The sequence below is a fragment of the Pristis pectinata genome, chromosome 4, assembly GCF_009764475.1.
Source record: "Pristis pectinata isolate sPriPec2 chromosome 4, sPriPec2.1.pri, whole genome shotgun sequence".
Lineage (NCBI taxonomy): Eukaryota > Metazoa > Chordata > Chondrichthyes > Rhinopristiformes > Pristidae > Pristis > Pristis pectinata.
Genome location: NC_067408.1, coordinates 61863651 through 62001600, shown reverse-complemented (window position 1 = coordinate 62001600; position 137950 = coordinate 61863651). Strand labels below are relative to the sequence as shown.

General features: G+C 43.7%; 2 protein-coding genes across 3 annotated transcripts; both read left to right on the top strand.

Moving 5' to 3' along the window:
• Nucleotides 1-22390: 22390 nt before the first annotated feature.
• Nucleotides 22391-61457, top strand: wbp4 (WW domain binding protein 4). Its single transcript, XM_052013748.1, has 10 exons — nucleotides 22391-22520; nucleotides 32125-32197; nucleotides 35680-35742; nucleotides 35848-35974; nucleotides 40313-40459; nucleotides 53023-53093; nucleotides 54727-54802; nucleotides 56432-56649; nucleotides 58839-59011; nucleotides 60739-61457. Coding segments are annotated over exons 1-10 (1152 nt in total). The 5' UTR covers nucleotides 22391-22518; the 3' UTR covers nucleotides 60941-61457.
• Nucleotides 61458-80611: 19154 nt separating this feature from the next.
• Nucleotides 80612-137528, top strand: ptchd1 (patched domain containing 1). Of its 2 annotated transcripts, none has more exons than XM_052013746.1 (3): nucleotides 80612-81284; nucleotides 105415-106075; nucleotides 135877-137528. In XM_052013746.1, exons 1-3 carry the CDS (start codon nucleotides 80913-80915, stop codon nucleotides 137526-137528), a joined length of 2685 nt encoding a protein of 894 aa, XP_051869706.1. In that variant the 5' UTR covers nucleotides 80612-80912. The 2 variants fall into 2 exon arrangements, with proteins under 2 accessions (XP_051869706.1, XP_051869707.1); XM_052013747.1 differs by lacking the exon at nucleotides 135877-137528 and adding an exon at nucleotides 133504-133613.
• Nucleotides 137529-137950: the final 422 nt, after the last annotated feature.

The window sequence follows — 137950 nt, the reverse complement described above, 5'->3', positions numbered from 1 at the left end:
TCACTGTTGATTGTGGGATCACCCCTCTTTGCATCTAGCATGCTTCTTTGTTTAGGTGTGCATGTAACAATGTGCTGTAGCTTCTGGTTGGCAGTTCACTTTTTGCTACAGATTGTCCTAGTCCCACCATGCTCCTTTCCTATATTATCCATTAAAATGATCATATTCAGGAATAACTAGGAGTTAGTTTGGCCCCTAGTCCATCCCTTACTTTAGCCATATTTAACTATCATACCACAGGTCCTACAATTTTGGATTCCTTTCTACTATTTTTATTCATTGAAAAAAAATTCTGGGTCATTTTGCCTTATTGTGATGGAGAAGGAATTAGTAGCCAGGTCAAGAGGTTTCAGATGGTGGTGGGGTGGGGTGGAGAGGGGGAGTTATCCACAGTAAAAGATATTATGAGGGAAGAAATTTCAGACCTTGGACCAACAGTAGGAGGAGGAAAGGACAAAGAGTCAGGCAGAGGATGTGTGCAAAGATTCTGCTTGAAATAAGGCAGGGAAAAATGCAATAAAATCTAGTTGGTTAAATTTAGCAGGGAAGAGAGTTAACTGGCGGAATTTTACCACTCATCCCTTGCAAGATATGTAGAAGTTTCATGGAAACCCTGGAAAAAAATAATTTTATTAAGGGCCCATTCCTCTGATTGGATCATCAACTTTTTTAATTCATTTAAGTGATGTGGGCTTCGCAGACTGAGCCGGCATTTAATTGTCCATCCCTACTTGCCCTTGAGAAGGTGGTGGTGAGCTGCCTTCTTGAACTGCTGCAATCCTTGATGTGTGGGTATACCCATGATGCTGTCAGGGAGGGAGTTCCAGGATTTTGACCCAGCAACAGTGAAGGAATAGCGATATATTTCCAAGACAGGTTGGTGTGTGGCTTCGAGGGCAACTTCCAGGCAGTGGTGTTCCCATGCTTTTGCTGTCCTTGTCCTTCTAGCTGGTAGAGGTTGTGGGTCTGGAAACTGCAGTCTAGGGAGTCTTGGTGAGTTGCTGCAGTGCATCCTGTAGATGGTACAAACTGCTGCTACTGTGCATCAGTAGTGGAGTGAGTGAATTGTTGTGGATGGAGTGTCTATCAAGTGGATTGCTTTGTCCTGTATGGTGTCGAGCTTCTTGAGTGTTGTTGAAGTTGCACTCACCCAGGCAAGTGGAGAGTATTCATCACACTCCTGACTTGAGTCTTGTAGATGTTGGACAGGCTTTGGAGGGTTAGGAGGTGAGTTACTTGCCACAGGATTCCTAGCCTCTGACCTGCTCCAATAGCCATATTGTATATATGGCTATTCCAGTTCAGTTTCTGGTCAGTGATAACCCCCAGGATATTGATAGTTGGGGATTCAGTGATGGTAATGCCACTGAATGTTAAGGGGTAATAGCTGGATTTTCTCTCGTTGGATACCATCATTGCCTGGCACTTGTGTGACATGAATGTTACTTTCTGCCTATTGGCCCAGGCCTGGATATTGGAAAAGTAAGCTTAAGGTAATCTTTTTCCACTGGGAGTTGCTGGGGCATGGAATGCTTTGCCTCAGGTTATGGCAGAGAATCTGGTACTTTTTAAAGAACAAAATGATAAATACTTGAAGCACAGGAACATATTTGGCTCCTAGGCGAGAACAGGGCTGTGAGATTAGTTTTGAATTACTGCAGCTAAGAGCTGGCAAAGTATGTCAAGTGGCTTTGTTTGGCATGATAACAACATGGCTTTGGATTGGATTACTGGTCAGATGACAATGTTTTTCTTGTGCTCTCATATAAACGGCAAGGCCTGTGTGGGTGTGGACAACCGTGATCATCAGAGGAAGTTAATTATTGTCAGGAAGAAAACAAATATTTGGCACCATAAAAAAGATGGAGCTTTGATACACTGGTCATTAACCCTTTAGTTAGTTATGTCAAAGAAAATACAGGATGGAACTGAGGCAACATTGCACATAGCATAATGTAGTGAATTCTATGCCACTTGTAGTGATTTAAAGTTATGACAAATTTAAGAGGGGAAAGAGGGCCAATTACAGGACAAGGTGATGGCTGGTGCTGTGTGTGACAGAGGTCTAGAGTTGTCCAACTCCCATTAAGCTCTGGATGAACAGAAAGCATTCATGCCATGGGTCACACATACTACAAAGGCAGGGGGTCTCTCTAATATCAGTGCACCTCACCTACTCACATTCTGGCCTCTGGGTTTGAAGGTTGCAAGTTCAAGTTCAGTGCCAGAACTTTGAACATAAAAATCCAGGCCAAGGTTCCATTCCAGTGCTGAGGTAGTGCTATCAAAGGTGCTGCTTACTTGCTTATTACAGTACAGGCCATTCAGCTCATCCTGTTACTGCAGTCTCCCAGCAAAGCAATCACTTCAGTCCCATTCCCCTTCCTATTTCCCCTGTAGCCTCTTTTTAAAACACTCCAACATTAATTTGTGAGGTGCAGTTGTAACGTCACGTGAGCAGTGAAGTCCTGTACTGGAGGAGGTTAGGAGGGAACATGATTGAGGTATATAAAATTATGAAGGGTATAGATAGGGTAGACAGTGGGAATCTTTTCCCCTTGTCAGAGGTGAATAAAGCTAGAGGACGTAGATTTAGGGTAAGGGATAAGAAATTTAGAAGGGATTTTCACTCAGAGGCTGCTGAGTACCTGGAATAAACTGCCAGAGAGAATGGTGAAAGCAGAGTCATGACAGCATTTAAGAGCATGACAGCATATTGCCTAAGCATACAAGGCTATGGGCTAAGTGCGGGAAGATGGATGAGTGCCCACTGGCCAGCCCACCTGCCCTATGACTATGATCCTATGACTCTATGGCCTCCCCATTGAGAATTAAAGCTGTTTTCCCGTGTGACTGCATGAACCACTAACAAGGAAGTCTCTCTGATGAAATGTTAAATTGAGGCAATTGTACAGGATGTTGGTGAGGCTACACCTGGAGAACTGTGCACAGTTTTGGTCCTCTACCTAAGAAAGGATATGGTAGCATTGGAGGCAGTCTGAAGGAGATTCACCAGGCTAATTCCTGGGATGAGAGGTTTGTCCTACCATGAGAGGGCAAACAGATTGCGTCTGTATTCTTTGGAGTTTAGAAGAATGTAGGGTTATACTATTGAAACATATCCTAAGGGGGAATGATAGGTTAGATGTCAAGATGTTTTCAATTGTGGGAGAACGAGGGGACATAATCTCATGACAAGGGATGGTCAATTAAAACTGAGGTTGGGGAGAAATTTCTTCTCGCAAAGGGTAGTGAATTTCTGGAATTCTCTGCCCTGGAGAGTGTTGGACGCTAGATCATTAAAAGTAATTAAAGTGGAGGTAAATAAATTTTTGAAAGATTGAGGGCTATGAGGATCTGGCACAGAGGAGGAGTTGAAGCCCAAGATAGATCAGCCATGGTGGGGCAGGCTTGAAGGGCCAAGTGGCCTACTCCTGCTCCTATTTTCTGTGTCCTTGCCCTGTTTATCAGCTCAGGTCAATGTAGATCACACTTTTTAAAATAAGAGGAGAGAAGTTATCCCCAGTGTTCTAGCATATATCCCTGTACAAAGATCACTAAAATAATGCCCTATGATTTTCTTCAGCTGACCACACCCTACACTGGCCTACCCACAGAACCTGCCGTATCTTGGGCAAGAACTTCCTCCCTGATCTGTGAGGCTCTGGGTGCAGTGCCCTCTAATCATTACTCCCTCAGAAATGCTTTGATTACTGGCTAAGCCACAGCCCCAGACTGAGCCCGACGTCAACTGAATGTTTGTAAATGTGGCTGAGTACATTTACATTAATTCAAATAAATGGGCTATACTGAACTGGTGCCAGGTCTAAAGTAGAAACAGAAAATGCTTCAAACACTCAGCAGGTCAGGCAGGATCTGTGGAGAGTGAAACAGAGTTGGCAAACCTGGTTTGTGGCAGGTTCCGCAGTCAGATTTCCCAGTGTAGCTGTTGCTAAACTGCTGGCACTCCAAGGCTAGAGTCCAACTTTGGAGCCTGGTCAGTAGGACGGCACCTCAGAAAGGTTGGAATACCTACATTATGCAGGAAACTCAAATGTCCTGACGTTACATAATGAAATTCCAGAACCCACACACGTGAATACTGGTGATTCCCAGGAACGTCGCATAATCCCATTGCTCTTTGTGCGGTCTTGTCCTGTGTTCTAAGTTCTGTCCTGTGTTTCCTAGATTTCTGTTCTATCGACTGTGTTTCTGATGTCACGTAAATGCATAAATTCCAATTTTTTTCACAGTTAGGACTTGGTTCACATTTGGATACACCGAAGTCTTCCTAGACTGGATGAAAAAAACAGCTTTATTCAACTTGCTTTACATTTCCTATAGTGACCAATGTCCTAACCCATTGCATATGAGCAGATAAGACAAAATTTTGGGAAGGACAGACAAAATGAAAGAACTTTGGGACTGATGGATTATGAATATTTGCATGTGAGATAGTCTCTGATTCTGGCTGTTGCTCCATTCCTAATTGTAATTGTTTTATCATTGTCAACAATGTCTTCAACTACAGATGAAGCATCTTGACCTGAAATGTTGACTGTCCATTTCCCTTCACAGATGCTGCCTGACCTGCTGAATTCCTCCAAGTTTGTTTATTGCTCCAGATTCCAGCATCTGCAGTCTCTTATCTACGTGTCATCTACGTTGGTTTCTCTCTGATACTCTGTACGTCTCTGGCTCCCTCTTCTTTTAAAGATGGTTTTTAAAACCTACAATCTCTTTAACCAAGCATTCAATCATCTGCAGTAATATCTTACTACAAAAGCAATTACAGTGGATGTTACCAAACATGCCAACAATTTCCAGTACTTTTCTGTCTTTATATTGAATATTAGTTGCAGATTAAGTTTTGTTCATGGCACTGCTGTGATGTGCCTTGGGATGTAGTATTAAATGAAAGTTGTCATTGTGCTATGTTCCTGAGAACAGAATTGAACCCCGGCATAATCAGAAAAGAACAAAGATTGGAGGAAGATCTTCACACTTATCATTGTCATCTCAGAAGCAGATGGAAGTATCCAAGAGCAACAAGACAACCAAGTCTGCTCCATTGACTCAAGACACCATAAAGGAGTACTATTCTCTATGCCCATTGTCTTAGCCCGTTCTTTCCCTACAGAACTAATTTCTTCTTGACTCCATTCTTTCTCCCCTTGCCCTGTTGCTTCCTACCTACGCCCACACTTCTGACACCCTCTAACAGTTTCCAGTTTCTTGTCTCCACTGTCTTACTTTCACTGCAGATATCCAATGCCTCTACACCTCTATCCCACATTAGGATGGCCTGAGTGTCCTCCATCTCTTCTTGGGTCAAGGGTCCAATCAGTCGCCTTCCAACAATGCCATCCTTCTCCCAGCTGAATGTTCTCACCTTCAACTACTTCTCCATTAGCTATCCATTCCATCCAACTAAAAGGCATTGCTGTAGGAACCTGAATGGGTTCAAACTGTACCAATCTCGCTGTGGGATACATAGAACGTACTTGCTTCAGTCCAATTTGGACTCACCCACTACCCGCATACCACCCCCCCCCCCAATCCCCTTCACCTATTTATCTGGTATATTGGTGGATGTTTTGTTTCCGCCTCCTGTTCTCACTGAATTGGACGTTTTAGTAAGTTTCCTGCCAATATCCACCTGCTCTCAACTTCATATGGTTGACCTTCAACTTTTCTCATCCTCATTTTCTCTATCTATACAAGCCCACAGACTCCCACAGCTAACCCCCACACTTTCTTCCACCTCCCATTTTCCCAACGTCTTTCATACCTGTCCATTCTAGTGCTTCCAATATGCCTTCCCTTTCCCCTTTGCAGTTGTTGACAGAACCCTCAGCTACATCCATTCCAATACCTGCTATTCTCTCACCCCCACCACCTTTTCATTCATTCAGAAACAAGATAAGGTACCTCTTGTCCTCAGCTTCCATCACATCAGTTTCCACATCCAACATGTTTCAGTAATGAGATGACTCCACTTTAGCCATTTGTTCCTTCCAGTATAATCTGGATACGCTTCCGCTTCTGCCAACACCCATTCCCCTTCCCATGGCATTTTGCTGTGCAACAAAAGAGCTGTTATCCCTGCCATTTTACCCCCTCACTTCCCCTGTCTCAGGCACCAAACACAACAGTGAAGCCATGATTCACCTGCATTCCTTCCAATTTAGTACCCACAATATGGCCTCTGCTACACCTGGGAAATTAAATGCAAACTGGGTGACTGTTTTGTGCAAGAGTAACCCAGAGCTTCCTGTTGCCTCTAATTCTTCACACTTCCACTCTGACCTTGGGCTCCCACACCGTTGTAACAAACCTTGAGGAACAGCACCTTATCTTCTGACTGGGCACATTATAGCCTTCTGGACTCAGCAGTGGGTTCAACAATTTCAGGCAATGAAATGTTTCCAGCAATCCCAGGTTTGGTCTTCTGACAATTTTGGATAAATATTGTTGTTCTCCCTCAAGACCAACTTATGATTTTAGCTACAAACAACCTGCCTGAGAAACTCAGCGGGTCATGCAGCATCTGTGGGGGAGGGAAAGGAATTATCTGGTCGAGACCCTGTATTGTTTGTTGCTCCAGATTCCTGTACCTGTGGTCTGTTGTATCTCCTTATGTTTTTAGCTAATCCTTTCGCCACCCTCTCTCATTTTGCTCTGTCACCCCCTCCAGCCTTCCCTTCTATCATAGATCTTCTCTCATGTTTTCTCCTTCCTTTCTTTCCCTTTGCATCTCGGTCTATCTGCCTGAACTGCTGAGTATTTCCAGTACGTTCTATTTTTATCTTAGGAGAGTTGTACTAGAACTGGAAACCTTTGGTAAAACTGTGAACTAAATGACTACACCTCCAAAATATTCAGAACAAATTGTCTGATTGAACTGAACAAACTAATATTCATCAAGGGGACTTTGAAGATAATATCAATGTGTAAAAAATATTACCCAGCTGATACCATGCAGTTTGTTATTAGAGAAATGTTACCTTATGATTTCATGGTCTGATTATCCTCCTGTAATTTTGACAAGAAAAGTTTACTGAATAACTTAAATGTATCACAAAAGAGAATCAAAAATGTAATGTTCATGTAATTTGGACCAATTGAAGTAATGCAGTTTAAGTAAGCTCAATACAGGAATTGGTTCCTGTCCTATTACCGCAATCTTTGGGTTACCAATGATGGACTCCTGCCATCTATCCCCTTCAGCTTGTCGTATGATTGCATTTGTTACATTAATGGCCAAGAGATCCATCCTATTTAAATGGAAGGATTCTATACCTCCTATCACATTTCAATGGTTTTCTCAAACTATAACATGTTTAAACTTAGAAAAAATTAGGAGTAATACTGTTGATCCTTCGCTTAAATTTGAGGAAATTTGGAGCCCATTTATTCAGTATTTCCATATGATGTAAGCAGACCTTTTTCAAACCCCTTTCAATAACCTCCTATTTGAATATAGAGGAGTGGAGCTAACGACTTAATAATGTTTTTTTTAACCGAAAAAATAACAGTCCAGCTTTTTTTTTTGAAGTTTTTGGTTTGCTTTGGTTTATTACTTTTTTTTAATTTTGGGGTTCTCTTTTCAAATAATCAAATTTCTTTTCAAATTCTTTTGTATCATGTTCACTTAGTAAGAGATTGGGAGGTTCAGATTATATATTTTACTCCCTGTGTTTGTATATGTCAATTGTTACTATTGTAATTCCGATCTCTTCGCACCATGTGTATAATCACTATTGTTATGTGTATTAATTTGAAATTTAATAAAAAGATTGAAAAAGAAAAAGGAATTGGTTCCTACCCAGAAACGGATAATGTTTATGAGACAATTGTTTGATGAAGAAGGATTTTTATGGTGTGGTTCATTAATATTTAACAAAGTCAACTTAACAACACCTTGACTGTAGTGACAATTCTCAAGGAAAAAAATTGACACTAACAACATAAAGGGAATTTAGTACAGGTAACCAAAAGCTCAAAGAGAAGTAGGTTTTTAAGGTATGCGTGAATGGAGGAACGAGATGTAGGGGCTCTGAGAGGTTTTGGGGACAAAACTCCAAAGTCCTGGCAGAGTTATTCATTGTGGGGCAAAGGAAATCAACAATGCACAAGAGAAGTGGAGGGGTATTAGAGGACTATAGGAAGAATTGAGGCTAGGGAATAATTTGTCTTGCTAGACCAGGGATCAATGTAGTAAGCACAAGGGTCTGGTTGGTCTGAGTAACATTGGAATTGTCCATTTTAGCAACAGGGGATTACTATGCCATGCACTAATCTGCTGTAGATGTTCACGAATATTCCTTCCCTGCCACTGGAATTCCCGACCAAACTATATTTTGGGAGCAGTTTCACTGCAGAGACTGCATTGGTTCCCTCTTCCCCCAACCTTCCCATTTCTACATTATCAGGTCAACCAATGGATTTAATGGCAATAGATTTAATCAGTGAGATGTCCTTCTGTCTCTCTTGCTTTGTTCACCCTCAATGGTGTCTCTTTCCCTTCTTGTCTTCGATGAGGTATTGACCAAAACCTACTCCCACAGCCACATCTTTTTCCTTGGCAAAAAACTGATGGAATTTAATCTAGTCAACATCATGAGAGGGAACACACTGCCTGTGCAGTGCTGGAGTTTGCCAAGGATCCAATATTTTCATTAATAAAGAAGATGTTTAAATGCGAGCATTTTGAGCTTCTACCTTCTTCTGCTTGGGGCATAGAGTTAAAACAACTGTGTAACAGATGTGATGGAGCCAGCATAATTTTGTTCCATTGCCAAATGGTAGTCCTTGGCATCCACGTGTTTTCTTACACTGAGAGTCTCAGGCACACTCTCATTGTTATGCAAGGCTCTACTGCTCGTGGCTTCTTGCATTGAGTACAATTCTGCTTAACTGCATTCTAGTTCCTAGAACACTCAGCATGTGATTAAGCCTTTGGCACAGACGTAGTGGCCCCTAAGACTCTCTATATAGGAATTTCTGACATAGACCTACATAAACCTGAGCCTCTGTACCTCCCTCTGCAACTGGATCCTCCACTTCCTTATAGGGAGACCACAGTCAGTACGGATCAGTAATAACATCTGCTCTTCACTGACAATCAACACAGGCGCACCTCAAGGATGCGTGCTTAGCCCACTGTTCTACTCTTTTTACACCCTTGACTATGTGACTAAGCATAGCTCAAACGCTATCTATAAATTTGCCGATTTGCTGTTGTTGGTAAAGTCTCAGATGGCGATGAGGAGTGAGATAGATCAGCTGGTTGAGCGGTGTTGCAACAACAACCTCGCACTTAATGTCAGCAAGACCAAGGAATTGATTGTGGACCTCAGAAAGGGGAAGTCGGGAGAACACACACCAGTCTTCATTGAGGAGTCAGCAGTGGAAAGGGTGAGCAGCTTCAAGTTCCTGGGCGTCAATATCCCAGAGGATCTATCCTGGGCCCAACACATTGATGCAATCATGAAGGAGGCATTCCAGTGCCTCTACTTCATTAGGAGTTTGATGAGACTTGGTATGTCACCAAAGACTCTTGCAAATTTCTATAGATGTATGGTGGAGAGCATCCTGACTGGTTGCATCACAGCCTGGTAAGGAGGCTCCAATGCACAGGATCACAAGAGGGTGCAGAGGTTTGTAGACTCAGCCAGCCCTATCATGGGCACAACTCTCCCCACCATTGAGGACATCTTCAAGAGGCGGTGCCTCAAGAAGGCAGCATCCATCATTAAGGACCTTCACAATCTGGGACATGCCCTCTTCTCGTTACTACCATCGGGGAGGAGTTACAGGAACCTGAAGACCCACACTCAATACTTTAGAAACAGCTTCTTCCCCTCTACCATCAGATTTCTGAATGGTCCATGAACACCACTTGTTTGTCTTTTGCACTATTTATTTATTTTGTAATTTACAGTAATTTTCATGTCTTTGCACTGTACTCCTGCTGCAAAACAACAAATTTCACGACATATAAATCAGTGATAATAAACCTGATTCTGATTTCCCCTGCATTGCTGGAGTTTTGAGGTGGAACAGTTGTCTGGAAGTTTGTTTTCATAAGTACCATCATAGACTCCCAGAATGTATGTGACCTTCCAAACTGGAGGGTGTTCATCACCCACATGTATGTGGACTGTGAGGAATTTTAGCTCCACTTTTGTTACCCAAAGAATTTGCTTCTCAACTTTTGGTTACACTTTAGCCCCATTTTGTCAAACATGGGGCCACATGTGGCAGGTAATTTGGAGAAGATTTTCATGGACTGACTTAGAGTTAGGCTAAGGCAGTAAGGGAAGTTAGGGAAAATTAGAAAAACTGCAGATGCTGAGGAAGGGGGAATAGAATGGGCAGGTGGGAGATACAGGGAATGCGGGCAAGGAGGATGGGATAGAGCAAGGGCAGACGATGTAGGAAAAGGGTGGGTGGTTGATTTGGAGAAGGGGAAAGACAGGAAGTGGGAAGGTAAAGCTGAAAGGGGGTGAAATGGGTGAGTGGTACGAGCTGGAGTAAGACAGAATGGCTCGTACAGGGAAGGGGTGGGTGGGAGATGCAGGGATGGGGAAAAATGTGGAAGCTGAGATGGGGGCAGGGGGTTGGAGAGAGGAGGTGGGAAGGTAGATACAGGCATGCAATGCGGGGGGTGTGGAAGGTGGGAGCTGCTGGGATGTGTTGGGATGAGCAAGAAAGCAGGATGAGGGGGTGGGAGATGCGTGGACGGGGTGGGAGCATAGAGGGATTATGCAGGGATTGGGGTACGATGCAGGTACAGGAAGGAGTGATGCAGAGGGGGATGTAAGGAGGGTGTGGGAATGGGGAGTTGCGGGGATTGAACATAAAACAGTACAGCATGGGAACAGGCCATTCAGCCCAACATATTTGTGCCAACCATAATGCCAGTCTAACTAATCCCATCTGCCTGCACATGGTCCGTATCCCTCTATTCCCTGCCTGTTCATGTGTCTAAGTGCCTCTTAAGTGTTGCTATCATATCTGCTTCTACCACCTCTCCTGGCAGCACTTTCCAGGCACTGACTACTCTCTGAGAAAAAAAAACTTATCATAGAATCATAGAAAGTACAGCACAATACAGGCCTTTCGGCCCACAATGTTGTGCTGACCTTTAAGCCTCGCCTAAAAACTATCTAACCCCTTCCCCCCACATATCCCTCTATTTTAAATTCCTCCATATGCTTATCTAGCAATCTCTTGAATTTGACCAATGTACCTGCCTCCACCACCACCCCAGGCAGCGCATTCCATGCCCCAACCACCCTCTGGGTAAAAAACCTTGCTCTGATATCTCCCTTGAACTTCCCACCCATTACTTTAAAGCCATGCCCTCTTGTATTGAGCATTGGTGCCCTGGGAAAGAGGCACTGGCTGTCTACTCTATCTATTCCTCTCAAACATTTTGTATACCTCTATCATGTCTCCTCTCATCCTCCTTATCCTCCAAAGAGTAAAGCCCTAGCTCCCTTAGTCTCTCCTCATAATGCATACTCTCTAAACTAAGCAGCATCCTGGTAAATCTCCTCTGCACCCTTTCCAACGCTTCCACATCCTTCCTATAATGACGACTATAATGATGCAGCTCTACAAAACCAGAGTTTTGTAGAGCTGCATCATTACCTCACGGCTCTTAAACTTTATCCCACGACTTATGAATGCTAACATCCCATAAGCTTTATTAACTACCCTATCCACCTGTGAGGCAACTTTCAGGGATCTATGGATATGAACCCCCAGATCCCTCTGCTCCTCCACACTACCCAGAATCCTGCCATTAACTTTGTACTCTGCCTTGGAGTTTGCCCTTCCAAAGTGTACCACCTCACACTTCTCCGGATTGAATGACATCTGCCACCTCTCAGCCCAGCTCTGCATCCTATCAATGTCCCTCTGCAAGTAGATAGTGTGGACAGTCCTTCACACTATCCACAACACCACCTACCTTTGTGTCATCTGCAAACTTGCCAACCCACCCTTCTACCCCCTCATCTAGGTCATTAATAAAAATCACGAAAAGTAGAGGTCCCAGAACCAATCCTTGTGGGACACCGCTAGTCACAGCCCTCCAATCTGAATGCACTCCCTCCACCACAACCCTCTGCTTTCTACAGGCAAGCCAATTCTGAATCCACATGGCCAAGCCTCCCTGGATCCCATGTCCTCTGACCTTCTGAAGAAGTCTACCATGTGGAACCTTGTCAAATGCCTTACTAAAATCCATGTAGATCACATCTACTGCACTACCCTCATCAATCTTCCTGGTCACCTCCTCAAAGAACCCTATCAGGCTTGTGAGATATGATCTGCCCTTCACAAAGCCATGTTGGCTGTCTCTGATCAGACCATGATTCTCTAAATGTCCATAGATCCTATCTCTAAGAATCTTTTCCAACAGCTTTCCCAACACAGACGTAAGGCTCACTGGTCTATAATTCCCTGGACTATCCCTACTTTGTTTTTTGAATAAGGGAACAACATTTGCCACCATCTAATCCTCCGGTACCATTCCTGTGGACAACGAGGACTCAAAGATCCTAGCCAACGGTTCAGCAATCTCCATCCTCACCTCACGGAGCAGCCTGGGGAATATTCTGTCAGGCCCCAGAGACTTATCTGTCCAAATATTTTCTAACAGCTCCAACACATCCTCCCTCTTGATATCTACATGCTCCAGAACATTAACCTTACCAACACTGTCCTCAGCGTCATCAAGGCCCCTCTCCTTAGTGAATGCTGAAGAGAAGTATTCATTGAGAACCTCACCCACTTCCACAGCTTCCAGGCACAGCTTCCCACCTTTGTCTCTAATCAGTCCTACCTTCACTCTCATCATCCTTCTGTTCTTCACATAAGTGAAAAATGCCTTGGGATTTTCCTTAACCCTACTCGCCAAGGCCTTTTCATGTCTCCTTCTTGTTCTCCTCAGCCCCTTCTTAAGTTCCTTCCTTGCTACCCTATATTCCTCATGAGCCCTATCTGATCCTTGCTTCCCAAACCATATGTATGCTGCCTTCTTCTTCCTAACTAGTTGTTCCACCTCTCTTGTCACCCATGGTTCCTTCACCCTGCCATTCCTTCTCTGCCTCACCGGGACAAATTTATCCCTAACCTCCTGCAAGAGGTCCCTGAACAATGACCATATCTCCATAGTACATTTCCCTTCAAAAATGTCATCCCAATTCACACTCGCAAGTTCTAGCCTTATAGCCTCATAATTTGCCCTTCCCCAATTAAATATCTTCCTGGCCTCTTTGCTTCTATCCTTGTCCATGACAATGCTAAAGGTTATGGAGCAGTGGTCGCTGTCCCCCAAATGCTCACCCATTGAGACATCTGTCACCTGACCCGGTTCATTACCTAATACTAGATCTAATATGGCATTCCCTCTAGTCGGCCTGTCAACATACTGTGAAAGGAATCCGTCCTGAACACACTTTACAAACTCTGCCCCGTCTAAACCTTTGGTACTAAGCAGGTGCCAATCAATATTTGGGAAGTTGAAGTCTCCCATGATAACAACCCTGTTATTCTTGCACCTTTCCAAAATCTGCCTCCCAATCTGCTCCTCAGTATCTTTGCTGCTACCTGGGGGCCTATAGAATACTCCCAGTAGAGTAACTGCTCCTTTCTTGTTCCTAACTTCCACCCATACTGACTCCAGAGAGGATCTACCTGTTCTGCAACTGTAATATTATCCCTGACCAGTAACGCCACCCCTCCTCCTCTTCTGCACCCCCCCATCCCTTTTAAAACACTGAAATCCAGGAATATTCAATATCCATTCCTGCCCTGGTGACAGCCAAGTCTCTGCAAGAGCCACAATATCATAGTTCCACATATTTATCCAGGCTCTTAGTTCATCACCGTTATTCCTGATACTTCTTGCATTTAAGTAAATGCACTTTAGCCCACCCACCTTTTTACTTTTATACCCTATACTCTGCTTCTCCTTCCTCAAAGCCTCTCTATATGTTAGATCTGACTCTACTCCATGCACTTCTTCCACTGACCTATCCCTCCAGTTCCCATCCCCCTCGCAAATTAGTTTAAACCCCCCTGAACCACACTAGCAAACCTGCCTGCAAGGATATTGGTCCCCCTCAAGTTCAGGTGTAACCCATTCCCCTCTGTACAGGTCCCACCTTCCCCAGAAGAGATCCCAATGATCCAAAAATCTAAATCTTTGCCCCCTGCGCCAACTCCTCAGCTACGCATTCAACTACCATCTCCTCCTATTCTTACCTTCAGTAACACGTGGCACTGGCAGCAGTCCTGAGATTGCTACCCTTGAGGTCCTCTTCTTCAGCCTTCTGCCTTTTCAGGACCTCCTCCCCCTTTCTACCTGTGTCATTAGTACCGACATGTACCACGACTTCTGGCTGCATTCCCTCCCGCTCAAGAATGCTATGGACCCAATCAGAGACACTCCAGACCCTGGCACCTGGGAGGCAACATACCATCCGGGATTCTCGCTCATGTCCACAGAACCGCCTGTCTGTTTCACAAGATCACAAGAAAAGGGAGCAGAAGCAGGCTGTTCAGCCCATCGAGTCTGCTCCAAGGAAAAGGGAAAAAAGAAATGAGAAATGGGGAATGGGAAAAAAAACCTATTCTAATCCCAATTTCCGGCCTTATCCCCATATGCCTTGATATCCTGACTATTTAGATATCTATCTATCTCCTCCTTGAACGCCCCCACTGATCTGGCCTCCACTGCTGTACGTGGCAAGGAGTTCCACAAATTCACCACCCTCTGGCTAAAGAAATCTCTCCTCATCTCTGTTTTGAAACTGTACCCTCTAATTCTAAGATTGTGCCCTCTGGTCCTGGACTCACCCACCAAGGGAAACAGCCTAGCCACACCTAATCTGTCCTTTCCTATCAACATTTTAAATGTCACTATGAGGTCCCCTCTCATTCTTCTGTACTCCAGTGAGTACAGTCCAAGAGCCGACAAACGCTCATCATACGTAAGCCCTTTCATTCCTGGAATCATCCTCGTAAATCTCCTCTGAACCCTCTCCAACGTCAGCACATCCTTCCTAAGATGTGGGGCCTAAAACTGTGCACAATATTCCAAATGAGGCCTCACTAGTGCCCCGTAGAGCCTCATCAACACTTCCTTACTTTTATACACTATACCTCTCGAAATGAATGCCAACATAGCATTCGCTTCCTTTACCACCGATCTGACCTGGTGGTTAACCTTTAGGGTATCCTGCACGAGTACCCCCAAGTCCTTTTGTACTTCCATACTTTGAATTTTCTCTCCTTCTAGATAATAATCTGCCCGCTTATTTCTGCTTCCAAAGTGTACAACTGCACATTTCTCAACATTGAATCTCATCTGCCATTTCCTTGCCCATTCTCCTAAACTGTCTAGGTCCCTCTGCAACCTTCCTATCTCCTCAATACTCCCTACTCCTCCACTTATCTTGGTGTCATCTGCAAACTTAGCCACGAAACCATTTATTCCATTATCCAAATTGTTAATGTACAAGGTAAAAAGGAGCGGTCCCAACACCGACCCCTGCGGCACACCACTAGTAACCGGTAACCAACCAGAACGAGATCCTTTTATTTCCACTCTTTGCTTCCTGCCAACCAGCCAATGCTCCACCCATTCTGTTATCCTACCCGTAATTTCATGACCTCTCATCTTATTAATCAGTCTCTTGTGAGGCACCTTATCGAAGGCCTTTTGAAAGTCTAAATACACAACATCTACCGCCTCTCCCTTATCCACCCTACCTGTGATTTCTTCAAAAAACTCCAATAGGTTGGTCAGGCAGGATCTTCCCTTCACAAAACCATGTAGGCTAGGACCTATCTTGCCTTGCGCCTCTAGGTATTCCGTAACCCCATCCTTGAGGATAGATTCCAATAATTTTCCCACCACTGACGTCAGACTAATAGGTCTGTAATTTCCTTTATGCTGCCTCCCACCTTTCTTATACAACGGAACTACATTTGCGACCCTCCAGTCCTCCGGAACCATGCCAGAATCTATCGATTCCTGGAAAATTATCACCAATGCCTCTGCTATCTCTAAAGCCACCTCCTTCAGAACCCGGGGATGCACCTCATCTGGTCCAGGAGACTTATCAGTCTTTAGCCCATTTAGTTTTCCTAGCACCTTCTCCCTAGTAATCTTAACTGAACTCAGTTCCATTTCGTGAGACTCCTGACTAACCGGCACATTGCTGATGTCCTCCACGGTGAAGACCGATGCAAAATATTCATTCAATTCCTCTGCCATCTATCGTCCATTATAATATCTCCTGCACTGTTATCAATTGGTCCTATATCAACCCTGACTATCGAGTCCCCTATCACTATTGCTCTCCTCTTCTCCTCCCTTCCCTTCTGAGCAGCAGGTCCAGTCCCAGTGCCAGAGTCCTGGCTTCTGCTGCTTGATCCCTGTAGGTCATCCCTCTCAACAGCATCCAAAGCGGAAAACCTGTTACTGAGGCGAACAGCCTCCGGTGTCCTCTGCACTTGTCTGCCTGTTCCCCTTCTCGTTCTTTCCCCTGACAGTCACCCATCCCTCTGCCTCCTGGTCCCTAGAAGTACCTGTTCTAAGGTGGGGTGACTGCCTCCCGATGCACAGCATCTACATATCTCTCTCCCTCCCTGATGCTCTGCAGTGTTTGAAGCTGCAACTCCAGCTCATCCATTCTGAGCCAAAGTCCCTCCAGCCTCAAACACTTACTGCAGATGTGGTCACTGTGCACCACAGCAGGGTCCACTAGCTCCCACATCAAACAGCTGCAGCACATCGCCATGCCCTCCATTTGAAATAGTTTTTTTTCCCTACCTAGCTGTAGTCTACTTAAAAATCTATAATAATAACAGTAAACCTTATCCTTACTTAGCAGCTGCTCATCAGTGTTGCTGCAGATGGCCTCCGCCTCTTGATGCCAAAGAGAATGATAGATAAGTGGATCCCGCCTTGCCCCTTTACCGCCTCAGCCTGCTGAGCCAAAGCCCAATCACTCTGCTCTCTCTCACTCCACTGCCCGCTCTGACGCTGCCAGCTGGATATGGCGGTCTTCTTTTTAAACTGCTTGCACGCTAACCGCTTACGTCACATGCCTGCGCAGTCTTGCCCCACTATTCCCGATTAGAGAAAAAAAAACTTAGCTGCTCTGAAGTCTGAAGTACGCCAAAACGACCCGAAAACGAAACTTTGTCTTACACATCTCCTTTAAATTTTCTCCATCTCATCTTTAAATGATGTCCTTCAGTATTTGACATTTCCACCCTGGTATAAAGACTCTGACATTCTATCCTATTTATTCCTCACATAATTTTATATACTTCTATCAGGTCGCCCCTCAGCCTCCCATATTCCAGAGAGAACAATCCAAGTTTGTTCACCTCTTCTTATAGCTAATACTCTCTAATCCAGGCAGCACCCTCTTCTGCACCCTCTCCAAAGCTTCCACATCCTTCATATATTGTGGCAACCAGAACTGCACATAATACTCCAAATGCAGCCTAACCAAAGTTATATACATCTACATTTCATCCACACTTTCTCATTATTCCTTTTTTTTGCACTATTTATTTTGTAATTTATAGTAACTTTATATTTGCATTGTATTGCTGCCACAAAACAACAAATTTCACATCATCTAAGTCAATGATAATAAATTGGATTCTGGTCATTTATATATATCACAGACAACAGAGGTCCAAGCACCTATCCCTGCATAACACCACTGGTCATAAACCTTCAATCAGAATAGCACGCTCCACCACTACCTTCTGTCTTTTAGGGCCAAGCCAATTTTGTATCCAATTTACCAACTCACAGTGAATCCTATGTGACTTAAATTTCTGGACCAGCCTACCATGAAGGACCTTGTCAAATGCTTTACTAAAGTCCATGTAGACAACATACACTGTCCTATCCTCATCAATCATTTTCATCACTTCTTCAAAAAAACTCAATCAAATTTGTGAGACAGGATCTCCCCTGCATGCTGACTAACCCTAATATGTTCATGTTTTTCCAAATGCAAGCAAATCCTGTCCTTAAGAATCTTCTCCAGTAATTTCCCTATAATTGGCTGGTTATAAGCCTGGTTTATCCCTGTTGCCCTTCTTAAACAAAGGAACAATATTGGCTATTCTCCAGTCTTCTGGGACATCGCCTGTGGTTAAAGAGGATACAAAGATCTCAGTCAAGGCTCCAGCAATCTCCTCCCTTGCCTCCCTAAGTATCCTGGGATTGATTTCCATCAGGACCTGAGAACCTATTATTCTTAAATGTTTTGCAAGAGACCAAGCACCTCCTCCTCCTTAATACTGACATACCGTAGAATATCAACATACCCTTCCCTAATCTCACCATCATCCATATCTTTCTCCTTGGTGAATACCGTTGCAAACTACTCAGTTAGTACCTGACCCTCTTCCTCTGGTTCCAGGCAAAAATTCCCTCTTTGTCCTTGAATGGACCTACCTTTTCCTGAGCTACCTTCTTATTTTTAATATATGTAAAAAATTCCTTGGGATTCTCCTTAATCCCTTTTAGCCCTTATAATTCATTGTTTAAGTTCTTTCCTGCTTCCTTTATGTTTCTCAAGGGGCTTGTCCGATTTCAGCTTCTTAAACTTTACATATGGTTCCTTTTCCTTTTTGACTAAATTTACGCTACCTCTTGTCATCCAAGGTTCCCGAACCTTGCCATCCTTACCTATCACCCTCACAAGAACATGCTGATCCTTAACTCTAATAAAGTCTGTCTGCATATCTGTTCCTCTAGCTCCCTCTGACTATTGGGAGGCCTTTAGTATAATCCCATCATAGCGGTTGCACCTTTCTTATTTCTGAGATACACCTATATTGCCTCGTTGGATGAGCCCTCTGATATGTCTTCACTAGTGCTGATGTGACATTCTCCCTAATCAACTCCCCCACTGCATTCACATCTCCCTCTACCATGTCTGAAACATCTAAACCATGGAACGTTGAGCTGCCAGTCCTGCCCTTCCCTCAGCCAAGTCTAGACCACCGTAGTTCCATGTACCAGGGTCTGAGCTCTGCCTTACCTGTTATACTTCTTGCATTAAAATGGGGCAGCACGGTAACATAGGTAACACTATTACAGTGCCAGCGATCAGGGTTTAATTCCTGTCACTGTCTGTAAGGAGTTTGTACATTCTCCCCGTGACTGTGTGGGTTTCCTCGGGGTGCTCTGGTTTCCTCCCACGTTGATGTACAGGTAGGTTAACATGGGTTTAAATGAACAGCACGGACTCATTGGGCTGGAAGGGCCTGTTACCATGCTGTTACCATTTTAAAAAAATAAACTTCAGATTGTCAGTCCCACCATGTTCATTAACCTAGCCCTAGCTGTTATTCCTATTAGATTTACTTGAGCTTAACTCTACCTTCTCCTCAACCTCCCCATCTGCTGACTGCTATGCAACCATCAAAGATGCCTTTTGAGCCACCCCTCGTCCTCACTTTGGGAAATCAGACCACCAGGCTGTGCTCCTCCTCCCTGCATACAAACAAAAACTGAAAAGGGAGGATCCAGTACGGAGAGTCATGCAGTGCTGGTCTGAGGAAACAGATGAGCTCCTATGTGACTGCTTTGAGACAAGTGGACTGGTCCATGTTCAAAGACTCAGCTGCCAGCCTTGATGAGTATGCCACCACCATCACAGACTTCATCAGCAAGCATGTGGAGGACTGTACCAAAGAAGAAAATACGGGTGTTCCCAAACAGGAAACCATGGATGAACCGAGAGATCCACTCCCTACTGAAGGAGAGGACTGCTGCACACAAATCTGGTGATCCTGACCTGCACAAGAAATCAAGGTATGACCTTCAGAAAGCTATCAGGGATGCTAAGAGGCAATACCGACTCAAAATAGAGTCCCTGACCAGCCGTCAGTTATGGCAGGGCTTACATGCCATAACAGGCTACAAGACGAAGTCAGGCTGAATAGCAAATAACAGCACATCCCTTCCGGATGAACTTAACGCATTCTATGCGCGTTTAGAACAGAAGGGAAGTGGATTGTCACCATCCACCCTGACAGCCACCAATGAAGCTGAACCTGTGATCACAGTGATCACATAAGATCAGTCTTCCAGAGAGTGAACACAAGGAAAGCACCTGGCCCAGATGGTGTCCCTGGCCGTGTGCTCAGATCTTGTGCTGATCAGCTGGCAGAAGTATTTGCAGACATATTTAACCTCTCCCTGCTTCAAGCTCAGGTTCCCACCTGTTTTAAGAAGACCACCATCATCCCGGTACCGAAGAAAAGCAAGGTAACATGCCTCAATGACTACCGACCAGTGGCTCTGACATCCACCACCATGAAGTGCTTTGAGAGATTGGTCATGGCACGCATCAACTCTAACCTACCAGACAACCTGGACCCATTGCAATTTGCCTATTGCCGAAACAGGTCCACAGCAAATGCCATCTCCCTGGCCCTACACTCAGCTCTGGAGCATCTGGACAGTAAAGACACCTATGTTAGACTATTGTTTATTGACTACAGCTCTGCCTTCAATACAATAATCCCAAGGAAGCTTGTCACCAAACTCCAAGACCAAGGACTCAACACCTCCCTCTGCAACTGGATCCTTGACTTTCTAACCAACAGACCGCAATCAGTGAGGATAGGCAGCAATACCTCCGGCACGATTATTCTCAACACTGGTGCCATACAAGGCTGCATCCTCAGCCCTCTACTCTACTCCCTATACACTCATGACTGTGTGGCCAGATTCTGCTCTAACTCCATCTACAAGTTTGTAGATGATATCACCGTTGTAGGCCGTATCTGAAACAGCGGTGAGTTGGAGTACAGGAAGGAGATAGAGAGCTTAGTGGAATGGTGTCATGACAACAACCTTGCCCTCAATGTCAACAACAGAGATGGTCATTGACTTCAGGAAAGGGGGTGGTGTACATGCACCTGTGTACGTCAATGGTGCTGAGGTTCAGAGCTTCAAGTTCCTGGGAGTGAACATCACCAACAGCCTATCCTGGTCAAGTCACATAGAAGCCATAGCCAAGAAAGCTCACCAGCGCCTCTACTTCCTCAGGAGGCTAAAGAAATTTCGTTTGTCCCCTTTGACTCTCACCAACTTTTACCGATGCACCATAGAAAGCATCCTATCTGGATGTATCACGGCTTGGTACGGCAACTGCTCTGCCCAGGACCGCAAGAAACTGCAGAGAGTTGTGGAACAGCCCAGTGCATTACAGACACCAGCCTCCCCTCCTTGGACTCTATCTTTACCTCTCGCTGTCTTGGTGAAGCATCCAGGATAATCAAAGACCCCACCCACCCGGGACATTCTCTCTTCTCTCCTCTTCCATTGGGTAGAAGATACAGGAGCCTGAAGGAACGTACCACCAGACTTCTGCCCCACTGTGAACGGTTCCCTTATATAACGAGATGGACTATAACCTCACGATCTACCTTGTTGTGACCTTGCACCTTATTGCACTGCACTTTCTCTGTAGCTGTGACACTTTACTCTACTGTTATTGTTTTTACCTGTACTACATCAATACACTCTGTACTGACTCAATGTAACTGCACTGTAATAAATTGACCTGTACGATTGGTTTGTAAGACAAGCTTTTCACTGTACCTTGGTACAAGTGACAATAATAAACCAATACCAATACTGATCTGGTTCCCACTCCTGACGTCAGTTTAAATTCTTCTTAGTAGCACTTAGGGGTGGGGGGGGGCAGGGGCAGGGGATAGGAGGGAGGGAGGAGGGAAGGAGGGGGAGGGAGAGGGGAGGGGAGGGAGAGGAGGAGGGGAAGGAGGAGGGAAGGAGGAGGGAGGGAGGAGGGGAAGGAGGGGAAGGAGGAGGGAGGGAGGAGGGGAAGGAGGGGAAGGAGGAGGGAGGGAGGAGGGGAAGGAGGAGGGAGGGAGGAGGGGAAGGAGGAGGGAGGGAGGAGGGGAAGGAGGAGGGAGGGAGGAGGGGAAGGAGGAGGGGGGAAGGAGGAGGGAGGGAGGAGGGGGAGGAGGGAGGGAGGAGGGGGAGGAGGGAGGGAGGAGGGGGAGGAGGAGGGGAGGAGGGGGAGGAGGGAGGAGGGGAGGAGGGAGGAGGGGAGGAGGGAGGAGGGGGAGGAGGAAGGAGGGAGGGAGGAGGGGAGGAGGAAGGAGGGAGGAGGGGGAGGAGGAAGGAGGGATGGAGGGGGAGGGGTGGAGGGAGGGGAGGGAATGGGACGGATGGAGGAGGAGGGGACAGAGGGAGGGGAAAAGGGGGAGGAGGATGCAGGGAGGGTCAGTGGAGAAGAAGGTTGATGATGGATGAGGGGAAAGGAGATGGGTGACGGCGGCGCGCTGGGCGGGGCTGTGCTCGGTGACGGCGGCGCGCTGCGCGGGGCTGTGCTCGGTGACGCGGTGCAGACGCGGCCACTCTCGGCCTCTGCGCTTATTTCTCCTCCTGCTCCTCGACCGAGGGTCGGTTGCGCGGCGGCGATGTAAGTGATTGGGCTTCAGGGTGAAAGTTGCCCGGCTTCGGCGGCTGTAGGTCGCGACCAGGGGCTCTCCACAGGGTCCACCCGGTCGGCGCTGCATCCTGAGGCAGCCCAGAGAATCTGCGCAACGGCCGGACCGCGGGCGGATGGCCGCGTGAGGAGTCCGTCACACCTCGCGCTTCCCTCCTCCTCCCCCTTCTACTGCCCCCTCCCCTCCCCTCTCTCCCCACCCCCTCCCCTCCCCTCTCTCCCCACCCCCTCCCCACCCCCTCCCCTCTCTCCCTCCTACCGCCGCCTCCCATCCCCCCCACCCTCTCCTCTCCTCCCCCCACACCCGTCCTCTCCTCCCCCCCCTCTCCCCTATCCCCCCTCTCCCCTATCCCCCCTCTCCCCCCCACCTCTCCTCTCCTCCCCTCTCCCCCCCTCCTCCCCTCCCCTCCCTCCCTCCCTCCCTCCCTCCCTCCCTCCCTCCTGGCGTCTGCTACACACCCTCCCTCCACCCTTTCCCTGCTGGTGTCTGCCATCCCCCCCTTCCCTCCAGGTGTCTCTCCAGTAGTGGAATTCATGGAGACCCAGTAAATCTGCTTCAGGAGTGATACTTTGCAAGGCATATGTAGTTTGCTATCATCTATTAACCAGAGCAGTAATGAATACCAAAGTAAACATTTGATTATGAGGACTCATTAAAAAATGCCAGAAATACACAGCAGGCCAGGCAGCATCTGTAGAGAGAGTTCAATCTACATATATCAATATTTATTCACTTGCCACTGTTAATGTAAATCATTCATACCATGGCTGTAATACTGGTTATTTTCCTATTTACCACCATTCCACCCCAAGTGAGGAGGATTGTAATGTGATCAAATTAATATTTTGATAGATCTATACGGTTTTAACTTTTTAATCAAAATAGTGTTATGATCTTTTGGATGTAGCTTTTTAGAATGCAAGATACTTAATTATTTGATTTACTTTGCATTGTTTTTAATTTTCTTGTATATGGCCTTGGGTTTATTGTAATGCTGAGCAAAAACTGAGTTTCAAGCCTCTGACCTGTATCTGAGGTGCCATTATTAGTTTGGTTCAGTGTTCTGCAGTGTTTTTGATGAGAGGGTCAGATTGGCAGTCTGAGCTACTTCACATGAATGTTGAAGTCCTACCTGTCATTTCAACTGTGCTCCAAATACCTATAGTTCCCCAGCAGTTTTGCTGGGAAATTTGCCTGCTACCTTACAATTTAATTGGAAAAGGGAAAGCTCCTGGGTAGGTTTTAGCTAATTTACATTTTTGTTATTTAGTTTAAATGTAGTTAAGTTACTTTTCAATACCTGGAGTTAATCTTTTAAAAACAAATTTTCAATGTATTGCTTTTGATTTTTGTATGTTAATGAAGTGACAGTTTTGACAGCTGGTAAGCTCAGGGATGTGACGGAGCCAACTGTTAAAACTCTGTAAGGCTTTGGTAATCAGAGGCTGGCTTTGGGAATCAAGTTGCTCCTCCAAAGAATGTAAAGTAAAGCAGGGAGCTTGGCTTAATTTCAGGCTGAAGGGAAAGCCTTGCCTGGCCTTCCATGATAATTCATATTATCTCCTTTTCTGCAACCATCAGAACGTGCATTAGTTGTGGCAGACTTTGATAAAGCTACTTTTGTACAGACCAAAGGCAAATTTCTCTTGTCTTCAAAATCTGATAAGTTTCATTAAAAGGATATGACAATAAACAAGCAATTACAAACTTTTATATAGTTCATCTGCAACTTTTAACAATAGTCCAGTAGGGAAAGTGGTCTAGCTGTGGCTAGCAAAAGAAGTTAAGTAGTATTAGATCACAGGAATAGGTTTATAATGTTGTCATAAAGAACAGTAAGCTTGAGGACAGGGAAAAATTTGGGATTCAGCAAAGGGTGACAAGGAAATTGGTAAGGACAGCGAAAGTAAAATGAGAGTAATCTAGTGTGAAATGTAAGAACAGATCATAAAACCTCTACAGATATGTAAAAAGGAAAAGATTAGTGAAAGATAAAGGGGCGGCACGGTAGCGTAGCGGTTAGCGCGACGCTATTACAGCGCCAGCGATCAGGGTTCGATTCCCGTCGCTGTCTGTAAGGAGTTTGTACATTCTCCCGTGTCTGCGTGGGTTTCCTCCGGGTGGTCTGGTTTCCTCCCACATTCCAAAGACGTACGGGTAGATTAATTTGGGTTTAAAGTGGGTGGCGCGGACTCGTTGGGCCGGAAGGGCCTGTTACCACGCTGTAAATAAAAAAAAAATGTCAGTTCTTTAATGTAAGGTGGGAGAATAAGGAAATGGCAATAGAAAGAAGGCAGAAAACCTTTCAAAATAAAAACATAAGAAATAGGAACAGGAGTAGGATGTCTGGCCCGTCGAGCTTGCTCTGCCTCTGCATCACCTCTAAAGTCAGTATATCTTTTCTGGTGGAGAAATGCAGCAAATGAACCGAAAGAAATTAACAATGGTAAAGAATGCAGCAGTGGAGAAATTAGTGGGACTGAAAACTAACAAATCGCCAGGATCTGATGATCTACATTAAAGGATTTTGAAAGAGGTGGCTGTGGAGATAAAAACAGAAAATACTGGAAAAACTCACTAGGTCAGGAAGCAGCTGTGGAAAGCGAAATAGTTGATAATCCAGGCCTGGGATCCTTCATCAGAACTGGGAAAGAGGGAAAATAGGTTAGTTACATCTAACTTTTTCCTCTCTCTTCCACTTCTGATCAAGGGTCCTCGGACCTGAAACATTAACTGTTTCTCTATATTGCAGTGGCTACTTGATCTGAGTTTTTCCAACGTTTTCTGTTTGTACGTCAGATATTCAGTGTTAGTGTTCAGAGGGACCTGGGTGTCTTCTAAATGAACCACTGAAAGTCAACTGGCTGGTACAGAAAGCAGTGAGGAAGGCGAATAGTATGTTGCCTTTATTCCAAGAGGATTTGTGTACAAGAATAAAGATACCTTGCTGCATTTATATAAGACCTCGATGAGACTGTACCCTGAGTATAGTGTACAGGTTGGGTCTCCCTGCCTAAGAAGGAAGGAACAGAGTGAGCTCTATAATTTATCACCAGATAGAATCCTGGGATGGCAAGTTTCTCTTATGAGGGGAAATTAAATACCCCGGGCCTGTATATTTTTCTTTAGAGTGGGAGCTGTTCTCATTGAGAAGTACAAAATTCTCACAGAGTAGATGATTTGATATTCCCCTGGCTGGATTGTATAGAACTAATTGGTATTGGTTTATTATTGTCACTTGTACTGAGGTACAGTGAAAATCTTGCATACTAATCATAACAGGTCAATTCATTACACAGTGCAGTTACATTGAGTTAGTACAGAATGCATTGAGGTAGTATAGCTAAAAACAATAACAGTACAGAGTAAAGTGTCACAGCTACAGAGGAAGTGCATTGCAGGTAGACAATAAGGTGCAAGGTCACAACAAGGTAGATTGAGGTTGGAGTCTATCTCATCGTATAAGGGAACCGTTCAATAGTCTTATTACAGTGGAATAGAAGCTGTCTTTGAGCCTGGTGGTATGTGCCTCAGGCTCCTGTATCATCTGCCTGATGGGAGAGGAGAGAAGAGAGAATGACCCGGGTGGGTGGGGTCTTTGATTAGCTAAGCGTCCGTCTCCAAAATAAGGGAGAGGCTATTCAGAACAGAGATAAGAAATTCTTCACCCAGAGTAGTAGTGAGTATATACAAGACAGATCGAAACACTTTTTAGATGGTAAGGAAATAAAGGGATATGGGTATTAGTGCAGGAAAGTCTTGTTGAGATAGAAGATCACCCAAGATCTTATTGAACAGATCAGCGGACATGAGGCTGTATAGCTTTACTCCTGCTTCTATATCTTGTGTCTTAACCATTTAACAATTGCATTTCTTTAAAGCATAACGAGTTTCACGGCAGTATTGTTTTACGGAATTTGCAGGTAAGGGACCCAATATTTGTGCAGATGACCAATAACTTGAACAGTGGGACGGCCTTTCAGGAGCACCTCAGTAGATGGGAGGAAATTCTAGAGCCAAGGACTGCTGGTGAAGCTAGATGGATGGTCTCAAGTGGTGGAGCATATTTAAATTTAAGGTTCTGCAAGTGGATAGAATTGGAGGAATGCTAATATATCAGAAGAATGTGGGGCTAGAAAATGTTAAAAGTGCAGAGAGAGAAGGCCAAGGAGGATTTTTAAAATTGTGAGAATTTTGAAATCAAATGTCCTGGTAAATTGTACTGCCGTGCTGCTTTTCAGAGAATTCTAGCATGTCTGGCAAAGGTTCAAATCCTAGTCCTGATGCAGGGTCTCAGCCAGAAGCATCGACTATGCCTTTGCCCAGATGCTGCCTGAGCTGTTGAGTTCCTCCAGCAGTTTTTTTTTGCTAAAAGATCAAATCCTGCTTTGATCAAATATTGAATTTTCCACATTATGTCAGAGAGTGGAAATATGCAAGGTCTGTTTGGAGATGAAGATGATGTGTTTATTGTTGGAAGCTTGGAGCAAAGCCAGCCATTTGTAGTAGTCCTGGGAATCATGAAGGGATTGATCTTAGCACCTGGCTCATTAATAGAACTTGGAAAGATAAATCATCACTTTCTCTCAGGTAATCTCACATCCTGGTCCTTTAATAGTTGGGGTGATCCTGGCTGAACAAGGAAACAAAAGCTCAATATTGTTGTCCTTTCAGAAGCTATGCAGTTCATGATTTTCTTTGGGTAGTGCCTCTGCTCACACATTTATGGGTACTGTGATATGGTTGTCCTCTTAACCTGTGATTTGCCACCCTCTACTTGTATTTCAGCAGGAACGTTTATGCCCTTTAGAGAATCTTTGAATATCTATACATTTTGGTCTGTTAAGCTAGGGGGAAGGTGACTTCTTGCTCTCCACAACATTCATTTTAAAGTTTGATTTTGTGAATTTTAATGTTAATAAAATGCAACTATCTTTTTTGAATTTGGATTGTGCCATCTTGTTTCAAATGCATAATCTGGATTTGAAGCTACTTGTTTTACAGTAGCTGGTCTTAAAAAATTCTGCTTTTTGATATATTGCCTATCAACTCTGACATTTTTCATCTCATTTGGCTTATAGGTCACTGAATAAAGTTGATTTGCATTTTGCATAAATATGGGGATTTTCTTGGGGTTTTCCTTATTAAGGGAGTATTTTATTTTCAGTCTTAGTTGATGTGGGATGGTGGTGGGACTCTGTCATTAACTGCTGCTCTGTTATCATGGTATTCCCATGTGGAATTAGGTTCAGGGTTTTAGCAAAGTAATGAGCAATGGAATTGTGATGAACATGAGAGTGTTTATGGGAGTGTGTAACATGGGAGGGGAATTTGGAAGTGATTAACCTGTATTTCTTGATGATAACCATCATGGGTTCACGATAGTGTAGCCAAGGTAAGGCTGCTGGCTTTTACAGTTGATAGAATATGCTGAAGCCACTGTGTCCTACATGAGATTTCTTTATTAGTCACATGTACATCGAAACACACAGTGAAATACATCTTTTTGCGTAGAGATTTGGGGGGCAGCCCTCAAGTTTGCCATGCTTCTGGCACCAACATAGCATGCCCACAACTTCCTAACCTGTACGTCTTTCAGAATGTGGGAGGAAACCGGAGCACCTGGAGGAAACCCACACAGACACGGGGAGAATGTACAAACTCCTTACAGACAGTGGCCGTATTTGAACCCAGGTCACTGGTGCTGTAAAGCATTATGCTAACCACTATGCTACCGTGCATAGTTTTTGAATATTTCAAAATTTCAAAATCAAGAGTTCTCTTGCAGCATCCTTACTTTCCCCTGTTTGATGTTGAGTGGCTTTTTGCAGCTAGAAACATTCAATTGAATATGTTAAATTCCTGAATTGTGCCTTGCAGGTACTCAGCAAGACGTTTAAGGCGTCAGGGGATGAATCATTTTTCTTTTTGTCAGTGTGGTAATGGAATCTGTGTTGATTTGACAGACTCAGATCGGCTCCTGGTCAGTGGTGGCCCCTGAGATATTGGCAGGTATCTCAGCAGTGCTGGTGATGTTGCGGTCAAGGGAAGGAGACTGGAATTTCTCATTTATGTTCACTGTTCATTACTTGTCTGGTGTGAATGGTGTCTGCTGCCTATCACACCAGTGGCTGATGATATCCTAGTTTTACTGTAGGCTGTCTTATTATTGGAATGATCTGTGATGCTTGACCTTTTAAACTATTGGTACTTGCAAACTCTCTTGCATCTCTTGTTTTATAACCAGCAGCCAATTTCTTATCCACTCAAGATTTATCTTGTCTCCACATTTTGATAGCCACTCATAGGGAATATTTGCAGAATATTTCTGGAAATCTGAGTGCATGTGACTGTTTTTCTCTGGTGTCACACTTGGGAGTTAGTACCTTAAATAAGTTAGCAACACACAAAATACTGGAGGAACTCAGCGGGTCAGGCAGCACCTATGGAGGGAAGTGGACAGTTGAGGTTTTGGATCAAGACCCTTCATCTAGACTGAAAGGTGGAGGGAAGGGGTGGCTCCAGATTCCAGCATCTACAGTTGCTTGTGTCTCCTTAAGTAAGTTAGCCTACCTGTAGTGGCACTAGACTGGTAAACTCGAAGTTCATGGTTTTATAATCTAGACCATGAAATTTGGTGGTTTTGTGAAAATCTTTCACTAATAAGTTTTAGGGAAAGGGGGGAGGGTGGCTTACCAGCATTCCCTGCTCCATAGTTTTGAATTTAGATGGCTTGGAAAGCATTGCCTGTGATTAGAAAATTGAATATCACACTCTATGATTAAAGAAGGGGAAGGTAGAGGGCAGTCAAAGAATTATGGACAGGTTGGTCTAATGTCTGTTGTCAGGAAATTACTACAATTAATGTACAGAGTGAAATTTTTCTGCTGATCTGAGACAGCTGGCCTGGATTTGGTAAAGGCTGGGTTTGCTTGATGAAGTGGACTGAAAAAGTTTCAAGGTGACTGACATAGTGGGCAAGGGGATGTCTGGATTTTATTTGTATGGTCTCTCAGAAGTAATTTAATAAAATTGTTCGTAAGAGGCCATCAGCTGAAGTTGCAACTCCTGGATCTGAGATTAATGTATTCACCTGGCAGGAAGTTGTTTGAACAGCAAGAAACAGATAAGTGGTGACAAATTGGCAGCTGTGACTACAGTTTTGGCAAAGACCTTCCACCGCATTTATAAATGATGTCAATGACAGGATTGAAAGCCATATATCCAAGTTTGCTGATAAGACAATGGTATTCTGCATTATAAGCAGTGTAATGGATGCATTACATGACAAAGAAATGTAAACTGAGTGAAGGGACCATATTCTGGTAATGGGTTTCATTGTAGGAGAACATGAGGTCATTTACTTTGCATCTAAAAGAACACAACAGCATTTTCTAAATGATGCAAAATTAGAAGCAGTAGAGGTCCAAGTCCCTCTGTTGTACTAAGGTCCACGACAGTTATGGGAAATTATCAAAAAGAGTAATGGAATGCTGACCTCTAAATCCTGAAAATTAGAATTCAATGGATTAGAAGTCATCATACTACTGAGCATAGCCTTGTGAGTTTCCAGCTACCTTGTCCAGACCTGCACACCACATCTTAAGAAAGATACGTGGGTCCTGGAAGGTGCAATGTAAGTGTACTAGCATGAAACTGGGACAGAGTAAGAGGAGAAATTACAGACTTGGGTGGCACTCCCTAGAATTTGGAAGGTGATGTCATTGAGGTTTTCAAGGTTTATGGGTAGAAAGACACTATTTACACTGATCAGGGGATGTAGGACTGAGGGGTAAAATTAGAGCCAGGCATTTTGGGGAGAAAGTTAGAAATCACTTTTACACTCAGTGGAAATTAGGAATTCTTCCAAAATGGACAATGGACCCAACATCAGTTTTCATTTTAAAGCTGCACTGGATATATTTTTGCTAAGTGAAGGCATCTTGGAAAGTGGAGACAAAGTAGGGATGTGGTTGGGTCATAGATCAGCCAAGATCTTTATAAATGGTGAAAAAGACCCAAGCAGCTAAATGGCCAACTCTTATTTTTATGTTCCTCTGTGCCTGGAATCATTGCAAACAATTTTTTTTCAACCCACATCTCACAACCTTGACATCCGTTCTGAGACATAGCAACCAGAGTTAGACACATTAATTTTACTGACCAAAGCAATGACTGATATAGGTTTAGCATCATCTTAGATGTTGTACTGTATGCTATAGAAAAATCAGTTGTTGAGATGAATGGAAAGTTTCTTTCTTTGAGTTTTGTTTCAAAAATCTTACCACCAATGTTAAACTATTTACCCTGTAATTAATAAGATTGACTTGTGCTTTTTCTTGAACATGTGTGTCACCTTTGTCCCTTAACAATTCTCCGTTGCCTCCTCCATATGTCGGAAAGATTGGAAGGTTATGACTGGCCTTTCCTCTATTTTTCACTCTTGCTTTCCTTGGCAATGTGGAATAAAAGCTATCTGGTCTGAGACTTCACCATTCTAAACGCAGGTAGTCTTTCTGGTGTATCCTGCCTATCAATTTCACTGCACCTATTACCACTGTCATCTCTGCTTCAAACAATACTTTGTCAGCATCCTCTTTGCAAACATTGCTGGGTACTCATTAAGCTTTGCTCTATGCCTCTAATCATGTGCCATCTTTGAAACTAATAGGTCTTGACCTGCCTCTGATTATGTGCTCACTAATTACACATTGGTAGAAGCTGCTGTAGTAGCAGTGGTTTTAGTGGCATTGTTTTGTGAATTCTAACCAACCATGAAAAATTTATGAGAAAATTTAAATTTTCTTATATTTTGCATCTTACCAAAAGCTACTTCTCATAGAGTTGTACAGCACAAAGGCCCTTTGGCCCACCATGTCCATGCTGCCCTCTATCTACGCTAATTCCATGTACTCACATTAGGCCTGTAATTTTCTATGCCTTGGCAATTTGAGTACTTCTGTGGATGCTTCTTAAATGTCATGAGACTAACTGCTTCCACCAGCTCTTTAGGCAGCACATTTCAGACTCCAACCACTCTAGGGAAAAAAATTCCCTCTCCCACCTACCTTCAATCTTTGCCTCTTGTCTTAGATGCCCCTACCATGGGAGAAAGATTTTTTGCAATTTACCCTATCTATCACCCTCAATTTTATAAAATATCTGGTCACCCCTCAGCTGCTTGCACTCCAGAGAAAACAAACCCAGCTGATCCAGACTCCCTGGTAACTGAAATATAACCCATACATTGGATAAACTTTACATACCTAATCATTAGTTTTGACATTGGTGTATTTTGTTCCATAATAAACATTTGTGAATTAATTCACCAAGGTAATTAGCGAGATTGTGTCTTGTTGCATTATTGGGAGTTCACAACAATTCTTCATCCTGTGACATGGAGAAGCACTACCATTGCTTAATCCACCTACTTTTGATATTTGGGGGATTTTCACAATGAGTAAAAGCAAATGGAAATATATTATTGCCATATATGTTTGCATCGTACACAAGGAACCAATGGGCCTTTTGGACATAGGGAAACCACGTACTAATATGTGTCTTTTAATTCTACAGGGCGGATTACTGGAAGTCCCAGCCAAAGAAGTTCTGCGAGTACTGCAAATGTTGGATAGCGGACAATAAACCTGTATGTTGCATTTTGTTGTTTAATGCATTTTGACTGTGCAAATCTGCCTTGGCTGCTGCCTGCACCAACCCAACCCAACCCACCATATTGTTATAGTGTAAATTTTTATTATTAAAAGGAAATATTCTTTGTATAATTCTCAGCATGCTAGTGATCTGGAGTTTGATGGTGGCACTTCATTCCAGATCACCATTGCACTAGAGTATCTCAGAAATTTAAATTCACTTAAATAATTTGGAATTAAAAATCTGTCAATAATCATGATAACCATGAAACTATTGAATTGTTGCACACCCAATTTGGTTCAGTAAGATCACTGATCTGTTTCACTAAATCTACAGTCCTTGACTGATCTGACCTATATATGGCTCCAGGCCTCAGCAGACTGGAAATGACTTCATAGCTGTGCAGTTGTATTTAACTGCTATAGGAAGATTAAAATAGGATGAACCACCTGACATCAGTTTAGGCCCTGAACACAACAAAGACGTACCCAGCTCAGTGACCTCTACAAGGTCAAACTCACTATCATCTGATGACTTGCAAAATTTAAGAGAATGTCTCAATGGCCTGGCACAGTTTATCTCAGCCAGACTCTTCCATCACTGTTCCTGTGGAGGTGTATGCTAGTTTAATGGTAAACAGTTGGCAGGGACTGTTCTTGGGAGTTCTCAACATCGGCTTTGATGCTGGCAATAGATCAAAAATGAGCAAGTAAATCATTTACTGCCCTCCTTCAGCTGATGAATTGATATATATCTCCATATTGAGTATCACTTTGGTGCAAGCATTGAAGGTAACATAGCCACAAGTGTGTTCTGCTTTGGCTCAGTAGTGCCTCCACTAACTAAGGTGACTTGAGTCCTCCTGAGATCCCCATTTCCACCACGTTCATCCATTCAGTTTATATCAGGAAATAATTGGCTGCATTAGATTCAGCAAAAGCTAAGGATCCTGAATATAGTGAATGGATCGGTGGACTACAACAGTTGCATTCCCAGTCAGGTTGTTCCAGTGTAACCACAATGGCATCTACCTGGCAGCAGAAAATTGTTTTGTCCCTAAAAGGCATGATGTATCCAGTCTAGCCCGTCACTGCCTCATCATTCTACAATTAATCATGAGCAAATGATGAAGGCTGTTGTGATGGTGCTAACAGCACTTGTACATCAGAAATCTACTCTCGGTTGGCATTTTGGTTCTACCAGAGCCACCAGATCTTACTTCAGGCGTGTTCCAAGCATAGACTTAAGAACTAGATTCTAGAGGTTATTGCTCTTGATATCCAGGTAACATTTGACTGACTGTGGCAACAAGGAGCCTTAGTAAACTGGGTAGTGAGAGGATATCATGTCTCTAACTAGACTTTTACCCAGCATCAAGGGCGATAAGATGGTTGTGGTTATCTCTGTCTCGGGATAATATAACGTTTTGAAGTAATCTTTACTGTGAAACTCTGAAACCACATAAGCGAGGTGTTTTTTAAAGCAGAAAATACAGGGCTGTAGAAAGAATGTAACTAATGGGCCTAGCTTTGGGTTTTTCCACTTGTGACCACATGGGTTTCCTCTGGGTGCTCCTGTTTCCTCCCATGTCCCAGAGTTACGAGTTGTTTGGGTAATTGGCCATGGTATTTGGGGTGGCATGGTAGCGTAGCGGTTAGCGCGACGCTATTACAGTGCCAGCGATCGGGGTTCAATTCCCGTCGCTGTCTGTAAGGAGTTTGTACGTTCTCCTGTGTCTGCGTGGGTTTCCTCCGGGTGCTCCGGTTTCCTTCCACATTCTAAAGACGTACGGGTAGGTTAATATGGGTGTAAAATGGGCGGCACGGACTCGTTGGGCCGGAAGGGCCTGTTACCACGCTGTAAATAAAATTTAATGTAAAATTTACATTTAAACTTGTAAAATTTTGTAAGTTGCCCCTAGTGTGTAGGTGAGTGGTAGATTCTGAGGGGTCTTATGGGAACGTGGGGAGAATAAAAATGGGATTCATGCACGATTAGTGTAACAGGGTGCTTGATGGTCGGCACGGACTCAGTGGGCCAAAGGACCTGTTCCTGTGCAATGACATCAGTGCAGATCTTCACCTTAGAGATGGTGATTTGGTGGAACAGATCACTTTCCCATTACAGAACCTACTTGATTTTCAAAATGATTAAAGACACTAGTCAATATATTTAATTTGTATTTTGGTTTTACATTTTTCAATTAATTTTTAATCTGCATTTGATCATTCTTGTAACGTGGTAATGTTACAACTCCATAGGTTTAGGAAGGATTTAGTTTTAAAGTCTATATTCTGGGGCCATAATTTCCATCTGGTTATTTTGGAGGTGATGCTCTGTTTATTTACAATCATAGTATTACTGATGTATTTGTGATTACAAGTTGGGTAAACGTGAGAAATGTGGCAAACTTTGTTGAGGAGTAAATGAGTGATTATACTCTTATCAAGCAATTAATGTGAGAGTTAATTTGTAAAACTATGAGAATTATTGAAAAAAATAATGGAATGCTATCTGATGTGAAGTTTGTGGTTTTAATGGTTTGTTACGCCTAGTCTCTGCATGAGCTTATTTTTGAAACACACTTGAGTGTGTGTTTACCAAATGAACCTAGTTTTCCAGTCCAATTCATGCTGGCAGTATAAAAATGTAACTAAGTTTAAAAGCATTATTTGGCTTTAGTTTTACCATTGAATTTTGTTCAGCTGTGATCAAACCTTGGAAGCTTGCAGTGGGTGAGAAGATGATCAAGCAATTAACTATATCAACAGGCAGTACCCAAAACTAGACTCATTGATTACAATACTTCTGTGACCCTCTACCTTCTGCTTAAAAAGAAGAATCACCTACCTTAAATAAAATTGAGATCTCAGAGTTTACTTCAAAGAGTTTTAGAAAAGCAGGTAACCTCTTGGTTCCTTGCTGGAAGAGGAGATGCGCGATTTTACCCCATGAAAGAAAATTTGCATGTTCAGAATGCCGTGTTTGTATGCTAGAAAATCTTCCAATCTGCAAGTGTTTAGAATATTCAAATTATGGTTGAAGGCCTTCCCTTTCGTCTTATACGTGATCTAAATTGGACATTTTAGACAGGCTGATACATTGACAATATTAGACCACTTGGGTAATACCTTTTGAAATGTGGTTTTGATTTTTCTTATTCAGAAGTGATACTTGGACAATCAAAATTTCTGTTACAGGAAATTGAAGATGAAATTTGTCTCAGCCTTTTGAGCAATTGGACTTGTGATGAAATATTGAGAAATTTTCTGTTATACAAATAATTGCATGTGGAGTTCTGTAGTGGATACAAGCAGTTTTCATTTAAAAGAAGTGTGATATTTTAACATTGGTAAACGTTCTCCCATTTTCAAGTTGTTAAGCTGGAATTGGCTTTTAAAAACAGTTTGTTTAAATTGATTCTTTAGCTTGTACAGTAAGTAGACTACATTTCTTTTTCTCAAATGTTTCCTACAGAGTGTGGAATTTCATGAAAGGGGAAAGAATCATCAAGATAATGTAGCAAGGAAAATCAGTGAGGTATCTCTTCTTTTTCTCAATTTGCACTTCCCTTTTTTCTGTTGGTTGTGTACACACTTTTCCTATCCAGGGCTGTTTTATACAGCACTTTCATCTGTATTCCAGATTAAAAAGAAAAGTTTGGATAAAGCAAAAGAAGAGGAGAGAATGGCAAAGGAATTTGCTGAGATGGAGAATGCAGCCATGAAAGCTTATCAGGAAGATCTGAAGAGGCTTGGAGTAAATATTTCAGGTAGCTTTAAATGTTAGTGTGTTTTTGAGGACTGAGTTATGTGTGATTTTTGGATCATTTTTAATTGGTAGGTGAGTAATGGAAAAATGGACCTTGTCAGGGGAACCCTGAGAAAAATGATGGATAATTTTTTTGGAATAAACCCTTCGGGTAATTTGATTAGTCATTAAAGTGAAAGGTCGAAAGATAAGCATTAAATAAAATGTTTAGACTTATTATTGTTTACTAATTTGAATGTTGCTTGGAGCCCTTTTGCCAATTTAACTATCTCAGTTGTTACTTGGGAAGTTTAACTGATTTGTTTAGTGGTCAAATTTACATTATAAAACAACAAATAAAAGAAACAGCTTCATGTAGTCTGTCACAGAAAAATCCTTTTGATATGAAAGAAAGACATCACTTGATGTTGAAGTAATGAAAACTTTAACTTCTCATTTCCTGTTAATCCCTCCTATCAAAGTTTTAGTAAATCTTTGCCATTTAGATGGTCTTAATTTTATGGATTAAAAATGTGGTCATGTCAAACAACAATTAGCTTCCAGCAGAGCCATTTAGTATACTTCATAAGGATTAATTTTGTATGAACAGATTTAATTGGACTGAATAGATTTTAAAAGGACAATCCACCTAATTCTTAAAAGGGTAGTCCTCTCAATGCAGCACAAATTAGCAGAGATGTCTGTCCTTAATTTAGTTCGTTTACAGCTAGCTCTGTTTTAGAATTGTAATTTCTGCATATATAGTTGATTGGTGGATTAATTTGAATGGGCAGGTGCTTATGGCTCCTTAGTACACAATGTTTGGTGTTTGAGCTCCATTCTGTACTTCTCTGTGACTATTCTTTTGTTCACTCCTTTCAGTAATTGGTGTCTTCCACAGTTATAGCACAATTCAGTAATGTTTGTATTCTTAGATGCGATCTAAAATTACAAAGAGGATGAGTAATGGCCAAAAAAATACCAGAGAAGTTGGTTTGTATGAAAACCAACAAATTCTAGGGACCTGATGCTTTACATCCCAGCATTTTGAAGGAGGTGGATGAATCTCTAGTTATCATCTACAAAAGCTCTAATAGAATCTGGAACTGTCCTTTGGAGGGTAGCAAGTGTGATCACACTGCTCAAGAAAGGAGGGAGAAAGGAAACGGGGAGTTACCAAACTGTTAGCCTGATATTAGTGATGAGAAGAATATTAAGGTTTATGATGTAGGATGTAATAACATCTCCTTGAAAAGAGTGATGGGATTGAGCAGAGCCAATATGATTTTATAAAAAGAAAACACGTTTGACTGGATAAGGGGGAGCCAGTAGAATGATGTATTTGGACTTGTGAAAGGCATTCAGTAAGGTCCTGCACAGGAGGTTGGTCAACCAGGTTAGAGCTTAAGGAATTGGGGATTATGGTGACATACATTAAAAAATTGTTGTTTGACAGAAGGCAAAGAATGGGAATAAAGGGACCATTCTCAGGTTAGGAGGCTGTGGCTAGTGGGCTAAGATCAGTGTTTGGATTCCAGCTTTTCACCACACGTCAGTGATTTGACAGGGTCATATTTCCAAGTTTGCTTGCAATGCTGAGTTAGGTGGGATTGTGAATACAGAGCATATGATGAAGCTTCATAGGGGAATGTGGATAAGCATTGTGAGTGTATGTGAAGAGGCAGTTTTAGGATATAACGTGGGGGAAAATAAGAAGTTATCCACTTCGGTGCATAGCAGAAAGATGATGTATTTGTTAAATGGTGAGAGATTGGGTGAGGTTCAAAGCAGTCTTGGTGCTCATACACGTTACTGAAGTTCGACATACAGGTGTAGCAAGCAATTAAAAGGGGAAATGGTGCATTAACCTAGGAACTCTATTTTCTAGAGTTCAGATGCATGAAAGGCAATCTCATCAAAATGCACACAACTCTTAAAGGGTTTGGTGGCTAGATGCAGGGGAGATGTTCTTCCTGCTTGAGTCTGGGAGTAGAGGTTAGGCCAGTAAAGACTGAGATAAGGAGAAAGTTCTTCACTCAGGTAATGGTGAACCTTTGGAATTCTCAATCTTGGAAGGCTGTGGAGACTCAAGTCACTGATATTCAAAAACAGCTCCTGCTATTATGTTTTTGAGGGAGGCCAATTTTAAGGAAGGTTTGTATCGGTCTAGTCATTGGTATTTTAACTTTCCTTTGTGGGTTTTAATGTCAGATAAATGTTTATCTTTCTGAAATCTGGGCAATTGGATGTTTTGATAAAGAAAAGTAGATAGCTTATGAATAAAAGTATGCTTTGGTCAGCATCTGCCATCAGACTGAATGGGAAAGGCAAACAAGGTGAGTGAAAACACGATAAGTGTCATTTAACATGAGTTCCCTTGCACAGAATATCAAAGTTTAGAGAAATGGGATCTAGGAATGTTTATCTGCAGACCCCTATAGGTAGCACAGTGGATAAGAAGGTATGTGCGATACTTCCCTTTTACGAGTGGACTTTTTTGCCAGGATTGTATAAAGTGCTAGTTGGGTCACAAACACGCAAAGAAAATGATAAAGGCACTCAGTAGGTCAATCGGCATCTATGGGGAGAGAAATAGTGTTTCAGCTCAAGGACCCATCATCAGAACTATAAAAGCGAGGAAACAAGCATGTTTTAAATTATAGAGACAGATGGAGAAAACAAACTATGTGTGATAGGGTGCAAACTCAAGTTAGAACATAGAGCAGTACAGTAAAGGAACAGGCCCGTCAGCCCAAGGTGTTGTGCCAAACTAATTAGATTACTAATTAAATGCCTAACTAAACTAATCCCTTCAGTCTACACAATGTCCATATCCCTCCGTTCTCTGCACATTTATGTGCCTATCTAAGATCCTCTTAAACTATTGCATTTGCCTCCACTACCACCCTTGGCAGCGCATTCCAGGCACCCACCACTCTGTGCAAACAAAAAATGCCCCGCCCATCTCCTTTGAACTTGCCCCCTCTCACCTTAAATGCATGCCCTCTAGTATTAGACATATCAACTTTGGAGGAAAAAAGATACCATCTGTCTACTCTATCTATGCCTCTCATAATTTTATAAGCTTCTATCAGGTCTCCTTGCAGCCCCCACCTCTCCTTGTAATATTTGCCCTCTAATCCAGGCAGCATCCTGGTAAACCTCTTCTGCACCCTTTCCAAAACCTCCATGTTTTTCCTACAATGGGGTGACCAGAAGTGAATGCAGTACTCCAGGTGCGGCCTAAAGTTGTTAAGGTAAAAATTACTTATCAGGATGTGAGGGACAGAAGGTAAATAAGAAACCAATTGAAGCAAGAAAGTTGCAGCCCCATCTCTGTGAAGAGAGATGGGAAAGCACTGAAGAAGTCACCTGAAATTGTTAAATTCATTGAGTCCCAGAAGATGAGGTGCTGTTCCTTGAGCTTACATAGAACAGTACAACACTGTACAGGCCATTCAGCTCACAATGTTGTGCAGATCTTGAAACATTGACCATTGTTGGAGCGATGTAGGAAGCTGAAGATAGAAAGGTCAGTGGGAGTGGGATAGAGAACTAAAACCCTTGAGACTTAATATTGAATTTTTCACCCAAGGGATACTTATTGGTGAGGACCACGAGAGGCCTGGTTAAGGTTAATGTCAATGACCTGTTTGCCCTAGTGGAGAGTTAGTAACTAGAAGACACTCAATTTAGTAGGTAGAAGGATGTGAGGGGAGCTGAGGGAAAAGTTATTCACCAAAGGGAAGAAGGGATATTGAACTTGTTGGGAATAGTATATTTAGGGCAGAAAAATTCATCACTTTAAAAGTACAGGAAAGAGCATGATGACACAGATCTACAGGCCAAGAGCTGGAAAGTGGAATGGGTATTATAAGTGAAACTCTCCTGTTCATTGTTTTAATGCTAATGAAGAGAGATGAATGAATTCCCGCCACCGATTCTAGCTGAAACATTCGTGCAAATGTTATTTGGCTGTGGAATGTGATGGTTGGTATAATGGTGTTTTGAAGATATTTTTAATGGTATTCCCATATGTTTTCCCCAACCTGAATCCCAAGTGTGAGAGAATTTCCCTGAAGAAGAAAGCACCAGACAGAATTAAAATGTGGAGTTGGGTCTTGGAGATAAATTGACTACCCACTTGGTTCAAAGGCAGAAACTGAGAATCCCGTGTGAAGGTAACTTCTACACTGAGAAATAAGTGTCAACTGGGCAGGGTTCCAATAATAACAAAAAGATCAATTAAAATTAACACCATTCAAAAAAAAACTCCTGGTGAGTATAAAATGTGAAATATTTTAAAACATTCTGTTTCCTTAAGTTCTGTAAACAAGTCACAAATGTATTGTCTTATTAGCTTCATCATCATCAAGCACAACTGAAAAAAAGCCAGCAATAAAGGTTTCTGATTCACAACATGGTGCAAAGCAAAGTAAAGCAAATGTTTGGGTGGAAGGTGTCTCACCTGAAGGATATACCTATTACTACAACACTGGAACAGGAGGTAAGAATTAGACTTGATTTCCACTAAAAATCAACCTAATAAACTTGTAGGAAAATAAAGCTGTCCAACGCTAGTAATTTGAGGCAACAATGTTAAATTTGCTTCAGAACTGCAAGCTTTTAAATTGAGAAATCTTTTGTAGCACAGTAATCTGAAGGTAACACAAATGGATGTTTCTGTTTTCATCATCTACCTTAAAACTTTATTTAAAAATCACCTTAAGTCTTCCTGCTCATCAGAATTGATGCTAATACTTGGAAGCTGCTCCTAACAGCATGAATATAATAAATCCACCTACTGTTCTGTAATACACCAGAAAATGCAGCAAATACTCAGCAGGTCAGGCAACAACTGTGGAAAGAGAAGCAAAATTGATGTTTTAAGTTGAAGACTCTTGGTCAGAATGGTCTTTGAAGGGTCTTCAAGCTAAAACTTTAACTCTTTCTCCATCCACAGGTGTGCCTGACTTGCTGAGTGTTTCCAGTATTTTCTACATTTTCTTCAGATTTCCAATGTCTGCAGTTTTTTTATCTTGCACTCTTCTGTATTGGAATATAAAATAAATCCTTGATTTAATGCTTGAGAAACAACTTTTTTGGCTTGCTGATCTCCAGTTTAAAGCTCGTGATTGCGGCTGATATCTCTCAGTGTTCATTCATTCTATTTTATATTGTTTTACTGCCATTAGGCTCTTTTTGACCACTTTTGACTTGTTCTGTCTCTTTACTCCTTTCCTCTCATCTAGCTGCTAGTATTAAAGTTGCTGTGACTCCACCAGCAGACTATCCAGATGTGTACTCTAGAACTCTGTTATTATATTTTTCTGGAGACCTGAGTTCCTCCTGTGCTTTTTGTGTTGCATTATATTTTCTGGAATAATTTGCCATCAGCCTCTCTGGCAGAGCGAGTCATTGTGCGTCTCTTCCAACAGAGATGTCTGTCTATTTTATTCTTGTCCCCAAGTGATGTTTTGTTCTCCATCTTGCGCTCTTCTGAATCATTGTCTTGATCTCCTTCACGTATTTTGGTATATTTGATATATTTTCTTTGATTTGAGAGTGAGAATCTCAGTGCATGTCTCATAAGGCCTAGTAGCAGCAAAAGTCTCATGGCTTCTTAAACCATGTACATCGGCACTCTTCACCTTGTTATTGAAATGCCCATGAAACTTTAAAGAATCACAGTTTCTTTCCAAAAATCCACTTTTCTTAGCCACCACTCCTGCAGTCCATCAAGTTCTTAATAATTTATAAGAGATGCTCCTCCTTTATCCCTGAAGCAGATAACAGGAAGCTGGTTATCTGATAGCTGACACTCCTTTTGTTTAACCACTACTTTATCTTTTATTAGGGTCATCATTACTTTGCTTTATTCCTTTCCATCTACTAAAAGTTGCAGCCTCCATATATTGTAATTGGATTCCATCATTTAATCCCAACACCTATTTTTTTTCCCTGGCTCAAACTGTGTAACTCTCAACTTCAGTCTTTGGCATTTTATAAACTTAGAAAATGTTTGACTGGTAAAAACCTCCTCACTGAACTTTGCTTGGTCACATCTCTTCATATTTGAACTTGCCTTGTGGAAACATTCCTTTTTTGAACAAAAGTTGTTCTGTTTAACTATAGTAGCTTGTGTAGAGTTGTACATGAGTTAAATAGGGTTTGCTGCACTATAGTTTAAGTATCAAGTGATGTAGCTTGAGAGAAAAGGTGATTTATTTGGATTGTTATGTATCTGCATATCTGAACTGTGCTCGCCCATCGCTTCATACAAGTTGGAGGAAAATTATACAAAGTACATATCCGGAACATATAATCAAACATTTATTGGAGCTTTTGTTCAGATAAATATTTGAAATACATAATGTGTTAATATAGAGGGTTGTTTTCATGTTGGCTGCCATAGTATCCTCCTGAAATTGTTATTGGAATGCACTCAGGAGACTGGAAATCACTGTGACACTCTTGTCTTCCTAGTAATGTGTAAAACTTCTGAGTATATCTGGTGTCTATATAGCCCAAGTATTGCAGCCACAGAGCTAACCTTTTTACTTCAGGGCAGCAGTTCAAATTTTCTCTCCAGCTAGATTTTTGGGAGCATTTTGTTTTGGATTCTAGTGGATATCCAGGCACCAGACCACATCTGAGGATATGTGCAATAAACCTTCCAACTTGGGAGCCTTGTTTCTCGCAACTTGGTTCTCAAATGAAGAATGGGGAAAATTTGATATTTGCCAAATTTGCTCAACTTCAGCAGTGATTGAGAACATCTAAAGGCAATTGAGGACTTGGGGGAAAACGTGTTAGTAAATGTCAGCATGGATTTGATGTAGGCAATTTGACTTTAACTACTTTGAATGAAGTCCTTGAAGTAACAGGATTGATAAGGATTGATAATTGCAGGGGCCATGGCAGAGATATTTAAAATGTCCTTAGCCAAGGATGAGGTGCCAGAGGACTGCAGCATAGTTAATGTTGTTCCATTGTTCAAGAAAGGCTCTAAGAATAAGCTGGGAAATTATAGGCCAGTGAGCCTGACGTCAGTTGTGGGTAAATTATTGGAAGGTATTCTAAGGGACAGGATATATAAGTATTTGAATAGGCAGGGCTTGATTAGGGATAGTCAACTTGGCTTTGTGGGTGGTAGGTCATGTCTAACCAATCTTAGAGTCCTTCAAGGAAGTTACCAAGAAGGTCGATGAGGGAAAGGCGGTGGACATTGTCTACATGGACTTTAGCAAGGCCTTTGACAAAGTCCTGCATGGGAGGCTGGTCCAGAAGGTTAAGTTGCTTGGAATTCAGGATGAAGTAGCCACTTGGATTCAATATTGGCTTAGCGGGAGAAGCCAGAGAGTGGTAGTAAATGGTTCTCTCTCTGACTGGAGGCCTGTGACTAGTGGTGTGCCGCAGGGATTGGTGCTGGATCTGTTGTTTACCATATACATTAATGGTCTAGATGATGATGTGGTAAACTGGATCAGCAAATTTGCGGATGACAACAAGATTGGGGGCATAGTGGACAGCGAGGAAGGCTATCAAAGTTTGCAGTGTGACCTTGACCAGCTAGGAAACTGGGTTGAAAAATGGTGGGTGGAATTTAATGCAGACCAGTGTGAGGTGTTGCACTTTGGGAGGACAAGTCAAGGTAAGACTAGCACAGTGAATGGCAGGGCTCTGAGGTGTGTGGTAGAACAGAGGGACAGGGAATACAGATCCATTGTTCCTTGAAGGTGGTGTCACAGGTAGATAGGGTCGTAAAGAGAGCTTTTGGCACTTTGGCCTTCGTAAATCAGGGCATTTTCTACAGGAGTTGGGATGTTATGTTGAAGATGTTGGTGAGGCTGAATTTGGAGTATTGTGTGCAGTTCTGGTCACCTACCTCCGGGAAAGCTTGAAAGGAGGCAGAGAAAATTTACAAGCATGTTGCTGGGAATGGAAGACCTGAGTTATAGGGAAAGGTTGAATAGGTCAGGACTTTATTCCCTGGAGTGCAGGAGAATGATGGGAGATCTTATAGAGGTATACAAAATTATGGGGGGGGGGGTCTAGATATGGCAAATGCATGCAGGCTTTTTCCCTTAAGGTTGGGTGAGACTAGAACTAGAGGACATAGGTTTGGGGTGAAAGGTGTAATATATAAGGGAAATCTGAGGGGAAACTTATTCACTGAGGGTGGTGAGAGTGTGGAATGAGCTGCCAGCGGAAGTGGTAGATGCGGGTTCAATTGTAACATTTAAGAGAGGTTTGGATAGGTACGTGAATGGGAGGGGTTTGGAGGGATATGGCCTGGGTGCAGGTAAATGGCAGAAGATCTGGTCAGCATGGACTAGATGGGCTGAAGGGCCTGTTTCTGTGCTGTAGTACTCTGACTATGATGGTCAACTTTTTGTGAATAGATTACCAAAACACATTTGATAAAGTGCCATAAAAAGACTTTAGCAAAATTGAGTTCTAAGTGATTAATAGGGTATTGTTTGTGTAAGAATGTAATTGGGTAGAGGACAGAAGCAGGGGGTAGTGATGATTTTTTTTCCCCATGGGCTGGTGAAGAGTATGCAGTATCTGAGCAACTCTTTTCAATATATTAATGGCTGGGACTCAGGTATGCAGGTCATTGTTTCAAATTTTGCTGATGACATAAACTTCACAATGCAATTGAAAGCGCAGAGATTGGTCACAGACTTCGGTAAGAAGTGATAAAAATGCAGTGTCCACATCCAATGAGTGAGTCACAAAACAACAGTTCTTTATGGTGACTAAAGAAAATGAGTTTCCTAGGTAGAAAAGATTAAATGGATATCTGACAGGTATTCAAAAGCTTGGTTTACTAGATGGGGTTGGTTCCATGGAGGATCCAGCATTGGAGTGCTGCAGGAAATGGTTGGAGATGTATGGTCAGGATGTTTGGGTCTTCTGAGTTCATAGAGAAGTTCTGAAAATTACTGATGCTGAGAAATGCTGGCAATTCCATGCAGAACTGCGAGTGAAACCCAGAGCAATCCAAGCTATTGAATCTTGGTCAACTCCATTATTCTCGATGAGGCGGTGAAAATCTTGTGCTTAATTTTGCGTTCTCCTTGCATCAGAATACCTTAACCTCCTTTGACGGCGTCAGAAGAAGCAATGTACTGCACAAGATGTTTCTGTGTCTTCTATTTGCTCATCTTTTAAACTGCTTGTCTTTATTTTAGCTGAGGAAAACCACCAGTTTGGTTCTCAGCTAAAAATGCTTTGTACTTAGACTGAAGACTGATCGGTCTTCAGCATCTGCCTAATCAAGCAGCACTAGATGAGTGGTATCAAATGCTGTGTTAATTTCCAATCTGTGCAGACTTTGAGTTTTATTTCTGGTCTCTGGAGCCTAAAACTCTGGAATTGGTCAAAAATATTATGCCAGGACGCCTTTTTGCTGTACAGAATTTAATGCACTGGTGTTATACTAAGCCATTTCATCTTCTGGTAGATCTTGTGGTATCTGACAGTAGTTCTGATCAGCTTTGCATATTTTGGAAAAGTACAAATTGGAGTTCTATTTTATCAAGCTGTTTGAAAATGGTGCAGAAATAGGACCTCCTTCCTTATAGTTAGACACTTTAATGTGTTCATTATTCTGACTTTTAGGAATTTCTGAAGTTTTGTGCTTAAAGTTATTAGTAAGGGGCCTGTCTTTTGGAATTATAAAGCAATGAATTCTTGTTATGGATTGCCTGTATTTGATTTGCCATTCTGATGGGATTCATCAGATTTGTTTCTCTCACCCCCCCCCCCCCATTTTATTTGCCACCACAAAACAGGATTGTTATGTTCATCATACTGTTGCTTGTAGAAGCCAGTGTTTTCTTGCATAGCTAAGGCTATGTACTTCCCATTATATGAGAAGCAAAGCCAAATTAAATGGTTCCAGCATCCTACAAATTAAACATTCTGCAGGAAAGGAATCTCAAGTTAGTTAAAGGTCATTCTATTCAGTGATTTCTAATTGATAACATGTTCACATTTATTAAACATTACTATTTACGTTTAAGCACAATGTAATTGTGCCTTCAGGGGTTTGGATTACCCTTCCACAGGTATATAACTGCTTAGTCATAATTCCCACGTAAATGGAGGATGCAAAGTGAAGTGGATGATTGTGCATCATTAAAAGAACAGAGGCCCATCCTTGCAATTTTGGAATGGGGGTAGTGTTGTGAATATCTGTTTTCAGTTTAGCACACGTCAGTTCAAACTGAATGATTATCACAAGTTCTGAACATTTGTCTCAAAGGTTAAAATAGCCTGTCCCTTTGAGCTGTATGTAAAGCTGTACAATCATAGATGTTCAGGTGTTCATCACATGACATCCCCAGGCCATAAGAAATTAAGTTCAAATTATGCACTGGAGTCGCGTCAATTGATAAATGAAGATTAATTAAAATAGCTTTCTTCTGTATCCAGCTGATACTCATTGCCAACTACTTTTTAAATCATTGCGTTTTTGCTCTGCCTTAACATGCTGATGCCTCATTAATAATTCTATCAAATTGAATTCCTCCTTCTTTTCCGTCGGCTGTCGGAGAGGACACCTGTGCAAAAATTTCTAACCTAATGAAAAGCTGTTCTGAAAGCAGTTCACAAAATGTGCCAAAACCTCACCAAGTTTTTGCTTTCACAGATCTCCTGTCTTCATTTCTTCTTCACTGCTTCCCCAAGGATGAATGAATTCTTGTACATTTGGTACAAGTTTTGTACTATTCCCCAACTCTTTCCCATTCTGCAGCAGCAGACTGAAATTTTGATTTCAGTTCCTAAGGAATTGTGCAATAAATGCTCATAAATATTGATGAATGTTCATAAAAGCCTTGGAGAAGGTCCCAAGAAGATTAACTAGAATGGACTGCAGTATGTTTGGAGAATTAGTTAGAATAGCCTATTTGTGCTTTGATTCAATAGCACCTGGTCCTTTCTGTCTACAAGTGGGATTGGGTTTGAGCTCCTCAAACATAATATACCACCCAAACAGAATGTGGAAGAACAGGAATCCAGCACCTCCAACTGAAGTAACAAAGCAGTTACTGGTTGGGGAGGAGAGGGTGGGGTGGTAAAACACCAAGCCAATTATTCATTGTCAAATAAATTGATGACATTCATGGATAGTTACAATCAGGTGAGGCAATTTGGGGCACTGCCTCGCTCTCCCCATAGCCCTGCAATAAATCCAAATTAATCTTATCCTCCTGCTCTCTCCTCATTGGCCTGTTTCAACCAAAAATTAATTCCATTAGTTGGCAATCTCCTCTGAGACCTGCATCAGTGTCTGCTTCAAACACTTATCCTTTGATATATTTTTCTTGAAGGGTGAAGATTTCTCAGTGATGAAATAGGAGATAAAATGACTCTTCCTTACAAAGTGGTTATATTTAGTAGGATGAGGAATGCACTGACAATATTTTGCTTTTTTTCTAAGAAACCTGCTGTGCTGTCACAGTTTATTCAGGGAAAGGCTAGGTTACTATTGGATCTTTGTTACATGCTTTGTGTGTTGGCCTTGCAATGTATATTAGCTCTATGTACATTGCTACATTTGACTTGGCAGGAATAATGCCATACTTCAGCTGCAGTTTTAATCACAGGCCTGTCCTTTGCTCTCAATTACTTGCAAATCAAGCAGCAGATTTTGGCAGCCAAGTATATATGGTTATACACTGTAATCTGGAAGTTTTTGAGAATTCCTGCTCCAAAAACCTTCCCAAAAATGGCACGTGCCTAATTTGTGGCTCAAATATATTCAGGGGAGTAAAATGTTTTTGTTCTTGTTTAGGATTTATTAACCCATCCCTAACTGTCCTTCAGAAGTTAGTGCTGAGCTGCCACCTCGATCCTCTGCTATCCTTGTAATGAAAATCTTCATCAGGTAGTGAGTTCCAGGATTTTGACTCGATGATGGAGCCACAATATATTTTGTGGTCAAAACAGCATCAGGACGTTAAGCAGATCAGGCTGCATCTGTGCAAACAAAGGAAAATTAATGTTTTAGGTCGATGACTTTTTGTCAGGCTGAACAAACTTGGAAAGGGGCATTTTAAGTTGTAGAATAGGGGGAAGGATGGAGAGAACAACGGGAATTTCTGTCACAGTGGAGACCACAGATTGATGAGGCTGAGCCTCTCATCTGCTCTTGAATTATTGTTTATTTGACTGGTCAGTGGTGAGCTCCAGAATGTGATGGTGGATGATCTGTCAATGGCAATGTTGTTTGTCAAGGGAAGGTCATTGGACTTTCTCATTGCAGTTGGCCATTACGTGACATTTGTACAGGCAGTCCCCAGGTTATGACAGGGTTCTGTTCCCGAGAACTGTTGCAAGTCAGAAATGAAAAGAGTGTGCGGGGGAGGATCATAGAAACAGTTGTGACAGGAAAGCGAGCAGGTGCAGGAAGAGCAGCCGCTGGTCAGCCCCACTGATTCAGTGAGTGAGTCTGCTCAGTGCTCCCAACTCTGCTTGACTAAGCCCAGCCCCCAATTGTTACTGCTCAGAGGACAGTGGTGAGGAGAGAAGGCAGGTGAAAATGCCCCATTCCCACCCGGCAGAAGATGCCTGCAGCACCTCAACAGCTGGCAAATCAATCCCCATCCATCTTGCTGGTCTCCCAAACATTTGTTTGAATGTACGGGTCAGGCATTCTTAACCCAGGGCTGGTATGGAGAATATGTAACTTGCCTCTTACCAGTTAATTCCAAACTTGCTACATGTGGACATTGACTGCTTCATTATCTGAGGTGCTGGAAATGGAACTGATGGAGCTGAATGTTGTGAAACACATCACCGCCCCTTACTTCTGACCTTATGATGGAGGATTAGTCATGATGGTTGAACTTTGCCCTAAGGCAGCCCTGCAGCAATCTCCTGGGACTGAGATGATTATTCTTAAACCATCCAACATCTTTTTGTGCCAGATATGATTCCAGCCAATGTAGAATTTTTCCCTTGATTCCCACTGACTTGAGTTTTATTCAGGTTCCTTGTTCCCATGATCGGGCAGTGCTGTCTTGACATCAGGGGCTAGCTGTCCATCCTATCCTCATGCTTGAATCAAGGCTACAAAGTGGTTTGGAGAAGTGATCCAGGCATTATTGTGTTTTGTTTAATAGTGCATGGAGTCCTCATTATCTGCATGAAATAGGGACATAGACTTACTGCAAATAATGGTAAATGTGGATGCCACTAGGCCCTTCTCGTTTGTATAGAGTCACAGGGAGATACAGCATGGAAACAGGCCCTTCAGTCCATTGAATCTACACTGACCATCAACCATCTATTTATATCAATCCTACATTAATCCCATTTTTTATTCTCACATTCTATTGACCCCCCCCCCCCCCCCCCCCCCCCACCCCCCCCCCCCCCCCCCCCCCGGCCAGATTCTACCACTCATCTACACACTAGGGGCAGTTTACAGTGGCCAATTAACATACCAATCTAAGTGTGTTTGGGATGTGGGAGGAAACTGAAGCACCTGAATGAAACCCACCTGATAACAGGGAGAATGTACAAAACTCCACACAGGACCCAAGGTTAGGATTGAACCCGGGTCTCTGGCACTGTGAGGTAGGGGCTTTACTAGCTACACCACTGTACCACCTGTGGTTCTAAAAGCATTAAAGTGTTTAAATACCTAAAAAGAAATTAAGTTAGCTAACAAACTATAATTGATTGCATTAATATTTACAAGCTGTGATCAGCTTTGAAATCAAGGAGTAGCTGTGTAAACAGGACCCTATCTATTAGAACTGCACACAACAGGGAACCACTTGACACAAGTGGCCTGGAAACTGATCACAGTATTTATGCAGGCTATGATTGGTTTTCCAGTGTCTTTATAGATATTTGTTGGGAAAAATTTGCCGTGAAACATGGGGCCAAACCCTGGGCTATGCGGATCCATAGATGACGAGAACTGAGTATACAGCATACCCTCACAATTGCATTAGGACATCAGCCTTCAGTTTAAGCTGGAGTTTCTGGATTGGAATCCTGAGTAGAGCTGAGCTATGTCTGCAGTTTACAGCAATGGCCTTTAAAGAAACAGGCCAAGCTATCACAATTGTCTTGATTATCAGTTACAGTAAATAAAAAAGATCAGCTGGTTGCTTAAAATGGACTTAATAAAGAGTGATACTATGGGAGATAAGTGGTTAATGCATCCAGCTAGTACTGACATTAACTTATGAAATGTGGCAAAATTTGCAACAGCAGGGATAATAGAAGTAACTTGGGCATGAAAGAAATCTTTATTTTCTGCATTTGTGGCAGCTGATATCCAAATTACCTGCTTTTTCTGTTGATCTGACCATTTTCAGAGATGTCTGTCTGCCATGTGATCTCTAATAGATCCAGGTTTGTTTGTGTAAGTACTTAGTTACACATGGCTTCCTTTATTTATGTAAAACTGCATTAGATATGCAAAGGAATGGGCATTCAGCTTGCCTTGTTGGTGCTGACATTTATCTTCCCTATGAATCTCCTTGCATTTCACTGACTTCATCTCTGCCTTTTCCCTTCCTCTCATGAGCTGTTACTTTAAAATTATTCAGGGTATTTGCTTCTGTCATTTCCTATGTTCTACACTCAAATCCCACTTAGAAGAAATTTCTTCCAATTTTGTGCATTTATTAGTAACCATATTATTTTTAATGCTCCCTAATTTTGAATTCAACTACAAATGGAAACATCCACCATATAGCTTTCCTGTACAAGGTAATCTTAAGTTTGAGGAACTCTAATGCAGTCATTTCATTCTTTTCCAATCTAAAGGAAAAAGTTTTTCGATCTTTCCTGGAACTTGTAATTACTCAGTTCTGGAATCAGCCTGTAAAACATTTTATTGTTCTTCCTCCAGTGTTCCTCCTGATGGTATAGTGACCAAAACTGCTCTACTCCATTTGCAGACTGACCAGAGTTCTATACAAGTCTTGTAGTATTCCACCCTGCTTCTGATGACTAATTGAAAGCCTCTGCATTTTGGTGTGCAGGTCTTCTCTATTTGTGCTTTAGATTTTGTTTTCCTTTAATAATCAAGTGGAGATGATGGAAAAAATATGGCCAGCCGGATGGATTGGGTGGGGTGGGTGGGAGAACTATTTTTATGCCCAGATTGTACAAGTGAAATGAATGCATTGACTGAACGCACTTACCTGTAGCGGTTAGCGTAACGCTATTACAGCGCCAGCGACCCGGGTTCAGTTCTGGCCAACGTCTGTAAGGAGTTTGTACGTTCTCCCCGTGTCTGCATGGGTTTCCTCCGGGTGCTCCAGTTTCCTCCCACATTCCAAAGATGTACAGCTTAGGAGTTGTGAGCATGCTGTGTTGGCACCGGAAGCGTGGTGACACTTGCGGGCTGCCCCCAGAACACTCTACGCAAAAAATGCATTTCACTGTGTGTTTCGATGTACATGTGACTAGTAAAGATATCTTATCAAACAAGACTTTCAAAAAACATTTAGCATTTTCTTCATGGTACTTCTAGAAGTTCCATTGCACTAAAATTTCTGATTACGTGAACTTCTGTGTGTAAAAATAGAAAGAAAAGCATAAGTGAATCCTTCCTGCTTGAAAAAGATTGCTCTGCTAATGGAGCAAGCATCAGTGAAGGCTATTAAACTGAAGTAAACCTTACATAGTTGTTCAGGACTCTGGCCTTAAGAAATATAGTTCAAATATAACCGTGTTCTGCATGTGACTGTCAACCACGGACGCGCATCATTTTATATACTTCAGTTATGATTATCAGAAATTTAGCAGATTATGTGCTACTGAATGCCTTCTGTTGGATCCTGACCCCTACTGATGAACTACAGGGATGGTGATGTACTCCTGGAGGGGTATAGGGGGAGGTGGGCAGAGAAGGAGGGAGACTAGAAAGATAAATATTTTCTTTCAGGAGTAATGGAAGGGGAAATAGTGACACTAGGAAAAATGAAGTGTCAGTGTGTGGGTAAGTTTTAGGAGGCAGTGGGCCTGTTTCAACCATTCTTGTGAATCTTCCAGTTGGTTATTCACAAGTGTATTATTTGCCTCTGCATTAAGTAGGGATGATAAATAGAAAATGTATTGCAAAATGTGCAAGTTCTTGATTTGGGATCAATAATCTTATGGTTTTGCATGTCTCCACCTTTGCATGACTTAATTCTCAACAAAATGTGTCAAATTTGGATTGATTCACATGTGGGAATGAGTTCTATTTAAAGGTAATGTACAACCAAATAGTAGGTTAGGGATTTGTACTAAAACTTACCTTCACTTTGAGAGATTTCAGTTCAACATTAAAAATTATCAATGCATCCTTCTAATCAAATAAATTTTTGTTAAGAAAAATTGTCTGAAAAGCAAGTTGGATATGTTTATCTTTAATATTTCTGCAGACCAGTAAATTTGTGAATTTATGGTATGCATCTGTCTTGTTTAATTATCCATGCAGTATGCTTTTAAATAACATGCTGCAGTACTCAAGGTAAATATTAATAGTATTTTCCTTAATTAGGTGGTGCAACATCTTACTTCAATGTTTTATTTAATTGTATTCCCATTGTAGCCCATCTGCTATTGTTTCAATAGGTTCAGAGCAATGGCTTTTTGAGCGTGTGTGTGTGTTTTTATAACTCAATGACGTAACCGCAAGATTTGCTGCATGTTTTCTTCCTGAATGTGGTTAAATTGTCATGCTCATTTTTCTAGCGGAATCTAACTCTCTTTGGATGTTCTCGAGTTTAAAGCCTTGAGTGACTTTTTGTTTTAAGGAAGCAAAATACATGAGCTAACCTATTATAGCAGAGGAACTTTTTGTGCTCAGTTAACCTGAAGTGCTAAAGTTTGTACTGCATGGATGATAAAGGTTATTAGAACTGTTCAAAATGATTTAACTCATTGTTAGCTTATGTTTTCATGGAGTGGTGTGTGTTTTATATTTCAAAGGCACTGCTAAAGCTTTGTATCCATATGGAAATGGGAACTTGTAATATACAGATTATGTTCAGGCCAAGTACCAGTGAGAGACTCACAGGCAATTATTTCTTCATTGTACAGAATCACAATGGGAAAAGCCTGAAGGGTTCCAAGGGAGCTCAAACTTTGTGCAGAGTGAAGTTGCACAACAGGTACATTGTTGGTTTGGATTTGCCTACCACATCGTTGAGGGCTATTGTATCTGTGGACCAAAAGTACTCTACATTAACCATTATTTTGTATTTGAATGCCCCTTCCAGCAGACACAGTCCTGTGCTTGCCAGGAGAGGCAATTAGTTCGAAGTATGTACACTCCTTATAAAACTATAACTAAAGTCCATTTAATAGTCCATGGATGATATGAATAAAGATGGAGCCTTGGTTTATAAGGTTTGAGCAGGCAGTATCCTGACAAAATTGCAAACATTTTGCTTCTGTGATCCTTTTTAACTGTTTTCCGAGCTTGTGCTTTCGGATGTCCTGTCTCTGTACATCGAAAATGAAGCTGGTACATCATCTCTGACGTGGTGGTGTGTTGTGCTTTGATGCTTGTTGAGAACCCGGTGCATGTGAAGTTTTACAGGTGAGAAATCACACTGGTTTTTAAGGATCATGGCTCATTTTAATCATACATCCTGGGAGGGAGGAACAGTGGGCCCTTTTACTTTCCTGCCTATACGTGGGTGGGTACCAGGTATAGGCCTAGGCTTGGTGAGATCAGTTAACTTATCATTCACACAGTTCTGGGTGGGAAGCTGTATGTTGTGATCTCCTTTGCCAAAGTGCATGATAGATTTAACAAAAACTTGTAAATTTATTGGAGCTGGTTCTCATGAAAATTAGCAGTTTGTATTCCAATTTCTTTGGCTGTGAGAGCAGCATAAGGAGGACTTGGGTTTTTATTTGCTGAATGATTAAGTAGTTAGGGAATTATAGTAGCCTCGACCCATAATGTTGTGCATGTTATTTTTCATGGAATGGGATTAATCTGGTGTATATCAAAAACTTGTGGAATTGTCTTTTCAGATGAGACATTAAACAAGTTTAATCTATTCTACCCTATCAGCTCCTTAAAAAAAAAAGATTGCATGACACCAGCAGCTTGACCAATATTTTCCTGTTTACTAATAATCGCGCCTCTTCTAGTTGCAGAATACTGTGCTTTGGGCATTGGTGGGATGCTTTAGACGTAAATACACCTTGTTTCATTCTAATCCTGGTCCATCTTAATTACAGTTCCACATTCTGAGATTGGCCCTTATCCTATTTCTTAAAGAAAAAAATCATGCACTTAACGTTACAGATCTCAAGGTTTTTAAAATTTCATTACTTGAAAACCACTTGAATATGTGCGTGTATTGCATTGGGCACTATATTTCATCTTATTGATTGCTATGCTGAAGAACAAGTCAAGTCACCTTTGACAACTCTAATTTATCACAGCAATGATAATTATGTACTGGTTTGAACATGAGCTTGTCATCGTCTTGCACGGCAGCCACGGTCAAACAACTTAAATAACATGCAAGTTCCTGACATGCACTCCAGCTTGCGAGTGTCTGAAGAAACAATGGGGACAAAGGCAAACTGAAAGTAACTGGACCTGGTTACACTTTGCAACAGTTGGTTAACTCGCTAATGGATAACGATATGGCCAGATACGAATTGATAGAAGTAGTCTCCAGATTGGTGATAATAGTTTCCATCACAGTAAACAACATTGTCTATTTGCACAGTCCAAAAATGTACCTTGCCTCACTCTTTGCATTATTGCATTCTTATCAGGACCTGTCAGCCTCTTCATGGGTAGAAGGAGTTACTCCAGAAGGCTGCACCTACTATTACAATCTTACAACAAGAGGTATGTATGCTGACAGTGAATTGTTCATGGCAGCATCTGTGGAAGAAGAAACAGTTGATGTTTCAGTTCAAAGACCCTGATTTGCTGAGCGTTTCCAGCATTTTCTGATTTTATTTCAGATTTCCAGTATCTGCAGATTTTTTTAAAATTCCATTTTCTGTTCTTGTTCCACCTTGGTGTAACCAAATGATCCATTTTTAGTTTTGCTGACAAATTCTAGATTATAGGGTATGAATTTTGATTATTGCTATTTGCCCCTTGTTTGGGTGAGCCACTCTTCAGATAAGTATCCAATTTATTGCAATGTTTGAGTCTCCTATCTAGGCTACTGATAAATCTACAGGGTTTCTGTTTGCCTAGTGTATGGTGTTTCCCTATGTTAGACACACTGGCTGAGCCAAGTGAACATAACAATTGGGCATTGGGGTACAAGGGCATTGCTGAAGTTTAATAAGGTAATGCTGCATGTCTTAATGGTAATTTTCCACACCTCTTGTACAGCTGAGGCCAATCTAGCTATTGGGCACGGGTTGATATGATCAGCTGAGGTAAGCTGGGTGGGTTGGCCTGGACTAATCATCTAATGACATGAGTTCAACTCCCACCCAGGCAACTGAAATTTCAGTTTAAGAATAATTTGGAAATTTAGAATAAAACTAGTACAGTAAAGGTGATCATAAAATTACCGATTGTTGTTAAAAAAAAATCCATCTGGTTCACTGATGTCCTTAAAGTGAGGAAATTTGTTATCTTCAAACCTGTCTTTTCTTTGACCCCAGACCTACATCAATGTTGTTGCACTTAATTGCCCACTGAAATTGGCTAGCAAGCCACTCCACTGTATCATAACCACTAAATACAGGACTATAGTGGTTCAAGAAGATGGCTGATAATGACCTCAGTGACAATTAGGAATGGCAATAAACATTGCAGTTATTAATGATCCAAATCAAAGTTGAGTTTGTCATATGCACAAGTATACACAGGTGCAATGAAAAACTTGCTTACAGCAGCATCACAGGCATATAGCATTAGAGACACAACATTCCCAAGAAAAATGTAAATTAAACATAAATTATAGAAAATTATACAAGAAAACACAATTGGAGCGAAAAAGTATTGTAGTGCAAAGTGGTCATAGTCTTGCTATTACTGAGGTAGCGATTAGGGTTATGCGGGTTGGTTCAAGAACCGAATGATTGAAGAGAAGTAGCTGTTCTTAAACCTGGTGGTGTGGGACTTCAGGCTTCTGTACCTTCTGCCCGATGGTAGCTGCAGGAAGATGGCATGGCCAAGATGGTGGGGATCTTTGATAGGTATTGTCGTCTTGAGGCAGCACCTCCTGTAGACACTCTTGATGGTGGGGAGAGACGTGTCCATACCCCAGAAAATAAACTGAGAAGCAGTCCTGATAAGAGGTCCAACCCTGAAGGTTGCCTTCTTGAACCAGCTTTAGTTATCCTACATGTGCTGGGATACACCAGACCTGCTTGAATGAAGGATGTGCCGTAGATTTTTAACATGTACTTAGAGTTGGGCCATTAGGCTGCTTTGTCTCAGGGCAGGCTCTGCTAACCTGGTTATTTCTATTTATACCTTGCACTGAGTTTTATTTATGGTACCTCGTAGCATCACAATGGGAAAAGCCGGAAGGCTTCATCTCTGCTAATGAATGCTCGGATACAGCTGGCAAGGATAAGACCGAGCCTGAGGGATACGCTAAAGAATCCACAACTGCAGAGATTGCTGAGAAAGGCCCTGAAGATCACTCTGCAGGAGAAGAGGAGCAGTTGTTTAAAGAAACAGAGGCTTCCATTCCACAAAGTGAAACGAATGTCTCCCTCCAGGTATGTCCTGCTACCTCAACAATAAAGGAAATTCAGGGTTGTTAAACCATGCAGAGATGAGGTAAGCCTGCAAAGTTCTTGTGCATCTGGTGGGTATACGCACAAGTAGTCAGAGAACTTCCACTGGTTTAATATACCTGCACTGGTGGGACATAGAGTTCACTTCATGCTAAATCCACTGGCGTTTCAAAAATAAGTATTTGGTGCAATGGTCCTGTGAGGAGAGATTAAGCAGACTGGCTTGAGAGGTGATATTGTTAATATTCAAATTTCTTGCAGGGCTTCACAGGCTAGATGTAGACATGTTTTCCCTGGCTAGGATGTATAGAACCAGGGGTCATATTTTCAAAGCAGGAGCCAATCAAGACTGAAATGTAGAAGTTTATTCACCAGGAGGGTGGTAAATCTTTGGAGAACTAGTCACTGAGTATATTCAATACAGATGGATGGATTTTTGGATGTTAAGGAATATGGAATATGACGGGGATGTGATGCTGAGGTAAAAGATTAGCTATGATCTAATTCAATGGCAGAGCAGGTGTCGGGCTGAATGGCCTTCTATTTCTTATACATTTGCGAATGTTGAAATTTTACTTCCAATTTCTGAGCCCAGTTATTTATATAAACTGTATCAATGGCAGTCTCAGCACCAACCCTTGTGGAGCATCACTTTCTGCTTCATGTCAGCCTGAGTAATTGCTTTGAACCCCGACTCTCTTGTTGCCAATCCATTTTTACTCCCCAGTTTTGTAGTGTGACTTTAGTCACGAGTCTAAGGTATCTTATTGAACAGCTTTATGTGCATTTCATCAATTGCATTTCTCCTACCTACTCTTTCTGTTATTTTGGAGAATTCAGTAAAATTAGTCAAAATGACCTTCCTTTGATACCAGTACTGACTGATCTGTTGTATTCTATATTTTTTCTCATTATAATTTGAAATGTTATAATATCCATTAATTGGTGATATAGTTCCTGTTAGTTGATTCCTGTTAATTGATAAAGCCTGATAATTATATATCAAACTTGTAATACTGGACCTTCATCTTCCAGTCCTCTTTGGCTACAGACATTGTGCCAGAGAGTGGGACGGTAGCTAATTTACCATTGTTTAGAAGGGGAAAGACCAAACAATTACAGGCTAAACAAATTATTAGAGAAAACTGGGGGTCAGTATATTCATTTATTAAAGTCACAGGTTCATCGGGGATGATCGGGTTTGAGGGGAGTTATGTCAGACTGTTCTGAAAAGGTTATGAGGGATGATGAGGGTAATGCATTCAATCTCATCTACATGAGTTTTAGCCAAATGTCATTCAGGTGGAGAAGTAAAAACCCATGGGATCCAAGTAGGAGATTGGATCTAAAACTGGTTCCACAGGAGATTAAGTGAAAGAAAGGTTTTGGTGGTCGCTATCAAAGATTTGGACAAGTAAATGGGCTGTGATTAAGGAGTTAATGGGTGGTACTAAAGTTGGTATTGTGGTTGATAGAAAGTAAATCCTGGGCTAGAGGAAGTAATGGACTGGTCAGGTGGGCTTAAAAAAGAAAAGCAAATGGAATTTAATCCAGGAAAGTGTGAGGCAAAGCATTTGTGGAGGACAACCAAGCTAAAATACACAAAATGGAGGAACACTCAACAGTGAAGGGGAACAGGATCTCAGAGTGCAAGTGCGTTGATCACAAAAGGTATGAGGACAAGTAGATAAGGTGGTTGAAGATAAATTGGCGTACTGTGTACGATGCAAGAGGGATCCAATGGCACTAGAGAGGTTATGGCAGGGCTGGAGAATTATCATTATAAGGAAAGACTACCAAAGCTGGGGTTGGTTTCTTTGGAATACTAGGGGAGGTTTAAATGAGAAATATAAAATTATGAGAGACCTGGATCGAGTAAATTAAACATTAGGAGATATAGATCCAATATGGTTGTTGGAAGAGTGTTAAGAAAGGGTGGTGGGGATCTGCTGCCTGAAGTGGTGGAAGCAGAAATTCCTTGACACATATTTAAAAAGTACCTGAAAGACCACTTGAACTACTATAACATTCAAGGCTATAACCATGGAGCGAAGAACCAAAGTATACTGGCACAGACACATATCCTCCAACACTATACACTTCTATGATTCTGTTGTTGGTAACCAGGTTAATTCCAGAAAATGAAGGTTCAAAAACTTGTTGTATTGCAGAAGCAAATTGCTGCAGGAGTTGAAAGTGATGCGAAGTCCCCCGAGGGAAAACTTGATACCGAGGTGGAAAACACATTGCCCCAAGATGAGCAACAACAGGAAGCAAAGAAAGCCTTCAAGAGGAAGAATGTAAACCCCTATGGGGAATGGGAAGCTGTAAGAGTGGAAGAGGGGTGAGTAGCTGATCACCAATCTCACCCTTTCTGGTTATGTCCTTGTTCAAAGAAATGTAAATTTCCATCCCATTGTAATTCCATTTTACTACGAATCATAAGGCCACAGAGTGTATTTAGCTGTTCCCTTGTGTACTGATTTATTTAAGTGTGAAGACTTTAAGGGGATCATTTTGTTTTCTTGTCAAATATGTCACATTACTCAAAATACTGTTGGAACTGGACAGTCGATGTTTTGAGTCAATACTCTTCATCCAGTCCAGATGAAGGCTCTCAACCCAAAACGTCAAGTGTCCATTTCCCTCCATTAGATGCTGCCTGACCTGCTGAGTTCCTACGGTATTTTGAGTGTTGCTCCAGATATCAGCATCTGCAGTCTCGTGTCTGTCACATTACTGACTTTTTGCTATTCCATAGTAATTGGATGATACAGACAGTGCTGCCTCCCTGAACCATCTGTTAAAGGAACTTGTTTCTGCAACTGTCATGCAAGTGATTGCCATATGAGTGCAGTTAGTTGTTCACTTTAAAAGTGCCTGAATTGTGGCTAAAAGGATCCACGTTACTTATTTTAAATATCAATGTCAAGCAAGTCTGCAGGGTGTTGGACTGCAGAACGATCAGGTTTAACATTTGATTCTATAATTGGTGACCAGCTGTCAGTCACTTCCTCCCAGCCACTTGTCAAGCTTGACTGTAAGGGCACCATAAGATCAGAAATATAGGAGGAGTCAGCCTAATGATTGGTAGGGGCAGTATAGGCTGAAGGGAATCAAAAAGTTGCGTATGAATGTAACATCACAGCAAGATGACTTCTTTGTGGACACGAGAGCAAATTCATTGTGGCAGGTATGTGATCATAATTTGCTTAATCTGTATAGGAGAACCAAGAGAAAGAAGTTGCAGATAAAGTTGTGAAATCTAGAGAAAACTGATCATGGGACAGTAAGCATGGGCGGTACCAGTACCTCTGGGCATTTGTGGATTCAAGTCCTGTTCTGGATAACTGACCATATAATTCAGCCTGACTCTCATGCTGCTGTGAAATGTTGCTGCCGTAAGCGTGATGCTGTCTTTTTGTTAAACTGAGGCTACATCTCTCCTCTCCATTGAACACAGTCCAATGGCACTTGGAACCCGGGCATTCTCCTTACTGCATCCCTCACTGCACTTCACAAACACTGTTTTTACAGACTGACCTACTGGGCATGTCCCACAGCCCTGCTATTAGCAACATATAACACCAATAAAAAAGCATAATCTACCTGTTAATGCAAAATTAATTCATTTGGTTTTGCCCAATCTGAGATACTCCCTTTGTCCTATCCATCTCGACTCCATCTTCTCTGCAACTAACTCATTTTCTCTCTTTCCCAATTCTGAGGAGAGGTCTTGGACCTGAAACATTAACTCAGTTTCTCTCTCCACAGATGCTGCCTATCCTGCTGAGTGTTTCCAGCATTCTGTTTTTATGAGTAATCCAGTCATTGCCTTGTTGCTGTTTATGGATTGTCTTGCTGAGTGCAAAATAGTTGATACTTTCTCTGCATTATGACAGTGATTTAAGTACTTCACTGGCTGTACAGTACCTCAGAACATCCTTGGGGTTGTGGAAAGTGCTATTGACATTTTAATTTTTCAGATTGACCAAAAGTTTTTTAAATCTGTTGAATCTGCAATATACAAATTAGTCATGGTGTGCTTAACTTTCTTCCCTTATTTTACAGGGAACAGATAGACCTGCAGCTGCCTACAGTAGAGTACTCTGCTCCAACAGTGCTCGATGTAAACCAGGAACCCAAAGTCAAGTTTAAACAAAAAGAAATAACTTCACTGGGGAGTGATGCAGGAGGAGAGACAGTGTTTAAAAAAAGGAAAGTTGAAAATGGAAAATCTAGAAACCTTCGGCAGAAAGGAAATGATAACTGAATATCACAAAATATAATGCAGAAATATGTACAATGTTATCTGGCTTTGATTTCTGTAGTAAAGACAATCTGCCTAGATTTTCAGTTACAGTTCATTGGCCTTGTTTGGTGTAAAATACTGCAATATTTTTTTAAAAAAACAATGTATCTTTTTAAGTCGGTATTGTTTTGAATTAAGTTGGTAGTTTTGAATAAGAGCACAGGAACTTGCAAACCATTATTTCTGTAGTCGTTATCATTTAGGTTTATACCTGGTTTGACAGCATTTACTGCATTTGTTTCGGTAATTTTTTCGTTAAGACATTAAGATTTTTTGGTGTACTAAATATAAAAGGAAATAATGTATGCTGTGATAGCTTATAATTGGTAAAATAGAGCTCCGTACTGTGTGCTGTGGATTTAATGATTTTAACATCGCATCTTTACATAAAGTCCTTACAGAAAGTAGTTTAAAATATTTTGCATAATAACTTCTGTAGGTAAAGATACAGCTGTCAAAAATAAAACTGTGAAATATGCCCAGTATTTGAGATCTTATTGAGTGCCAATACACTGGGCTGCCAGCAGCTCTTCTGCTTCTGCGTTTCTTTAGATTCAGACACAGTTGACAGTATTACACTAAAAGTGCAGAGAAATAGACCAAGCTGTTTGATAATTATGCTGACTTTGCTGGTGAGAGGCAGATTGTTGATTGCAGCTGTATTTCCACACTTCATTCTGGCATAATCTCAATGGGTCAATTGGCCTCCTTCAATGCTGGTTCACAATCAAATCCCATTCCCCCACTAATTTTCCAGCAACATGTTCTCTCCATATTCCTTTCAACCTGTCTACAGTAAAGACACATTATAGTGGCCAATTGACCTATCGACCTGTATGTCCCTGTGATGTCAGAGGAAACTGGAACACCTGGGGGAAGCCCATGTGGTCACAAGGAGAACATGCAAACTCCAATGAACCAGGGTCACTGGAGCTTTGAGATAGCAGCTCTACCAACCATGACATTGTGCCACCCATTGTGTCTACAATTTGCTGTTTATTTGAGACAGTTTTGGTCTCTTGTCCATTAGCAATCTGGATTTTTGTTTCTCCATCAATGTCAGCCATCCTTTTGATGCTTACACCCTAAGCTCTAAGATTCCATCACAAACTCCTTCCAAGGTGCTCCTAATCACTTAAATCAAGCATTTATTGTTTATTCTTGTGTGGCTGGGTTTGAGAAACATCCTCAGGTTTGTATAGATGCATGATGGAAAAACAGCTTCCAAGCTAACTGGGGGCTGACCAACAGGCTGGTCAGAGATGTGAGCATGGGAGAGAGATGGAGTCAGGGGTGCTATGGGGGCTAATCTCTAGAGAACGTTGCATGTGTTACGGACTCAGTGAAAGTCCCTTTAAGATAGAGAGTGTGTGTGGGGGGTGTGCTTACATCAGTAGAAGATAAAGGACGTAATGACGTGGAAGAAGAAGAAGGAGAGAGAGAGAGAAGGGAGAGAGACACCAGCCTGCTAGTGTTCTCTATCGATGGATGAGAAACAATAACTGTGTCTGCCACTGAAATCCATGTATGGAAGTTGGAAGTAATCCGGTGGAGTTCACTTTGTTGCTGACCTGTAGAAGGAAACAGGTATTTGTGTGTGGACAACCACGATTCGGATGCTTTTCGGGGTGAGGAAGTCACTACTGAGTAAACACTGGAGTGTCGTTTGGGTTCCATCGTGGAACATTTGGAGTTCGTATTTACTCTCTATGTTTCTCTACGTCTACGTCTTTTCTTCAGACAACGGTGGTTGTTGAAGAAGCCCTTGCTCATGTTTCACCTTATGGCTTGCGGAACTGAACTTTAAGAACCATTCCGGAACTGGGAGTTTTGGACTTTGCCACACCCACACACACACGAAGAGTTTAGTTTTGGGGTTAATGTTTGAGGTTTAACATTTCTGAATTCTAACATACTAACATTTTTACTTTTATTTTACGTATTATCATAAGTAGTAATTAATAAAATAGTTTTTAACACTAAATCATGCTCAGTGTGTTTCTTTTGTTGCTGGTTCGTGACACATGGCTGCAAATAGTAGGTTAAAAGAGGGCCAGGCCCACAAGCTTGTAGGTGGAAACTAAGGTATTTATGAGGGGTGTAGGAGGGTGTAAGATGCAGGGAGGAGGTGGTGAAGTAAGGCAGTGTCAGGATTTAAACAGATAAAACTTGAAATCTGAAGCTGATGTACAGAATGCATTATGTTAGTAAAGTTAGAGTAAAGGAGCTGCTGGAGGAACTCAGTGGGTTGGAGATCCTCCAGCAGCTCATTTTTGTTTTGCGCCAGGTTCCTGCATTTGCAGTCCCTTGTCTCCATAGTGGTAAAGTTACTGGACTGATGTCAAGAGGCCAGGACCATTGATCTGAGACATGGAACCACAACAATGTAGTTGACATGACTGCCCTGTGAATTTATCCAAGACACCATTCAGTTTAATGGCAATCAAGTGGACATACAGTAAATTCAGTCCCTGATCTATTGCTTTGTGTGTTTATTTGGGATCCATTATTAAACAAAAGATTTGTATGAGGACTTGGAGTTACAAGCACCTTGGAGCATACATAGTGTTTAAGTATAATGAAGAGAATAGAGAAAGGGTTAAGCATGTGTTAGATCAATCAATGCCATGTGCCAGAGTTTGGTGATGACCCAGGAAAATTGAAATTACTATAAGATTTGAAAAATGGGTGATGGATAAAAGTGCTGATACATTCAAGGCCAAGTCTGGTTGGTTGGAATGTTTCAAGAAGTGTGCAAACCTGCATAACACTAATCTTGCAGTGTGGATACTGCGGCAGCAGGAACGTTTTCCAAAGGTGCTGAAACAAATCATTGGTGAAGGTTGATTGTCTGCAGACAAGTGATTAATGTGGACAAAGCAGGGTGCTTTCGTTAGAGGATGCCTCCTAGTACACATTCATCTCAAGGGATGAGAAAACTGCTCAAAGTTTAAGATAGCTAACAATTGCCATCAGTTCTCCTGGAGACGATGCTGAGTGTGACTATAACGTTCAGCCTCTCTCAATCCACCACTCAGAGAACCCAAAGGCTGTAAAGGGTATTCAATGGCTGATCTTCTAGTGTGACAATATAACAAAAAAGCCTGGAAAATGGCACTGCTCTTCCAAGACTATATTACATTGTTTCTGTCCCCCTTCATCGATCGACATTGTGCACAGAATAACAGGACAAAAAAGCCTTGCCAATAGTGCCCTTGAACATTTGGTTAATGTCAAGGATGTGACGGACTACATTCTGGTAGTGTTTTTGCCTGCACCCTCTCTCCCAACACCATTGGTACAAACAACAGACCAGGGTGCTTTTGCTATGTTTAAGGCTTACTGTGTGCAGTGTGTAATGAAGTGTTAACTGACAACAATAAACCTACCATTCAGGAAATTATCAAAAGCTACAATAATGAGAAAACAAAAACTTGAGGTTTCTAGGATCATTCTATTGCAGACTTAGCCCATTCACCTAGTCTCCTTGTCACCTCTCTCACCAGCTTTCATAAATGAGAAATGTCCGAATGTCTTGGAGGAATGAATCTTGGGACTCAGTTTCCTTCCCTGAAGTATCACAGTTGGGGCTCCTATATCAATGCCTCTTGGGAAGATGCAATAATGGATGGAGGAATTTAGGGACCGGCTATGCACATGGCTCCTATGGGTTTGTGAAGCTGAAATTTTTAAGAAAATATTGTGATGTTGTAAATCTCAGTGTTAGTATTGTGATGAGGCTGGGTTAATGAAGTAGACTTGGATGATATAGAAGAGCTGCTGAGCTCACAGTTGACCAACAATGGACCATCATGAGCAAACACTCACCACAAGAGGTTTTCAGGGGCATTCTGGCACATCAAGACAATGGAAGTCAATTTAATCAATAACAATCCCAACATGGAGGGCAGCATCATATGTGGCCATATGAAGGAAAATGCTGTGATTTGCTTCTCAGCTTTATCAATGATGACAAGAAGAACTGTCCAGATGTCCACTTCTGCCTCCTCAGGTATCCAGGACACAATGATGTCAGTGAATTGGAACAGCAGTTTAAAATGTTTGCAAGTGTGTTCAAAGGAGAAAGAGGAAAAACTATACACTCAAACCAAAAAAACAAGACTAAATAACACTAATGGATGAATAAGAACACAAGGGAAAATCTAGGGGTAATGATAGAGGCGTACACCACTTGCATGAAGAGTAAACACAAGAATACAAGGAAAGGTGAAAATCAATTAGTAAAGCAAAAAGAAATTTTGAAAATTTATCAGTGGACAAAACAAAATAGCAAAAAATTTACAGGATCATCAACTAAAAAAGGACAGCATAGGGGCATTTATCAAGTCAGAAATATTAAAAAATTATTTGCCTTATTATTTACCAGAGCAACTGATCAGACAGACATCATCAGATTGGAAATAATCTAAGTGAACTTAAAGTAAAAGGATAAATATTAAATTAATTTAAGTCTCTCAACTAGGATGGTTGTATCCACATACTGTAAAGACATGGCTGAGGCAATATAACCATAATACCATTGCTAATATTGCATCTATATTTCAGGTGATAGAAAACTTCCATGGAAATAAATACCAGTCAGCTTGACATTAGTGATAGGAAAAATAATTGAACCCCCTTTTCAAGGAGTAAGAAGGAAAACATCCAGAAACCAAATGTCTTGATTGACTAATATGACTAAATTCTTTAAGGGGCTGGTAGAGTAGACAAGGGTGTTGTAGTAGCTGGAATGTATGCAGGTTTCCAAAAGACCAAGGATAAGGTGCCACATAATTAGCTAATGAATGTCAGAGCATGTGCAGTGAGCAGACAATTGATAGACTGGGCAGTGAATAAAATTTGATACCAAGCAACAGAGGGATTTGCCCGCAGATAGGTGTTAAGGTGTATTTTAAAGGAAGATAGAGGGATAAGGACGTTTAGAGGAACTTCCAAAGCTTGGGTGATGACAGCAGCTGAGAACATGGTTGCCAACAGCGGTGTCATGTAATTCAGATGATCAAGAGGCCAGCACTAATGTAATGCACAGCCCATGGAGAGCTCCAGGACCAGAGGAGGTTAGAGTTGATGAGTGTGCTAGGATTTAAACACACAGATGAGAATTTTAAATTTGAAGTACTCACTTTACTGGGAGTCGATAGAGTATACCTCTGAACAGATATAAGAGGTGATGGGTGAGAGGGGTGATGTGAGTTAGAATATGGACTCATGCTTCTGGAGGGTGAAAGTCAGAATTCCAGCCCAGAAAACACTGGAATCTGGAAGTAATAAAAGAGACTTTCAGCAAGAGAACATAGAACAGTACAACACAAGAACAGGCCCTTCGGCTGAACTAATTAAACATGTAATTAAAAGCTTAACTAAACTAATCCCTCCAGTTTCTACACAATCATGTGCCTATCTAAGAGCCTCTTAAATGCCTCTATTATATTTGCCTCCACTACCTCCTCTGGCAGCGCATTCCAGGTACCCACCACTCTCCTTGTGCATCTCCTTTGAACTTTCCCCCTCTCACCTTAGATGCATGCCCCCTAGTATGTCATTTCCAATCTAGGAAAAAGATACTGGCTGTCTATTCTGTCTATGCCTCTCATATCTTATAAACTTATAAGCCTCTGCCCCTCCAGAGAAAACCCATGTTTGTCCAACCTCTCCTTATAGCACATGTCCTCTAATCCAGGCAGCATCCCGGTAAACCTCTTCTGCATCCTCTCCAAAGCCTCTATGTCCTTTCTATAATGGGGCGACCTGACTTGAATGCAATACCCCAGATGCGGCCTGAACTGTTTAATAAAGCTGCAACATAACTTTCCGACTCTTGAACTCAGTGCCTTGACTAATAAAGGCAAGCATGCCATTTGCCCTCTTCACCATCCTATCAACCTGTGCAGCTACATTCAGGGAGCTATGGAGTTGGCCCCTGGATCCCAATGGCAAAAAATGGGTAAAATTAAAGAATCAGCATTTTCTTCAATAAAACAGTTATACAGCACAAAAACAGGCCCTTCGGCCCACTGAGTCTTCACTGACCATCAAGCACCCATCTACACTAATCCCATTTTCCTCATTTCCATCAATTCTCCCTAGATTCTACCCTCCCTCCGCAATAGTAACCCGGCTGCAGATTAAATCTCTATTTGCCGCTGATGCATTCCTGAATGCCCTCCTCACCTGTAATCTAAAAAGGGATGAATCTTATTTATACACTGCATAGAGCCATTCCTGACCTTGGGGCAACCCAGAGCTCTTCACAGTTAACAATGTGATTTGCCGCAACAGAATGCAATTGCAAAATACTTTGACATCATCAGGTGATATTTAATTAATTATTATCCATGTGTGCTACAACCTTGTGCATTGGATGAATAAAAACCTTTATCATGTTTTTGAGATTGTTTTCAATTGTGCTGTTGAATTAATGGTATTTAGTACCATGGAAAATTGGCAATGTGGAGTAAAATGCTTTGTTTACTCTATAGAGACGATATATGAATGACTTCAAGCTTTGGAGATCAGGTTTGGTGCATGATGAAGTCTAAGTCCAATTTTTGCACTACTTTAGGTTGCACTGCTCTGCCTCCGCACCATTCTGTTTTGTGCTTGTCACTGTATTTACTGTTGTATTTATTATTGCCATGTATACTGTTTACTCTGTGAGCTTTAAAATTGTCATGGACAGGGACAGGTGCAGAGAGGACAAGAAGATATTTAATTGGGGAAGGGCGAACTATGACGCTATAAGGAGATAACTTGGGAGTGTAAATTGGGATGTCGTTTTTGAAGGGAAATGTACTATGGAGATGTGGTCGATGTTCAGGGATCTTATGCAGGATGTTAGGGATAAATATGTCCCGGTGAGGCAGAGAAGGATGGCAGGGGTGAAGGAACCGTGGGTGACGAGAGAGGTGGAACGACTAGTTAGGGAGAAGAAGGTAGCATACATAAAGTATAAGCAGCAAGGTTCAGACAGGGCCCGTGAGGAATATAGAGTAGTGAGGAAGGAACTTAAGAAAGGGCTGAGGAGAGCTAGAAGGGGACATGAAAAGGCGTTGGCTAGTAGGGTTAAGGAAAATCCCAAGGCCTTTTTCACATACGTGAAGGGTAGGAGGATGGTTAGGGTAAAGGTAGGTCCGATTAAAGACAAAGGTGGGAGAATGTGCCTGGAGGCGGCAGAAGTGGGAGAAGTTCTCAATGAATACTTCTCTTCGCTATTCACCAAGGAGAGGGGTCTTGATGATGTGGAAGGGAGTGCTGGTAAGGGTAATGTTATCGAGGTTGTAGATATCAGAGAGAGGATGTGTTGAAGGTTGTTAAATAATATCAGGACAGATAAATCTCCAGGGCCTGACGGAATATTCCCCAGGCTGCTTCAAGAGGCGAGGGAGGAGATAGTTGAACTGCTGGTAAGGATCTTTGAGTCCTCGTCGTCCACAGGGATGGTACCGGAGGATTGGAGGGTGGCGAATGTTGTCCCCTTGTTCAAAAAAGGTAGTAGGGATAGTCCAGGGAATTACAGACCAGTGAGTCTCACATCTGTGGTGGGTAAGCTGTTAGAAAGGATTCTAAGAGATAGGATCTATGAACACCTAGAGAATCATAGACTGATTAGGGACAGCCAGCATGGCTTTGTGAAGGGAAGATCTTGCCTCACAAGCCTGATAGAGTTCTTTGAGGAGGTGACGAGGAAGATTGATGAGGGTAGTGTGGTGGATGTGGTCTATATGGATTTTAGTAAGGCGTTTGATAAGGTTCCTCATGGTAGGCTTCTTCAGAAGGTCAGAGGCCAAGGGATCCAGGGAAGCTTGGCTGTGTGGATTAGGAATTGGCTTGCCTGTAGAAAGCAGAGGGTTGTGGTGGAGGGAGTGCCCTCGGATTGGAGGGCAGTGACTAGTGGTGTCTTGCAGGGATTGGTTCTGGGACCTCTACTTTTTGTGATATTTATAGATGACTTAGATGAGGGGGTGGAAGGCTGGGTTAGTAAGTTTGAGGATGACACTAAGATTGGCGGTGTTGTGGATAGTGTGGAGGGCTGTCGGAGCTTACAGAGGGATATTGATAGGATGCAGAGCTGGGCTGACAAGTGGCAGATGGAATTCAATCCAGAGAAGTGTGAGGTGGTACACTTTGGAAGGACAAACTCCAGGGCAGAGTACAAGGTAAATGGCAAGGTACTTGGCAGTGTAGAGGAGCAGAGGGATCTGGGGGTTCATATTCACAGTTCACTGAAAGTTGCCTCACAGGTGGATAGAGCAGTTAAGGCGGCCTATGGGATGTTAGCTTTCATAAGTGGTGGGATTGAGTTTAAGAGCCGCGAAGTGATGATGCAGCTTTACAAAACTCTAGTTAGACCGCACTTAGAGTACTGTGTTCAGTTCTGGTCGCCGCATTATAGGAAGGATGTGGAGGTGTTGGAGAGGGCGCAGAGGAGATTTACCAGGATGCTGCCTGGATTAGAGCGTATGGAATATGAGGAGAAGCTTAAGGTGATAGGGCTTTATTCACTGGAAAGGAGGAGGATGAGAGGAGACATGATTTATATACCTCTATTGAGAGGAATAGAGAGATAGTCAGCACCTCCTTTCCAGGGCACCAATGCTCAAGACAAGAGGGCATGGCTTTAAGGTTATGGGTGGGAGGTTGAGGGAAGATGTCAGGGGGAGGTTTTTCACCCAGAGTGGTTGGTGCATGGAATGCACTGCCTGGGGTGGTGGTGGAGGCAGATACATTGGACAGGTTCAAGAGTTTGTTGGATAGGCATATAGAGGAATGTGAGATACAGGGATATGCAGGAGGAAAGGGTTAGATAGTGTGAGGGTGGTTTGATGCATGGCACAACATGGTGGGCCAAAGGGCCTGTTTTGTGCTGTATGGTTCTATGGTTCTTCACATGAACAAGGAATTTCATTGCACCCTGGTGTATATGACAATAAACTAATCTGAATCTGAATGCTGAACCACAGGGTCTGGACCACAGGTTTTGAGAGCAGACCTCATAATGTGCCTGGCCTGCCTAAAAGGTTAGAACATAGAACAATTACAGCACAATTCAGGCCCTTCCACCCACAAAGCTGTGCCAAACATGTCCCTACCCTTGAAATTACTAGGCTTATCCATAGCCCTCTATTTTACTCAGGCTCCATATACTGATCTAAACGGTCTCTTGAAAGACCCTATCGTATCCGCCTCCACCACCGTTTCCGGCAGCCCATTCCACGCACTCACCACTCTCTGAGTAAAAAAACTTACCCCTGACATCTCCTCTATACCTACTCCCCAGCAATTATTGCTACAATTATTCAGCAAAGGGGAAAATATTTTACATTTTTGACCATTTTGCTATGTGGGACCTCATGAAAATCCTTTCCGTGGTTGAAGTTGATTGTCTCTTTGGTGGGTTGGGTGGGTGTGTGTGTTTCAGTGGTGGAGTGAGTGAATGGTTTTGGATGGGGTGTCCGGTACAGTGCCAGGCTTCTTGAGTATTATTGAAGCTGCACTCATCTAGATAAGTGGAGAATATTCCATCACTTTCCTGACTTGAGCCTTGTAGATGGTGGACAGGCTTTGAGGAGTTAGGAGGTGAGTTACTTGCTATAGGATTCCTAGCCTCTGACTTGATTTTGTAACCTCATAGTATATATAGTTACTCCAGTTCAGTTTCTGGCTAATGGTAACCCCTAGGCTATTGATCGTGGGGGATTAAGTGATGGTAATATCATTGAATGTCAGGGAGTTTTGGATGGATTAATGAATAAGGAAGGATCAATGAACACATCACCTATTGGGGAAAGAGAAATGGTGGGATAAATATGTCAACTAAATGGGGAAGATTTTAAATTTTTAAATTTTATTCACAGTGTGGTAACAGTGTGGTAACAGGCCCTTCCGGCCCAACGAGTCCACGCTGCCCATTTTAAACCCAAATTAACCTACCTGTACGTCTTTGGGATATGGGAGGAAACTGGAGCACCCAGAGGAAACCCATGCAGACACGGGAGAATGTGCAAACTCCTTACAGACAGCAACAGGAATTGAACCCCGATCGCTGGCGCAGTAATAGCGTCGCGCTAACCGCTACGCTACCGTGCCACCCTTTGTAATTGAACAAAGATAGCATTGTTCAACTAATGGTAATAGAATGGGAAGAGATAATGAAAGGAGATAAGGGAGGAGCACTATAGCCTTGTGTTAAGGACTCCTTTCTGTAGCAATATATGAAAAGCCCAACAAATGAGAAATCATTGAGAGGACCCAGTCAGAGGAAACAGAGCAGGTAGAAGCCACGGGAGGATTTAGTGTCTAGCAGCCACAAGGTGAAGTGGTTTATGAGAGGTATAACTAAAACGGTGATCAATATAATAGATTGGAAGAGTTGTTAAGGTGGGAGAGGATGGAAATTGGCAAATCTGCAAAAAAAATGCAGACTGACAAAAAAATAGAACAGCAGTGGGAAATATTTAATATGATGTTCAGTAAGATTTGGGAGAAATGTATGCTACTCATAACAAGAACAAAGTGTCAAGTATAAAGAGCTGCTGATTTCCTCCAGCATTTGTTGTGTGTTGTTCAAGTATGAAGAGGCCTGGGTAAAATTAAAACTGAAGTACAAGGCATAAACTAAGTACATGGAGAGGATGACAAATAGATACCTGAATTTAAGAAGAAAGTCAAAAAATACAATTAGAAAATCTAAGAGGAAACATGAATTTAAAATACCAAGGAATATGAAAAAAAACATTGAGGCAACTAAGTAACAGTAAAAAGGCCAGATTGACAATGGCACTCACTCCAAAATACCAAAACGGTTACTGAAATAAAATACTGCAGATGATAGATATCTGAAATAAAAACTGGAGATACTCAGCAAGTCAGGCAGTATCTATGCAGAGAGGAACTGAATTAATGTTAAGATGACCTTTCATTAGAGTTAGAGATAAGCATGAAGAGAAAGTGGGAAGGAGAGGACAATGGGAAATTCTATTATAGAACAGCAGGGAAGTGAAATTAGATGACAATGAGATCGTGAAAAGTGGAAAGGGGTGGTTTAGGACAAGAGGAGATGTACATGGGACATATTTCATATTCTCCTACAACATAGGGGAAGTAATTTGGCCAATCCAGTCTATGCTATCTCTCAGAGCAATCCCATTCTCTTGCTTATTTCCCATTCCCTCATTTATTTCCCCATTATCCATTCTCTCATACATGCCTGCCCCTCTGATTCTTCCACCACCCACCTACACGAGGGGTAATTTACAGTAGCCAATTAACCCAAGAGCCAGCATGTTTTTGCGATGTGGAAGGAAACTAATAGCACAGCAAGCAGAGCCACTGCCTCACAGCTCCAACGACCCTGGTTCAGTCCTGACCTCGGGTGCTGTCGGTGTGGAGTTTGCATGTTCTCCCTGTGACTGCGTGGGTTTCTTCCCACATCCCAAAGGCATGCGGGTTGATGGGTTAACTAGCTGCTGTAAGTTGCTCCTGGTGTAGGTAGGTGGTAGAATTTGGGGGGGGGGGGGGGGGTGGTTGTTGGTGGGAGACATGCAAGAGAAACTAATGTGGTCTCAGGAAGTATCTGCAAACTCTACATTGACAGCAGCGGGTGTCAGGATCGAACCCTGTGAGATAACTGTTCCGCCTCCAAAACCACTGTACCCCCAGCATAACCATCATTACACAAAATCACAATATGAAATTACCAAAAAAATCTCCAGTTGCTGGAAATTTGAAACAAAAATAGAAAAGGCCGGAAATGAAACTGTTAAAACTGCTTTTTGAAAATCTTAAACTAAATTGTGTGCAATTCTGGTCACCTCGTTACAGGAAGGATGTGGGGGCTTTGGAAAGGGTGCAGAAGGTTCTGGATGCAGAGGTGCTGGATGCTGACTGGGTTAGAGGGCATGAGCTATAAGGAGAGGTTGGACAAGCTTTGGTTGTTTTCTCTGGCATCGGAGGCTGATGGAAGTTTATAATATTATGAGAAGCATAGATAGGGCAAAAATGTCAAATACTAGAGGGCGTGCATTTAAGATGAGGGGGGAAAGTTTAAAGGGGATGTGTGGGGCAAATTTTTTTTAAAACACGGAGAGTGGTAGGTACCTGGAAAGGGCTGCCAGGTATGGTGGTGGAAACAGATACGATAGTGGTGTTTAAGAGACTGTTATATGAATATGAAGGGAATGGAGGGATATCGATCATGACCAGGTAGAAGAGATTTAGTTGAATTTGGCATCATGTTCAGCACAGACATCATGGGCCAAAGGGCCTGTTCCTGTGCTGTACTGTTCTATGTAAATGTTGAGACCAGAAGGGCTGCAATGTGCCTTGCTGGAAAGTGAAGTGTTGCTCCTCAAGCTTGTGTTAAGCTTTTTTGGAACAGTAATTCAGAGTGGGAGGGAGAATTAAAGTGAGCAATCACCCTTGTGAATGGAATGAAGGTGTTCTGCGAACCTGTCATTTCAACGTGTGTGTACTATCTCTAACATAGAGATCTCATCATGAATGTGAGCACAGGTTCACTGCTTCTCCTTGGAACAATGATTGAGGTTCTGGGGGTGGGTAATAGGGTGGGTGTTGACAATACAAATAGTTGGGAAGGGGGTGAGCACACAAAAATGGTTATCAACAGGTTAGTGAGTGGGTAGAAAGATGGGAGGTTATTCACCATGTAAAAGCAGAATATTACTTAAATAGTATGACACTAATGAATGCTGGTTGAGAGACATCTTGGAGTCCTCATTCAAAAACACAGAAAGGTAGCATGCTGATACAGCAATAAGTAGAAAGTCAAACAGAATATTGCTCTTAATTACAAGTCGCATGGAGTAAGTTTTACTTCAACTGTACCAAGCTTCAATGAGACCATACCTGGAGTAGTGTATAGTTTTCATCTACTTATTGAAGGAAAGGTGCATTTATCTTGAAAGTGGTTTAGAGAAGGTTTACAGGATTAATTGCTGGGAATAAAGGCTGTCTTATGAAGAAATATTGAGTACATTGGCCTATATTCTCTGTGGTTTGGAAGGATGGGAGATGGTCTTATTGAAACATGTAAGATTCTGCGGGGGAAGCTTTCCCTTGTGTGAGAAAATAGAACTGGGGGTGGGTGGGGGTGAGGTGGTCTCAAAATAATGAGACATCCATTCTAGATAGAGACAAGGAAGAATTTCTTTTTTCAAAGGGTTGTGAATCTTTGGAATTTTGTAATGCTAAAGGTTGTTTATGCTAAGTCATAAGCTTGGATACATACTTTACATTACAGGGGAATCGAGAGTTATTAGGATCAGGTGGGAAAGTGATTGGACATGATTTTATTGAAGGGTGAAGCATCACAGAGGAAACACTTTGGAATGCTGAAAGGAGAAAGAAGGGGAAGCTGTGCTTGGTGGAGGTATCACATCGGAGGAGGAGGTTCACAAGAATGATCCCAGGAATGCATGGCTTAATCTATGAGGAACGTTTGATGTCTCTGGGCCTGTACTTGATGGAGTTCAGAAGGATAAGTGGGGAAGCTCATTGAAACCTACTGGATACTGAAAGACCTAGACAGGGTGGATGTGGAGAGGATTACTAGTAGAGTCCAAAATCCGAGGGCACAGCCTCAGAATAAAGGGAAGAAGAGGAACTGAGAAGAGGAGGAATTTTTTCAGCCAGAGAGTGGTGAATCTGTGGATTTCATTGCCACAGAGGGCAGTGGAGGCCAAGTCACTGGGTGAATTTAAGGCAAAGATTGATAGGTTCTTGATTGATAAGAGGGTTAAAGGTTACAAGGAGAAGGAAGGAGAATGGGGTTGAAAAGAAAATCAGCCATGATTGAATAGCAGAGCAGACTCGATGGGCCAAATGGCCTAATTCTGTACCTTTACCTTATGATCTTATGGAAGTGTCAGAAATGGCAGAGCGTGACAACGGAGGCTGCTGGGGTTGAAGATGATGACAGAAAGAACCCAAGTTTGGTTCTGGGAGGATGAAGAGGTGAGATTAGAAGTGTAAAGAATGGAGTAAACAGACACAATGGACCCGTCAACAATGACAGAGGATAATCTTCACTTCAGGGAGAATGCAGATCAAGAGTACCAGTGTGGAAACAGAAATGATTCAAGAAAACGGAGAAACTGGGTCCTTACAAGAAACAGGATGGGGGAAGGGTAGTCAAGGTAGATATGATATCTTTAGTAATCACATGTACATTGAAACACACAGTGAAATACATCTTTTTGCGGTGTTCTGGGGGCAGCCCACAAGTGTCGCCACGCTTCAGGCACCAACATAGCATGCCCACAACTTCCTAACCCGTACGTCTTTGGAATGTGGGAGGAAACCGGAGCACCCGGAGGAAACCCACGCAGACACGGGGAGAACGTATAAACTCCTTACAGACAATGGCTGGAATTGAACATGGGCCGCTGGCGCTGTAAAGCGTTACGCTAACTGCTACACTACCATGACTGCCCACCATCGATAGTGGATACCGGTTGCTAACCAATCTCTTAAAATTGACATAGAAAAGACAAGGAAGAGAAGATATGAATCAGAAATGGAAGGTAAAATTAGGGGGGAAACAGGCAGGAGATCATTAAATGTTCTATTCTGAGATGACAGCAGAAAGTTGCACTGATAAAATTATCAATGATCAGGGAAAAGAAGAGGGGAGAGACCAGAGTGGGGCTGGAACAAAGGATGTTTCACATATTCCATGGTGACAAGATGTTTGTAAGTTATAGTCAGGGAGAGATACAACATAGAAACAGGTCCTTCAGCTCACCAAGTCCATACCGATTATCAACCACCCATTTCCACATAATTCCCATTCTTGATTCTCCCCACGTTCTCATCAACTCCCCCAGATCCTACCCTCAGCTGCACATCCTCCCTCTGCCCTGCCCCTTTCCCTGCCCACCTCTCTCTCCACCCTGCCCTTAAGCCCCCTCCCTCCACCCTCTCCTCCCCTGCTTCGCTCTCCTTTCCCCACTCCTTCTCCCTCCCTCCTCCACCTCCCACTTCCCACCTCCCCTTTACTCCTCCCTCACCCTGCTCTCCTTTCCTCCCACTCCCTCCACTCCTCCCTATCTCCCCACCCATCCCTCACCCTCTTGCCACCCCTTCCCACCTCCCCTCCCCTTTCTCTTCCCTCCCATCCTTCCTTTCTCTGCACCCCTCCTCCTCCCCTTCTCTTCCCTGCCCAGTCACTCCCCTCCCCTCCCTCCTTCCTCATCTCTCCCCACGCCATCCCCTCCCCCACTCCCCTTTCCCCTTCCCTCTCCTCTCACCTCCCTCCCCTACACCCTCCCCATTCCTCCCCTCCACCTCCTTCCCCCTCCCTCCGCCCATCCCCCCTCCTCAACCCTCTCCCACTTCCCTCCTCTCTCCTCCTCCTCTACACACTCCCCTCCTCCCTCTCTCTCCGCTCCCCCTCCCAACCACCCCTCCTCCCTCTCTCACCGGACCCCTCCCCTCCTCATACCCTCCCTGCACAGCCCCACACCCCAGCTCCCCCTCCCCTCCTAACCCCCTCCACGGACGGACCCTCCCCTCCTCCCCGCTCCACACTCTCAGCACACCTCTCCCCTCCTCCCCGCAGACCCTTCCCATCCCCCCCGCACCCCCTCCCCTCTTCCGCACACCCCTCTCCTCCTACCCACTCCCCCTCTCCGCACACCGCTCCCCTCCTCCCCCTCCCTGCAACACTCCTCTCCCCTCCCCTCTGCCCCTCCCTGCACCACCCTCCTCCCCTCCCCTGCTCACTCGTCCCCGCAACTCCCCTTCCATCCTTCCCTCTCCCCACATCTCCCTTGCCTCCTCCCCGCTTCCCCGCACCCCCACGAGCCTCCTCATCCACCCCCTCCCCAAACCCGCCGCGCCTCCTAGCCCCTCACCGCACCACCCCCTCCGCAAACCCATTCCCAGGCCCCCACTCCCCCCACAGCCCCCCACCACCCTTCCCTGCACCCCCTTCCCCCTCCCCACACCTTCCCTCCCCTCGCCTCCTCACACCCCCTTCCCCTACTCCCCCCATCTCTCTGCACCCCTCCCCTCCTACCCATTCCCGCAACCCCCTCCCCTCCTCCCTGCACTCCCCTCACCTATTCCCCCCTTCCCGCACCCCCCCTCCTCATGCACCCTCCCCGCACCCGCAACTCCCCACCTCCTCCCAGCAATTCCCCTCCCCTCCTACCACCTCCCAGCAACTACCCTCCCCTCCTCACTGCACCCCCACTCGCCTCCTCCCCCTCCCCCAACGCCTACTCACCCCCACCCCCCTTGCCTCCTCCCGCATTCCCGCAACCCCCTTGCCTCCTCCTCCCTCACTCTCCTGACCGCAAACCTTCCCCTCCTCCCCCCTCCCAGCACCCCTGCACTCCTTCCCCCTCCCTGCACCAAATCTCTCCCCTCCCTACACTCAACCCATCCCCTCATCCCTGCACCCACTCAGCCTCCTCCTCCCCTCAGCCTCCTCTCCTCTCTCTCTTCCTCCCTCTGCCCTCATCCTCTCCCCACTCCTCACAACCTCCCCCCTCCTCCCCATCGCCCTCTCCTCCTCTGCCATCCCCTTCCCGTCCTCCCCCATCCTCTCCACATCCCCTCCCCCTACCTCCTCCCCCACCTCCTCTTCTCTTTCCCCCCTCCTCCCTCTACACACTCTTCTCCCCTCAACCCCTCTCCTGCCCCTCCCCCTCCTCATCCAGTCTCCTTCTCCCTTCCCGTCTTTGCCCCATCGCCATCTTCCCCTCCCCCTCCCTCCTCCTCCCCCTCTTACCACTTCTTCCTCCCTTCCTCCAACCCCTCCTCCCCTAACCCCACCCCTCCTCCCCCTCCCTCATCTCCTCCCCTCCACTTCCCCTCTCCCCCTCCTCCAACCCCTCCCCTTCTTCCCCTCCGCATTCTCCTCCGTCCCCCGTCCACCACCTCTGCCCCCTTCACTCCTCCACACACCCATCTCCTCTTCCCCCTTCCTTCCTCCACCCCTACCCTCTCCTCCCCTACCACCCTCCCCTCCTCCACCCCAATCCACCTCCTCCCCCTCCTAATACTCCCTCCTCCCCATCATCCTTCCACCTCCACTCCACTCCCACCTTCCTCCCCCTTGTCCCCCTACCTTCTCCAGCTCCTTCTCCTCTCCTCCAACCCCTCTCCTCCCCCTCCCCTCCTCCCCATCCCCCTCCCCTCACCGGTTCCCTCCCCATCCACTCCTCTCCTCCTCTGCCCTACTGCTTCCCTCTCCTCCCCTACCCACTCTCTTCCTCCCTTCTCCTTCCCTTCCCAGTACCCACCTCCCCTTCCTCCTCCTCCTCCTCCTTCTCCCCATCCCCCTCCTCCTCCTCATTATCTCCTCCTCCTCCCCCTCACTCCTCTCCTCCTCCCGCCCTCCTCCTCCCCCTCCCTCCCTCTCCTCCTCTCCCTCTCCATCCCCTCCTCTGCCCTCCTCCTCCCCCTCTCCCTCCTCCTCCCCTCTCCCTCCTCCTCCCCCTCTCCCTCCCCTCCCTCTCCTCCCCCATCCTCCTCCACCCTTCCCTCTCCCCTCCCTCTCCCCCCCCCTCCTCCTCCCCCTCTCCCTCCTCCTCCCTCCCCCACTACTCCCTCCCCTCCTCCTCCCCCTCCCTCTCTCCCCCTCCCCGCTCCTCCCCCTCCCCCCTTCCCTACCTCCCCTTCACTACCTCCCCCCTCTCCCCTTCCCTACCTCCCCCTCCCCCCTAACCCTTCCCTTCCCCCTCCTCCCCCCTTCCCCCTCCTCCCCCCTCTCCCTCCCCTTCCCCCTCCTCCCCCCTCTCTCTCTCCCCTTCCCTACCTCCCCCCTCTCTCTCTCCCCTTCCCGACCTCCCCCATCTCCCTTCCCCCACTCCCCTACCTCCCCCTCTCCCTCCCCCTCTCCCCTTCCCTTCCCCCCTCCTCCCCCTCTCTCTCTCCCCTTCCCTACCTCCCCCTCTTCCCTCTCCCCTCCCCCTCTCCCCGCTCCTCCTCCCTCCCCCCTTCTCCCCCTCCCCCTCCCCCCTCCTCTCCCCCTCCCTCCCCTTCCCCCCTCCCCAATCCCCCCTCCCTCTCCCCCTCTCCCTCCCCCACTCTCCCCCTCCCTCTCCCCCTCTCCCCCTCCCTCTCCCCCTCCCCCTCTCCCACTCTCCCCCTCCCTCTCCCAGTCTCCCCCTCCCTCTCCCCCGCCCTCTCCCCTCTCCCCCTCCCTCTCACCCCCCCCCCATCCCTCTCCCTCCCCCTCTCCCCTCTCCCCTTCCCCCCTCCTCCCCCTCTCCCACTCCCCTTCCCCCCCTCCTACCCCCTCTCTCTCTCCCCTTCCCTACCTCCCCCCTCTCCCCTACCTCCCCCCTCTCCATTCCCCTCTCCCCTACCTCCCCACTCTCCCTCCCCCTCCCATTCCCCCTCTCCCTGCCCCCTCTCCCCTTCCTCCTCCCCCTCCCCCCCCCGAGCCCGGGGCCCTACAGCCAGGTCGTCATCACCGCCTCCTCCCTCCACCCATTCCTCCTACCACTGTCCCCCTCCTCCCCCCCTCCCCTCCTCCTCCCCCCCCCTTCCCTCTCCTCCTCCCCCCCCCTTCCCTCTCCTCCTCCTCCCCCCTTCCCTCTCCGCATCGGCCCCCCCTTCCCTATCCTCCTCCTCCCCCCCCTTCCCTATCCTCCTCCTCCCCCCCCCATTCCCTCTCCTCCTCCTCCCCCCCTTCCCTCTCCTCCTCCTCCCCCCCTTCCCTCTCCTCCTCCCCCCCTTCCCTCTCCTCCTCCCCCCCTTCCCTCTCCTCCTCCCCCCTTCCCTCTCCTCCTCCCCCCTTCCCTCTCCTCCTCCTCCTCCCCCCCCTTCCCTCTCCTCCTCCTCCTCCCCCCTTCCCTCTCCTCCTCCTCCCCCCCCTTCCCTCTCCTCCTCCTCCCCCCCCTTCCCTCTCCTCCTCCTCCCCCCCCTTCCCTCTCCTCCCCCTCCCCCCCCTTCCCTCTCCTCCTCCTCCCCCCCTTCCCTCTCCTCCTCCTCCCCCCCTTCCCTCTCCTCCTCCTCCCCCCCCTTCCCTCTCCTCCTCCTCCCCCCCCTTCCCTCTCCTCCTCCTCCCCCCCTTCCCTCTCCTCCTCCTCCCCCCCCTTCCCTCTCCTCCTCCTCCCCCCCCGTCCCTCTCCTCCTCCTCCCCCCCCTTCCCTCTCCTCCTCCTCCCCCCCCTTCCCTCTCCTCCTCCTCCCCCCCCTTCCCTCTCCTCCTCCTCCCCCCCCCTCCCTCTCCTCCTCCCCCCCCCTTCCCTCTCCTCCTCCCCCCCCCCTTCCCTCTCCTCCTCCCCCCCCCTTCTCCAGCTCCTTCTCCTCCCCCCCCCTTCCCTCCTCCTCCTCCCCCCCCCCCTTCCCTCTCCTCCTCCTCCCCCCCCCTCTCCTCCTCCCCCCTCCCCTCTCCTCCTCCTCCTCCCCCCCCTCCCTCTCCTCCTCCTCCCCCCTTCCCTCTCCTCCTCCTCCCCCCCCCTTCCCTCTCCTCCTCCTCCCCCCCCATCCCTCTCCTCCTCCTCCCCCCCCTTCCCTCTCCTCCTCCTCCCCCCTTCCCTCCCCTCCTCCTCCCCCCCTTCCCTCTCCTCCTCCTCCCCCCCCCTTCCCTCTCCTCCTCCTCCCCCCCCCCTTCCCTCTCCTCCTCCTCCTCCCCCCTCTTCCCTCTCCTCCTCCCCCCTCCCTCGCTGGCAGCGCCCGAGCAGCCTAAGCCCCGCCTGCAGCCGGTTGATCAGTTGTCAGGGAGCGGCCGAGCCCTGCGCTGCAGCCTGGGGGAGGAGCAGGAGGCCTTGCCGGGCCCCGCAGCTCTCGACGCCACGGCAGGGCAGGGGAGTCCCCGGCCAACTCACGGCTGAAGGAGTGGCGCCTGGCCCGCCCGCTGCGGATGGCGGCCGGCTCCGAGGCCGAGGCCTGGGCGGGCCCCGCCTCCGTGTGAGGCCGCCGGCCGGGCCCCGCTCACCATGCTGCGGCAGCTGCTGCACCGGGGCCTGAAGACCTGCTTCTACCGCCTGGGCTTCTTCATCGGCAACCACCCGGTGTTCTTCGCCTCGGCGCCCGTGCTGCTCGCCATCCTGTTCGGCGCCAGCTTCAGCCGCTACCGGGTGGAGGACAACATGGAGTATCTGTTCGCGCCGCGCCACAGCCTGGCCAAGATCGAGCGCACCCTGGTCAACAGCCTCTTCCCCGTCAACCAGTCCAAGCACCTGCTCTACTCCGACCTGCAGAGCCCGGGGCCCTACGGCCGGGTCGTCATCACCGCCCCGGGCAGCGGCAGAGGGAGAGGCGGCGGCGGCAACCTGCTCGACCCGCAGCACACACGGCTCATCCTCCAGGTCAGCGGCCCACCCACCCCCCGGCCCAGCTCATCCCATTGAGGGCAACCTCATCCCACCCCCGGCCCTCCTCATCCCACTTTATCCTATCCCCGGCCTTCCTCATCCTATTCCTTTCCATCCTTGGCCCTCTTCATCTCATCTCATCCCATCCCATCCCAACCCAACCCACTCCATCCCCAGCCCTCCTCGTCCTATCCTATCCCATCTCATCCCGGGCCCTCTTCATCTCATCTCCAGACCACCTCATCCCATTCCATCCCATCACATCCCATACCTGGATCACCCCACCTCTTCCTATCCCATCCCGGGCCCTTCTCATCTCATCTCCACACCACCTCATCCCATTACCAGACCTCCTCATCCCATCCCGGCACTATCTCACCCTATCCTCAGCCCTCCTCATCCCATTCTTAGCCCTCCTCATCTACATCCCATCCTGGCTCCAGCCCACCTCGACCCATCTCCATGCCGGCAGTGGCCCACCTCGTCCCATCCCCATTCGCATTCTGGCACCGGTCCAACTCATCCCATCCTGGCACCATCCCATCAGCAGCCCACTGCATCCCATTCCATCCCAGCACCAGTCCGTCACCAGCTTCCCTCATCCCATCCTATCCCAGCATCAGCTCGCCTCGTCTAGGCTACCAGCTTAGCTCATTCTGACACCAACTCATCTCTGCACAAACACTCCTCATCCAACCACCAATTTCCAGCAACAAACCATTCGGTTCCAGCACTGATCCACCATATTTTAAACCATCTCATCTCAGGACCAATCCATTGTAGCGCCAAGCCAACTCACCCCAGTAGCAGCCCAGCCTCAAAGCATCTGGAGATAAGCACACTCATCACACAGCCCCCTCATATCATCCACATTACCATCAGATAGCTACTCATGGCTGCCTCATATCATCAGACACTGCAGGTCATCATACTCATTCACCCAGTAACATCAGGAAAGCCATTTTCATCTCATCACCTCTCCACCTCATGCTATCAAACACTCACCCAAATTACGTTTGACAAATCAATTTGAGTTTTTTTAAGGCAGTAAACAGTAGAATAGATAAGGGTGATCGAGTTGATGTCATGTATTTGGCCTTTCACAGGGCCTTCAATAAGGTATCACATGAGAGACTGTAAAACTAAATTAGGGTACACATTATTGGGAATAATATACTTACATGGATTGAAGATTGGTTAATATAAAGAAAACTGTAAGTAGGAAGAAATGGGCTATTTTTGGGTTTACCGTAGGGATCAGTACTAGGTTCCCAGCTTCTCACAATCCATATCAATGGTTTGGATGAGAGGACTGAGAATAATCCAGATTTACTGATGATACCAAACTGGGTAGCAGTATGGGCTCCAAGGATGCTGAAGAGAGGCTTCAGGAGGATATAACCAGGTGAATGGACAAGGTCCTGGCAGATAATATGGAATGTTGTAAAATCTTTAACATTGTTAGAAAAGAATAAAAAAGGCAGAGTGTCTTTTAAATAGTAAGAGATTGAAAAGTGTTTATGTTCACAGGTAATTGTGTGTCTTGTATGTGAATCACTGCAAGTTAACACGCAGTTACTGCAAGCAATTAGGAAGGCAAACAGTATGTTCACCTCAAATGCAAGAAGATTTGAGTACGGGAGTAAAGATGTCACACTGCAATTATATAGTGTCCTGGTAAGACTGCACCTGGAATTTTGGGTACAGATCTCATCTTCCTATCCGATGAAGATTCTTGAATACCTATCCTCTAACTTCAGATACAATTAAATCTCATATTCCCCACTATTTACCATCAGGTGCCCATCCTCATTCCACCTCTAGCGTATTTGCCTCCACCACCACGTCTGGCAGTACATTCCAGGCACCCACCACTCTGTGTAAAAACAAAACCTGCCTGCACATCTCCTTTGAACTTTCCCCCTCACCTTAAATGCATGCCCTCCAGTATTAGACAGACATTTTGACCCTGGGAAAAAGATACCAGCTGTCTACTCTACCTATGCCTCTCATAATTTTATAAACTTCTATTAGGTCTTCCCGCAGCCTCCAGCACTCCAGAGGAAACAACCCTGGTTTGTCCAACCTCTCTTGATAATTTGTACCTTCTAGTCCAGGCAGTATCTTAATAAACCTCTTCTACACCCTCTCCAAAGCCTTCACATCCTTCCTATAATGGGGAGACCAGAATTGAATGCAATACTCCAGACGCAGCCTAACCAGAGTTCTATAAAGCTACAACTTAACTTCCTGATTCTTAAACTCAAGGCCTCAACTAATAAAGACAAGCATGCCATAACCTCCTTTGATCATGTTTAAGAGGTTCTTAGGTAGGCACATGAACACGCAGAGAATGGAGGGATATTGACCATATACAGGCAGAAGGGATTAGGTGACTTTAGCTTAATTAATATGGCATAACATTGCCGAAGGGCCTGTTCCTGTGCTGTAATGTTCTAACTCCTATAGTCATACCAGCAGTTTCCACTGTCATGCCATCAGATACCCACTGTCTTATCCAGATTCAGATACGCACGCTCAAGTATTCATCCACATTCTCGGATACCAGAAACACCCTTTCTCATAGCATCAGGTACCAGCATTCCTTCAACTACCAACCCACATGTCATCAGATATTTTCTCTCTCTTGTCATGAGCTATCAAACCTCTTAGTCGTTTTCATACCACCCAATCACTACCCAGGCACCATCAGGTGTGGTCAGACTCAAGAGACTGCAAATGCTGGAATCCAGAACAACAAACAATCTGCAGGAGAAGCTCAGCGAGTTGAGTGGCATCTGTGGGAGGAAAGGAATTGTCGATGTTTCAGGTTGAAACCCTGCATCAGGACTTATCCTGATGCAGGGTTTCGACCTGAAACGTTGACAATTCCTTTCCTCCTGCTGGACCTACTGAGTTCCTCCTGCAGGTTGCTTATTCCATCATTGGATGTATACCCCGTAACATCAGACACTAACTGTTATGCAACAGACGTTCACTTTGTACACCTTTCATTAGTTCATTAGTTATGTACCTTCATGCTATCAGATATATATGCTCATTCAATCTAGGTACCACTCTTGCCATTAAATTTAAATTTTTAAAAAATTTTATTTACAGCGTGATAACAGGCCCTTCCGGCCCAACGAGTCTGCGCCGCCCATTTAAAACCCAAATTAACCTACCCATACATCTTTGCAATGTGGGAGGAAACCGGAGCACCCAGAGGAAACCCATGCAGACACGGGAGAACATACAAACTCCTTACAGACAGTGACGGGAATCGAACCCCGATCGCTGGCGCTGTAATAGCATTGTGCTAACCGCTATGCTACCGTGCCGCCCAAACTCATGCCACGTAGATAAGCATTGTCATACATTCCAGTGTCCTTGTTATGATCACTACAAATCTATGATATCTTTATACGGTCCAAGTATCATCAGATATCCAGAACAATCCCACACATCTAGATACACACTCATATAATTCCGATACCGTCAAGATATCCACTCTCATCCATCCAGGTATCATTACATGCCATGAGTACTACTTTAGTATATCTATCGGATGCTCCCATATCATGATGCCACTCTGAATGTCTGAAGACACCAACATCAATATCATGTGAGATATTTTTCTAACACCACCCAAGTATCATTATCACAGTTTAAGATGCCCTCTTCATGTGAAGTGCCATTCTCGGCCTTGGCTCATCAACAGCATTATGTCCTCTGAGCCTGAAAGTTGTGAATTCCAGATGATCTCAGAATCAGATGCTAATTTATCGTCGTAATTATCCTCTGAGCTGGATGCAGTTTTTTGAAGAAATGCATGGGATTTCGTCTAGGTGACCTACCAGCATTTATCCCTCAACTAACTTCACTAAAACTGCTTATCACATTACTGTTTACGGGAAAGTGTGCAAATTGGCTGGCGTATTAAGGGGTAACTTGTGTTTTATTGACTGTACATTTTGACACATCCTGAGCACCTGAAGGTGCTATATAAATGCAAGTTTGTTCATTCTTTCTCCCCTTCCCTCCCTCCCCCTTCCCCTTGCTGTGAATGTTAGACATCCGAGCCCATACTAAGATTGCTTACCTTCACCAGTGCATTGTTGTCCAGTCGGTCAGTGCACTTCCCAGCTCTTTCTCCCCAGTACTGCAATTTTTTCTTCCTCAAGTGTCTATCCATTTCCCTTTTGAAAGTGACAATTTAATCTACTTCCACTACCCTTTCAGACAAGTGACTTCCAGATTATATGTGGAAAAGATTTTGCTTATTGTCACCTCTGGTTTTTTCGCCAAGCACCTTAAACACCTGCCTTCTGGTGCTTGACCCTATTGCCAATTGAATGAGTTTTTCTTTATACACATTACCTTGATTCTTGATTTAGAAAACTTGTCCAGTTCTTTTCTTTGGAAATACCACAGTCCTTAAATTCTAAAATTGTTCTCCCCTGTTTTATATCTTCAGTAGAGAATGTTTCCTAAGCTGACAAAATTAAATCATGAATTACTTATAGTTTTGACAAAATTGCAGGACATTGGAGCTCTAATGTATGAAATATGGCTGCATGGTTAATTGTATTGTTTTATGTATGTTTGATTTTGCATGGTTTACTTTAATTGATTGACATTGGGACAGACCTTATTGCCAAGGTATCAGCGCTTTTGCTGAGAGTTACCCTTGTTTCTCAGCAGAAGTATTGAAGCCCAGCAGTGTTGTGACCCTAAGCCAGTGGCAGCACATTCCATTCTACCTGTGTGATCAGCTGCTCAGATGAACTCCTCATAGGATGCAGGAAGACAGTGCATGTTTACACAGACTTCCTAGCTCTCAGACTGAGAAAGCTGTCTACTGAGCCTGTGCCAGGTTAAACTTGGTACAAGTACAGCAGTGCCATTCAAATGAATGGGAGAAATTGGTTGCCAGGATTAAGCCAAGCACAGCTTTTTATTTGGAGACACACAAGACTGCAGATGCTGGAATCTGGATCAAAAAACAAACTGCTTGAGGAATTCAGCATCTGTTGAGACCCTGCATCATAGTTTTTTATTTCATTTAATTGTTTGTTTAAATGTTTTTAGTTGTTTTTTGTGTCTATGTTTGTGTGTTTTAATGTTTTAATTTTTATTTTGAACATTAAATTTATTTAACTAATGGTCGCTGAGTATTTTCAAATTTCAGTTTGACACTTATGAGATTGGGAACGGGGGTCCACTGGTTGTCAAAGCCATTCTGTGAGTGCAGACTGTTGCCTGCACCTAGACAGGCCTTAAGCTGCACTCAATAATGTTGATGTTCTGGGATCCAGGCTTCTCGCAATTTGGGCCACCCTGAAGAAAGATTTGCCCCATTGCTTTCAAAAAAGAGATGTTTAAGTACCCTTCCAGATCAGTGATTGGGAAAATAAAATTCAATCTGAATGAACGTTTCATTCAAATAAGAAACTTAGTTCAAAATAGGATGAGAAGCTCCTTACTAAATTTGGACCACTGTATGATTAGTAAATAAGTATGATTAGCCTCGGGTGCATTTAACACTAATTCTTTTATGCAAGGCACTAAGTTCTAACTTTATGCACTGGTTATTAACTCAAGTTTAACAAATCAGAGTTGTAAGCTTGACTTCATTAAAAAAAAGATCTAAGTTAAACATTTTGCTGTTAGCAGGTAAACCTACAGAAATTATTGAGAAACAATTTGCTGCAAAGAAGAACAAAACATACTGAAGTGCAAAATGGTCTACTTGTACAATCAAGCAACCACAATTAAGATATCTTTATTAGTCACATGTACATCGAAACACACAGTGAAATACATCCTTTTGCGTAGTGTTCTGGGGGCAGCCCACAAGTGTTGCCACGCTTCTGGCGCCAACATAGCACGCCCACAACTTCCTAACCTGTACGTCTTTGGAATGTGGGAGGAAAATGGAGCACCCAGAGGAAACCCACACAGACACGGGGAGAACGTACAAACTCCTTACAGGCAGTGGCCAGATTTAAACCTGGGTCACTGGCGCTGTAAAGCGTTATGCTAACCACTACACTACCATGAAATAGGATAGTATAGTTTTACTGGCTTATTACTAAAACTTCCTTTCAAAATTGTAAGCAATATCCTATGTGACTGTGACCATAGTAAATTATCTCTCCTATCTTTTTTGACCTGTCTGTCACCTTAATCATGCTTGATTGCACCATCCTCCTGCAGTGTCTCTCGTCTATGATGCAGTATCCTTATTTAGCTCCAGCATTACCTCTGCTGTCAGAACCACATCCCTCTGCGGTCCCACCCCTTTTCCATCCTTAATTTACACAAATCCATAGATCAAGTTCAAGAACAGCTACTTCCCTTCAACCATTTGGTTCTTGAACCAACCTGCACAACCATAATCACTACCTCAGTATAGCAACACTATGACCACTTACTCTACAATGGACTTTTTTTGTTCTAATTGTGTTCTTTCTTATTAAAAAAAAATGTGTATAATTTATATTTAATTTATGTTTTTCTTATGAATGTTGTGTATCTGATGCTATGTGCCTATGATGCTGCTACACAAGTAAGTTTTTCATTGCACCTGTGCATACATGTACTTGTGCATATGACAATAAACTCAACTTCAACTTTTGATCTGTGCTGCAATTCTGGTCCATTCGCACAGTTCCAATTTTTATTACCTCCCATGCAGGTGGCTGTGTTTTCAGCTGCCATGGTCCCAAGCTCTGGAACTTCCTCCCTAAACCTTACAGTCTCTCCACCTTTCTCCCTCCCCTCCTTTGTTGCTTTGCAAAATCTGCCTCTATGATCAAACTTTTGGACAGCTGTTCTAATACCTTTCCATGAGGCTGAGCGCTAAAAGTTGTTCAGTTGCATTCCTGTGAAGTGTCTTGGGATGCTTTCACTATGTTGCCTTTTGAAGTGCTGTTGCTGTTGTAATGTAGGAACTGTGGTAGCCAATTTGCATCTGATATCAACAATGTGATAATAACCAGATAATTCTGTTTATAGTGATGCTAATTGAGGGATGAATATTTTCCAGGATACCACAAAAAACTTGCATGCTTATCTTCAAAATACTGGCATAGGGCTCGAGAAATTGGATGTTTTTCCAGTGCTAAGTGGAAAATCAATCATTGTTCCAGAATAGAACATGAAGGGTTGATTATACCACTCAAGAAATTCGATTGGTCTAATCCAGTTGAGACTCACCCTCACCCTCACTGATGCAATTTCTGTGCCTGAAGTGACATCCTTTCCCTTGTATTGCTTCCAGTTCAAGTTTATTGTTGTCATAGGCATATGCACACAGGTCATAAATGCCATGAAAATGAGCTTTTTGCAGCAGCACAGTACATTACAGATGAGGACAAACATAAGTCAACATGAACTTATATCATTGAGAATATTTAAAGACATTGTCACAGAAGTGCTCTTTGTTGGGCACTCCTGGGATGGGCAGGGTTTAATTGGCAATATTCCAGGTTGGCACACACTAATTACCACACTTCAATTCCTGCCCTCACCTTTCCATCCCACTCCGCTGACTCCCACATCACTCTTGAGCCCATGATGAGCCCAGGATCAGACTCCACCCCATCAACGTGCTCAGCCGATCCAGGCCATGACAATACAAAGTCCAGGACCTGACATTTTGATCAGCCCAGGCCTCAACCCCTTGTCCTTTATTAGCCCAGGCTCTGACTCCACCCATCCTTCCCTTCTCACTGTTTAGCCCATGAGCCAACCCCCACAAATTGGCCCCAATTCCCCACTGCTCATCTGCCCCCCATGTCCCTAATCATCCACGGCCCTGAGACCTCAAACTCCTCAATTCCTTGACTCTCTGGATTCTTCCATATGAGGTACCAGTCCCTGGTGAGCCATCACTAACCGCTGGGTCCCCAAAAATTGGCCATCTCCCGTCCCTGAGCCCCCCGGCTTGATCTTGAAAAACTGCACTCCCAACGCTGCTACTGAAGATAGCAGTGATGGGCCCATGATTAATCATTCCATTCTGCGCAACAACCCTACAACAATTTCTGGGCCACAACCTTTTGTCAGACAGGTTTAACCAACTGGAAGAAGCCTCCCTTGAAAGCCCTGCACTCTGTCAGTACTGCATCGGAATGTCAGCCCATGTGTTGAGTTCAAGTTCCTGGAGTGCGACTCAGAGGCAAGTGCCACGAATTGAGCTACGGTTGACCCACGTTTGATAATGCTCCATCTTAATGTATTTACTACATTAAAGGAATGATGTGGTACAAATAGATTGTGTTATAAAGGAAGTGATCAATGCAAACTCCCAAGAAAAGAGATAATCCAATGGACCGGAAAAGAGATACGGATAACAATGAGGAACTCAAATAAAAATGTTGAGCAAAAAGAATTTCAGCACTAAAACAATTGAATATGTAAAATAACATGTACATCAAAAAAACATCAATTATGAGAAGGTTCCCAGGCTTAACACTTTCCTGAGTATCAGCACTCGTACCATCCATGTTCAATTCCACTGGAGTCTTATAATCTCCTATGTGTATTTGTGCTTGTGACCAGAAGTGAACTTTTTCCCCTGACACTGACTAACTGAGGTATTGGTCCATCGGGAACAGATGGAGGTGATATTATGATTCATGAGAAGGCAGTTGTCAACTTTGAAGTATTTTATATTTGTTTTCATAGTGGGCATAGGGGATAAAATATCAGAATTAAAAGTCTAACAGAAAGACTGATTCAGTATTGGAAAAGAAAGAAAATAATAGGATACAACGAATTTCCCAAGTTCTGGATGATTTCCAGAATAATTTTTTTTGACTGGGGATAGGAATTGATTAGGAGGAAGGAGAGAGAAAATAGGGGTAAATTATAAGCTCTGATTGCCACTATGTGAGAACTTCTGTCCCCAGGAATGTGGAGACATGAGCAACTACAGATGCTGGAATCTGAGTAAGATATGATAAATAATAAACTGTTGGAATAACTTGAGCAGGTTGAGCAGCTTCTGTGGAGGCAAAGGGATGGTCAGTGTTTCAGGTCAAGATCCTACATCAAGCCTCAATGGATGCTGCTCAATCCCCAGGAATCTGAACTGGGTCTCAGCTTTTATCTTCCATCTCCATTCTCAGTCCTTTATGCAGTTTTGACCCAAAATGTCAATAATTCCTCTCCCCCAACAGATGCTGCTCGACTTGCTGAGTTCCTCCAACAGGTTGTTTGTTGCTCCGGATTCCAACATCTGCAGTCTCTTGTGTCTCAACTTTTATCATCCTTTTTATTAATGACTTGGATATAGGAATTGAGAAATCCAAATTTTCAGATGACAGACACTTAAGAGGTGCAGTAAATAATGTAGATTAAGAAGCTATTTGTAAGGGTACATTAATGAATTAAAGTGAGGGGATGAAGTTTATCGTGGCCAAGTGCAAGTTCATCTATTTTGGGCCCAAGAAAGATAAAGAGTACTTCCTAAATGGTGGGAGACTACAAGAGAACAGGTGTAATATTTTTTAATGCTTATACAATTAAAAAGGCAATGTTTTTCCTTGTATATCTTGAATGCATGGCCATTAGGTGAGAATTGTACAGTTTGGGAAATTGCACTTTCTGTCACAATACCGACTAGTGGACATCAGGAGTTTCACATTTAAATTGTTTAATTATTATCATATGTACTGAGGTACAGTGAAAGACTTTGTTTTGCATGCCATCCATACAAATCATTTCATTACAACAGTGCATTGAGGTAGTACAAGGGATAACAATAACAAAATGCAGAATGAAGTGTTACAGTTACAGAGAAAGTGCAGTGCAGGAGACAGTAAGGTGCAAGGCCATGACGAGGTAGTGTGAGGTCAAGAGTCTTATTGTACTAGAGGACCATTCACATGTCTAATAACTGGGATAGAAGCTGTCCTTGAGCCTGGTGGTATGTGCTTTCAGGCTTCTGTATCTTCTGCCCGATGGCAGTGGGGAGAAGAGAGAACGTCCAGGTGGATGGATTGCGATGGAATGATGTAATTAATTGCACAATGTTCCTTTAAGAAATGGCAGGAAAAAAAAGTCATGTTTTTCAGCTTTAGTTAAATCACTGGGGAATAATGCTGTTGAATCAGGAGACTGACACGTCACCACTGTACATTCCTGTACATTGCTTTCTTGCTGTTGCCGTTTATATGGTCATGCCTGTGGATCTGCTGCATGAGCTGGAATAAACAACGGGGAGGAGTCAGGGCAGACAGGCTCAGGGACTCTGAGGGAGGAGGGGAAGAAGTGTTCATGTGTACATACCCCAACCTTAGAGTGTTTAGGGAACCACACTCCCATCTCTAACTTTCCAAAGAACCAAGATTCTCTTAAGTCATGGTGACAGAGATCAGGGCAGGGCTACCGCCTATCTCCATGCTTGGACAACTCTGTAGAAGTCAAGACCACTGTTACCCCGAAGTTCCTAGCCTTCAAATCATTCCAGCTGTTCAGTGCCTTAGTACAGCAGGTTGTCGATAATTTCAGCATGAGGTATGGCTATGCAAGTATGTTTCCTTTTCTGTAAGTAGACCCAATCATGTTGAGCAGTCATGGAGTTTTGCAAGGTCTGCAGACTTGCCCAAGGTTCAGGGAGCAATAGACTGCACTAATGTTGCATTTTGGACTCCCTTCCTGAACCAGAGCTCTTCATGAATCCTAAGGAACTTCACTCCTTAATGCACAACCTGTGGTAGATCATGAGAAGAAACTTCTCATCACCATTGCTAGCTGCAATTTGCTTAACCCTTATGGCAGTTTGTGTTGCCTGGTAAGTTTCAGCCGAAGGCTAGATCTTGATGGATAATTAGGGGCTGTGCCCTGCTTGGGTTTCTATCTGTGACCCAGCAAGTGCAGCTGAGTGCTGTTATAACGATTGTCATGGAAGCCCCGCGGAGAATGCAATCCAGCAGGATCAGGAGTGGGAGTCTTAGGTGCCAGAGGAGAAGGCTTCTAGCAGACAGCAGTGAACAGCCCATATCTGAATGTACTGTCAGACATGCCAAAGTCCCATGGGGAGAGGGAGATTTCTACCTGACTACCACTCTGGACTTCGCCTGTGGTAGGCATCATCTAAAATTGCTTCTGAAAGCCTCAACCCTGTCTACGTAGAAACCTGCAACAAGCTTTTATAAAGCTTACCACTGAAGGACAGAATGAGCTTTCCTGGGCTGTGTATGCTACGTAAAATCAGGTAATGGGGATTCATGACAACTCTCTTCCTTTATAAAGGATAGTCAGCCTCAAGCACCCAGGCAACACAAACATCATTCCATCTGCAACTGTGTTCATCACAATTTTTCAGCACACAAAGACATGGTCATTCATTGCAATCCAGTGGAAGTGTAGGTGTTGTAATTAAACAGAAGTGTTGTAATTAAAATTCGACAATCTGAGAAAGGCAATGATAACAATACAGGCTTGCTAAATGAGGTATTGAGTCCACAGGAATCTCTTACCTCGGGGACTTAGTGCGGTTTTAGTTGTGCTGATCATGAAAATTGAAGTTGCCATTTGGACAATGTTCAAGGCCACTGTGCAAAAGCAGGTATAGTACTGAGGGCAGCAAGACTCAGGACACACAATTTTTTTACAGTGAATTTTTGCATATACTGAATTGTGATAATATTTTCATGAAGTGCACCATTACATTGTAAATGTTTGAAGGCAGAAAAACGAGGACAGCCTATTCTGCTGAAACACTTCACTTTCTAAAGGAATCAACAACAGTGCTTTCATCTAAATTTGCAGAATGAACAAAGAGTTGCCCTTTAACTGGATAGAAAGTCTCAATATTTATGCTCAGCACAGTATGAGCAAACAAAATCAGCCACCCAAAAAAGGCTTTGGTGGAAGGCTGCTCACTTAGCCTTCAGGCCGCATTCGTCTTTTGATGTTCATGTACGGTATACCTGTCCATATTTGACTGTCAGTAAAAGCATGAGGAACAGGCTAGGGCCTTGAGATGTCATTAAGTCTTACAGCAAGAAAACAGGCCCTTCAGGGTAGGATGACCTACCAGGGGAAAGCTGCAGTGACCAGGCACTGAGCCAGGTCGTGTGGTGCAGAAAGGAAAGGGGGAGAAGAAGAGAGTGATAGTGATAGGGGATTCCATAGTAAGAGGAGCAAACAGGAGATTCTGTGGACGTGAAAGAGACTCCCGGATGATATGTTGCCTTCTGGGTGCCAGGGTCAAGGACGTCTTGGATCAGGTCCACAGCATTCTGAAGGCGGAGGGTGAACAGCCAGAGGTCGTGGTACATATTGGTGCCAACGACTTAGGAAAAGAGATGAGGTCCTGAAAAGGGAATATAGGGAGCAGAAAAGCAAGACCTCAAGGGTAGTAATCTCTGGATTGCTGCCTGTGCCACGTGCCAGTGAGGGTAAGAATAGGATGATTTGGCAGATGAATGCATGGCTAGGGAATTGGTTCAGGGGGCAGGGTTTCAAATTTGTTGATCATTGGGATCTCTGCTGGGGAAGGTATGACCTGTAAAAAAGGGACAGGTTACACCTGAACTGGAGGGGGACCAATATTCTTGCGGGCAGGTTTGCTAGAACTGTTGGGAAGGGTTTAAATTAGTTTGGCAGGGGGATGGGAACCAGAGTGATACGTCAGAGCTTGGTTCATTTACTGTACAAGTAGATGCAGAGTGTAGAAAGACTGAGGAAGGATAGGCATTTGAAAGAGCAAAACTGCAGTCAGTTGGATGGGCTGAAGTGTGTCTACTTTAATGAGAGAACTATCAGGAACAAGGGTGATGAACTTAGTGCATGGGTAAGTACGTGGAATTACGACGTGGTGGCCATTACAGAGACTTAGCTGTCACAAGGGCAGGAATGGCTGCAGGATATTCTGGGGTTCAGATGTTTCAAAAGGAACAGGGACAGAGGTAAAAGAGGTGGGGGAGTGGCTTTGCTGATCAGGGACAGTGTCACAGCTGTAGAGAGGGAGGATGTCCTGGAGAGATTGTCCACTGAGTCAGTGTGGGTGGAAGTCAGAAACAGGAAGGGAGTGATCACTCTATTGGAAGTATTCTACAGACCTCCCAATAGCAGCAGAGATGCTGAGGAGCAGATCAGGGGGCAGATTTTGGAGAGGTGCAAAAATAACAGGGTTGTTATCATGGGTGATTTCAACTTCCCTAATATTGACTGGCACCTCTTTAGTGTAAAGGAGATAGATGGGGCAGAGTTTGTTAGGTGTGTCTAGGAAGGATTCCTGACACAGTATGTGGACAGGCTGACAAGAAGAGAGGCCATACTGGACCTGGTACTGGGCAATGAGCCTGATCAGGTTTCAGATCTCTTGGTGGGAGAGCATTTTGGAGAGAGTGAGCATAACTCCTTCACCTTTACCATAGCCTTGGAGAGGGATAGGAGCAGACGATAAGGGAAAGTATTTAACTGGGGGAGGGGGAATTATAATGCTATTAGGCAGGAACTTGGGGCCGTAAATTGGGAACATGTTCTTGGGGAAGTGCAGAGTGGAAATATGGAGATTGTTTAAGGAGTACTTGCATGGGGTTCTGGATAGGTTTGTCCCATTGAGGCAGGGTAAGGATGGTAGGGTGAAGGAACTGTGGTTGACAAGAGACATAGAACATCTGGTCAAGAGGAAGAGAGAAGCTTACCTGAGGTTTAGAAAGGATGGATCAGACAGGGCTCTGGAGAGTTACATGGTAGCCAGGAGGCAGCTTAAGAATGGACTTAGGAGAGTTAGAAGGGGACATGAGAAGACCTTGGCAAGTAGGATCAAGAAAAACCCCAAGGCGTTCTACACGTATGTGAAGAATAAGAGGATGACTAGAGTGAGGGTAGGACCGAGCAGGGATAAAAGAGGAAATGTGCCTGGAGTTGGAAGAAGTAGGGGAGGTCCGTAATGAATACTTTGCTTCAGTATTCACCAGAGAGAGAGAGACCTTGACATTTGTGAGGATGGCGTATGACAGGCTGATATGCTAGGGCATGTCGATGTGGGGAAAGAGGATGGGCTGGAATTTTTGAAAAACATTAGGATAGATAAGGGGCTGGATGGGATATATCCAAGGTTATTATGGGAAGCGAGGGAAGAGATTGCTGTGCCTTTGGCGATGATCTTTGCATCCTCACTGGCCACAGGAGTAGTGCCAGATGATTGGATGGTGGCAAATGTTGTTCCTTTGTTTAAGAAAGGGAGTAGGGATAACCCTGGGAATTACAGACCGGTGAGTCTTACTTCAGTGGTGGGCAAATTACTAGAGAAGATTCTTAGAGACAGGATTTCTGGGCATTTGGAGAAGCATAGGCTGATGAGGGACAGTCAGCATGGTTTTGAGAGGGGCAGGTCGTGCCTCAGGAGCATGATTGAATTCTTTGAGGATGTGACAAAGCAAATTGATGAAGGTAGAGCAGTGGATGTGGTGTATATGGATTTTAGTAAGGCGTTTGATAAGGTTCCTTATGGAAAGTCAGGAGGCATGGGATCCAGGGAAACTTGGCTGTGTGGATTCAGAATTGGCTTGCTCATAGAAGACAGAGGGTGGTTGTAGATGGAGTGTATTCTGCCTGGAGGTCAGTGACCACTGGTGTTCCACAGGGATCTGTCTGTGACCCCTGCTCTTTGTGATTTTTATAAATGACTTGGATGAGGATGTGGAAGGGTGGGTTAGTAAGTTTGCTGATGATATTAAGGTTGGTGGTGTGTGGATAGTGTAGAAGGTTGCTGTAGTTTACAACAGGATATTGATAGAATGCAGACCTGAGATGAGGAGTGGCAGATGGAGTTCAACCCGGACAAGTGTGAAGTGATACATTTCGGGAGATCAAATTTGAAGGCAGAATACAAGGTTAAAGGCAGGACTCTTAGCAGTGTGGAGGAACAGAGGGATCATGGGGTCCACGTCCATAGATCTCTCAAGGTTACTGCACAGGTCAATAGGATTGTTAAGAAGTTGTATGGTGTATTGGCCTTAATTAGTCGGGCTATTGAGTTCAAGTGCCACGAGGTAATGTTGCAGCCCTATAGAACTCTGGTTAGACCACACTTGGAATATTGTGTTCAGTTCTGGTCGCTTCATTATAGGAAGGATGTGGAAGCTTTAGAGAGGGTGCAGAGGAGATTTACCAGGGTGCTGCCTGGATTGGAGAGCATGTCTTATGAGGATAGGTTAAGTGAGCTAGGGCTTTTCTCTTTGGAGAGAAGGAGGATGAGAGGTGACTTGATAGAGGTGTACAAGATGATATGAGTGGACAGTTAGAGACTTTTTCCCAGGGCAACAATGGCTAACATGAGGGGACATAATTTTAAGGTGATTGGAGGAAGATATAAGGGGGATGTCAGGGTAAGTTTTTTACACAGAGACTGGTGGGTGCGTGGAACACACTGCCAGCAGAGCTTGTGGGAACAGATACATTATGGACATTTAAGAAACTCTTAGATAGACACATGAATGATAGAGAAATGGAAGGCTATGTGGGAGTGAAGGGTTAGATCTTAGAGCAGGATAAAATGTTGGCACAACATTGTGGGCCGAAGGGCCTGTACTGTGCTGTAATGTTCTATGTTCAGACTCTCGTGCCAGTCATCAAGTTCCTACCTATACTAATTTCATTTGCCAGCACTTGGTCTTGTATGCTATGCTGTTTCCAGTGCTCATCTAAATACTCTGTAACTGCTGAGGGTACCTGTCTCCACCATCCTCTCAGGCAGTGCATTCCAGAGTAGAAATAACAAAGTAGCAAAGAATGCAGGAAGTTGGGACTAGCTGGGTGGGCACCATGGTCAGCATGGACTGGTTGGGCCAAAGGGCCTGTATCTGTGCTATATTGCTCTTATGACTCTTGTTACTACTGGGAGTAGTCTATAGGCCCCAAATAGTGGTTATGGTGCAGGGCAGACTATTAATTAAGAAAAATTGGGAAGTTACGGCAAAGGTATTGTATTAATTCTGGGCAAATATAATCTTCACATGGATTGGACAAATGAAATTTGTAAGGGTAGCTTGAAAGATAAGTTCATAAAGTCTATTCAGAACAGTTTCTTAGAACTATACATTGTGGAACCAATTAGAGGATAGGCTTTTTTAGATCTGGTTAAGTGCAATGAGACAGGATTAAGTAATAATACATAGATCCTCTGGGGAAGAGAGTTCATATCATGATGGAATTCCATAATCAGTTTGAGAGTGAGAAACTTGGGACTGAACCTAGTTTGCTTGATACCATTTATTTGAATAAATGATAGCAAGGTATGAAGGTAGAATTGGCTAAGGTGAATTGACATGGTAGACAAACAGTAATACACATTTAATGAGCTATTTCACAATTTTCAAGATATATTCCGTTGAGAAATAAAGACTCTATGGGAAGGATGATTCATATGTGTCTAATTAAGTAAATTAAGGATGGTATCAAATTGAAAGCAAATACATATAATGTTCTGAAGATTAGTGGTAGGATTGGCAAAAGTTTAGAAATCAGCAAAGAATGACTAACAAAATAATATATAGAGAAACAAGAAATCTAAAAATACAGTGAGCATCTACAAGTATAGAACCATAGAACACTTACAGCACAGAAAACAGGCCATTTGGCCCTTCTAGTCTGTGCTGACACTTTATTCTGCTAGTTCCATTGACCTGCACCCAGTCCATAACCCTCCAGACCTCTCCCATCCAGGTATCTATCCAATTTATTCTTAAAACTTAAGAGTGAGCCCGCATTTACCACGTCAGATGGCAATTCGTCCCACACTCCCACCACTCTCTGAGTGAAGAAATTCCCCCTAATGTTTCCCTTAAACCTTTCCCCTTTCACCCTAAAGCCATGTCCTCTCATACTTATCTCTCCAAATCTATAATTTATAAAAAGGACCCGAGTAGCTAAGGTTGAGACTGGGGATTTAATAATAGGAAATAAGGAAACATTGGAGACTTTGGACAAATATTTTGTATCTGTCCTCACTGTGGAAGACATTAAAAGTATCTGTGGAGGCTGAATTTTTTGTGGTGGAGACACAGATTTTTGTTCAGTGGGGAAGGGAGTGGGGACAAGCGTATGGGGAATAGGCAGGAAAGGGAGGCTGAGACCAAGATCAAATCAGCTATGATTTCATTGAATGGAGGACTGGACTATAGTCTACTACTGCTTCTCCTGTTTCTTACATAAGCAGGTTTTGATCCATTCTTTCAGAAGCCCCTGCAAACCCTCTACCAGTATTCACTAAAGTCCTACTGACAAAATGATTCAAATTACATTTTTAAACTAGCAATGTTGAAATAATAATGACAAAAGAAACCTACTATCAGTGCACTGATATCAACAAATTACCTGAGGATTTGCATTATGTGAGTGCCTTCCAGTTAAGCTTGCTGGACTAACTGCTTCAATGCAGTGCCCTGACTGTAGCTGCAGCGAGGCTGCTCCCTATCAGTTTTTCTGAGTGTAGATGGACATCTGTGAGCAGTTCTGGACCCGGAAGGCCAGTGGGTGTCTGTGGTTGCTCAACATGAGGGGCTGCAGTCTGGGTCACAGGTGAGGGAGTTGCATGGTGACAGGAGAAATGCTAACATCCTGAGCTAGGATGACACTTTAGCATTCTGTGAGGCTAATGTAGTTCCTCCAGTTTTGGTTAGACAACAGTCTTGAAGAAAATCAATCTGCCTGTTAATCAGAGAGCGCTGCTTGCAGCAGCCTGAAAATTCACAAAGATGGTCTCCATATGAGTCTCTACGGAAGCTGGAACTGTTCCTTCAGGATCAGGGTGTCTCAAAACCACCTGCCTCTGAGTGGGGATGGTGGCAATGAACTGTGAGACGCAAGAGATGAACGCCCCCATGCTTCTTGGCGACTTTTCCATTCTGTCAGGCAATTTGCACAATGTGCTGAGCATTTCGACGTGCACCTGGCATGGTACCTGTAGTATCGTAATCCTCCCCTGATTCTAGTGCACAGTTGCACCATCTGAGGACCAGGGACACTACCTTCCCTATGGCTCTCGCCTAACTGCAGTGGTGCAGCTAGTAGAGCCGCTGCCTCACAGAGACTGGTTTTCAATCCTGACCTCAGATGCTGTCTGTATGGAGTTTGCACGTTCTCTCTGTGACTGTGTGGGTTTCCTCCAGGGCTCCGGTGTCCTTCCAGAGAAATGCGGGTTGGTAGGTTAATTGGCCACTGCAAATTGCCACCAGTATATAGGTGAATCTGGGGGAGTTGATGGGAATGTGAGGAGAATGAAAAGGGATTAGTGTAGGATTAGCGTAAATGGGTATTTGATGGTCAGTGTGGACTCGGTGGGCTGAAGGCCCTGTTTCTGTGCTGTATTTCTCTACTAGTGGCAGGTATCTCCCCCGTGAAACCCATGCCTCTAATCTAGCTCATCTACCCTCTCGGTTTCAGTACTTCAGTTGATGCTGTGTAGCATCAGGCCCAATGACACTTCATGAGTCTTGCCCACCTCCCCCATTTCCTCTGCAGAGTGATACTCCTGCAAGTGAGTGGCTTCTGGACTGAGACTCTCCTGAGAGTCAGAATGGTAAAGACAAAGTGAGGGACATGGTCAGGCAGAGGGCATTACATTCTTGGACAAACTGGTCAAAGACATGCAGATAGAAATAGACTGATCATTCATTCCTATGAGAGATAAGGCACCTGTAAATATCTGAGATATAAAGACAAAAGAGACTGCAGATGTTGGAATCTGGAGCAACACCCAAGATGCTGGAGGAACTCAGCAGGTCAGGCAGCATCTATGGAGGGAAATGGACAGTCAATGTTTCAGGTTGAGACCCTTCATTTGGACATATGAGATGTGCTGTTGTCTCCATTGATTTGTGTGTGCAGCTGCTTGCTTGTGTGTGAGTGTGCTCGGGATATGATAAGGAGAGAGAAGTCAATTAGGAGTGTAAGAGGGCATTTGGAGTAATGGTCACCATTGTGAGATAAGTGTGTGCTTTGACATCCGAGAGGTGTGTGTGTGTGTTGCAGCTGGCTGTGTCTGAAGGCACGTAAGCGAAGTACATTCCAAGTGTTCGAGACTTGCCTTGACAGCTCATGGAATTTCTTGTGACATTGCTTCTCTAGCTATGGGGTGAATCACTGCCAGAGGGTGCATCATTAGCCATGTCCTGCTGGTTCCTCTTCATTGTCAGCTCTGGGTGGCTTCTAAGCAGCTGGGGATAAAGGACACGCCTCCTGCTCTCTGTCAGATTCAGAAGGATGTCAGGCTTATCAGAGACATGGAGGCTGACGTGTCCAGTGGGGATAGGGGTGAGCAGATGACCCTTCACTTGCAACGATTTCCTGAAAAATCACAGTAGCGCAAACACTGGCAACAGGGCTGCATCCCTGACGTCAATAAGCTGAGGAAAAGACCTTCAGGGGTGTTGAATTCCAGGACTAATTTTCAGGACCAAAGCAGATTGCCATTTAAGATAGAGTTAGCCATTACAAATGTACTTGGAATTTTATATTTGGATTGGGATCAAATCTTGGTTGTAACAGCATTGAAAAGGCGCAAGTCAACTGTGCTATGGAGGCTTAGCACCGCTAGTTAGGAGGCAGATGAGATTTGGGAATGCAAGTATCGAAGTTAAAAACTGGTGGATAAATTCCAAAAAGGCAATCAAAATGTTGACCTTTATCTTAAAGGGGCAAATTCAGAGGATGTAGTCTTCAGGGCTAATCCAAAATAGGCAGATACTGTCACTAAATTTAGGAGGCATTTAGACAGGCACTTGAATAGGCAAGCCATAGAAGAATATGACCCTAATGCAGGCATATGGGATTAGTGTAGATGGGCAAAATGGTCAGCATGGACATAATGGGCCAAAGGGCCTGTTTCTATGACTTCTATAAAATCAGGAAACACTTCCCTACTGCTCTTACAGTGAAAATCAAGAACTGTTTTGACTTGGAGATAGTGGGTGTTGGGTCAATTAGAACTTTTAAAAGTGACAATGGTAGATTTTTCTAAATGTACTAAGGATATAGAGCAAATATGGATAAATGGAATGGGAGCAGATCAGGGAAGATTGAATCGAATAGTGGAATAAGCTTGAGGGGCTGAATGGCCCACTATTGGTAATGTTGTTGTTTCTTTTTATGTAGATCATGTGGTGACAATTTAATTATACAGATGTCATTTGATGCTAAATCTAAATCAGATCGTTTACTGCAATTTCTAAATATATGCGTGAAATTGAGTCCTAACTCTAATTACATGTAAGACACTGAGAGCTAACTTTATATGCAAGTATTTTTTTGCTGCAAACTCTAGCTAAATGTAGATTGTTTAGTATTAACTAATTATATGCAGACAGCTCCGTGCTAATCTGGTAGATGGAGAATATTTAGTGCTCGGTGCAAACTTCAGTGCAAAATTGCAAATGCATAAACATAGTTTTGGTGCTAATTCTAATACATATGTGCCTTTACAGGCGGTATGTTGGGTAACTCTAGTATATGAAGACTCCTACTACTATCTCTATATGTAAACAGCTTAGAGCAAACTCCAGTACATACAGGTAAGTTGGTGCTATCCCTAGAATGTATAGGTTTTCCAGTGCTATTTTGAAATTAGTGCTACTGCCTCACAGCTCCAGGGACCCAGGTCCAATTTTGACGTTGAGTGCTACCTGTGTGGAGTTTGCATGTTCCCTCTATTATTCAGTGGGTTCCCTCCCACATCCCAAAGACATACTGACAGGTTAATTGGTTACTGTAATTACCCCTAGTGTAGATAAGTGGTATGGTTGGACTACTGGAGAATAAGGCAAAGGAAAATAGGACTGATGAAATTGCCTTGCTGTACTGGAAGCTGGCATGGACTCAGTGGGCTGAATGGCCTCCTATGTCATTATAAAAATGCTATATACAGGCAACCTGGTACTAACTCCATTATGCATAGGTTGCCTCATGTTAACTGCTTGTCGGTGGACCGCCTGGTGCTACCTCTATTACACAGAGGTTACCAGTGCAAATTTCATTACATATAAGCTACCTAGTGCTGACTCCATCATATTACAGACTGCCTCATGCTATCTCTTATAAACAGACTGCCTGGTGCTGCCTCCATATATATCGGGGGCTCCTGTTGAGAGAGAGAGAAACATTCAACATTTCAGGTCAACGACCAACTCTGGATGAAGCATCAATCCACTTGCACCTTCTCCAATTTACTGAATTGCATTTGGTGTTCACAAAGCTGTCTCATCCATATAAGAGAAACCAGACTCAAAACGGAGTGACAGCTTCGCCCACTCTCAGCTTAGTCCAGAGAAGACCTCTCTGCCTTTGGCCTCTCACACTGTTCCAATGAAGCCTGATATAAGCTTGAAGAACAGCATTTCATCTTCTGACCTGGCACATGAAGCCTTCAGAACTTAACATTAAATTCAGCAATTTCATATAATTAGCCTTTCCAGTTTGTGTCAGAACTGGTCACCTTTGATGAAAGGTCATCAACTGGAAATGTTATCTCTGTTTCTCTGTCCACTGGTACGGCCCATCCTGCTGAGTCTTTCTGATATTTTCTGCTTTCTTTTTAGGTTACTTGGTACTCCAGGATATGTAGATTGTTTTATTCTAACGCCCGTATATACAGGCTGTTTGGAGCAAACTCTTGTTTGGAGCAAACCTGCTGCTTTCTGTTAACCCTTGTAAATACTGACCGTACATGCAAGGTCTTGAGTTAAGTCTAGTGTATGTAAGGTGTTTTGTGCTAACCTCATTACATGTAAGCTGCTGGTGCTAACTCAAGGAAAGACAAGGCACTTGGTACTAATTCCACTATATCCTACCTTCTTAATGCTAACTTTAACAAGTTGCTAACTCCAGTCTATGTTGTTGAAAAGCAAGAAACTGCAGATGCTGCAAACCTAAATTAAAAACAGAAAGTGCTGGTACTACTCCAAAGATCAGACAGCATCTGCGGAGAGAGGAACAGTGTTAACATTTCAGGTTGATGATCTTTCATCAGAACAGTTCTGATGAAACATTATTGGTCTGGAACTATATTTCTCCCTCCACAAATGCTCCCTGACCTGCTGTCTATTTCCAGGACTTCCTGTTTTTATTCTGTAAAGTGTAGGTCACTTACTGCAGACCTCCAGTATACGTTAAGCTGTTTCATCTTGGTTCTGGTTGGACGCGGAAATTACTTAGGTGAGTGAGAACCTTTTATATTGGGTGGGGATAAAATTGGAGGCCTAGTTTATGCAACTCTTGCAAGAAAATAATTTTCGACTCTGAATGTGTGTGACTCCAACTGAACCTCCCCTCAAGTCAGTGTTCCTATGGGAGGGCATTTTCATTTCTGCCCTCATTTTAACAAATTTAACAGTGAGATATTGTGATAGTACCTCCAGAGATGCATGCAGTTGATGAGTAGATTGGCGACTACTTGGATTAAGACTGCCAAGTTTATTGAGCGTGCAAGTTGTCAGACAGGAAAGACTATGTGACCCATTAACCTGCCCAGCACTCATGATGACTAAAGCATCATTACAAAACTGGGACTCCACTAGAGTAAGCCCCATTTTTACTGTTCCTCCTTCAGGGTCTCCACAGCATCCTCCACAGACAGAGGTACCAGTCTCTGCACCCCTTTCTGTCCCTGTCATAGACATATAGCTCCTCTTGGTCTCGGACCACCAATTCCCTGACCTTCCCCCAGCCAGAGGGCAGGCCCATGACTGAAGCAGTCTTTGGTAGAGACTACTGACATCCATCAAACTGATTGTGATGCACTAGGATTCCTCAGCCTCTATTGTCACTTAACCCTTGCACAGGTTGTGGGATTGTCTGGAAACTTACTATTCATATTCTCAACACTGCTGCCAGGGCACTAATAAAGACCAGAAACATACATTCACATACACTTATTTGTTCAATAACTAGGAACTTCTAAGCATATTAGTTTCTTCTGTGTAGACACAAGAGACTGCAGATGCTGGAATCTGGAGCAACACACAAGATGCTGGAGGAACTCAGCGGGTCAGACAGCTTCTGTGGGAGGAAATGGACAGCTGGCATTTCGGGTTGAGATCCGTCATCTGGACTGAGAGATAGAGGGGAGATAGCCAATATAAAAAGTTGGAGGGAAGGGGTGGAGCAAGATCTAGCATGCGCTAGGTGTATCAAGGTGAGGAGGGGTGAGAGGCAGATGGAGGAGGGTAGAACGGAGATAGTGACAGAGGCTGGGTGGTGATAGGTGGAGGTGACAAAGGGCTGAAGATGAGGGAATAAGAGCAAAGTGGAGCATGGAATCAAGTGACGGAGGTGGGGAGGGCAGATGGGAACAGTGGGAAGGGGAACCAGTGGGAGGAGTGTGTGGGAGATGGGCAGATGAAGTGGGTGGAGGCGGGATTAGAAACAGGGTGATAGGGGCTGGGGTGGGTGTAGGAAAATCAGGGTAGTTCAGGAGGAGAGAGAAAAGGGACAGAGGGGGAGCTGTTTACTGGAAGCTGGGGAATTCAACGTTCATGCTGTTGGGTTGTAGACTACCCAGATGGAATATAGGTGCTGTTTCTCTAGTTTGCGTTTGGCCTCACCCTGGCAGTGGAGGAGGCCAAGGACAGACAGGTCGCTGTGGGAATGGGGAGGAGAATTAAAATGGCTAGCAACCAGGAAATCCAGATGGCCATGGTTTCTTCTATGTGTTTGCCGATGGCACAAATTTCTTCAAGCTAGGCAGGGGGAAATTATCAGGCAGGATTTAAGGTTGAAAGTAAAGGTCAAGGCCTCTCCAGTTCTGCATTTAGTGTAAGCTGTTGCTGACAATGTAAATGCTGTAGGATGAAGAACTTATGTTAGTCTTCTGAACTTTGCTGCTCTTTGTGAAACCATGACTGAATTCCAGCTGTAAACACAGGGCACAATGCCACCCGATGTGAAACTCTCTGCCTAGATTGCCAAATGCTAGTTTAACAGTATTGAACTGACTCAGCAAGAAGAGACACCACTCTTAATTCTCTTTAGGTTTATTGGCCTCTTGATTTGATCAAATTTGTCACAATGTAAATGAAAGTAGCTTGAGAAATGAATGGAGAATTATGTAGAGTGTTTACTTTCTGGTTAATTTATTCCACAACCTCTTCTTACTTCTTTCCAGTTACATTCATCTGTGACACGGATTCAGGTGCCAGTGTTGGGCTTCAACTACTCATTTGCCCACATGTGTATTCTAAAGGACAATAAGATGTGCGTCCTGGATGATATTGTTCATGTGCTGGAGGAGCTCAGGGCTGCATGGACGCAGAACCGCACAGGAATTGTCATCAATTACCCAAATACCTACCTTAAAGATGGCCGGGAGGTGTTCATCGGGCATCAGCTTGGAGGAGTTACCCTGCAGAACAAAGACCGGGTGAAATCTGCCCGGGCGATGCAAATCACTTACTACCTGCAAACCCGCAATTCCCTGAATGACTTGGTGGCGGAGAAGTGGGAGTCAACTTTTTGCGAGACCATTGAAAGTTTCCAAAAATCCAATAAGGAGCTGAAGCTCTATCCATTTACATCTTCATCACTGAAGGAGGATTTTCAGAAGAGCAGCCATGTTTCGGAGTGGTACCTGGTGACCAGCCTGCTGGTGGTTTGGATTCTGGCCATGTTGTGCTGTTCCATGCAAGACTGTGTTCGCAGCAAGCCTTGGCTTGGACTCCTGGGTTTAGTGACAATGGCTCTGGCCACCCTCACCTCAGCAGGGATCATCAATTTAATGGGAGGGAAGTACAACTCCACCTTCCTGGGGATTCCCTTCATTATTTTAGGTAAGTATGAAACTAATTGCCATCCATCTACTGTTACAATGAACTATTACCATCCAGAAAGGATGACTGCAAATTGTATATTTTTATCAACATTCACAACAGTTGTCAAAGTTGAGTTTATTGTCATATGCACAAGTACATGTATGCACAGGTAAAATGAAAAACTTACTTGCAGCAGCATCACAGGCACATGGGATTAGAAACACAACATTCACAAGAATAACATTAGTTAAAACATAAATTATACAAAATTACATAAGAACACAATTAAAACAAAAAAAACCGAAGTCCATTGTGGTGCAAAGTGGTCATAGTGTTGCTATTACTGAGGTAGTGATTATGGTTGTGCAGCTTGGTTCAAGAATCGAATGGTTGAAGGGAAGTAGCTGTTCTTGAACCTGGTGGTGTGGGACTTCGGGCTTCTGTACCTCCTGCCCGATGGTAGCTGCAAGAAGATGACATGGCCCGGATGGTGGAGATCTTTGATGATAGAGGTTGCCTTCTTGAGGCAGCACCTCGTGTAGATGCTGCCAATGGTGGGGAGGAATATGCCCGTGATGTATTGGGCTGAGCCCACTACTCTCTGCAGCTTCTTACGTAGGAACATATCAACGGTTCATTCCTGACCTTGGCTTCTGTCTGTGTAGAATTTGCATGCTCTCCCTGTTACCATATGTACTGGTTTTCTCTCAGTGCTCTGGTTTCCTCCCACATCCCAAAGAATACAGGTCGGTGACATAAATAAAAATGCACAGGATTTTTATTTGTGTCACTAACCTGAATGCAGATCAATTGGCTGCTGTAAATTGCCCCTGGTGTGTAGGTGAGGGGCAGGATCTGAGGGGAGTTGATGAGAATGTGGGGAGAATGAAAAGAAAGGATTAATGCTAGGATTAGCATAAATGGGTGGTTGGTATTGGCAGTGGTTTATTATTGTCACATGTACTGAAATACAGTGAAAAGCTTTTGTTTGCATGCCACCCAGACGGATGATTCTATACATAAGTATGTCAAGGTAGTACAAAGAAAACAGAGTGCAGAATATAGTGTTACAGTTACAGAGAATTGCAGTGCAGGTAGATAATTGGTCCGGACTTGCTGGGCCGAAGGGCCTGTTTCTGAGCTATATGACTCTTTAGCTCTTAATTCAGGTACTTTGGCATCTACACTTCTGGAAAAATGTTGAGACTTTAGAGAGATTACAACCTACAATTCTGAGAGGCTGCCTGAGAGTTGGGGATACAAATCCAAAGAAAGAGATGAAAAGCCATATCTCATTGTTGAATCAAGGCAGATTAAAGGCTGACAGGCATTAAATGAAACAGCAGATAATTTCCAGTGACAGAGGGACCTGGATCACGGATGGCAACCACAAAAACAGTGGACAGGAGAACTTTGATGCAGTAGAATTCACTTCTACATTTAATGGTCAAAGCAGGAACTTTGTCAGCATTCAACAACATCATTCATTATTAGATGGATAACAGGAAAACATGTTGATGGGATTAGAACTGATTGCAGGAAAGTTGAACAAGCAGGAAGGTGGAACTGAGGCCAAGATCCATGTAGATTTATGATGATGCTGCCAGGGCTTGAGGGTCTGAGTTATAGGGGGAGGTTGCGCAGGCTAGGACTTTATTCCCTAGATTGTAGGAGATTGAGGGGTGACTTTATAGAGGTGTTTGAAATCATGAGGGGTATAGATAGGCTGAACGCACATAGTCTTTTTCCCAGGGTATAGGAGGATTAAAAATGAGAGGGCATAGGTTTAAGGTGAGAGGTAAAAAATTTAAAAGGGACCTGTGGGGCAACTTCTTCACACAGAGGGTGGTGAGTATATGGAATGAGCTGCTAGAGGAAGTGGTTGAGGCAAGTTTAATAATAGCATTTAAAAGACGCTTGGATAAGTACATGGATAGGAGGGGTTCAGAGGGATATGAGCCAAACACAGGTAAATGGGACTAGCTTAGTGGGCACCATGTTCGGCATGGACAAATTGGCTTGAAGGGCCTGGTTCCGTGCTGTATTACTTCATGACTCTAAGAGTAGGTCAACCAGGATCACCTGGAGTGTAAACAGTGGTGTGTATATACTCGTTTGCTTGGTATATATGTGCTTGTTGTATTTCTATGCACATAAATTGTATTTTCTGTTCATTTGAACTCCTTTAAGCATGAGTGCCTCCCATGCATTTTTATTTGTGTCACCTCGCTGGAATTGTTGCACTCTGTCCTGAGTTAGTTTCTGTTATTGGCAGAACTGTGTTTTGCACAGAGCAGCCCCCCAGTTGTACCCAAAAAATATAATTACTTAGTAGGAACCCTTAAGTTGCAAAATGGTTTTGAATGAACTATGGATTTGAAACTTGCTCAAATGCATTTGTTATTTTGAAAGTTTATGGTCTTGAACCAATGATTATTGTAGTTAGGAATTTTAAGATTTCTAAAGGGTAGCTAATGTAAGAGATGTTCATCTGATGTGGGAGTCCACAATCTTAAAACTTGAGCTAAACTGTTCAGAAAGTTGACAAGTATATTTGGCAGTGTGGAATGGATGGCCTGTAGCATTTCAGAATGAATTTGAGCATTTTTGGCAGTTGTCTTCTGTAGACTCCATTTTAAGAACCACTGGTATTGGGTAACTTTCCAAGGAGTGCCTGGAGGCAGTGAGAGTGATTAACTGAAAAGGGCTATTGCACATTACTTCATTTATGACCCTACGTAACAGTGCATAACTCTCTCAGGCCACTGCTACAGGTTCTTTAACCATGCTCTTTGTGTTACGGTCACAGGGAGAAAATGCCAATTACATTCATTGATAAAGGGGTAACACTTAGCTGCACAACATATTTAGTAGTTGCCACCACAATGAAGCAGAGGTGGAATAAAGGAGTTGAAAGGGTAATGTAGGAACTGAGTCCCTGACATGGGGGAGTCCAGAATGAGGGGCATTTTGACACTGATAATGAATGAGACTGTCGAATTCGGTCAGAGAGAAGACTCAAAAGACCACTATTCTCGTTCAATCTCTTTCTTTATTTGATCCGAGGAGAGAGCACCAAGCCAGGCACCTACGTCCCGGACTGAGATACATTGATCTACATACATTCTTATACTCTTTCAGAGGTGCAAACAGTTACCATACAAGGAATGATCATGCATTAGTCAGACAGCATTGCACTTATTTTCTACATTGTGATTGGTTACAGACAAAGGAATTTACTTAAAGAAGTTACTATTTCTACTAAAGCTATAGTTCCTTAATCTTTTCAGACCATCTTGTTCCACCGGTTATCTTTGTATACATAAGGTTTCTCATGGTGGGCTCAGGGTCAGTTTAATGGAGCAAGAGTCAATTGTGCAGACTTGCTGAGACAGGAACTGATTGTACTGGTATTATCACACCTCAAGGCTGCAAAAACTAGCTGAAGCAAGCAAAATCTCTGGAGCAAGGCATTGCAAAGCGAAGCACAGCTATTTCAAGCTGTCTATTACAGCCATAGTGATGTACCCTGTAATTCATGTCTCAGGGCTCACAATCTTTTACTCTCCTAACCTTTCCTTATACCTTATACACATTCTCAAGACAGTGGCTGACTGTATTGGTCCCTGGTGGTTAATGAGATGAACCTGAAACTTCCATCACCAGCAGATGGTGAAACTGAATCCATTCTCTGAGACCAGGGCTTGGTGTCTGTCCCCAGAGTAAACGAGATACGCATGCTCAAACTGAGGCAAAAATTTAAATCCCCATGCCAGTCAATGCTGAGGTGGAGAGAGGGTGGGGGGACTGGAGAGGACAAGAGGGAAAGAGCTGCAAGGGAGGGAAGTGAATGAAGGGGAAAGGGGCTGAGGGGGCGAGAGGGAGTAGGGAGCCTGAAGAAAGGTGTGAGAGGAGGGGAGACCAGCAAGAAAACTGAGGGAGGAGGTTGGAAGGGGAATGAGGGAAGTGGGCACTAAGAGGGAGGGAAGATGAAGGAGATGCAGAGTAGGGCTGAGTGGGTAAGATAGAGTTGTGAGCATGTATATTTGTGACTCTATGTGTGTGTGTGTGTATGCTAAATCCATGTAGCAGAGTCTAGTCTTTACTCACTTTGGACCCACTTGTTGTTAGACCAAGACTTGTTCGAGCAAAACTATGTGGTAGTTGGTGTGTAATAACCATCCCACATGAAAAGAATCCCTGCATGACATGAAAATCAATAAACTGCAGATGGTGAAAGTATGAAATACAAACATGAAATGCTGAAAATACTCAGCAGATCAGGCAGCATCTATGGAAAGAGAAACAGTTAATGTTTCAGTCCAGAAGCCTTCATCAGAACAGTTCTGATGGGGGCTCCTAAAATGAAGTGTTAACTGTTTCTCTCTCCTCAGATGCTGCCTGACCCACTGCTCCTTCCAGTATTTCCTTCTTCATTTCATGTATAGGCATCTTTCACTCTTGAGAAATGCAGTGGAAGCACATCATCCTTAACCTGGAGGGATTGCCTCAGAAAGAGACGGAATGAGACAGTTAGTAATAGACAGTTTACATCCTCAATTATTCATGAAACAAGAGCCCACAGTGCCTGCTGTCTACAGTGAGTGAGACAGGAATCCACCGTGATCATTCCCAATAGATAATGAAATAAGAGCCTAAAATGTCTTTTCCCCATAGTTAATGAAACTGGAGTCCACTGTGTCAGTTTGCAATAGTTAGGGAAACATCAGCTAACATTGTCTGGCCCCATTAGTTACTAAAACAGGAGCCCACAGTGTCAGTTGTAGTGGGAAGTTTGGCAGGATCTCATAGCATCTGTTCTCCATGGTTAGTTTGATGTGAACTCATTGTGTCTGATTTCACTAGTTAGTGAGGCGACACAGTTTCTGTGCACCATAGTTACTGAAGCAAAAGTCTGTGATTTTTGAAACAGGGCAGCATCTCTTCAACCTCTCATACATAGTATTACAGAAAGTTGATAGCAGAGCAATGTATAAAATCACATCAACTCCTGGCAAAACAAAGCCTTTTCACCATCTACAAGGCACTTGCCTGGCATTTGATGGAATACTCTCCTCTTGCCATCTACAAAATGCATTGCAATTACTTGTCAAAACTCCATCAAAATCTCCCAAAGCAGCAACTGCTGTTACCTGGAAGGATAAGGGCAGCAGGTGGATGGGAATCCAACCAGCAGCAAAGTCCTTTCCAAATTTCATCTCCCCCCGATTAAAATATATTCTGTTACTTCATCATTACAAAGTCTAAATACTGGAATTCCTTACCTGACAACATGGTGGAAGTACTTTCACTGGATCTGCTGGTCCAAGAACGTGACTAATTAGAACACCCTCAAGGACACTTAGGAATGGACAATATAAATGCTGGTCTTGTTATTGATGCAAACAACCTGTAAATGAATGAGATAAAGGTCCTTGCTATCCAGCCTTCCCATAATCATTCTTGTGAGTTGCTCAATATCTATTCCTGTATGAGGATCTTGTACTTTGGGATTATGATGGGTTGAAAGTCTCTAAATTGTGAGATCTCACTAAATGTATATATCATGGAAATTTATGACACAGGAAATTTGTGGTGTAGTGGACAGTGAAGGAGGTTGTCTAATGTTACAAGATCTCGATAAAGTGGGTAAAGGAATGGCAGATGGAATTTAAATGATGCATTTTGGGAAGTTAAACCAGGGCAGGACTTGCATAGTGAATGGCAGAACCCTGGGGAATGTTGTACACCAGAGAGACCGAGGGGTACATGTACATAGTTTCCTGAAAGTGATGACATAGTTAGACAGGGTTCTGAAGAAGGTGCGCTTGCCTTCATCAGTCAGGACATAGAGTATGATTTGGGACATCATGCTACAACTGTACAAGACACTGGTGAGACTGCACCTGGAGTATTGTGTGCAGTTCTGGTTGCTGTACTATAGGAATCATATGATTAAGCTAGGGAAGGTGCAGAAAAGATTCACAAGGATGTTGCTGGGACTAGAGAGCTTGATTATAAGGTGAGACTGGACAGGTGGGGACTGTTTTCCCTGGAGCAAAGGAGGTTGAAGGGTGACCTCATAGAGATTTATAAAATCATGTGGATCCTAGATAAGGTGAACAATCAGTCTTTTTCCCAGGTTAGGGGGGTCTAAAACTAGAGGGCATAGGCTTAAAGTGAGAGGGGAAAGATTTAAAGGGAACCTGAGGGGCAACAGAAAGGCACGGTAGTGTAACGGTTAGCGTATGCCAATACAGCGCCAGCAACCCAGGTTCAATTCCCACTGCTCTCTGTAAGGAGCTTGTACATTCTCCCCATGTGTCTGCGTGGGTTTCCTCCGGGTGCTCTGGTTATCTCTCACATTCCAAAGACGTACAGGTTAGGAGCTGTGGGCATGCTATGTTGACACCGGAAGAGTGGCAACACTTGCGGGCTGCCCCCAGCATATTCTCAATAATGCAAAAAGATGCATTTCACTGTGTTTCGATGTACGTGTGACTAATAAATAAATATTTTCTCTAACATTTTCACACAGACTGTGGTGGGTATATGGAACGAGCTGCCAAAGGGAGTGGTAGAGGCAGATATAATAACAATATTATTACAATGTTTAAAAGACATTTGAACAGGTACATGTATAGGAAAGGTTTAGAGGGATATGGACCAAATGCAGGCAAATGGGACCAGCTCGGATAGACATCTTGGTCAGCATACACAATTTGGGCCAAAGGGCCTGTTTCTGTCCTCATGACTCTATGACTCCCAAAGGATAGCTCCACCTTACTGATCAATCCCCATCTACAGCACCGGCAATCTCCATCCAATGAGGAATGGTGGACAGTCAGGGAACCCTTTATTCTTGAAATTCCATTCCAATGAAGAATGGAATTACAAGAGTAAAGGGTTCCCAGACTGTAAAGTGTAAAATGTAACCATACTACTTAAGAAAAGATATAGAGGGAAAATACAGAGCTATTGTTCAGCCAGCCTGACATAGGGAAAATGTAGGAATCAATTTTTAATGAAGTAGTTACAGGGCACTTAGAAAATAATGATAGGATTGAGCGGAGTCATCGTGGATTTATGAAAGGCAAAATCAAGTTGACAAATCTGTTGGAATTTTTTGAGGTTGCAAAGTGTAGAAAAGATGGGTAAACCATTTGTTGTCATGTATTTTGACTTTCAGAAGCCCTTTGATAAGGTGCTAGGTGGGTTATCAAACAGAATTAGGGCACACAGTATTGGGGGTAATATATAGGCTTGGATTGAGAATTGGTTAACAGATAGAAAACAGAGGGTGGGAATAAATGGATTATTTTCAGGTTGGGACGAAATGACCAGTGGAGTACAGCAGGGTTCAGTACTGGCAACCCAGTTGTCTGTATTAATAATTTGGAATTGGGGATTAAGTGTAACATGTCTAAGCTTGAGAACAGAACACAAGAAAATAGGAGCAGTAATAGGCCACTCGGCCCCTCTAGCCTGCCCCACCATTCAATATGATCATGGCTAATCTATCCCGGGCCCTAACTCCTCCTCTGTGCCAGATCCCCATAACCCTTGGTCCCTGACCTTTTAAAAATTCATCTGCTTCCACTTTAAACTTGAGGCTAAGTTTGCAGAAATACAAAGATAGGTGGAGGGGCAGGTAGTGTTGCAGAGGCAGGGAGTCTGCAGAAGGACTTGGACAGGTTAGGAGAGTGGCAAAGAAGTGGCAGATGTAATATTGTGTAGGGAAGTGTGGGGTTATGTACTTTGGTAGGAAGAATAAAGGTGTAGATTATTTTCTAAATGGGGAGAGAATTCAAAAATTAGAGGTGCAAAAGAAGTTGGGAGTCCTAGTTCAGGATTCCCTTAAGGCTAACTTACAGGTTGAGTCAGTAGTAAAGAAGGCAAATGTAATGTTCCCATTCATTTTGAGAGGACTAAAATAAAAAAGCAAAGACATACTGCTAAGGCTTTATAAGGTGTTGGTTAGACTGCATTTGGAATATTTTGGGCCCCGTTTCTAAGGAAAGATGTGCTGGCCCCGAGGGTCCAGAGGAGGTTTATAAGAATGATCCTGGGAATGAGAGGCTTAATGTATGAGGAGCGTTTGATGTCTCTGGGCCTGTACTCGATGGAGTTCAGAAGGATGGGGGGGAATCTCATTGAAATCTATCGGATACTGAAAGGACTGAAAGGCCTGGTTCATGCAGTTTCCCCCGAATACTCTTTCTGTACCCCTGTGTTTTAATTTATAGTTTGGTCAAAGTCCCATTCCTTGGTGTGCAGAGCCTTGCTGGGGTCTCAAACTTCACCAACAGCCATGCATATCTTGCTATAGTTGCTCATTATTGCCCCCCAGCCAACATAATGGATCAGGTATGGTACCATTTCAACACAGGGTGAATAAATTCACATAGGGCCTTGATTACGATTGAGCTATGATTAGAGCTTATGTTCTTTATCTAAAAGTTTGTGTAGTTTATTTGTTAGGTTTGTGATCGCTGTTTGCTGAAGCTTGTCTTTTTCTTTGGGATTTGTGTTTCTTATCTACAGTGTGTGAATTTATGCATAGGATTTGAGTTCTTTATTTTTTCGGGAGTTTAACTGCATTGATTTGAGCTATGTGTGGCTTGAGCTCTAATTTTTGTGGTCCATTGAGATCTCTAACTAGCTGTTTAAGAGCTTAATCTTTGGGAGTCAAAGCATATTTCTGTTACTTTTTGACCTTTATTTTTCAAGGTTTGATTTCTGTTGCGGATTGAACACTCTGTATATAGAGATTGTCTGTTGAAATTGGAGCTCTTTATTTGAAGGATGAAGGGTTTTTGATCTGAAACATTAGCTCTGTTCTTCTTCTCTGCTGGATATATCTGGCATTTTCTGTTTTTATTTCCATTTATTTGTTCATGGTTTGTGAACTTTCAGTATGGTGTTTTGTGATCTAGATATTTGAAAATTATCGGAGTGTATAATTATAATCTGAGTGGATGAACACCTTCAAAATGTTCGAATGATTCAGTGAACACCAGCAAGTATTTAGAGAGGGTGGTCAATGCCATACGAATTTTTTGAAGAAATTACACTAAAGCAGTGAACAGGTGAATGGCAATAGATGTTATTTTTGTGGACACTTGAAGACATTTGAGGAAGTCCTTCATTAGAGAGGCACACATGTCAGTGGTACTGCTTTTTCACAGCTCCAGTGACCCAGGATCAATCCCAACCTCAGGTGCTGTCTGCATGGAGTTTGCACATTATCCTTGTGACCGCATGGGTTTCCTTCCTCATTCCTAAAACAGAACCACAGAATTATACAGGGCAGGAACAGACCCTGAGTCACACTGAGTCCAGGCTGACCATCAAACATTCATTTACACTAATCCTATTATTGTTCTTTCCACATTTCATAGAATCAGAGAACCAATGGGCTGTTTTGACCCATCTTGTCCATGCCAACCACGATGCGTATCTACGCTAATCCCATTTGCCTGCTTTAGGCCCATCACCCTCTATGCCTTTCCTATCTAAATATCTGTCGAAATGCCTTATAAATGTTCTAATTATCCCTACCACTTCCTCTGGCAGCTTGTTGCAGATAACCACCACTCTGTGTGAAAAATTTATCCCTAAGATCTCTTTTAAATGTTTCCCCTCTCACCTTAAACCTGTGTTCTCTCGTTCTAGACTGCTCTGTCCTAGGAAGGCTCTAATTATCTATCCAATCTATGCCCCTCATTATAAACCTCTCTAAAGTCACCCTTCAGCCTCCTATGTTCCAGTGAGAATAAACTTGGCCTATCCAATATTTCCTTATAGCTACAGCCCACCATTCCAGGCAATTCCCCTCAGATTCTAAGACTCATCTACACACTATGGCAGTTTACAGTGGCCAATTAACCTACCAAGCGGCATGTCTTTGGGATGTGGGAGGAGACCAGAGCACCCAGAGGAAACCCATGCGGTCACAGAGAGAATGTACAAACTCCACACACTATCAGATTAGGATTGAACCCGAGTCACTGGAGCTGTGAGACAGCAGCTCTAATAGCTACAGCACCATACTGCCCCTGTTAAGACTCCATTTATAACTTTTTAAATATAGGTAATTGGTATTTGGTTTATTATTGTCACATGTACCAAAATACAGTGAAAAACTTTGTTTTGCATGCCATCCATGCAGATCATTTCATCACATCATTGCACTGAGGTAGTATAAGGGAAAAACAATAACAGAACACAGAATAAAGTGTTACAGTTACAGAGAAAGTGCAGTGCGGACAGGCAATAAGGTGCAAGGCAATAACAAGGTAAATTGTGAGGTCAAGAGTCCATCTTATTGTACCAGAGCACCATTCAATAGTCTTAAAACAGTGGGATAGAAGCTGTCCTTAAGCCTGGTGGTATGTGCTTTCAGACTTTTGTTTCTTCTGCTCGATGGGAAGGAGGAGAAGAGAGAGAAAAAAATCAAACCACTGTACAGGATAAGAAATAACCATGAGCTCTGAAAAGAAATGCTACAGAGAAGCTGGGCGGTACAGTGGTGCAGCTAGCAGAACTGCTGCCTCACAGTGCCAGGGACCCAGGATCCATCCTGATCTCTGGTGCTGTCTGTGTAGAGCTTGCACATTCTCCCTATGACCGCATAGTTTTCTTTCCACCTCCCAAAGACATGTGGGTTGGTAGGTTAATTAGCCGCTGTAAATTGTCCCTAATGTGGAGGTTGTTATGTTTGTTCTTTATCAAGAGACAAACTTGGCGTGGGGTTAACATCTGAACATTTATCAAAACAAAACAACAACAGGTTGCAACAGACAGGCTGGCTGGCTTTCCCGCTCTTTCACAGCCACTTCCTGTTCCCCCATGTGACCCCTTGCATTGCCTACTGGGAACTGTAGTTCTTTATTATAACTGCATAACAACACATAATAACACATCTTCCCCCTTAAAAGAGAAACAAACACAATACTTTGTCCTTATAAACCTGCCAAGAACCCTTGTCCACTCAGCAGCTTTCAATCAGTCTCTGAGGTGGTTTAATGGTCTTTTTTGGTCTGGTACTTGTTTTCGCAGGTGTGTTGCTTTCATTTGCTGCATAACTGTTGGTGTCTTCCTGGGAATTCTGGTCCACATGTTCATTTTCTCCATATGCTGGCCCCTTTGGTGTACTGACAGGGGACGGGTCACAGCCATGGGTTGGAGCTTGTGGTCGTAGATCCACGCGGTTCCTCCTCAGAGGTGTCCCTCGCTCTGTCTGGATCTGGTATGAATGTGGATTTACTTCCTCTTGCACAACCCCTTGCATGGACCACATGCCAGAATCATGATCTCGGATTCGCAGTTGATAGAACATAGAACATAGAAAAAACTACAGCACAATTCAGGCCCTTTGGCCCACAAAGCTGTGCCGAACATGTCCCCACCCTAGAAATTACTAGGCTTACTCATAGCCCTCTATTTTATTCAGCTCCATGTACCTATCCAACAGTCTCTTGAAAGACCCTATCGTATCCGCCTCCACCACCGTTTCCAGCAGCCCATTCCAAGCACTTACCACTCTCTGAGTAAAAAACTTACCCTGAGATCTCCTCTATATCTACTCCCCAGCACCTTAAACCTATGTCCTCTTGTGGCCACCATTTCAGCCCTGGGGAAAAGTCTCTGACTATCTACCCGATCAATACCTCTCATCATCTTATACACCTCTATCAGGTCCCCCCTCATCCTCCATCTCTCCAAGGAGAAAAGGCCGAGTTCCCTCAGCCTGCTTTCATAAGGCATGCTCCACATTCCAGGGAGCATCCTTGGAAATCTCCTCTGTACCCTCTCTATGGCTTCCACATCTTTCCTGTAGTGAGGCGACCAGAACGGAGCACAATACTCCGTGGGGTCTGACCAGGGACCTATATAGCTGCAACAATACCTCTCGGCTCCTAAATTCAATTCCCCGATTGATGAAGGACAATACACCATATGCCTTCTTAACCACAGAGTAAACCTGCGCAGCCGCTTTGAGCGTCCTATGGACTCGGACCCCAAGATCCGTCTGATCCTCCACACTGCCAACAGTTCTACCATTAATACTATATTCCGCCAACATATTTGACCTACCAAAATGAACCACTTCACACTTATCTGGGTTGAACTGCATCTGCCACTTCTCAGCCCAACTCTGCATCCTATCTATGTCCCTCTGTAACTTCTGACAGCCCTCCAAACTATACACAACACCCCCAACCTTTGTGTCATCCGCAAACTTACTAACCCACCCCTCCACTTCCTCATCCAGATCTTCTATAAAAATCACAAAGAGCAAGGGTCCCAGTACAGATCCCTGAGGTACACCACTGGTCACCGACCTCCACTCGGAATACGACCCTTCAACAACCACTCTTTGCCTTTTGTGGGCCAGCCAGTTCTGGATCCACACTGCAATGTCCCCTTGGATTCCATGTCTCCTCACCTTCTCCATAAGCCTCGCATGGGGTACCTTATCAAACGCCTTGCTGAAATCCATATACACTACATCTACTACTCTCCCTTCATCGATGTGCTTAGTCACATCCTCAAAAAATTCAATCAGGCTCGTAAGGCAGGACCTGCCCTTGACGAAGCCATGCTGACTATTCCTAATCATATTATACCTCTCCAAATATTCATAAATCCTGCCTCTCAGGATCTTCTCCATCAGCTTACCAACCACTGAAGTAAGACTCACCGGTCTATAATTCCCTGGGCTATCCCTACTCCCCTTCTTGAATAAGGGAACAACATCCGCAACCCTCCAATCTTCCGGAACCTCTCCCATCTCCATCGACGATGCAAAGATCATCATCAGAGGCTCCGCAATCTCCTCCCTCACCTCCCACAGCAACTTGGGGTACATCTCATCTGGCGCCGGCGACTTATCTATCTTGATGCTTTCCAAAAGTTTCAGCACCACCTCTTTTCCAATATCTGCATGCTCAAGCTTTTCAGGCCGCTGCATGTCCCCACTACAATCCCCTAGATCCTTTTCCGTAGTGAATACTGACGTAAAGTATTCATTAAGTACCTCCGCTATTTCTTCCGGATCCATACACACTTTCCCACTGCTGCACTTGATAGGCCCTATCCTTTTGCATCTCATCTTACTCTTCACATATTTGTAGAACGCCTTGGGGTTTTCCTTAATCCTGCCCGCCAAGGCCTTCTCATGTCCCCTTCTGGCTCTCCTAATCTCTTTCTTAAGTTCCTTCCTTTTAGCCTTGTACTCTTCCAGATCTCTAACATTAGCTAGCTCTCTATACCTTTTATATGCTTTTCTTTTCCTTTTGACTAGATTTATTATAGCCTTCGTACACCACGGTTCCTGTATCCTCTCGTGACTCCCCTCTCTCATCGGAACATGTCTATGCAGAGCTCCACACAAATACCCCCTGAATATTTGCCACATATCTTCCGTACTTTTCCCAGAGAACATCTGTTCCCAATTTAATCTTCCAATTTCCTGCCTGAGAGTCTCATAATTCCCTTTACTCCAAGTAAACGCCTTTCTAGTCTGTCTGTTCCTATCTCTCTCCAGTGCTAATGTAAAGGAGATAGAATTATGATCACTATCACCAAAATGTTCACCCACTGAGAGATCTGACACCTGACCAGGTTCATTTCCCAATATTAAATCAAGCACAGCCTCTCCTCTTGTAGGTCTATCTACATACTGTGTCAAGAACCCTTCCTGAACACACCTAACAAACTCCACCCCATCTAAACCCCTCACTGTCTGGAGATGCCAGTCGATGTTTGGGAAATTAAAATCCCCCATCACAACAACTCTGTTATTCTCACACCTCTCTAGGATCTGCTTCCCTATCTGCTCCTCAATAACCCTGTCACTATTGGGCCGCCTATAAAAAACACACAGTAAAGTTATCGACCCCTTCCTGTTCCTAACCTCCACCCACAGCGACTCCGTAGACAATCCCTCCACAACGTCCACCTTTTCCGCAGCCGTGACACTATCTCTGATCAACAGTGCCACTCCCCCACCTCTTATGCCTCCCTTCCTGTCCTTCCTGAAACATCTAAAACCCAGCACTTGAATCAACTATTCCAGCCCTGGAGCCACCCAAGTCTCCATAATGGCCACCACATCATAGCTCCAAGTATCGATCCAAGCTCTAAGCTCATCCGCCTTGTTCACAATACTCCTTGCTTTAAGTAGACACATCTCAAGCCTGTCTGAACACTTCCCTTCTCTATCACCTGCCTATGGTACTTACTCCTAGCTTCCTCTACTTGAGAGCCAAACACCTCTTCCCCAGTCTCTCCAGTATGGATCCCACCCCCCCAACAATTCTAGTTTAAACTCTCCCCAGTAGCCTTAGCAAACCTCCTCACCAGTATGTTGGTCCCCCTGGGATTCAAGTGCAACCTGTCCTCTTTGAACAGGTCATACCTGCCCCAGAAGAGGCCCCAATGATCCAGAAAACTGAATCCCTGCTCCTTACTCCAATCCCTCAACCACGCATTTAACCTCCTCCTCAATCTGTTCCTATACTCACTGTCACTTAGCACAGGCAGTAATCCGGAAATTACTACCTTTGAGGTCCTGCTTCTCAACTTCCTTCCTAACTCTCTATAGTCTCTTTTCAGGACCTCATTCCTCTCCCTACCTATGTCGTTGGTACCAATATGTACCACGACCTCTGGCTGTTCTCCCTCCCCCTTCAGGATATCTTGGATGTGATCTGAAACATCCTGGACCCTGGCACCTGGGAGGCAAACTACCTTCCGAGTTTCTTTCCTGCGTCCACAGAATCGCTTGTCTGCCCACCTAACTATAGTGCCCTCCTCACTCCTTCCCTACCCATCTGAGCCACAGGGCCGGGCCATGTGCCAGAGACACTGCCACTGTTGCTTCCCCCAGGTAGGCCGTCTCCCCCAACATTACTCAAACAGGGGTACTTATTGTCAAGGGGTACAGCCACAGGGGTACTCTCTAGTACCTGACTCTTCCCCTTCCCCCTCCTGACTGTGACCCAATTGCCTGATTCCGATGGTCCCGGTGTGACCACCTGCCTATAACTCCTCTCTATCACCTCCTCATTCTCCCTGACCAGACGAAGGTCATCAAGCTGCATCTCCAGTTCCCTAACACAGTCCCTCAGGAGCTGCAGCTTGACACACTGGGTGCAGATGTAGCCTTCCCGGAGGCAGGGAGACTCCGGGAACTCCCACATCTAACACTGAGTACAGGAAACCGCACTCATACCCTGTCCTAAAGTCACCTACCTTTCCTCGCCCCTTTACGCCAAAGCCCCTTGAGCCAAAGCCCAGAACACTCTGCTCCCTCTCACTCTGCTGCTCGCTCCTACGCTGCCTGCTGGATATGGCGGATCGCTTTTTAAATAGCCCGCGCCTTACCTGCTGACGTCACGCGCCTGCGCAGTCCAGTCCCCACTATTCCCGATTAAAACTTATTTAAAAACTTATAAAACAGAACCTTACTCAACCCAGACTTCAGGACTGGTAGGCTTTTCACTGTCTTGTGATTCTGTTTCTGTTTTTCTTTCCCTTTCTCTTTAGCCTGTTTGACCTTGTGTGCTCCTTCAGGTGTCAACAGGTTTTCATGTATTGGAAGGTTAGTGCGTATGCGTTGACCCATCAGCATTTGGGCTGGTGAAAGGCCATTCTCAGTGGCGCACTTCTGTAAATCATTAGACTTCTGTGGAAATCCTCTCGTCCATCTTGCGCTTTCTTCATGAGGCCCTTCACCACCTTAACTGAACTCTCTGCTAGGCCATTAGATTTTGGGTGATGTGGGCCTGAGGTTATATGTCGAAACCCCTAAACGTTGGCAAAGGATTCAAATTCACAGCTCGAAAATTCATTGTCTGATACTACTTCACATGGAACTCCATGCCTCGCAAACACAGGAACGTGATAACTGCTTTGCTGGACGTTGATTGCAGTGTCACAACCTATGGGTAATTGGAAAAGTAGCCTGTTACAACAATATGGCTCTTCCCATTACAGTCAAACAAATCCACTCCAACTCTGAAATACAGCCTGTCTGGTACAGGGTGTGGTGTAAGTGGTTCTGCTTGCTGCTTTGGTCTTGTGGGTAAGGCATATTTCACATGAAGCAGTAGTCCGGCTGATGTCTTGGTTCATTCTTGGCCAGTACCTCACTTCATGTGCTCTACGTTTACATTTTTCCTCCCCAAGATGCCCTTCGTGTATCTTCTGGAGCATCTCCTTGCGCAGTGACACTGGAATCACAAACCTGTTCCCTTTGAAGACCATATCTTTCACTACTGACAGTTCAGCTCTGCATGCCCAATAATCCCGAATACACATTGGACAGTCATCCTTTGCTGCTGGCCATCCTTTCCGTATTGCATCCTTGAGTACTTTCATTGTTTCATCTGCCTCTGCTGCTTTCCTAATCTGCTCTGTTCTATCAGAAGATACTGGAAGAGAGGTGACAATCATGTCAACATAGGCCTGTATATCTGGATTAACTTGTTGGTCACCTTTTTCTGTTTTGTCGACTGCTCGAGACAGCGCATCAACAGCAAGCATATATTCTCCCGGTGTGTAGATCATCTTCACATCATATTTCTGCAGCCTTATCAGCATGCGCTGTATCTTCATGGGACAGTCATTCAGTGGTTTGGACATAATTGAGACCAATGGTCTCAATTCTGTCTCCACTTCAATAGCTTGCCCATAGATGTACTGATGGAACCTTTCACATGCATATGTACTGGCGAGAAGCTCTTTCTCTATCTGTGCATTGTTGGCTTCTGCACTTGTTAAAGCCCTTGATGCATAGGCCACAGGTTGCCATGTGCCATCATGCTGCTGCAGTAGTACTGATCCAAGGCCGTGCTGGGACACATCAGCTGATATCCTGATACACCTTTCTGGATCATTAAACTTCAGCACGGGCTCTTCAGTTAGGACCCTTTTCAATGTCTGGAAACACTCTTCTTGCTCATGAGACCAAATCCATTCATTTTGTTGCTCAAGGTGTGACCTAAGTGGTGCTGACACTGTTGACAGTCAAGGGATGAACTTAGCCAGGTAAGTCACCATCCCTAAGAAACGTCTCACCTCCTCTTTGTTTTGGGGCCTCTCCATGTTTCCTATGTTCAATGGCTGACGTCTTTCTTGGGTCAGGCTTCACTCCCTCTTCAGATATGACATCTCCTATGAAGATCAGTGTCTTCACACCAAATTCAAATTTCTCTTTATTTAATTTCAAATTGACATTCCTTGTCACGTCAAACACTTGTCTCAGTTGGGTATCGTGTTCCTCCTTGGTGGACCCCCAGACAATGATGTCATCCATCATGGTCTCGACACCAGGTATGCCCTCGAAAATCATGTGGATGGTCTTATGATAGACTTCTGGTGCAGACAGGATCCCATATGGCAGCCAAAGATAGCGATATCTTCCCTGTGGTGTGTTAAGAGTACACAGTCTCGAACTTGCCTCATCAAGCTTCATCTGCCAAAAGCCAGATGATGCGTCGAGCTTGCTAAACCATTTGGCACCTGAAAACCGGGACATGATCTCCTCCCGTGTTGGCAATTTAAAATGCTCTCTCTTGATGGTTTTATTGAGATCTCTTGGGTCAAGACATATCCACAATGCTCCATTTTTCTTTTGCACAATGACCAGTGAACTCACCCAATCTGCTGGTTCTTCAATTTTCTGTATGACATTCATCCGTTCCATGCGGGCTAGTTCTTGTTTAAGTTTATCTCTAAGTTGAAACGGAACCTTCCTGCATGCATGGATAACAGGAGCCACTGCCTCATCTATGTGAATTTTGTGTAGACCAGGTAAGCATCCGAGCCCCTCAAAGACATCTGCATACTCTTCCATGAGTGTTGTGTGGTCATCTTTGGTATGTGAAGCTACTATGAAAACTCTTTTCACTAGGTTGAGCTTTTCACATGCACTCAGACCTAATATTGGCTGTACTCTCTTTTCTACATCAGTAGCTGTGATTTTAAGTGCTGCCCCTTGTGCTTAAAGGTCACCATACAGCCCCCTTTTACTGGAACTTTCTCTCCAGTGTAGCCTGTCACTTTTAACTTTACAGGGTAAATCTTACTCTTTACTGTGAGAGTCTTATAATCATCCATGGATAACAGATTCACCTGAGCTCCGGTGTCAAGCTTGAATGGAATTACTGTCTCATTCACAGTTACTGGAACAATCCATTCTGTTTTAGCAGCAGCCACAGTCTGTACAGAATCCACAAAGAAGTCCTCCATTTCCTCACCAACTGTGTGCACCTTTCTCTTGTTAGCCCCAGCTTTGCAGCGCCTTGCAAAGTGATTCTTCTTCCCACAGCTATTGCAGGACTTCCCACAAGCAGGACACATCTTTGGAATGTGTCTACCTCCACATCAGCTGCATTTGCTGTTTGAGCCTTCCTCTTTGCTTTGCTCTTGCTTTCGGAATGCCTTGGGAGCTGCTTCTCTGTTTTCACAGCATGTACTGTTGTGTCTGCTCTGTACAGCTCCTTAGCTTGTGCTCGTGTGGTTTCTGCTGACCTACACATATTCAACGCCTTTTCCATGGTCAAACCTTTTTCACACAACAGTCTTTCTCTGAGTCCATTATCTGGAATTCCACAAATTATTCTGTCTTTAGTGAGTTTCTCAAATCTCCAAATTCACAAGACTTACTCAGTGTGTGAAGCTCAGCTAAGTATTGATCAAAGTTAACACCTTGTTTCTGGTCACAGGAAAAAAATTTATATCTCTCAAATGTGATGTTTTTACTTGGGATAAAATACTCTTCAAATTTTTCCATCAGTGCCCAACTCAAAAGCTGTCTCTTCAATTTGAAGGCTGTTATAGATGTCCGAAGCATCTTCACCAATCACGTGCAGAAAAATAGACGTTTTCAATTTTTCATCATTCCTTCCCACTCCACTAGCATCTAAATATATGTTGAATCGCTGTTTGAAGCATTTCCAATTATCGATTGGATTGCTAGTAAACTACATAGGCTTGGGAGAATTTAACTTATCCATAATGGGAACTCTTGGCCTCTCACCTGAATCTCTCTTGGCAAATCCGGTGACTGCTGAACTTCAGAAACAATGTGCTCCCTCGCCACGCCGGCCGGATTTTTCTCCGTCTTATTACAGCTTTTCTTTCGTACTCACTGAGTCTCTTTCTCAATTGCACACAGTATTCATTTACTTTCCTTGTTCAGACCTCACACCAACTTCTGACACCATGTTATGTTTGTTCTTTATCAAGAGACAAACTTGGCGTGGGGTTAACATCTGAACATTTATCAAAACAAAACAACAACAGGTTGCAACAGACAGGCTGGCTGGCTTTCCCGCTCTTTCACAGCCACTTCCAGTTCCCCCATGTGACCCCTTGCATTGCCTACTGGGAACTGTAGTTCTTTATTATAACTACATAACAACACATAATAACACAGACGTGAGTGGTAGAATCTTTGGGGAAGTTGACGGGAATGTGGGGAGAATAAGAAAATGGGATTAATTTCGGATTGGTGTAAATGGGTGGTTGATGGTTGGTGTAGACTCAGTGGGCTATGGGGCGCATTTCTGTGCTGTATATCTCTACAACTTTATGACTCGGTGAGTTCTATTTTCTCTGACCAGTATTGCAGTTCAGTACAGTTCCCAGGATATGGAAAAGAAAAATTAACAAAAGTTCACCATGTGCAGTTTTCTTCTATTATCACAGTTTGTGATCACTATACACTATTTTAAAGATACACTAATAATATATTCCTCACCTGTAATAGATTATAATCTAAAATTAATAGATTAGATGATACAAAGATTGGTGGTGTTCTGGATAGTGTAGAAGATTGCCAAAGGATACAATGGGTTATAGATCTGTTGCAGACATGGATGGAGAAATTGCAGATGGAACTTAATTTGGCAAAGTATGAAGTATTGCACTTTGGGAGATCAAATGTAAAAGGACAGTAAACTGGGTTAATGGCAGGACCCCTAACATTGTTGATGTACAGAGGGATCTATGGGTCCAAGTCCATAGCTCCCTGAAAGTGGCCACACAGGTTGATAGGGTGATAAAGAAGGTGTATATAGCATGCTTGCCTTTATTAACCGAGGTTTTGAGTTCAAGAGTTAGGATGTTACGTTGCAACTTTATAAAACTCTGGTTAGGCCGAATCTGGAGTATTGCATTCAGTTCTGGTTGCCCCATTATAGAAAGGATGCAGAGGCTTTGGAGAGGGTGCAGAAGATGCTGCCTGGATTAGAGGGCATGATCCATAAGGAGAGGTTGGACAAAGTTAGGTTGCTTTCTCTGGAGCGGTGGAGGCTGAGGGGAGATCTGAAAGAAGTTGATAAGATTATGAGAGGCATAGATCAGAATCAGATTTATTACCTCCAACTTATATGACATGAAATTTGTTGTTTTGCGGCAGCAGTACAGTGCAAAGACATGAAAATCTATAAATTACAAAAATAAATAAGTAGTGCAAAAAAAGGAATAACGAGGTAGTGTTCATGGGTTTGTGGACTGTTCAGAAATCTGATGGTGGAGGGAAAGAGGGCATGTCCCGGATAGTGAGGGTTGTTAATGATGGATGCCACCTTATTGAGGAACCACCTCTTGAAGATGTCCTTGAGGTTGGGGAGAGTTGTGCCCATGATGGAGCTGGCTGAGTCTACAACCCTCTGCAGCCTCTTGTGCTCCTGTGCATTGGAGGGTCCATAGCAGGCTGTGATGCAACCAGTCAGAATGTTCTCCACCATACATTTATAGAAATTCGTAAGAGTCTTCGGTGACATACCAGGTCTCCTCAAAATGCTAATGAAGCAGAGCTGCTGGCGTGCCTTCTTCATGATTGCATCAATGTGTTGGGCCCACGATAGATCCTCTGAGATGTTGATGCCCAGGAATTTGAAGCTGTTCACCCTTTCCACCGCTGACCCCTCAGTGAGGACTGGTGTGTGTTCTTCTGACTTCCCCTTCACAAAGTCCACAATCAATTCCTTGGTCTTGCTGACGTTGAATGCGAGGTTGTTGTTGCAGCACCACTCAACTAGTCAATCTACCTCTCTCCTGTAGGCTTCCTCCTCAGGTAACTTGGGTCAAGAAAGCAGGATAGAGGATAAAATCTGTATATTTTAAAAACTTTATTGATCTACAAAGGAGATACTTATGGAATTTATTCATCCATTGCAAAAACTATCATCCTCAAAAACACTAGCATTTTCTCCACAGATGGTAATTGGTTTAATATTGTCACATGTACCAAGATGTAGTGAAAAGTTTTTTTTGCATACCATCCAGATGATCATTCCCAACATAAGTACATTGAGGTAGTACAAAAGGAAAAAAAAAGCAGAATGCTGAATGCAGTGGTACAGTTTCAGAGGAAGTACAGTGCAGGTAGACAAATAAAGTGCAAGGGCCAAGACAAGAAGACTAAGAGATCAAGAGTTCATCTTTATCGTATAAGAGGTCTGTTTAAGAGCCTTATATTAAAAATAGAATAAAAATGTTAATTGGTCACTGTAAATTAATGTAGGTGGGTGGCAAAAGAATCAGAGGAGTTGATAAGCATGTGAGAGGAAGAATAAGTTACAGGGCTAGAGGGAGATAAGGAGAGGGTAATGGGACTGATGGAATCACTGTGCTGGGAGCCAGCATCGACTCAGTGGGCCAAATGGCTTCCTTCCATGCTGTGGTAAGTAAATGAGCTTAAAGTGAAACCAATGGAACTGAAGATAAATAATTCACCTGTCCATAAAAAATATCTCAGTGGCAGGAGATACGGCAGAGCAAAAATGGATAGGTACTCAGGGCCTAAACTATTCACTATCTTTATTAACAATTTAGTTGACAAGATAAATTTTCCTTTATTACAAGGATTAGCAGCATTGTATGCAGTGTTGATGGAAGCATTAATTTATGAGGAAATGATAATAGATTAAATAAATGGGAAAAAAAGTGGCAAATAGATTTCATTGTAGGCAAATGAGGAATCATCTAAACTGGTCCAAAAAAGAAGAAAGTATTTTCCAAATGGTGCAAAGCTAGAAGCTCTGGAGGTCCAGAGAGGTTTAGGAGTCTGCATGCATAGATCATGGATGATGTTGAATATAATACAAAGGGCAAATGATTTGGAAGATTTTATATCCACAAAATAAGAGAGTGGAGATTCTGCTACCATTGTCTAAAGCCTTGGTTAGACCTTAACTTAAATGCTGTGAGCGATTTTAACCAACACACCTTAGAATACAGTGCAGATTTACTAAAATGACTCCTGAATTCCAAGGGTTAAATTATGAATGATGAAATGAATTATGTTTGTATTCCCTGAAATTTAAAAGGTTAATATGTGACTTGGCCAAGTATCGCGATATTAAGGGGTAAGTTGAGAGAAATAGTTTCCATTTTGTGGGAATCAAGGTCTAGGGAGCATGGTATAAAAATTACTTTGTGATTTTCATCTGTGATACCTTTATCAGGGTGTCTGTTCCTTATATGTCATGCCCACACATAATAATATATGGTGATGTATACGTTTGTGGCTTATTAATAATAGGTGTTTGAGTTTTCTATCTGATCTTCTTTTTTCTTCTACAGTTTACATGTTTAGATGCCTGCCAAAAATAAATCTTATCCTCAGTACAATTGGCTAACAGTCAAGGAGGCAGTCCTTATAACATTGCCCCACAAACCTGGCTCAGATCTCATAGACTTCTGAAAAATAGTCAATAGTCTTGGACAGAAGACTGACCCCTCTTGGTTAACTGTGTTCTGGTGCAGGATGCAATTGTGGAAGTCCCATGTTTTAACCTTCCTATGTAATATGTTGCACATCTCAAACCACTTTAAGCAGATTTGAACCATTTGAAAATGGGGCAGGGGTGATGTTGCCCAAGCTATGATTGAGACTGCATCATTCTGACTATGCTCCTTACCATGAATTCTCAACTTAAATAAGCCTTTGGCGGTGACATATCATTCCTACACATGGCCTCAGCTAAACCCACTGAGTGATCCACAACATTAACCTGCTGCTTGAAGAGCCTAACACAAAAAGAAGCAGCAAATCTGTGATCTGAAGGAGTTTGAGGTCTATGTTTGTCCTGACCTCTATTGTTGCTTCTGGGTTTTAGCTCTCTGTCCATAGCAGTTTAAGCTCCTTATTTATTAAGGTTTCAGATCTTTATCTGTTGTGTTTGAGTTCTATGATCTGTGGGACTTTGAGATCACTGTCTATTGGGTTTGAGTTGCCTGATTTGTTTCATGTTGGATTTCTTTTTACGTTTAAGAGATTATTCTCTCTCTCTCTCTCTCTCTCTCTCTCTCTCTCTCTCAGTATAGAGCAAAGACATAAAAATTACAAAAATAAATAAATAGTGCAAAAGAAAGGAAGAACAAGATAGTGTTCATGGGTTCATGGACTGTTCAGAAATATGATGGCAGAGGGGAAGAAGATGTTTCTGAATTGTTGAGTGTGGGTCTTCAGGCTCCTATACCTCCTCCCCGATGGTAGTAATGAGAAGGGGGCATGTCCCAGTTGGTGAGGGTCCTTACTGATGGATGTTGCCTTCTTGAGGCATCGCCTCTTGAAGATGTCCTCGATAGTGAGTAAGGTTGTGCCCGTGATGGAGCTGGTTGAGTCTACAACCCTCTGCAGTGTCTTGTGATCCTGTGCATTAGAGCTTCCATACTGTTTGGTGGGAGTTGTCTATCCATTTTGGTTTGAGCTCACCGTTTGTAGGTTTTGAGTTCACTGTGCCCATTGGCTTTTTCTCTGTTGCAGCTTGAGTTTCTAGCAGTAAGTCTTTGCACTACTAACTTCACGTGATAACTATCTGTTAGTCCTGAAATCATTTACTTGAGTTGAGCTTTATTCTTTAAGGATTGTTCATTAGAAATTGAGCTTAGATTTGTACAGTTTTGCATTTGCTAATGAACATCTACAGAGATCTTGTCTTTTGGGTTTGAGTTTTTCATCTATAACGTGCTGAGACTTCTAACTATAGAGTTAAGCTGCTTATCTACAGGGAACTGAGCCACCTACGTATCTGCAGTGTTTGATTCCTTTATGTAAGGGTACCGAGACATCTATGATAAAGGCTTCAGCTCTTTAACTAGCAAGTGCTGAGACTCATAGAGTTTGAGTTCTTTATCATAATGGTACTGAGACCTCTTTCTGGGGAGATTTAGCTTTTTATCTATAAGGTACAAAGATCCCTGTGATTAGGGTTTGACAGGATGCTGGGAAAAAGAAGCATGCTGGAATTGTGAATGGAGTTTGTGTTCTTTATCTATAAGGTGTTTTTGAGTCATTGAGCTGTATAGCACAGGAACAGGCCCATTGGCCCAACTTTTCCATGCTGACCCCAAAGCCTATCAATGCTAATCCCATTTGCCTGCATCTGGTCCTCTACGCTTTTCTTATCTAGGTACCTGTCCAGGTGATGCGGCTTCTGTTTATAGTTTTCAACTTCTTTAAAGGGTACTGAGGTATCTATCTGAACACCAGTGCTCCTTGACCCCTTTGCCAGAATAGGCCACAGTATCTACACAATTTGTTTCCATTTTACGGGTCCTATGCAATAATTCCTTTATTTGTGAATAACAGATTTACAAATTTTTGCTATAATGTCATTGACTCTTTGGTGTACTTGTCTCCAATTTATATATCTCTTTTTTGCTATAACAAATGGCAGGCCACTCTCAGTGCACAGGGATACATTGTACCATAACTCACCTGATGCATTCAGCTGGCTTTTTCAGTCTGTGAGATTGCATTTAACAAAACGTTTCTTGGGAGTGAGTTCCTTTCATAGATTGAGGTATAACTGTCTGTTTGTCACTTGGGCCATAGTGGCGTGCTGTGTTTGAGACCCAATGTGGCTTTGAGTTATGGAGTCTGTAGAGATTAGTGATCACACTCTCTCTGTAACATTTACAGGTCTTTGCCCTATAATTTGTAGAGGCTTGAACTTTTTATCATTAAGGTGATGAGCTCTTTATCTGTACAGAAGGATTTTTGAGATCTCTCTAGTGTTTTAATTTTGTTATCCATTGCAAAGTTGTGGATGGCTTGAAGTTCTCCCTAGTGGTTTAAGCTGTATGTTCAGAAGGTTGGATTACGTATGGGGTTGAGATGTTAGTCTTAAGGATTTGAATGCAGTTAACATGGGGGTGTGCAGATATTTTAGAGAATTGAGATTGAGATCTGCTGGGCTTTGAACTCCATTTGTAGGTGCTGAGATCACAATCTGTTAAGTTTTTGTGGTCTTTACTGAATGAACAAGTTTCCTCCATCTAACTATTGGTGAGAGTGGAATCATAGAGTTATACAGCATGGAAACAGGCTCTTGGGCCCAACTCATATATGCTGACCATTTGTCTTCTACTTGTCTTCTGTTCCAAAATTCCCCAGCTATGGAGTACATCCCAATCCCAGCAACTACCTGAGATTGTGTGTTGTACTTGACTCCACTTGAGCTTCTGAACACATATCGGCACCATTCCGAAGCTATCTCCCAACTGTCACTTGATTTGGTCCCCAACTCTGATCATCTGCCACTGAAACCCTCATCAGTAACTTTCCTACTTCCAGACTCAACTATTCCAATTCATTCCTGAACAGCCTTGACATATTTATTTCTGATATTCACTTCCTGGCATACTTTGCTCTTGTATTCAGCCAGGAGGCTGTGACTCAAGTCACATTCAGTCCTCCCCAGGTTACGGCAGGGTTCCATTCCTGAGAACTGATTGTAACCCAAACATTTTGCAAGTCAGAAATTCAGCCACGAACCAAGTTCCCATCTGGAAGAAGATGCCTGCAGCCCCGCAGCAGCCAGCAAATCCATCCTGTCGGTCTCCCAAACACATGTATATATGGGCTATGCATAAGTCGGGTGTTTGTAAACTGGGGACGACCTGTATTAACCATTGGCTGTCCTGCTTTTGATTGGCCATTGTTCTTGCTGTCACTTTGGTTAACTGGAAACAGAGAAAGTTACCAGTGGAAAGTTTGGTGCAGTCTCGCAGCCACAGCAGTCTCTGGTACTTTGGGTCCATATCCGCCCCATTGTGTTCTTTCTTGTATAATTTTGTATAATTTATGTTTAATTTATGTTTTTCTTGTGAAAGTTGTGTCTCGAATGCTATGTACCTGTGATGCTGCTGCAAGTAAGTTTTTCATTGCACCTGTGCAAATATGTGCTTGTGCATATGACATTAAATCGACTTTGACTGACTTTGGATGACAGTGTGCTAAGAAGAAATGATTTGCATTTGTATAGCAACCTGAAGAAGTCACAGAGTGTTTTCCAACCATTAAAGTACTTGAAGCGTCAGCTCTAGAAATGTTGGAATTTGTGCACAGCACAATCCAACACATGACCAGAGAGTCTGTTGTGGAAATATTGATTGAGGGATAAGTATTGGGCAGTGAACTGGAGGAAAATTCTCCTATCTTGAAATGGTCCTGTGGGTTGTTTCCTGTCAGTCTGAGCAGGCAGACTTGGCCATAATTTAACCTCTCTCTGAAAGACAGCATTCCACGATATTGTCATTCTAAATTGTGTTTCTAGACTGGAACCTGCATTTTTGACCTGACTCAAAGGGCAGAGTATGACCCACCAAGCCAAATAAGGAATTGAAAATTAATAGATTGATTGATTGATTGATTGATTAATTAATTAATTAATAGATTAAATTAAAAAATTAATAGAATTGAAAATACAGATGCTGGAAATCTGAAATAAAAACAAAAAATGCTGGATACACTCAGCAGGTCGGGCAGCATCTGTGGAGAGGGATACAGAATTAATGTTTCAGATTGATAGAGGATGTTAGTCATAGAGTCATAGAGTTATACAGCACAGAAACAAGCTCTCTGGCCCAAATCGTGCATGTTGCCCAAGATGTCTATCCGAGCTGGTCCCATTTGCCTGCATTTGGCTCATATCCCTCTAAACCTTTTCTATCCATGTATCTGTCCAAATGTTTTTTTTAAACATTTTAGTTGTTCCTGCCTATACAGCTTGTACCATAGACCCACCACCCTCTGTGTGAAAAGGTTTCCCCTCATATCCCTTTTAAATCGTTCCCTTCTCACCTTAAACTTATGTCCTCTGGGCAGCACGGTAGTATAGCGAAAAGCATAACACTATTACAGCGCCAGCAACCCGGGTTCAATTCCCGCTGCTGTCAGTAAGGAGTTTGTACATTCTCCCCATGTGTCTGCGTGGGTTCCCTCTGGGTGCTCTGGTTTCCTCCCACATTCCAAAGATGTACAGGTTAGGAGCTGTGGGCATGCTATGTTGGCGCCTGAAGAGTGGCGACACTTGTGGGCTGCCTCCAGCACATTCTCAGTAACGCAAAAAGATGCATTTCACTGTGTGTTTCGATGTACATGTGACTAATAAGTATCTATACATCTCTTGTTTTAGACACCCTGGGAAAAAGACTGTGGCCATCCACCTTATCTACGTCCTTCGTGATTTTATATACCTCTATATCGTATTGGACCTGAAGTATTAACTGTTTCTCTTTCTACTGATGCTGTCTGACCTGCTGGGTGTTTCCAGCATTTCTGTTGTTATTTTGGAGTGGCATTGGTTTAAATCACCGACAGACCCATGTCAAACACTAGTGGTCTCCTGTATAAATGTAATGTGGCTGCATGCATTTATAACGTGTAATGTTTCTCCAATCTTGAATTGTCAGGTGCTTTGAATGCTGCTGGCTACAACAGAGAAAAATAGAGTGCTCAATCTTGAACCATAAAATAAAGGGAATTATAAAAATGAATTGAAATATGCCATGAAATAGCAAACAACTTGGAACAGGTACATAGAGTCCTAGAGTAATACAGTATGGAAACAGGCCTCAGCCACTTACTCTGACAGCTCGTTCCATATACACATGACCCTCTGTGTGAAGAAGTTGCCCCTCAGGGCCCTTTTAAATCTTTCCTCTCACCTTAAACATGTGCCCTCTAGTTTTTGATTCCCTTTCCCGGGGAAAAAAACTGTATGCATTTACCCTGTCTAGGCCCCTCATAATTTTCTACACCCCTATAAGGTCACCCCTCAGTCTTTTATGGTCCAAGGAATAAAGTCCTAGCCTGCCCATCCTCTCCCTATAATTCAGGCCCTCGAGTCCTGGCATCATTCTTGTAAATCTTCTTTGCATTCTTTCCAGCCTTAATGATGTCTTTCCTATAGCAGTCACTTTGGTGTTTTGGGGAAAGCTTGCACAAGTACCCTGGAGTTAGTACATTGTAGGGTCACTAATGGGGTGGTTGACATGAGGACCATTTTGAAGGAGCTTATCACAGCGCTCCAGATTTCCCGCCAGCTTCAAGCTTCTTCTGATTTGGAAACTGGAACACTGTGACTTCATTGAGGCCATTTACATCTGGAACTGGTTTCTGAATAGCTCTGTAGACTCTGAAACCAAAGAAGCCCATCCAAAAGCAAGTATCACATTCTTTCCGTGGGCACTCAATTAGCATTCCCAGTTACAAAATAATCCGGTGCCCTTTGGTGCCCTTTTGACACCCCCTGTTTGGTGCCTTATCAAAGCCTTGGGAGGGGATCATATAACCTTGGAGTGATCAAAGTCAGCCCTGATGAGCTGGATAGGCACACGTCAAGGTCAATAAACAAAGAGTAGGCCTCCAAAGAGAACAGCCATGAGAGCAGCTGGTTAGGGAGGCCGTGAAGCTAGCCTTTATCGGATACCCAGGTGAATGATTTCTAAGCACACCTCCAATGCCATATACAAATGTGACAACGACACCACTGTTGTTGGACAAATAACAGGTGGTGATGAGTCAGTGTATAGGAGTGAGATAGGACACCTGGTTGGGTGGTGCTGCAACAACAACCCCTTGCTCACCATCAGTAAAACTAAAGAACTGATTGTTGACTTCAGGAGAGGGAAGGAGGGCGAACATGCACCAGTCTACATAGGGGGATCAGCAGTAGTGAGTCAGCAGTTTTAAATTCCTGGGTGTTAACAAATCGGATGATCTGTCCTGGGAGCACATAGCTGCAACCACAAGTAAGGCGTGCCAGCGACTTTACCTTCTTAGAAAGTTAAGGAGGTTTGGCTTGTCACCGAACACTCTAACAAACTTCTACACATGTACTGTTGAAAGTATCCTGACTGGTTGCCTCATGGTCTGGTACGGCAATTCGAATGCACAGGAATGTAAGCAGCTGCAGAGGGTAGTGGACTCAGCCCAATATGTCACTAGCACATCCCTTCCCACCATTGGCAGTATCTACATGAGGCGCTACCTCAAGAAGGCAACATCTATCATTAAAGATCCCCACTGTCCGGGCCATGCCATCTTCTTGCAGGTACCATCGGGCAGGAGATACAGAAGCCTGAAGTCCCACACCACCAGTTTCAAGAACAGCTATTTCCCTTCAACCATTCAGTTCTTGAACCAACCTGCACAACACTAATCACTATCTCAGTAGAGCAACACTATGATCACTTGGCACTACAATGGACTTTAATTTTTATTGTTCTAATTGTGTCCTTTCTTGTAAAAATTTTGTATAACTTATGTTTTTCTTGCAAATGTTGTGAATCTGATGCCATGTGCCTGTGATGCTGCTGTAAATAAGTTTTTCATTGCACCTGTGCATACACGTTCTTGTGCATATGACAATAAACTCGACTTTGTGAAGGTACCTGGTGATTGGGTGTTGCTGCAACTTGCTATTGCAACAATTCAGTTTGCTGGACTGCCTCAAGTCTTTGACCCTCTAATTTTAATCAAAGCCTTTCTATCTCCCTTTCCTCAGGACACGGACTGTACGGCATGTTTGAAATGCTCTCGTCGTGGAGGGAGACCATGGAAGATCAGCACGTGAAGGAGAGGATCGCCACTGTGTATGCCGATACCATGCTGCCCATTACCCTCACCACTGCTATGTACATGGTAACATTTGGCATTGGTGCCAGCCCCTTCACCAACATAGAAGCCGTGAAGGAGTTCTGTGTTAACACATGCATATCTGTACTTTTTAACTACCTCTACCTGATGGCATTCTATGGCTCTAATCTGGTCTTCACTGGTTACCTGGAAAACAATTACCAGCACAGCATCTTTTGCAGGAAAGTGCCAAAACCAGATGATCTACAAGGTAAACCTGCCTGGTACAGGTTTATCATGATGTCCAAGTTTAACGAGGAGGCAACAGCTCCAGGTGACACAAGCACCTATGAGAATCATTTCCTGCTTTGGTTTCTGAAGCAGTATTATTGCGACTGGATTACAAACACTTATGTCAAACCTTTTGTGGTTCTGTTTTATCTCGTTTATATCTCCTTTGCCTTAATGGGCTACCTGCAGGTCAGTGAAGGACTGGACCTCAACAATGTGGTGGCTACTGAGTCTCGCACTGTTTCGTACCGCACTGTCCAGCAGAGGTATTTTAGCAGCTATAGTCCAGTCATTGGATTTTATATCTACGAACCAATAGAGTACTGGAACGCCAGTGTTCAGGAGGATTTGCTAGAAATAACTGAAGGCTTTGTTAGAATATCATGGTTTGAAACGTATTTAAATTACCTTAAAAAATTGAACGTTACCACTGCAGTGTCCAGAAACTACTTCCTAGAAACTCTGAGGAATTCCTTCCTAAAGACTCCTCAGTACACCCAGTTCTTGGATGATATCATATTGGTGAGGAAACCCAATAGTGAACTAGAGTTGGTTGCATCCCGTATGTATTTGGTGGCCAAGACAGCAGAGAACACCAGAGAAGAGATTTATGATCTGCTGGAGACTCTGAGGAAGCTCTCTCTGACATACAAGGTGAAGTTCATGATTTTCAACCCGTCCTTTATCTACATGGATCGATATGCTTCATCGGTGGGAGCACCCTTGCAGAACTCGTGCATCAGTGCGCTGTTTGTTCTCTTCTTCACTGCATTCCTGGTGGCGAACTCTTTGGTGAATGTCTGGCTCATCCTGACTGTGGCGTCAGTGGAGTTTGGGGTGATTGGCTTCATGACTTTGTGGGAAGTGGAATTGGACTGTATTTCTGTCCTTTGCTTAATTTATGGGATAAACTACACCATCGACAACTGTGCACCATTCATATCTACATTTGTCTTGGGAAAAGATCTAACCAGGACGAAGTGGGTTAAAAATGCTTTGGAACTGCATGGAGTGGCCATTTTGCAGAGCAACTTTTGCTACATGGTCGGTATAATCCCACTTACTTCCGTGCCTTCTAATTTGATCTGCACACTATTCAGGTGTCTGTTTCTAATAGCGCTTTTCACCTTTCTCCACTGCTTTGCCATTCTACCTGTGATACTGACCTTTGTGCCGCCTTCTAAGAAGCGAGCAGAAAGGAAGAGCCCCAACAACCTCGAGGAGATTGAGTGCATGGAGATGGTGGACCTGGATGGCACGCGAGTGGTTGACCACATCACCTCAGTCTGATGGACACGTGCAGCTAGGCAATGCTAAGGGAGAGGGGTGGGGGTGGGAACAAAGTGTAGGTGGGATGGGGAAAATCTAGTGGAGGGGAGATGGGGTTGGGGGTTGGGAAAGAGAAGCCCGAAACTGTCAGCAAGGAAAGAAACTTAGCACCGGCTGATATTTTTACAAAGAGCCTACAGCACAGAAACAGGTCGTTTGGCCAAACTGGTCTGCGTCGATGACTCACACATCTCCTCCCATCCACTTCATCTCCTCTTATTCCTTTCTCCCCCATTCAATGAATCATCGAAACAACTCTGTGTGGCAGTGCCAGTCCCTGGGTAAAAAAGTTCCCTGCTGGATTTATTCCTATCTTGCATTAATGGCCCCTAGTTTTGGCCGCTCCCACATGTACTTTCTGAACCTCTTTGCAATTGTCTTCG

What these genes read in the sequence shown, in the direction of transcription:
- ptchd1 (XM_052013746.1), top strand. Translation starts at nt 80,913, where the DNA reads ATGCTGCGGCAGCTGCTGCACCGGGGCCTGAAGACCTGCTTCTACCGC. An exon ending in ACACACGGCTCATCCTCCAG is followed by an intron (nt 81,285 to 105,414) that starts GTCAGCGGCCCA and finishes ACTTCTTTCCAG; the next exon opens with TTACATTCATCTGTGACACG. An exon ending in GATTCCCTTCATTATTTTAG is followed by an intron (nt 106,076 to 135,876) that starts GTAAGTATGAAA and finishes CCCTTTCCTCAG; the next exon opens with GACACGGACTGTACGGCATG.
- wbp4 (XM_052013748.1), top strand. An exon ending in TAGCAAGGAAAATCAGTGAG is followed by an intron (nt 35,743 to 35,847) that starts GTATCTCTTCTT and finishes TCTGTATTCCAG; the next exon opens with ATTAAAAAGAAAAGTTTGGA. An exon ending in AAACGAATGTCTCCCTCCAG is followed by an intron (nt 56,650 to 58,838) that starts GTATGTCCTGCT and finishes GTTGTATTGCAG; the next exon opens with AAGCAAATTGCTGCAGGAGT.